At 54.6% G+C, this 139,588-nt stretch overlaps 3 protein-coding genes and 1 non-coding gene across 10 annotated transcripts in view; 2 read left to right on the top strand and 2 right to left on the bottom strand.

Annotated features, from left to right (window-relative positions):
• Window positions 1-5,153: 5,153 nt before the first annotated feature.
• WDR4 (WD repeat domain 4) lies at window positions 5,154-26,101 on the bottom strand (the record flags this gene model as incomplete). The annotated part of the gene is made up of 11 exons (XM_032346285.1): window positions 5,154-6,178; window positions 8,509-8,578; window positions 9,491-9,674; window positions 10,848-10,912; window positions 12,580-12,678; window positions 16,311-16,371; window positions 17,978-18,090; window positions 18,782-18,938; window positions 22,887-23,030; window positions 23,749-23,814; window positions 25,941-26,101. Coding segments are annotated over 11 exons (1,173 nt in total), but the record flags the coding sequence as incomplete, so codon positions are not given.
• A 16,676-nt stretch (window positions 26,102-42,777) lies between these two features.
• Window positions 42,778-54,639, top strand: NDUFV3 (NADH:ubiquinone oxidoreductase subunit V3). 3 transcript variants are annotated; one of them, XM_032356188.1, is made up of 4 exons: window positions 42,778-42,920; window positions 43,996-44,116; window positions 50,887-51,978; window positions 54,085-54,639. In XM_032356188.1, exons 1-4 carry the CDS (start codon window positions 42,873-42,875, stop codon window positions 54,246-54,248), a joined length of 1,425 nt encoding a protein of 474 aa, XP_032212079.1. In that variant the 5' UTR covers window positions 42,778-42,872; the 3' UTR covers window positions 54,249-54,639. The 3 variants fall into 3 exon arrangements, with proteins under 3 accessions (XP_032212079.1, XP_032212086.1, XP_032212091.1); XM_032356195.1 differs by having other exon boundaries at window positions 50,887-51,878; XM_032356200.1 differs by lacking the exon at window positions 50,887-51,978 and having other exon boundaries at window positions 42,784-42,920.
• Window positions 54,640-70,005: 15,366 nt separating this feature from the next.
• TRNAK-CUU lies at window positions 70,006-70,078 on the bottom strand. Its single transcript has one exon. It is a non-coding gene; the product is annotated as a tRNA-Lys (tRNA).
• An 11,123-nt stretch (window positions 70,079-81,201) lies between these two features.
• The window catches only part of PKNOX1 (PBX/knotted 1 homeobox 1), a 59,316-nt gene continuing 929 nt past the window's right edge, over window positions 81,202-139,588 (top strand). Inside the window, exons 1-12 of one of the 5 annotated variants that reach the window (XM_032356219.1) lie at window positions 108,508-109,077; window positions 109,302-110,020; window positions 111,343-111,410; window positions 111,540-111,647; window positions 114,526-114,653; window positions 117,065-117,236; window positions 118,906-119,076; window positions 122,822-122,921; window positions 124,280-124,377; window positions 130,015-130,143; window positions 133,736-133,812; window positions 137,389-137,561. In XM_032356219.1, the coding sequence (XP_032212110.1) occupies window positions 111,597-111,647; window positions 114,526-114,653; window positions 117,065-117,236; window positions 118,906-119,076; window positions 122,822-122,921; window positions 124,280-124,377; window positions 130,015-130,143; window positions 133,736-133,812; window positions 137,389-137,561 (1,099 nt within the window). In that variant the 5' untranslated portion in view covers window positions 108,508-109,077; window positions 109,302-110,020; window positions 111,343-111,410; window positions 111,540-111,596. Of the gene's footprint in view, window positions 81,345-81,956; window positions 82,608-108,507; window positions 109,078-109,301; window positions 110,021-111,342; window positions 111,411-111,539; window positions 111,648-114,525; window positions 114,654-117,064; window positions 117,237-118,905; window positions 119,077-122,821; window positions 122,922-124,279; window positions 124,378-130,014; window positions 130,144-133,735; window positions 133,813-137,388; window positions 137,562-139,588 lie in introns of those variants that run through there. The other 4 variants (XM_032356234.1, XM_032356213.1, XM_032356226.1 and 1 more) reach the window with 4 other exon arrangements.

Raw genomic sequence — 139,588 nt, forward strand, 5'->3', positions numbered from 1 at the left:
AAACGGACCCACATTCGCACGCACACACGACCCCACGGGGGAACAGCCGCTCTGCGGGAAACGGGCGCGGGGAGCACCTGCTGCCCACAGGCCCCCGCCAGGCACGGGCACGCAGGAGCCCCCAGAGGGAGAACCGACAGCCCACGGACCCCGTGCCCCGCACGAGCCTCAGGGAACCGCACGGACAGACGCCGATCGCAGAAGCTCGCGGGCTCTATGGTCCCACCCAGATCCAGGCCCTAAAAAGAGTGGATGACGGACACGGAGGACTGCCCAGTGGGGCAGGGCAGGCGGGGGGGGGCGCCACGGCGAAGGGAGCAGCGCGGGGGACCTGGGGGACGGGAACATCGCTGCCGTACCCCGACCGTGGTGAGCACACGAACCCCCACGTGCGGGAACACCGTAGAGCGCGTGCGCTGTGCACAGAGGGGCACGTGCAGGACCCAGGAAACCCGAGCAGGGATGTGAGGCCGTGTCCACAGCCGCCACCCGGCCGGGCCCGACTGGGAGAATCGGGGACAGAAGATGGGCCCTCCTGGATTTTTTAATCTAACAGTGGCATGTTAAGGCACAATTCTCTCAAAATAAAAAGATTCTAGAGCTGAGGTGAGGTGAGGGGCGCCTGGGTGGCTCTGTTGGTCGGGCCGCTGCCTCCGGCTCAGGTCATGAGCTCAGGGTCCTGGGATCGAGTCCCGCATCGCGCTCTCTGCTCCGCGGGGAGCCTGCTTCCCTCTCTGCGTCTCCCCCTGCTCGTGCTCCCGCGTGCTCTCTCAAGTAAAGAAAATAAAAATAAAGTGGTGAGATAGAGGTGGGTTTTCGGTATTTTTAGGACTCCTTAGCCACGTGGTGACACGGACCTGCACAAAGCAACGAAGGGCACCGGAAACCGCAGTGGGGCCCGACACGACACTGCCGTCCAGCGGCACGTCCTGCAGCGGGACCAACGCCCTGCCCGGGCCGCGCAGCGTGGTGGGCGCCGCCGCCCCGGGCTGCCAGCACAGGAACAGCTGGTGCGGCTGACGAAGGGAATCTCAGCTCTCACTTAATTTCTATCACGTCAGTTAGACAGCTGCCCGGGAGACCGGCCACCTGCTGCAGGAGACGGGGTCGGGGACAGAGCAAAAACATGTAGAACGTACTGCTGACTTTACACTTGGAGCGAGTGTGCGACGACACTCCTGGGGCCCGAGACACCTCCCGGTCTGGGGATTCCCCGGGAGGACCCCAGGGCCCCGCCGGTCGTCACACTCGGGGCTGGGACTGAGCACAGAGAAAGGACACAGAGCGCCGTCAGCACAGGGTTTGGTGCACAAGATGAAGTCCAGGGACACGCAGCACCACTGACAAGGGTCCTTTTCCGGGGACACAGGATGCGCTTCGTGCCAAGAGAAAGGTGGGAAGCCTGAAGGGTCATGGCCAGAGACACGCGTGAGACCCGGTGCCCGGCGTCTTCACTGGGCCTCCGGCCGCCATGTGCAAAAACTCCGGACCCCCAATGGGAAGCACAAACCCACCTGAAATATAAACCCGCACATCTGAGGGGGGAAGAGGCACCGCCAAGACTCGATGAAGAAACGGGCAGCGTCCGTGTGAGCATCGGTCTCTGCACCTGAGAACGAGACACCCCAGGGACGGAAAGCGACGTCTCATACACGGGACGGGGTCACCCAGTAAGACGACACCACAGTCCTCGGTGACGAAGCACGAATTCAGAATTTTTAAACATATGAGGCAAAGCCCAGTTGGACACAGAAAACCCGACAAACCTACACTGAATGACGGATTTCAGTACGCGACAGAACCCAGAAGTGAGGCCAGGGCTCTTCCAGCGGAGGACAGCCAAGGCCATCCGCAGCCGGGTACAGCCACGCCACCGGAGCGCCGGGTCCTCCGGCGACACCACGGACACGCGCTCTCGTCACGCAGCGAGCTGAGAACCAGCGGCCCCGTACGGCACCCGGGGCCTCAACGGCTGTAAAGGAACGAAACCCAAATACACCGAGACCACAGCGGAATTACACCAAGAAATCCGCAACAACAAAAGATCCGGAAAAATCCAACGTCTGACAATGAAAGGACACTTTCAAATGACCCACAGACCCAAGAAATCACGAGGGAAGTTAGGAAAGTACGAGTCAGCACATGGAGGGCTCGGGCGACGGCGTCACTGGAAACATGGCAGCATCAGGGCGCGGCGCCTCCGGGACGGCCACTCAGGCCACCGGGCAAGCCCACTGCTGGCGACAGGCCTCGGCTCCTTGGCCCTGCCGGCCTCTTCACAGGCGGCTCCAGTGTCATTGACTGTGGCGGGCAGCCCCGGAGCGCGGGAGCCCACCGTTTCTTGGAGGTGCCCTCGCCGAGACCAAGATCAAGTTCAAGTCTGGACACGAGGCAGCAGCTTCACCAGCTCCCACACCCCGGGCCGGAACGCCCGAGCTGGTGCCTCTGCAAAACCAAACACCGTGACAACCCAAATGCTGAGGGCTGAGAATACACGGAATTTTTACAGTCCGGGGGGGGGGGGGGGGCGGTAAGCACCAGGCCAGGCAGGGACCATCAAGGCCAAACACCTGCCGAACTACGAGCCAGCGGGTCCTGCATACACACCCACCCCAAGTGTTCACATAGGTTCCCAGCGACGAGGACCAGGACGTTCATGGCAGCCAGAATCGGGACACTGGACACTATTCAAAACCCCACGGAACAGGGAGCGAGCGAACCATCTATAACCCGACGCCATGGGGCAGGGCACGGTCACCAGAAGGGCCGGGCCAGGACACCTGAAGCAAGACAAGGCAAGCTGTCTGCTGGCCCAGCCTGGGTCGGGCCGGGGGGGGGGGCTCAGCTGCATCTGGTGGGCCGGGCACATGCGTGCATTCAGCTGGGCACCATCTGGGGCGCGTTCTATGGGAACCTCCAGCTGGAGCCAAATCAGAAGGCACACGGACCAGAAAGTGCTGAGAATAGGAAACAGGACAACTCAATTTTCTTTAAAGATTTTATTCATTTATTTTAGAGGAAGAGAACAGGCGTGCATGCGCCTGCCGGTTCCAGGGGCCGGGGACGGGGGGAGAGAGAATCCTACACAAGACTCACCGCTGAGCACAGAGCCAGACACGGGGCTCGATCTCATGGCGCCGAGATCACGACAGGAGCCAAATCAAGAGTCGGAGGCTTACAACGGAGGGAGCCACCCAAACGCCCCATGACGACCAGACTTTTTAAATCCGTAAACGAGCCGGGGGGCGCCTGGCTGGCTCAGTCCGTGGAGGCATTTGACTCTTGATCTCAGAGTTTCAAGTTCAAGCCCCACGCTGAGCACAGAGATCGCTTAAAAATAAAATCTTTTAAACTAATGAACTGGAACATACCCAAGGAATCTCCCCAAATGTAAAACACACAAAAACGAAGAACGAACGGAAAATGGGAAGCAAGCACACAACTGAAGAGGTGTGTGGGGAAGCTCGGGCCTCGCTCCCCGCCCCCAGCAGGCCCGCAGGCGGAACCAGACAGCCCCAACAGCGCACGTGGCCATCACGGTGGGAGCTCAGACGGACCGACCGAGAAACGTCTGCAGCAGCCGGGGGCCGCTGGGTACGGACTAGTTAGCTACCAGCAGGGTTCCCGGGAACACGGCTCCCTCACCTTTCGGAGGGCCTCGTTCCAGAGGTGTCGGCAGGGTTTCGGGACCAGGAGACCACTCCTGCCCCAAACGGGTGCAGCCCCCGGGGACGCTGCTGCGGCAGAAGCGGCCCGTGCTCCCTCCTTCTGCCCCCACCTGCCACCAGAGCCCGAGTCCACGTGTGCTGGGACAGGGGACACACCCGTGTGTGCCAACGGAGCGCAACCTATCGGCTGGCGCGATCACTGCTGTCGGCAGCGCTGGACTCGCAGAGGACACGGGCTGCGGCAAGTTGAACATGAGAAATGCGCTGAAAGCAGCAGCCAGGAGAAGGAATGGAGTTGGGGGGAAAGGGCGCAGAGTGGGTCTCCGCCCCAATCGCTGGCCAGGACAGTTCGGTCTCGGTCACGTACACATGTGACCGTGACAAGAATCAAAGCAACTGAAAGCAACCACGGGAAAGACAGTGACGGCCGTGGTCCCCCAACTCCATCCTGATCCTGACCAGCTGCCCAGCAGGCCTCAGACGGGCAGGCATATCGGAGTCTCCCCGTCAGGTGCCAGTGACCTGCGTCACACACCGTCCAGCTCTGGCCCGGCGACCCGGGGAGCCCTCCCAACCTGGCCCCGTTTCCAAGGCACCTGCCCGTGGGGAGCACGATGAACGTTTAGTGAGAAACAATGCCAACACGAACACAGAGGACTAGGATTTGTTCCATTTCTTAAAAATAAACCAGTTCGCTTAAAACTACACAGATTTAAAGGGATTTTAAAGAAGCATCGACAAAGTCGTCCGTGAGAGCGAGATCATAAATACCTCGGACTCTGCCAGCCATTTGGCATTCCGTGCAACTGGGCCGCTCTGCTGCTGGAAGCCGACACAGACGGAGACCGCACACGAACGAGCAGGCCGGCTGTGTCCCAGTAAAATGTTATTTAAGGAAGCTGGAATCCGAATTGCATATGATTTTCACACACAGTGATAATACTATTTTTCTTGTTTTTCAACCACATGAACATGTAAAAGCCATCCCGAGCTCACGGGTCCTACAAAAACAGGCAGCAGCAAATTTCTTCTAAAACCCAAAATCCCAAAGCAGATTGTCTGTAAGAATCTGCCTGCACCCCACTGCAGTGCTAACGAGGTTCCTCCAGGAGGACCCCAGCCCCAGGCCCCCCAGTCCTGTCCCAGGCATGAGCCCTCTGCCCCTTAACAAAATACTCCTGCCCCAGTGGGAAGGGACCCGAGCAGTTCCATGCAGCACTGTCCCGGCATCAGCGGACTGAGCAAAGCAAGGCACTTGGGGAAAAGCTGAAGCGTTGCAGCTTCTGACACACAGAACCACCTGTTTCTAGTATCCCAAAAGCCCCCTCTCGGACACACTGATTCTCCCGTAGCTGAGAGCAAGCCCTGGGAAGTGGCTCTAAAAGCTCGGTACACAAAGCAGCAGCCGCATCCACAGAGCCCGACCACCCAAAAACGCTTCGTGTCAGGGAGGCCAGTGTTTCAGCTGCAAACTGTACACACATCAAAAGTGGTTTTTGCTCAGTGTATTTGGAAATCAGTTCCACATGTGGCTGCTACACGTTTCCAAAAGCCGCAAAAGCTCATTTTTATTGATCGGTGATTAGAATCAGCAGATACCCTCGTTCTGTGTGTCGCGTGCGCAGAGCTTCATGGGGAAATCACACACACGTGTGACAGCCTCCACCGTTTCCCTGGAGAACGGTTTCCTGCCAGGGCTCCTGGGTCCTCACACAGCCCGAGAGCAGCCGAGTCCATGCCCTGTGTTCCCAGGGAGCCCGCGACACGGCGGCAGCTGTGCTTCCTGAGCAGGCACCACGCGGGCACACGACACAGGTGCTGACGGAGGGCCGGGGTCCTCCACCTCCGCGAAGCCAGCGGCCCCTATGCCGGGCAGCGGGGGGCACCGTCGAGAGGGAGACACGGGGGCAGACCGTCCATCGCACTACTGCAAACACGTCTGATGCGTGGGCCCCCTGGAGGCAAACGCATCTGGCGTCCCGGAAGAACGCCACATCGCCACCGCCGCGCTGCGGGTCCGAGTCGCCCTCCGACAGGAAGCAACAGCGCTGCAGGCACCGGCGCTGCTCGTAGTCTCTCCAGAAGGGAGAGACACACTGCGGCACAGCTTCCCTTCAGCCAGGGGTGCCCGAGACTCCAGGCAGGGGAGCCTCGGCACAGCGGCAGCAGAACATTTCTAGAGCCAGGAAATCCTCCAGGTCGGGACGGCCCACGTGTGCCGAGCTGGTGCAGAGCGGACTGTCACCTAGTGTGGGTCGGGAACGACGCCGCCCCTTTGCTTCCTAGAGGAGCCGCCGGCAGGGAGGGGGCGCGCCGAGCCGGGGCAGCTAGGACGAGCACCTCAGGGACGCCTCCTCGGCTTCATCTTCTTGGCCTGCCGTTGGGCCCCCGGGGGCGGGGTTCTGGCGCCGCTTCTGCAGCCTCTCCTCCTTCTTCCTCAGGTAGGCGGTCACATTGTCAAAGGTGGCCTTGTAGAGACCACTGAAGCCCGCGTCCACGCCAGACCACGCCTGCGGGGGAGGAATGAGAACAGACGGCGGGTGGGACCGGGGAGACCTGTGCCGGCGAGGCCCCGCCGCAGTGGGACTGACCCGGGGCTCGGCCTGGGCTGGCAGCCCCTGCTCCAAGGCACCCCCATGGGGCCCGTCTCCTGGTGGCCGCACCAGCTGGACTCAAAAGCCGGGTCACTGCTGGGAGACGAGGCACGAGGGCTGCCATCAAGCCGTCAGCCGCCCCACGGGGCCCCTGTGCCGGGGACTGAGGGCAGCCCTCCTGCCAGCAGCCAGCGAGGGACCAGGACGCCGCCAACCTCCACTCGGGTGCCTGGCATCGGATCCCACCCCCGGGGACGCAGTCCTCATGGGCGTGGCACCGGGACCACCAAGCCTAGGCCCCGCACACTGCCGCCGAGACAGGAAGGAGTGTTTCACCCGCCGAGGTGGGTTACTCCCCGCACAGCAACCACAGCAGGTGCAGATGACCTAAGTATCCGCTTTGGGGGCATAAAGACCACAGACCAGCCCCACGGGGTGGACCTCACCCTAGGCCACAAACTCCACAGGGACCATCAGCAATGTCACGCTTGTGCCCTGCACAGCGACCTCCCCGCTCACATCCGCCTCCCGACCCTTCCTGTGACTTCAGGCCCAGCCGCCCTGTCTTCCCCAGACACCCCTCCCCCTCGCACCGTCCCCACCCCTGCGCAGTGAGCAGAAGGGTGGCTCTACCTGCAGAAGCTCCGGCCCCGCCGGGTGAGCCACAGCAGGACGCACTGGCCCCAGGCCCCAGCAGGGGGGCGGCACGTGACCGCGGGAAGCAGGCTCGGCTCGTGTCCCCCACGCAGTCCTTAACACAGGTCCACTCGACAGTGTTGCCGAAGCAAACGCGCACCAGGCTGGGGAGGACGCAGCCCTGTCACTGCCCTGGGACTTTCACCCTAAAAGCAGGGATGGAAGCTACCCTGGGACCCCAGCACCAACAAATCCCACGGCAATGCCTTCCACGAGACGTTTAGATCACTGCTACTGGTCAACAGAAACAGACTTTACGTCTGCATCTCTCGAGTTCGGAGAACTCTGCCTTCTCCCTGGGGGACTAATGTGAAGACGTTCTTCTAGGCAGTAAGTCCTTTACTCAAATTGAAAGCGTCTGGCTCCCAACGCCGGGCGGCCAGTCACCCTTCTGACAGTCGCTCCATGTCTCTGCCCAAGAAAAGCATCACGGGGACATCAGGGGCTCAGTAACTGAGCACCAGCCTTCAGATCAGGTCGTGATCCCAGGATTCTGGGACCGAGCCAGCGATGGGCTCCCTGCTCGGCGGGAGGCCTGCTCTCCCTCTCCCACTTCCTCTGCTAGTGGTCCCTCTCTTTGCTGTGTCTCTGTCAAATAAATATATAAACTCTTAAAAATAAAAAAAACACATCGCTGGGTCTCTGGAGACTTGTTACTACAAGTTCCCCTTCCTCTATGAAAACAAACGGAGGGAAATCAAGGCGCCTGGTGGCTCAGCTGGCTGGGCCTCTGCCCTCCGCCCGGGGCCATGGTCCTGGGGTCCTGGGCTTGAGCCCCGAGCCAGGCTCCCTGCTCAGAGGGGAGCCTGCTTCTCCCTCTCCCCCTGCCTCCCTGCTCATGCTCTATGTGCCTACTCACCCACACGCTCCAATAAATACAATCTCTTAAGAAAATAAAAGAAACGGAGCGAGGTCTCACCTTCTGATACTCTCAGACAAGACTACGGGAGGGCAGCATGCGGGGCTCACCACGGGCTTCTGCTGACCAGGACACGTGGCTCCGATCACCCGGCCACTCTCCCCACAGACTATGGTCCCACAAGGAAGGGGGGTCGCCTTCTCCCCACAATCTCTCCTCTTCCCTCGGCCTGGCGTTCCTACTGGGACCTGCCCTGGGCCCTAGACACCCACAGGTCAGTCCATTGATGGTCCCCACACCTGACTTTGTGGCTAGGAACCACATACTGTGGCCGCTCAGAGCCAACAGTCAGGGCCCGTGAGCTGCCCTGCCACTCCGTCCAGAGGCCCACCAAGTACCGGCCCCTCCCAGGGCCCTCTCCCTGAAGGCAGAGAGGTGGGTGGCCCTCGAACCCTGACCCCAGTCCCCATGCAGCTCAATCATCCTGATGCGGACTGCCCAGGCACGGGCCAGCTCCTCGGTGCCCCAACCAGCCGCCGGCCTTTTGGACGAGGACACGGGCGCATGCCACACATCCTAGACTGGCAGCCACGGAGGGGGTTCCTGCTGCGTATGCTATTCTGTAAGCTGGCCCCATCCACGGCCAATTCTGGACATCAGCCCAGAAAGGAGGCCATGCCCACGCGCTCACCTTCCAACATGGCCCAGTTCCCCTGAAGATGGGCAGAGACCTTCTTTAAGGCGGTGTTTTCAGGAACAGCCTGAGAAGACAAACGGAAGACATTTACTGGAAAGACGCAGGACTGCCACCCCAGTGCGGCGCGCAGAGGCACAGACCTGCCGGCCGTGGTGCAGGCGGCTGGGCCCTCGGGAGCACCAGGCAAAGCCGGCCAGCCGTGCCGGCACAACAGACAGCAGTCACCACACAGCGTCACGACACAGACCCACAATAACGTGGGCTGCCAGCGTCCCACAACCCCTCGCTCGTCACTTGTGACCTTGTCTGAGGAGCCTGGCAGGTGACACACGGCGGCTAGTGGCATTCTGTTCGCCACTACTCTGTAGATGAAAATACCCAAAGGGTTCAGGGGCATCTCCAAGGCCGCAGTCAAGCACGCTCTGGTAAAGAAGGGCCCGTCTGCACAGCGCTCTGGCGGGCGTTACCGGATCCGCCCCCAGTGGCCTAGGAGACCCCGCACAGGCAGCAGACGGCCCAGCGTTACAGACGGGCGAGCCAGCTCAGAGAAGCGGTAAAGCTCACATGTGTCCCGGGGAGGAGAGGCTCACTCGGCCCACGGCCCACGGCCCACACACCCTTCTCCGCTCCTGATTCCATGCCCCAGATACAAGGCCACCCTAAGCCTGCCCACGTCAAGGGCCTCCAGCCAAGTCCGACCAACTGCTCTCTTCTCCGCTGAAAGACACGTGACCGGGACAAGCACAAGAAAAAACTAAGCCCACGAGGGCGACTACCCCACAAAGAAACACCGCAGGCACCATGACACCAGATGAGCTGGCCAGGCACCCCTGCTCCCCGAACCCCCGTCACGAGTCCTCCGGCCACCACCACAAGGATGCACCCCCAGCACCAAGACATGATCAAGCTGGAGGCAGGCACAGCTGGCGCACCCCCACCTCAGCCACACGGGCGTCAGGGGCCCAACGCGTCTCACCTGCCACCGGCCGTCCACGGGCCTGCAGAGCACAAGGGGGGCCTCCCGGCAGTCTTGCAGGACCCACAGTCCCTGGCCCTCCTCGAAAGCAACATCCCACACTCTGTGCTGGAAAGCCAGCTGCTGTCTGTAAGCCAGCTGCTGTCTGCGGGCGTCGAGCTGGAAGATGTAGACCACGGGAATGCTTTCCGCAAAGAGAGAGAGAAAAATGATCACAACTAGGACGGGGCCCGTGTGGGTATGACGGGGCAACGGACAGCAGCTCAGCACGGTGCCCTGATCACAAGACCCAGCCGCCACCCGCCGCCGGCATCCTGACTCAAAGCTCATGAGAGACTCGGCCAGAAACACTCAGCCGAGCCACTTCCCAGCCCACGAGCCCCAAGAAGTGAGGGGTAACAGAAGTCTAAGTCAGGGAGCTCGGGGTGAGCTGGTCCTGCTGTGACGGGGAACCAGTGCAGAATAAAGAACAGGTCATGGGGAAGGGGCCGCTCCACCTGCAGCAGCCCACGGCACGGGGCGCTGGGCCCAGGCCCCACCTGGCTCTAACCTGCAGCCCTGTTTCATTTATTCTATTTATTTATGTATTTGACAGACAGAGATCACAAGTAGGCAGAGAGGTAGGCAGAGAAAGAAGGAAGCAAGTTCACTGCCAAGCAGAGAGTGCGATACGGGGCTCGATCCTAGGACCCTGGGATCATGACCTGAGCCGAAGGTGGAGGCTTAACCCACTGAGCCAGCCAGGCGCCCCTGCAGCCTTGTTTTAAAACAAAGCCCACTGCAGGCTTGCTGTGAGGACAAACGAGCTGAGTAGAAACACAGGGTCCCTACCCAGTGCAGGAGCAATGCTCCAGAACCCACCATGGGGGGGACTTTATCATACACCAAGCCCAACTGGAAGCCACTGCATTTATTTATTTTTTTTTTAAAAAGATTTCATTCACTTACTTGACAGAAATCACAAGTAGGCAGAGAGGCAGGCAGAGAGAGAGGAGGAAGCAGACTCCCCACAGAGCAGAGAGCCCGATGCAGGGCTCAATCCCAGGACCCTGAGATCATGACCTGAGTCAAAGGCAGAGGCTTAACCCACTGAGCCACCCAGGCGCCCCAAGGCCAGTGAATTCAAACAGCAAGTCACAGCGCGCCACTCCACCCAAAGGAAAGGAACCCACGTCCGTCTGGCAGTGGCCATCCTCCCGGAGTAGAACTCACCGCGGAGACAGGCTTTATGAACAAAAGCGTGTGAAGCCTCCCCATGAAGGAGACGGCCCACAGGGCCACAGGAGCGACCCGCGTGCTCCCTCCTACGGCAGGCGTGCGGGCCCCAGAGCAAGGCCGTCCGCGCGAGTGCACCCACCAGTCACACAGCAGCGCCACGCAGCTCTCCTGGCCCCAGTACGCGATCCTGGACGCCGCAGACCTCTGCAAGGAAAGGAGCAACGTGAGCACATGGTCACCTGTCAGGGACCCGAATCGGGACTCTTCTGTTCACGCTGAGATCAGACACAGCAAGAGCTTGACAGGTGCCACTACGGTCAAGGAAGGAAAACAATGGAACAGTCCAGGAACTTTCTGGAAATCAGCAGAAGAAAGGCTCAGCAGCCACCCCGTTTCACAACTGCAACGTGCCACGGCGGATGGCAGAGGCCTCTCTTTCTGTAGCTCCGGCCTTCCCTCGACGTCTCCGAAGCCAGCTGGTCAAGGACAGGGAGGACGGGGAGCACAGGAGGACGCTGAACCCAGGGGACCATTAACAGGACACAATCGCGTGTACAAGGTCCACGCACCCTGGAGAAGTGGGAGTAGAGGCCTGGTGTCCACCAAGCCCAGTCGGAGGGGCAGGGGCCATGGCCCAGGGGCTCCCAGGAAGGAAGTGAGAAGCCAAGAGACGGGGCCATCCACAGCTCATGCAGGCCACGTGTCCCGGGCCCGAGGTCAGAAACCTGCAGGTTCGTGGTCCTCTCTGCCGCACACTCCCCCCCTCGCCTCTTAAAGAGACTAAAGTCAGCCTCACCATCCGAGCCCACCAAGAGCTTAACTGAGACGGGGGAGTGAAAAAGTTACCAGAACAAATCAGGCGTCCTTGCGCCATGGGCGGGGAGTGGGGGGAGCACCAGGGCCGCAGACGCCCAAGCAGGAGGCACCATGAGCGGGCAGCCAGAGCAGCAGGGTCCGCTGACCTGGGGACCCAGGCACCACTTGGCTGGGTGGCCACAGGGCCAGGGTCCTCGAGGTTCTGGCCCGCAGTCAGGCCTGGCCTGCCCACTTCTGAGGCCAAGTGAGGGCGGCGGCTGCAGAGCAGACTGAGGGAGCAGAAAGAAAGCAGCCAACCCGAGAATGAGGCAGACGAACCCCTCAACTCCAGCCAGGCCTCCTGCGGGCTGGCAGGGGGCCACAGGGGGTTTCCAGAGAAAAGGGCAAAAGTCCCTGATGACAGTAGGACCCTGGTCATCAAGAAACCACGACGGCCGGCTCTGCGGGCCTAGAGAGCCACAGATGCGGAATGCTCCCTCCCCGCAGGCCCAGAGGGGCCTCTAGGAAAAGGGATGGGGTCACCCCCAACCCGTGACCAGCCTGGACCTCAGCCGTGCAGGGCACCAGAGAGCAGGGTGTCCATGACGACAGAATGCACAGCACCCCAAAAGGCAGCCCATTCTCCCCCAAAGATCTCTCACAAAGCCCTAGGAGACCTGACCCAGGGATACACTGGCCAGTGGGGTCCCAGGGATGAGGGGGTGGTCATGAGGTTAGTCCACGGCAGACAAGGAGGGACGGACGCAGGAAGGGTGCCCAGCTCCCTGACAGGCTCTGCTCAGGCACCACAGTCTTTCCCGTTTCCGAGCAGCACCGGCGGAGACGCTTCTGTCCCGGGCTCGTGCACGCACAGTAAGGGCAGAGCAGAGCTACTTTCCGCTTACGGGATGTGCGCCTTCGGAATCTGAAGTCCACGATCTCTCCCAATCTGAAGGTGTCTGTGTTGACAGCAAGGAAGCGTCTCCAACACAAACGTGGGCTTGTTCCCAGGACCCCAGGGACTGGAGAGGCGCCCTACAAGCCGCGATCACCCCGAGCCAGAAGCAGGACGTTACCTTGTCACCCCACGGCTCCGCCGGTTCCCGCAGGCTGGTCAGGTGACAGCAGTGCAGCTCTCGGCCACTTCGGTACTCCCAGAGCCTCAGGGTGCAGTCCTGCACACAACACGGACAGATCAGCCCGCACACGGAGGGGCAGGACTGCCTCCAAGGACGGGGGCTCCCGACAGGGGCCGGGTCACCGCCCTGCGGCACCCAGGTCACACAGTTTGCCGCGAAGGATGACTGCGGCTGCACCAATCCTCAGCAGAACGCCCGTGCCCGCCCGCGAGAGCAGGGCCAAGAGACACGAGACAAGCTGCTGGTCACACGCAGAATGTCACACGCAGAATGTCAAAGACCACAGCCGTTGTACTCACGCCAGGGGGACACACACGTGCGCGCGTGCACACACACGGATGCTTCAAGGGTCAGGCATTCGCACAAGAGACACGTGGGCAGGGCTGCTGAGCAGGACAGCTGTCCCACATCCCCGTTCGGGAGAGGGTGGAAACCCGAGAGCCTGTCCACTGGGGAAGACGAGGAAACAGGCACGTGTACGGAAAGCCTCACCGCTCCAAAAACAGGCACGAACGCTGGAGGGCACGAACGCTGGAGAGCGCGCGTATTAACAACGGCTCGTCACAGATCTCATCAGGACAGGCCGCGGGGCCAATCAGGACACACCGGGAAGGAGGCGGAGCCGAGCGGCTCAGCCACTTGGCCGGACCCCGGGGCCCCCACCCCGTGCACCAGAGCCCATCGCGGACCACGGGTGCGCACAAGCCCACACACACCTGAAGCCCAGATTCTGAGCAAACCAAGGAGACGGCGCCACGCACGCAGAGTCCCAAACCCGGAAGAAAAGGAAGAACAGCGAGTCCCCCGGAGCATCCGCGCTGGGGACGTGGGGTCGGGCGGGAGCACGAGTACCCACTGGGAAGGGAAGCGGCAGACAAGCACGCCTGCCCCGACACCCCTCTGCAGGGACAGGAAAGCGTGTTCCCAAAGCAAGAAGACTCGAGGACAGAAGAGTGATGACACAGGCAATCGTGAGGCCGCTAGGAGCAGACGAAGGCAGGCCCTGGCAGCAGGAGGCCGCGACACAGCACATGGGCCCGGCAGGTCCTCAGCAGCACGGCCACCCAGTGGGGGAGCAGTCAGAGCGCCCAGACCCCCCACCCCTGCGGCTGGCAGAGCTACAGGCTCACTACCAGGAACCAGGGAGCGAGAGACCACCATCTCAGAACGCCAGATCCATGCCGAGGGACACCACTGGCCCTCCCCAGTCACGTCCCGGAGCACAGGGACAGGCCTGATGCCCAGAAAGGTGAAGACTGGGCCAAGTAACCACCAGAAAAGGGCTGACCTAGATGGCCCATGGGTGCCTGACTCCAACACCGTAGGCCCCTGGATGCAGTCTCCAGCATGCCAGCCAGTGCCCTGTCCCCATCAAACGTGGACAGACGCGACCCCCGGACATCCGCAGAAAACCTCCACCACGAAAGGCGGACAGCACACAGGGGAAGGAAACACACATGTGAGCACAGGGAGAGCAAAGGTCCTGCAGTCGGGACCGACGACCAGGGCACTTTAAGAGGAGGACACTCTGAGGACAAGAAAAGGCTCCTGACGGTTACCGCGAACAGCACGATGGAATCCCCACAGGACACAGCGAAACAGAACTGAGGAGAAGTCCCAGAAGCAGAGCACGAGAGAAAGGGAAAGAAAACAAACCAGACAACCAACGTAGCCCAACATCCCACAACACAGACTGGGGGAGAAGTGCTCAGTGACGACACTCCTGGGAACAAGGACCTTGAACCGCAGGGTCGCTGACTGAGCGAGCCGGTGTGCAGAGCCCAGCCCCCATCATCCCCAACTTCAGAGCCCGGGGCAAGAGGGCCCTGAAAACATCCAGAGAAGGAGAAACAGATCCCGCAGCAAGAACCCACTCGGAACGGCCGCAGACTGCTCAAGCCCAAGAGCGGAGGAGGCCAAGCACAGACAGCGACCAGAGAGGCCACCAAACCCCGGGGAGGAGCTCTCACCTTGGGCTGGAGGGTTAGGGCACTTAAAGGCACCTCCAGGACCCAGGACAGCAGCTGCACGACACCCCGTCCCTCCCCCTTCAGAGGCACTGCTCCAGACACAGCAGGACAGACAGACACAGAGAGGATCAGCTGGAACAGGGGAGGTGCAGCCCACCAGGAAAGAAAGGGACGATGGGCAAGAGGGCGTCCCCACCACGGAGACGGCGGGAGAGCTGCAGGAAACACGTGCTCGTTTCTCCACGGCTCTCTGGATTCGCAGGGCCGTTACAAGGCTGCGGGGCCCATGGCACACCTTGCAGGGGCGCCAGGCCATCTTCCGCTGCCGGCCGAATGACAGAATTCCACTTGCCAGGTACAGGTGCTTCCACCGGAAACGAACAGTGCGCTCTGCGGGTGCGGGCCCACGGCGGGCAGTGCGCCCCCCGCCCCGCCGCTGCCTGAGCGCCAGCCCTGCTGCGTCTTCAAACAGGATCACGAGCAGAACACCCGAGCTGGCCAAAGTGGTGCCAAGATCAAAGGTGTCTGTTCTACTTTTCTGGGCGCTTAAATATTTTTTTAATCGTAAAAAAGACTTCAAGGAGTAGGTACAGCAAAATCCACAAAACCTGCCACCTCTGGGGGCTCCAGCCACACGCACTCTCCGGCCTGCTGTCGCCGGACGGCACATGGGACGGCAGACACTGCAGGAACACAGGCAGGGGAGGGAGCAAAGCACAGACACGCAGTGGCCGGCCGCCTGCAGCAGGCCAGGGAGGCCACGGTGCCCACCCAGAAACCCCAACTCTCAGGAGGTCTGGGGGCCTTCTGTGAACTCCCCTGCCCCCGCTGCCAGGCAGGCACCTGAGTCCCATAAAATGGGAAAGGGCAGGAAAAACAAGAGGAGGGACAGGACAGAGCTGGATGAAAGAATGAGACACCATCAGTAACTCAAAACCTTCACTTCGGCGAAAGCTACTGCTTAACAATCCTTTTATTCTTTTTTTTTTTTAAGATTATTTATTTATTTATTTGACAGAGAGAGATCACAAATAGGCAGAGAGGCAGACAGAGAGAAAGAGAGGAGGAAGCAGGCTCCCAGCTGAGCAGAGAGCCCGATGTGGGACTCAATCCCAGGACCCTGAGATCATGACCTGAGCCGAAGGCAGAGGCTTAACCCACTGAGCCACCCAGGCGCCCTTAACAATCCTTTTAAAGATTAGTCTTTAGGTAGGCCCGAGTCTCTGATCACTGAACCATCGATGCTTCAGGGCCAACTGCCAGGACACATAAGATTTCACTACCAATCAGAGCCCCCACCAAGGCCAAGGGCCCTGCCCGAGGGCCAGGCTGAAGAGCAGCACAGAAGCCAGGTCCCCGGGACGCAGAAGGGGTCTTCCCAGCAACTGCCAGAACAGAGCTCATGATGCTGGTACGGATGGGACAGCTCCGAGAACACATTCCTCACACCCCACCGCAGTGTGTGTCTGTGACACACACACACACACACACACACACGCCCCTCAACGGGAGGCCCTGAGAAGGAGCCAGCCGCAGTCCACTCCAAAACTCGGAAAACAAGCCCCATCTAGTGGCCAGCCACCGAGGGAAAGCACAGACCGGGAAACAGACGAGCTCGTGGCGGGCAGGCCGGTGCCCCCGCAGAGCTCCCGTGCTGAAAGGCGCCCACAGGCGCACACGGCCGAATGAAGCACTTACCCCGGAGGAGGACAGCAGCAGCTCGGGGCGGTCGGGCACCACGAGGATGCGGCTCACGAACCTACAGTGGAGAGAGAGGCGAAGAGGGAGCCCGGCTCCAGGCCGCTGCTCTGGTACTGATCGGCCCACTGGCCACCTCAGAGAAGCCGCCCCCCTCCTAAACCCGACCCCCACCAAAAACGGCCGCGGCTCCCACATGAAGCTAGACAGCACTGAGCGAGCACGAGGACCACGCCGTGTCATTCTCCAGGCCCCAACAGCCGCGACAGCCCCCAAGCAGAAGCGGGCCCCTGCCACACTGGTGGAAAGATCCCGGAGCATCTGTGTTGCTCACTCCAGCGGCCCTGCTCACACCCGAAACCTTCTTCCCTAAAGGTCCGTGACAGCAGGGAGCCTCAGGACGGAGCAGGGAGGACGAGCGGCGACACTGGCTCGCGGACAGACTCAGGCCTCCTGTCCTTCACCCCGGGGCAGCCCCGCACCCAGCGGACCCCAGAAGCCCCCGAGTCTGCCGGTTGTGAGCCAGCCTCTAGCCCTGCACGGGGGCCAGCCTTCCCTGCTTCTCCCCGGGGTAATGGGACCACTAGCGCACGGCTCCAGGCAAGGCCCGCGACCGGCTGGCCCAAGGACTCCCCTGACGCAGGGACGGCCGTTCCAGAGCCCGTGAGTCACCTCGTGGACGGCCCGTGAGGCTCACAGGGCCTAAGTCTGGGTGCTGGGTTACTGGAAAGCTGAATCAACGCCCACATCCGCCGTCAGGAGCTACAAACCAGGCCACCAGCGACCTTCGCAGAGGTCACCTTACATTCCATTCAAATCCAAAGAATCATCCCTGGTGGTCTAGTGGTTAGGATTCGGCGCTCTCAAATCCAAAGAATCAGAAGCAATCTCAGAATTAAATTAAGTCTCTCCAACGAGTTCCCCTGCCTCCCGTAATTAAACGTTAAACACTTCAGCAAACAAAACAAGGGCCCCCCATCCACCCGCTGTAATTAGCCTCGTGCCCGAGAAGAGCAGTGCTCCTCAGAAATGCCTCCCTCGCAAGATGTCAAAATCCAATTACTGGAACAGCGCCCGCTTGCCAGGTCACAAAGGACGGACCAGACGCAGAGGCGATGGTAAGTCCCGCACCACTCAAATCATCGAAGTATGTTTCCCCCTGAGCACGCACCCCTCTCCTGGCTGCCCACCACCGCGGGCGCGGACAGATGTCTACACCAAGGAAGGAGCATTCTGGAAACAAGCCCTTGGCTAGAGGCCAATGCGTGACCACCGGTGAGTGCTTAGGGCGGGAGGCAGCGGGCTCGGGAGTGAAGGCCTCTCACACCGCGGGCTATGTTGGCTCCCGTGGGCAGCGCCACTACCACCGTGTGTGGCGACCACATCCTGGGCTCTGAGACCTCGGTGCCGACAAGGAAGCCTCTCCCCGAAACCCACGGGAAGGGAAGGGAAGGGAAGGAGGCAGCAGGGGTCCTGACGGCCCCTGGGTGGAACCCCGCGCCCAACGGGGCCTCGCCGGGCAGTGGTGCGCTTGCCAGGCTGTCCGTCTCCTGCGAGGCCCTGGCCAAAGAGCAGGTGGTCCCAGCTCCACCACCGGTGCCCAAGCCGAGCGGCCCTCCCACGCTCAGAGCCCGAGCTTCATCCTGGGGGACAGGAAGGGGACTCACTCTGCATGCCCGAGGCAGAAGGACTCGATGCTGTGCGGCGCCGCGGCCCAACTGACCCGGATCTTCTCGTCCCGGTCGGCGGTGAGGACATAGCGGTCGTCGGGACTCACGGCCTGCACACGGGGTCAGAAAGGACAGACCTGCCGGTGAGGGAAGCCACAGCTGGCCCGCCCACCCCGACCCCCGGAACCTGTCCCCAGCTGTACACCGAGCCACGGCAGCGTCCAGATGCCCGACTCAGTGCGGCCCCTCCCTGCCCCTGCCGCCCCCCCCGGCCTCCAGCACCCCCCTTCTCCTCCCTCCTTCAAGTGTCCCCATGGCCAGCCAGTCACCGAGTCCTGGGGGCTTTTCTTCAAGAACCCCTCTGTCACTGTCCCTGCTTCTCATGGGGTCCCACCCCAGCTCCACCTTCCACCGGCTGCCCACGGCCTCACTGGGCCTCTCGGGGAAACCGCTCCTGGCTCAGGGTTGGAAGGACACTCGGGTGAGGCCCGTAAAGCTTGGGGACAAGCTTAGTCCTTGAGACGGTGACTGCCCTTCCCACACCTCCTCTCCCTGGTCACCCAACCCGGCTGTCCCTTACATGCAGAAGTACCCAGCCACCTCCCAAGTGGCCCAGACAGCCTCAGCTTCCCGAACATCGCTCCCACAAAGCCCCGCCCACAGATCTGCGGAGCTGTCCCTGCTCCAGAGCCCGAACCCCGACAGCTGGGCTCACAGACCCGGCCTCACCGCCCCATCGGACGCCCTGCCCCTGCCCCCAGCGGGCTGCAGCAGGTTTAACTAGGCCCACCACCCACGTACCACATCCAGCAACATCGACAGGTGCCCAAGCTCAAGCTTGCCACATCCCTGTGGGTCGGACACCGAAAAGGAATACACGTCCCCAGACTTGTCGGCCACCAAAAGCTTCTCCTCCGAGGCCATGAAGGTCAAGGCCGTGCATCTCCTCACCACGGTCCTGGAAGGCAACAGATGCCCGCCGTTGGCCTGCACAGGTCGGCACGAGTGTCGACCAACAGACCTGCAGGCTGGTCCTGCTGCTGGCGGGTCAGCTCCACGCCACGTCGCCCCTTCCAGTCACCACAGGTGATGCCAAAAAGGTAAATTAATTAAGAGAACAGCAACAAAGCCAATGATTTGGGCCAATTTAACTTTGGAACATCTTTGCTTTTGTGACAGCAGAATCCGGGTGGGGACGCCTCGGGTGTCCGGCATGACATCATCTCACCTCACATTTGCGCTGTTTGAAGATTGTCATAATAAAATGTGCGGAGAATTCCCCTTTATTTGCCCTTTGACCCCAGCACCACTGCTGTGCGTTCCGGGGAAGACAGCTTCACAAACACCCAACGTGCTCTGATCACAACCAGAAGCGCGCACCATGCAGGGCCTCCTACCCTTACAGCTTCCCCTCCAGGACCACCGAGTCCATGCCCCAGCCCAGGGGAAGGGGAGGGCAGCCGGGCGGGAATCCCACGTGCTGCTCGTGCACACGCCCCCGAAGATGGGGTGACGCACCTGTCGGCAGGCGTGGCATTCGCGGTCCCTCTCTGCGGGGACGACTCCGGAGGAGGGCAAGCGACCCCAAAAGGTATGCACCGCTGGCGGGGGGCCGTGTCCAGTTAACACACTCCTAAATTCAAACACTTGGGCCAGAGTCACCAGATCAGTCACATGTGCCAGCTGCTTCCATACTGCACCAGCCTAAGAAACAAAGTCACGGCCCCTGCCACACACACGGCCACCGCTCCGCCCTCCAGGTCTCACTACTGGCGGCGCAGGGGCCGCGCGGCTTCAGGCGCTCACACAGTCCACCTCTTCTCCCCTGGCATCTCCACAGGGCAATAGGCCTGAACTTCTCACCCGACAGCAGATGCCACGCGTGACCCCGCTTCACACACCAACACCCACCTGTCTACACCGCCTACGTCTGCAGCTCTGCTTCAGAAAGCGGGGTCCCTGCCCTCCTCTGTCCCCAGAGGGTGTGGAAGGGGACTCACCTTCCAACAGAGCCCAGTGTCCGTGCACACGGGGCCCCCCGGCTCCCCACTGCTGGAGCCCCACACGTCCCTTGAATAGAAACCAAAGCTAGAAGAACCCACGTGTCCAGCATGAGGACCGAAGACCGCCCACGTTCTCGGGAGCAGAGCGACGGAGGACGGGAAACCCAGGGCAGAGGGCTCGCAGCCGTGTCCCCAGGCGCCGCCACCCCCCGCCCCCCCGCCGCAGCGGAACCTGCTCCCGCATCTCCCCGAGCGGGGGACAGCGGACCGAAGGACGAGGAGCAACGGAACGCGGAGAAACAACACAAGAGCGAGCACGGGCTCCGGCAAGACTCCCCACCTCCCCGCGCACGCGCCGCTGAACGCCACGGGGCACTCAGAGGCACTCACGCGGCCACACAGCCACCAGTGCGGAAGGACGTCCTGGGCCAGGCCCACAGCAGGATGCGGCACGCACTCGCCCCAGCAACCCGCCCCAGCTCCCTCCAGTATCTTAGCCCTTTGTCCTCTGCCAGGAAGGGGGGTGGGGGCGTTCATCTTCTCAGGCCAAGTCAGTCCTCGGGGAATTCCAGGACACGGCACGGAGCAGGTGGGGGTGAGGACCTGAGGGGTCGGGTCGCAGGTGTGGCCAGGTACATGAGACCAGACAGCAGAGGGGCTGGCCACTTTGCACCATCAGAAGATGGGCCTCACCATTCGTCGGGATCTCTGCACTCCCCCTTCCCTCCAGAGTCAGTTCACAGCCCAGTGTTCCCATCCTCACGCCCCCTGGGGCCAGCCTGACCCTCTCCCCTCTGCCACGGCCGAGCGGATCACCGCTGGTCAGGCAGCTAGCTGAGCCCTGAAATCCCCCACACTTAGCGACCACTCAAGCCCCCCTCCGGAGAGCCACACTTGTTCCACGGACTGAGTGTGTGGCCTGCCAGGCCCCGCCGGGCACTGAGGACACCCAGCTCCCCGACGCCACACACCTCCAGCAGCCAAGCAGCTTCAGGAGAACCACCTCACTTCCTGGGGCTCTGCCCTTCTGCACGCTGCAGCATTTCAGTACAGACAACTTCTGAAATGCTGTGATTTCCTACGTGACATTTTTCACTAACAAACGCACACATCACAGTGGAAAAATATCATGCCAGCCCAAGTATCCTATCTTTAACTCAGAAGACCTGGCCTCAGTTCTGGACCTTGGCATTGTAAACAGAAACGTTAAACCAAACGCTGCTACCCACTATTTCCATCTGGGCTTTTCCTTAAAACCCTGCGTGATTAATATTAAAGCCGCCAGACATCGAGCTGTGAGCAATTTCCGGTCCCATGTGGATCTCGGGGGCCGGGACACCTGCACCGCTGAATAGAGCATCAGCTGCGTGGAGGGCAGCTGTTTATCTGAGCAAGGGTCCGTCTGTGTGTGCCCCTGACCAAGCGTTAACGGCCACCAGACCAGGCAGCGCGCACCTTACACTGAGGTCAGCATACACCCACAGGACAAGGCGACCTGAGAAATGCAGCCCCTTGACCCGCGAATCTGGCCCGACCCCTCTGTCCAGCGGCTGACGCAGACAGGATGGGAGCTGCCGGGGTCCCGCGAGCGGTGTCTGCACGCACCAGAACCCCACAGGCAACACGAGAGGCCCTGCACACCCAGCACAGAGGTCTCCGATACAGAGCTGGTCTGCTGATGTCAACGTAAAAACCAATCATGGGAAAAGAAACCAGGTGCCGACCGCTGCTTGCCTTCCCTGAGCGTTCCTAGATCTCCAAGCGAAGTCACCGACACACCACCTTCCAAAGACAAAACAAAAACACAGCATCTTCCCCTCAAACACCCATGGGCCACAGCGCGGAAGGAACTGGACGGATACACACAGGACTCTGTGCCTGGACACCCATCCTGGCCCTTACCCACCACAGACCCTGCCCTGCGTTCCCCAACAGCCTGACAGGCACAGGGACCCGCTGCCGGCCAAGAGAAGGCTTCCTCCCCTGCAGACCCTGCACCGTGCCAGGAGCCCTCGGGGAAGGGCCAGAGCCCCGCCAGGAGCCCCGGGCCACCTGCCCTTTAGTCAAGGTGCAAGCCCCACGACAGGAGGCAGGGGCGAGTTGGCGGGCTGTGCGGGCGGCCGCTGGCCCCAAGTGCAGGATGAAACGCTACCCCTCAGCGGCGCGCACACACCACGCAGACCGCACCTGCACCTGCGCTTTTACTCTCCTCCTACAGAGGAAGACGGGGAAGCTCTCCGCAGTACAGCTGTGAGCCAGCTACAAAACGGAATCCTTTAACCTCCGCAGTTAGGGAGTTCAAACACTACGACCTGCGCGTGTTCATCTCTTACTCTCCAGGGACAGCTAAGCCGTGTGGCCTGCGGGAGGCCAAGGATGCCGGCTGACTCTGCTCCACGTGGGTATTTCTGTCCCATAACGCTAGCCCTCACCCATGAGAGGAAATAAAGAACTTACTATTGGGACACTGTCGGAGCACGAGAAGTGCACGCCTGCCCCGAACCTGCCCCAGCACCCCCCACCTGCTCTAAGGCTGCCGACTTTCTTCATCTCTGCCAGCGCAAGGCTGGAGGACCCTGGAAAGCAGGATGCCACGGTGGCCAGGGACACCGACTGGACCCGGAGGGACCAGGGGCAGGGCCCGGTCTGCTCTCTGAGCTGACGGACTGGGATCAGCGTCCCGACGCCCGCCAGGCGTGTGGGTGAGAACGCCCCGCCCCTGCAGAGGGCTGTTTCAAGGACTCAGGTAGTCAGCACACGTAAGGCAACGATAACAGGGCCTGGCACACGGCCAAGACTGCATGTGAGCCGCTCGTTCGCTACGTCACGGTCACTACTACTGTGGACATGCAAGTGTAAGCTGTGCGTTCAACATGGTAATGATTCACGTGAGCATTTCATACCTGACACTCAGACATTGCCATGGTTTTGTACGGAAAAGAATCAGACGCTTACTGTCATCAGTTAAAGCAAAATAGCCGCCAGACTTGGAGAAGGCGGCCGCCAGGATCGTGTCACTCCCCTTCTCCACGGGCTGCCCGTCCTCCCTGAGGAAAAGAGGAGAAGGTCCATTAGGGCTTCCCTGAGTGAACAGGGCCGCACTCCTTCAGGCTGCTCTTGTGCGTTTGTGACACGAGCAGAGCCAGAGAACGGCATGAGGTCCAGGGAGCCAGAACACAAACGCGTATTAAGCAGACAAGGGGAGGCTCAGAACAGCCGTAATTTTTAAGGAATAAATCTAGTTAAACAGAAGACTCTCTCAGCACACACACACCGGAATCCAAAGAGCTGAGCCAGAAAGACCGTCAGAGATCACACAACCCACGCCCTCACGGCCAAAAACAAATCAAAGACCAGAGTCAAGAATTAAGTCACGTTAAAAAAAACTGAGCCTTTAAGGCCATTCTACGAAAAAGGCACCATACAACATTATCGCACTCTCCTTGCCTTATCTTTCAATTAACTACAGCTAACTTCAACACACAGCAAGTTCCACTGCACGATTTCAAAACGTCCACAGGAATTAATTATGGACAGAAACTGGAGGTCTTGAGAAAAAACCTACTATTCTTCAGGCCAAATTTAAACTTAGCTCCGCATTTCCACCCTGTGGTCCTACTTGGTTCATCCACAGGGCAGTGTACACAGAAACGAAGAATTCGGTGCCAAGGCAACTTACTCAGTGCGACAATTTACCTCTCGGGCTACCCCGTCCCACTTAGTCCGAGCACGATCAGGCCTTACGAGTCTGCTCCATCATCTCACCCTTTATCCTCCTGTGACTTCTTTTCCGCAGGACTGCAATCGTACATGAAGGGGACGTCATCGTCACTAAGAGAAAACAGAAAGATTTTAAACAGAGCACTTTATGAGTAAAATTGTGAGGTTTTTTTCCTCTGGAGCACCAATATTCTCATACCCGATAAAGTAAGGGTCTTATCCACGGCAAGAAATTGTCCGGGTACAGTGCTGCAGAGAAACGCTACGGAGCTTTACCTGCTTCATCTTTTCAGGTGGGCCATACACAACTGGCACCGTTCCGTACCCAAAAAATCGGTTTCGCAAAACAAACGGGGACAAAACCTCAACAGGAAGTAATAGATTATTCTTTTACACCCTGGAAAATCAACGCAAGACGGTTCGTGTTTTTTGCGAAGATTCTTGCATCCAAATTTAACGCAGCCACCGCTTAAAAATGTCTCACCTACCCAAGAAAGCCCGTGGCTGTCAAGCACCTGCCAGCACAGGAGACCCTAAGCCGGGGCAAGTTTATGCCCATCTCCTCCCTACCGCATGGCCTCTGCGGTAAGGCGCTGGGACTCTGCCCATGGAACACTGCGGTGCTGGAAAAAGTAGTTCCCTGAGTCGCAAAGTTTGGCACGAGAGGCAGAGACGAGAAATTGTATTTTAAAAAAAGAACAACGGGGGCGCCTGGGTGGCTCAGTGGGGTTGAAGCCTCTGCCTTCCGCTCGGGTCATGGTCTCAGGGTCCTGGGATCGAGCCCCGCATCTGCTCAGCAGGGAGCCTGCTTCCCTCTCTCTGCCTGCCTCTCTGCCTGCTTGCGATCTCTCTCTCTGTATCAAATAAGTAAACAAAATCTTTTTTTTTAAGATTTTATTTATTTATTTACAGACAGAGATCACAAGTAGGCAGAGAGGCAGGCAGAGAGAGGAGGAAGCAGGCTCCCCGCTGAGCAGAGAGCCCGATGCGGGGCTCGATCCCAGGACCCTGAGACCATGACCCGAGCTGAAGGCAGAGGCTTCAACCCACTGAGCCACCCAGGCGCCCGGTAAACAAAATCTTTAAAAAAAAAACAACAACAACAACCAAAAAAAAAAAAAAAAAAAAAAAAAACGCTTCCTCCGTGAAGCGTCTGCCTTGGGCTCAGGTCGCGCTCCCGGGGCCTGGGACCGAGCCGCCCGCGGTTCTCCGCTAAGCGCGGAGCCTCCTCCCTCCCGCCCCGCCCCCCGCTCGTGCGCGCGCTCTCTAATAAAAACAAATCTTTAGGGACGCCTGGGTGGCTCAGTGGGTTAAGCAGTTGCCTTCGGCTCAGGTCATGATCCCAGCGTCCTGGGATCGAGTCCCACATCGGGCTCCCTGCTCAGCGGGGAGCCTGCTTCTCCCTCTGCCTCTGCCTGCCTCTCTGTCTGCCTGTGCTCGCTCTCTCCCCCTCTCTCTCTCTGGTAAATAAATAAAATCTTAAAAAAAAAAATAAATAAAAATAAAAATAAAAAAAATAAAAAAAAAATCTTAAAAAAAAAAAAACCGAGGGATTCAGTGCCCTTGTTAAGTATCAAGCGTCCTGTCGAGTGTGAACCCCGCGTCCCGGGGGCACGAGGCACCGCGAGCCTCTGCACATCCCCGGAACACACCGCACGTCCATGAGTGAGTTTTCGGGGAAAACTAAGAGAGCGGGGGCTTCCGGCTCGAGCCCAGAGGCCGCGTCCGGGCGGGGGCGGAGGCGGAGGCGGAGGCGGAGGCGGAGGAGGAGGCAGAGGCGACGCTGCCCGGGACAGGACCCCGGGATCCGCACCGACGGAACCCCGGGCCGGGCGGGAGAGGAGCCTGAGCCGGGAGCGGCCGCACCGGGAGGGGAAGCCCCGGGGCCCGAGGAGAAGGCGCGGCCGGCGGGCGAGGGGGGCGAGTCCCACGCCCCCGAGGGCGGGAGAGGCGGCCGGCGCCCGCACTCAGGCCGCCTCCCCCCCGCGCCCGCCCGCAAGGCCCGCCGCCCGCCCCGAGACCCCGCGCTGGCCCGCCCCCGGCCCGCGCCGCCCCGTGACCCGCCCCCGGCGCCCGCGCCGCCCCCGTGACCCGCCCCCCAGCGCCCGCGCCGCCCCGGCCGAGACCGCGGGACGTGACGGACGGCGCCGGCGAGGGGCGCCCCGGCGGCGCGAGGGACCGGAGGCCGCGCACGCGCGCCCGCAGCCCGGGCTCCCCGCGGCCGCCCGCCCCCTCACCTGCCCGCGGTGGACGTGGCCAGGAACCGGCTGCCGCCCCGCACCACCAGCGCCTGCCCGCACAGCGCCAGCCCCGCGCAGGCTCGCCATGCGCCCGCCCGCCGCGCCGCCCCCCCCACGTGCGCCGCCGAGCCCCGCTTCCTGCCGGCGCCGCGCAGTGACCGTCACGCGCAGGCGCCGCACAGTGACGCCCCTCGGCCCGCCCCCACGGTGGCGGAGCCGGAGCGTGCGCAGAAGGCGCTCTCCGCCCTCTCCCTCCCGGAGGCGTTCTGCTCGGTGCGTCGTCGCGGGTGCGGGGAGCTGGTCGCCCGCCAGGGGAGGCCGGCGGGGCGGCGGGACGCCGGCTTCTGGATCTTTCTCCGCCGCAGCCGGGCGACGTGCTCCCGCGGGTCCCGGCTGGGCTCCTCGTGGACGTTCCCGCAGGAGGCGCGCGGGGTGAGCCCGCGGCAGCCCCGGGGCGCTCGGGCGCGGGGAGCGACCTCCGCGGCCTCCCCTCCCCCACCCTCGGGGACGGTCTCGCAGCCCACCCTGTGCACCAGTCACTCGCATCCCCTTCCCGCCGTCGCCTCCGACCCACGGCGGCCGACGCCGCCCTTGTCCCCGCGGGTCGCCCAACGCAAGCCTGACCGCGCGCCCCTGCGTAAAACCCACGGGCTTCTCGTTGCTGCACGGGAAGACCCGAGTCCTAATCATGCTCGAGCAACTGCCCGTGTCTGGCTGCCGTCCGCCCCGCAGCCGCCTCGGCGGGCCCGCCCTTCGCGCCGTGAGCCCCTCCCGCGCACTGCCACGGCGCGCTCACACCCAGGGCCTTAGCACATGCCGTTCTTTCGGCCCGAAATGTTCTCCCCGGGACCCCATCTGTGCACTGTAACTAGTTAATGACGGTCACTCGGTTTCGTTTCAGGGGCCTCATCAGTCAGGGAGGCCTTCCCTTCCTTTCCGCTATTTGTATTCATATCGACTGGTCTAATGTCTCTCCAGACTACAAATGCCTAATCTGGAAGGCCGTGGTCATCCCAGCTTGCAGCACAATACCTGGGGAGAAGTCCGTGCCCGATCGCGATCTGCTAAGTACACGAGTGGGACAATAACTCTCTTAAACGCGCAGCTGCTGTCACGGAAAAGGGAAGGAATGTTGATGGGCAGGAGGCGTAGAAACCAGGAGAATGCTGACCCTGACCCCACCCCGCATGAATCAAGGATAAATTTTTTACCTGAAATCGAGAGCGCCTGCTGCTGGCCGAGCCGAATGCGTGGGAGAAAACCAGACTTCTTAAAGGCAGTGCCGCCAAAGGGATTTTCATGGAGATGGAAGCTGGGAGGGCAGAGGGCACGGAGTTTGGGGAGAAGAGGCAGAGGAGGCAAAAGCAAGGGAGTACCCACAGAGGGGTTGCTGCTGGGCAGGAACTTCAGGGGAGGCAGGAGACTCCCCAGAGTTTCTGAGAAGGAATCTGCAAACATTTCTGTTAGACGGATCTAGCTGGGACAGTGGAAGTCCATACGCATGGTCTGGGATGTTTTTCAGTCATGCAAGTGAGTTCACAGTGTCTGTGCTGGGCAGGATAGTGATACTAAGACCACAGAGATCCCAGACGGGGGCCAGTCATCATGAGGCTCATGAACAAATTCAGCTTCCTTTCCAGTCGTCCTTTACATTTCTAAAATGTTCCATGACACACACTCGAACAGACAAAGTTAACTATAATATACCTATTTGAAATGACCTTGAAGTTTGCCTTCATGTTATAAGTTACAACCTTGGGAAGTAAGGACAATTTCTTCTAAAAAACTGTGGAGACTGAATAGCAAAGATTTAAAACTCATCCTTTGGGCGTCTGGGTGGCTCAGTGGGTTAAGCCGCTGCCTTCGGCTCAGGTCATGATCTCAGGGACCTGGGATCGAGTCCCGCATCGGGCTCTCTGCTCAGCAGGGAGCCTGCTTCCCCCTCTCTCTCTGCCTGTCTCTCTGCCTACTTGTGATCTCTCTCTGTCAAGTAAATAAATAAAATCTTAAAAAAAATAAAATAAAATAAAACTCGTCCTTTATATCACAAGGGGCAGAACATTTGTAAATGAAAACTTACAGAATCATGCTCGAGCATCAGACTAAGCACAGCCTGGTCATTCTCATTTTTTTGCGGTGATGAATCACGTGCCTCACGCTCTGAATTCTTACAGTACTCGTGCCAACAAGATTTATTTGCCTGAAGATCTTTTTCTCAGTAAATTGAGGGATAACCCAAACTTTTTCATTTTAATCCAGTCTGAATTGAAATGGTTTTAAGCTTATTTTTATTTTCACATGTCTCCTCTGGTGCTACTTTTTCCTTTGTGCATGCTATCAGATATTAACACAGGCCTATGAACGTGTGGTCTGCGGACTCATTCAACATCGTTATCCTTCTGTATTTCAGCATTAATATGATGTGTTGATCTTTTACTGTCTAATATTCTTAGCTTATTACCTCAAGCCCACAACTCAAATTTCATTTTATAATTTAGCTGGGTTTTGTGTTTTATTTTTTTTTCAATTTGTTAACGTAGCTGCTAAAGTTATAACTGAGCTTTTACTGCTCTGAAATTTACAAAATGATGAGAGCATAGTCGTTGTTTACAGCTTGGATAAAAATGGAAAGCCATTTGGATTTTGTACCATTTCTTCTGGCAATTTTCTCAAAGGAGTCAGCTGTGTCAATAGTGGCTATAATTGGGGCGCCTGGGTGGCTCAGTGGGTTAAGCCTCTGCCTTCGGCTCAGGTCATGATTCCAGGGTCCTGGGATCGAGTCCCACATCGGGCTCTCTGCTCAGCAGGGAGCCTGCTTCCCTCTCTCTCTCTGCCTGCCTCTCTGCCTACTTGTGATCACTGTCTGTCAAATAAATAAATAAAATCTTTTTTAAAAAATCTTAAAAGAAATATTTTTTAAAAATAGTAGCTGTAATTAGTAACTGTTTCAGCAACTGTTATTAGTAACTGTATCTGTTTTCTGTTGTCATAATAATACTAATAAATACATAACAAGTATTGTATGACAACCAGTTGTGTAACCTGAAACAGTAATCATTTACTTAGCTCACAATTCTGTGATTTGGCCATTTGGGCTGGTCTTAGTTGGCTGGTCTTTGCTCATGTTGTCTGTGGCCTGCCACCTGCTTGGAAGAGAACTAGCTGGTCCAGGATGGCCTGGGACAACTTGTCCCTACACCCTGTGATCCTGCAGGAGGATACTGGGGCTTAGCTATATGGTAGGCACAGTCAAGAACCAGTGTGCTGGGCGCCTGGGTGGCTCAGTGGGTTAAGCCTCTGCCTTCAGCTCAGGTCATGATCCCAGGGTCCTGGGATTGAGCCCCACAGGAGCTCTGCTTCTCTTCAGGGAGCCTGCCTCTCTTTCTCTCTCTGCCTATTTGTGATCTCTGTCAAATAAATAAATAAAATATTAAAAAAAAAAAAGAAGGGGCACCTGGGTGGCTCAGTGGGTTAAAGCCTCTGCCTTCGCCTCGGGTCATGATCCCAGGGTCCTGGGATCGAGCCCCACATCAGGCTCTCTGCTCAGCAGAGAGCCTGCTTCCCTTCCTCTCTCTGCCTGCCTCTCTGCCTACCTGTGATCTCTGTCTGTCAAATAAATAAATAAAATCTTGGGCGCCTGGGTGGCTCAGTGGGTTAAGCCGCTGCCTTCGGCTCAGGTCATGATCTCGGGGTCCTGGGATCGAGTCCCGCATCGGGCTCTCTGCTCAGCAGGGAGCCTGCTTCCCTCTCTCACTCTCTGCCTGCCTCTCTGCCTACTTGTGATCTCTGTCTGTCAAATAAATAAATAAAATCTTTAAAAATAAATAATAATAAATAAATAAAATAAATAAAATCTTTAAAAAAAAAAAAAAGAAGAAGAAGAAGAACCAGTGTGCTGTCCGACACAACCTGTTGGCCAAAGCACGCCACAAGGGCAACCAGATCCAAAGTGGGGGGAGGAGATAGCCCCCCCCCGGGTGATCGGAGCATCAAAGTCACAGTACAAAGGGCGTGAGTAAAGGGAGGGGCAGAGAATTGAGGCCATTTTTGTGGTCAAATCCATTATAGTCCACCCTTTGGCCCCAATATTCACATCTCTCCATTAAAAAAAGAAGAAAGAAAGAAAACTCACCTCCTCCCAAGATCCCCAGAAGTCTCACCCAATCCCAGCACCAGGCTCAAGGCGCAGAGTCTTATGATCTATACTGGGTTGAGTGTGGCTCCTCGGAGGCGGCCCTCTTGAGCCACAGATATCAGTGAGCTGTCCCCCGCCAACAAACAAACTGGTCAAAAGGGAAAGGACCACCACAGTGAATATTTCCAGTGGAAAAGGGAAACAACGGAGGCACCTGGGGGGCACAGTCAGTCAGGAGTCCAGCTCTTGGTTTCGGCTCAGGTTGTGGTCTCGGGGTGGTAGGATTGAGCCCCACGTTGGACTCCACACTCAGCTCGGAGTCTGCGGGGGATTTTCCCTCCCTTTCCTTCCGCCCCTCCCAACTTTGCTCACGTGCTCACTCGCTCTCAAAAAAAAAAAAAGAAAGTTTCTTTTTAAGATTTTATTTATTTATTTGACAGACAGAGACCACAAGCAGGCAGAGAGGCAGGCAGAGAGAGAGAGAGGGAAGCAGGCTCCCTGCTGAGCAGAGAGCCCGATGTGGGGCTCGATCCCAGAACCCTGAGATCATGACCTGAGCTGAAGGCAGAGGCTTTAACCCACCAGGCACCCCTAAATAGATCTTTAGAAGAAAAGAACAGGAAAGAGTGAGTGCCCAGAGCACTCACTGGTGCACTTCCTAAATGCACAGGGAGAATGCTCACGGGACCAGGGGAAAGGGGATGCTCCCGCTGAGGCTGAGGTCTGCCTGCCAGGAGCATTCCCCTGGCTGTACCCCAGCATGACTCTTTTTTTTTTTTTAAAGATTTTATTTATTTATTTGACAGAGAGAGGCAGAGAGGCAGGCAGAGAGAGAGAGGAGGAAGCAGGCTCCCCGCGGAGCAGAGAACCTGATGCGGGACTCGATCCCAGGACCCTGAGATCATGACCTGAGCCGAAGGCAGTGGCTTAACCCACTGAGCCACCCAGGCGCCCCCCCCAGCATGACTCTTACCTCTGCCCTCCCGGAGAGCCCTCCTTTTCCAGCACCTCTTGCTCCCTTTGAAAAACATGCCCTTTGAGCAATTCTTAAATTCCTACTGTCCCTTGCAAATTGGGGGCCCAGAGACCTTTTTTCACTCTAAACTGCCCAGGCCCCTGAAGGTGGTGCTTTGCCCAATACAAAGCCCTTATACACTGTGGGGATGTCAGCATCGTGGCTGAATGAGATAGCCCTTGCCGTGTCCCCCCACTCAACAACAATTTAGCATTCATCCATGGACAGAGTGCCTTTGTGGGAACTGTGGAACTGTGGGGCCAATCCTACCCACCAAGGGACCCAGGCAGACTCCTGCCTCCCCAAGTGTCCAGTAATAGGCGCACAGACTTTGGTCCCAGCTGTGAAGTTTGCTGTGGCGTGTTAAGTGGCTTCACCCCTGCTTGGCCATGGTCTGGGAGCCCCTGGAAAACCCATCTTAGATAATCCCCCCAAAGGAAAGAGCTGTTGTGGGAGTCCAGGTTTCCAGCAGACAGATTCCAGCACATCATTAGAACAAAACAAAAGTAATGAATTTGGACACCGTGGAGAGGGTTAAGAGGAACAGCGTGACTTTACCTGTGTCATCCCTCCCCCAAAGCCCTACAGCTTAGCCTCAGGAGAGAGCTTCCCAGCCCACGGTTTCTCCCGCAGGGGAAAATGAGAATGTGTGAGTGAGCCCGGGCTGTGTGAGATGCTGCCAAAGTGACCTGCATCCCTCTAGCCCCTTCCAGAGTATGGGTCATGAGTTCCGGGGGCAGGAAGAGCTAGGAGAACCCAAGATGGAACTCTCGGGCAAGAAAGGGACCCCAACACTCCCATCAGAAAGCCTGCCCGTGAGCTACTAGGGACTCGCCCACAGATCCCCCAACTGGCCCACTGTCACCGCCCCCCCACTGTGCCCCACACACCTCACCCTCACACACCGCCACACTGTGACCAGCTCCCTGTGCGCACTCCCGATGGCAGTGAGAGTGAGTCTCGGCAACCAGGTAGTGAGCACGCACAGATAATGGGCCTAAATCCACGGTCAGGGAGAGACCGTGAACTTGAGCTCTCTTTTTGGCACCACCTTTGGGAAACAAAAGGCAGGAGGTCAGCACTCCACCCGGTTCATTGTGGGGTGGAGAGGGCGCAGGAGCTTAGAAACCAGCCGCAAGAGGGAGCGAGAAATGAGGACGAGGCCCATTGACCGAAGGTCTGCAATTGCCCCGGAACCCCTGGCAGGGCTGAGGGAAGGTATCTCTCTCCCAAAGGCGGTGAGGTCCAGCCAACTTCAGTGGGAACACAGCAGCGCCGGGACTTCAAGGAACACCCAAAATCAAAGAAACATGATGCCGCCAAAGGATCAGAAGAACTTTCGAGCAACCAGCCCCAGAGAAATGGAGATCCGTGACTTACCTGAAAATTCAAAACAGCCATTTTAAGGAATGAGCTACAAAAAGCGAGCGAATGAAAAAAGACAAATCGACAAAATCTGGAAAACAATATATGAACAAAATGAAAAACGTCGTAAAGACGGGAATCATGAGAAAGAACCAAAATAAGAATTCACTGAAGAACAGTGAATGACATGAAAAGTACAACGGAGAGGACCCGCGGCAGAAGGGATACGGCGGAAGAAAGTCCATGACGTGGGTGGGACCTTGGATGTCATCCAGTCAGGGGAGCACTCGGGGGAGAGGACGGAGAGTGAGGAAAGCCCAGGTGATCCGTGAGACACCAGCGAAAGCGACGGTCTCTGATCAGCTGGAGGTCCAGAGGGGGAGAGGGGGAGGAAGCGGCAGAAAGTTATTTAAAAGAAAGAATGCCTGAGAACTTCCTAAATCAAGAGACAGACTTGGACATCCTAGTTGCTGAAGCTCATGGTCACTAGACAAACGCAGCTTGAAGAGATCCTTTCCAAGACACATGACAATAAAACTGCCAGAAACTAAGGACAAAGAGGGAATCCTAAAAGCTGCAAGAGAAAAGAGGCTTGGAAGGTACAGGCTGTCCCCAGTAAGCAATCAGCCCATTTCCCGATGGGGGCCTTACAGGCCAGAGCAGAGCAGCACGGGATAGTCCAAGGAGGAGGCTGCCAGCCTGGAATCCTCTGCCTGGCCAAGCCATCCTGCAGAAATGGAGCAGAGAGAAAGACTTTCCCAGACAGACGAGCGCTACGGGAGTTCATCGCCACCGAACCTGCTCTGCAAGGAACACAGAAAGTTCTTTGAGCTGAAATGGAAGGACGGTAAGCCGCAGTGTGGACACACGGAAAACATGCAACACACCGGAGGGGTGTGGGTCGAGCCAGACTGGGGCCGTCTAAGAGTGTAACGCGGTGCGTTAACTGCTCTGTATAAGCTTAAAGTCTGATAGAATCTGAAATCACCGCGGCTACGATCGTCTGTGTATGAATATAGAAAACACAAAGACGTAAACTGTGGCAGCGGAGACATCAAGGGGAGGATGCGGAAAGGTGGAGTTTTGATACGCGGTCAAGTTCAGTCGTCATCAGTGTAGAATGGACCGTTGTGTCTATAAGGTGGTTTGTGTAAGCCTCGTGGTCACCACGAAGCAAAAGCCTACAGCAGGGACGCCTGGGTGGCTCAGTCGGTTAAGCGTCTGCCTTCGGCTCAGGTCATGATCCCAGTGTCCTGGGATCGAGTCCCACATCAGGCTCCTTGCTCCGTGGGGAGCTTGCTTCTCCCTCTGCCTCCCGTGCCACTCTGCCTGCCTGTACTCTCTCTGTCTCTCTGACAAATAAATAAATAAAATCTTAAAAAAAAAAAAAATTCCTTTAAAAAAAAAAAACCTACAGTAGATTCACAAATGAGAAAGAAAGGGGAACCAGAGCCTACCCCTGTGGGAATTCATCACTGCACAAAGGCAGGGAACAAGAGAAGAGACCGTCCAGACATTCTTAGATAGATACAGATATCAACACAGAGATGTTGACATTGATAAATATAAATATATACTTAGTATTATACATATAAATGTATACAAATATAGTCTATATGTAAATATATGTGAACACAAATATGTAAATTTATTTTATGTGAAATATACTTTATATATTTTAATATAGTTGTATAGCTTATATATTTTTAAATATTGTATATTCTAAAATATGGATATAATAATATATGATTATGTATTATATAAATTATGTATTAAGCTGTAAAATTTATATACTAAAATACATATTTATATATTAAATTTGTATAATTTATATATTACATAATATATAAATATATATTCATACTTGAAATATACCACGCCATTACACTGTATATCTTTTTTTTTAATATTTTATTTATTTATTTGACAGAGAGAGAGATCACGAGTAGGCAGAGAGGCAGGCAGAGAGAGAGGGGGAAGCAGGCTCCCCGCTGAGCAGAGAGCCCGATGTGGGGCTCGATCCCAGGACCCTGAGATCATGACCTGAGCCGAAGGCAGTGGCTTAATCCACTGAGCTGCCCAGCCTCCCTTACACTGTATATCTTAAACTTATACAACATTATATATCTGTTATATTCAATAGAGCTGGAGAAAAAAGAATTTCCTTGAAAAAATAAAGTCACTTGTATTTCCCCGTTGATGTGGTTTTGGCATGTTCCATTTTCCCTCAAAAAAGGTAAGTTGAAATCCTAACCCCTGGTACTTGAAATGTGACCTTAACTGCAGACAGTCTTTACAGAGGATTTCAAGTTCAAATGATGTCATCAGAGCGGGCCCTAATGCAGTATGACTTGTGTCTTTACAAAAAGCGGAAATTGAGGTACAGAGCCATATACGCACGGAAGAAAGACACACAAAGAGAAGCCATAGGAAGACAAGCAGAAAGCAGGGGATGCCAGGGAGCGGGGCTCAGCCCCAGAAGCTCAGAAGAGGCAGGGAGGGATTCTATCCAGGGTCTCAGAGGATGCTGTTCCCGCTGCCACCATCACAGAGGACTGTATCCTCTAGAACCGTGAGACACTACCTTTCTGTTGTCTGAAGCCAGCCAGGTCCTGGTCCTTTGTTACTGTAGCTCTAAGTAGCTCTAAGAAGCTAGAACAACATACATTTGTATCTTGAGGACAGTGCTATACTATCAACTCAGTTCTTTTTCTTTTTTTTTAAGATTTTATTTATTTATTTGACAGAGAGAGATCACAGGTAGGCAGAGAGGCAGGCAGAGAGGCAGGCAGAGGTGGGGGGAAGCAGGCTCCCCGTGAAGCAGAGAGCCGATGTGGGGCTCAATCCCAGGACCCCAGGATCATGACCCGAGCCAAAGGCAGAGGCTTTAACCCACTGAGCCACCCCAGCGCCCCTAACGACTCAGCTCACTCACGCCAGCACTCAGCTCTTCACCCTTACTAGACTAGGTAGTGACGTGTGGCCCTTCCAGGGCAGTCTAGGCTCCAGTAATGGCCCACTTGGTGCGGCAGAGGAAACATGAAGGCATACAGCCGGGTTAAATACGCGAGATGCATATGCACAGGATCTTGCCGCACAAACCTAGTCATTCTTTCGGCATATGGGGAGATCGAGTTTCTAGTAGTATTGGAACCTGTATCTTTTCCATCAAAAAATGAGCATCTGGAGCACCTGGGTGGCTCAGTGGGTTAAGCCTCTGCCTTTGGCTCGGGTCACGGTCTCAGGGTCCTGGGATCGAGCCCCACACTGGGCTCTCTGCTCAGCAGGGAGCCTGCTTCCCCCCTCTCTCTGCCTGCCTGCCTCTCTGCCTACTTGTGATCTCTGTCAAGTAAGTAAATAAAATCTTAAAAAAAAAAAAAAGAGTGGGCATCTAAAACCACCATATAACTTTGGGGCACAAAATAAAACCAACCACTTACGGCTTTTTTTTTTACTGATTAAAATGCATTATGTAATATTTCACCCATATCGAAAGTATACGAGACCAGATACTCAAGTGTCCACAGCACACAGTAAGAAACAACAAACAAACACTACGAAAGGACACAAGTCTCAAGGCTCCCTTGCTCGTGGACCTCACCCATCCCTCCATGCCCTTCGGGGGTACTCCGTGACCTGCTCTTCTAGGTGGCTTGTCTTTGTTAGTGAGTAGGAAACTTTATGTGTTCTGGACACCAGTTCATTATGAGTTAAATGACTTCCCAGTTTGTGGCTTGTCTTTTTACTTCCCATAGCGCCTTCCGCTAAACACAAATTTCAAATTTAATACAAATACCTTGGGACATCCTGCGCCATGCTAAGTGTGTGTGTGTGGGTGCTGCAAATTCAAGAGAGGGTAGGCCTTGAGACATAGTTTTCCCCGCCCAGTGCCCAGGCTGAGACAGACCCATTTCGTGTGACCGTTCTTTGCAAGCAGGTGGCTTTGCCCACGTCCCCCTGTCACCAAGAAGCAGCTCGGCCATGCCTCCCTCCCGTGCTTCCCAGCCCCCTCCCTGTGCTCCCGGCTCCAAAGTCCTCTCCACGTCCAGTCAAACCAAGACTTTAACTCAACTGAGATCAGCAAATGCTCCCAGGACAATGTGACTTCTTGTGGTTTCTTGCTTTTGTTTTAGTCCCTGGGGACACACACTTCCTGTGGTCCAGGACATTCCAAACGATGAAGAAAAATGACCACACTAGGCCAAGATAGGCATCACTGAAAACACCAGATCAATTCAGCAGGAATGCACACTCACCCCAGGGCTTGGGAATTTCCACAGATAAGAGCCCAGAACTACATGAGTTTCCGGTCCATCTTGGCCCGGCGATCGTGGACAAGAGCCAGCAGAGACAGCAGAGCACAGATCTGGACGTGGGAACAGAACTGATCATTTGAAAGTGTTCTTTGATCTTTTACCCAGCCTTGTCAAATATTCTGTAGCCCAGCAGTTCTTCATAATATCTGATGGCCAGATACTCCTGGGGACAGATGTCACTACCTGTCTTTTAAAAGAGTTTAGAGGCACCCAGGGGAGGGGGTTCAAAGGGTTGAGCCTGAGCTCTTATCTCTGCTCAGGTCACGGTGTCACAGTCAGGGACAGAGCCCGGGCTCAGGCTCCCGCGCAGCAGGGAGCTGGCTTTCTCCTACTCCTCCTTCTACCACTCCCCCTGCGCACACTCTCTCTCTCAAATAAATTAAAAAAAAAAAAAAAGAAAACTTAATTTAGGGGTGCCTAGGTGACTCAGTCAGTAAGGTGTCTGACTCTTTTTTTTTTTTTTTAAGATTTTATTTCTTTATTTGACAGAAATCACAGGCAGGCAGAGAGGCAGGCAGAGAGAGGGGAGCAGAGAGCCAGATGCAGGACTCGATCCCAGGACTCTAGGATCATGACCTGAGCTGAAGGCAGAGGCCCAACCCACTGAGCCACCCAGGTGCCCCAGGTGTCTGACTCTTGATCTCAACTCACATCTTGATATCAGGGTCATGAGTTCAAGCCCAGTGTTGGGCTCCATGCTGGGTATGGAGCCTACTTAAAAAATAAATAAAATAACAATAACAATAACAATAATAATAAATAGCTTAGATATATCCAATTTCACTTTAACTTTCCTTATTTTGTCTTGACCAAAAGAAGCTTTTAAATTCATTTTCCCTGTTTGCTTTGCGGGCATTTTTTTTTTTTTAAGATTTTATTTATTCTGAAAAATAAAAAAAAAAGATTTTATTTATTCTGTAAGGGCCTATTCAGCCAGAGCAGCCCCACCCCGGTTGAACTGCCATTTTGTTGTAAAACTTAAATTGACCTTGCCCCCCCCCCCCAGGCGAACTTACTTAAAAGCAAGTCCGGGAAACCAGTCCCACGTAACAAAATCTAAGTACAAGTGTGGGCCAGGCCAGGTGGAGGTATCCAATCAGTGGGGGCGCATACCGTCCCCGAGCTACCGAGGAGTAGGGCCCCCTGCCCTTTGGAAGCCTTTTGGCGCCAATCCCAACCAAGGTGTGATAGGCTGGTTCAAATGTCTACTGGGGTAAATTGTAATTCGATTTGTTGCCTAGCATCACTGTGGAGTTTCCTGTGTGTGTGTTACAGTCTCACTGACCACCTGTGTGTGGCCAGGGCCAACCACAGGGCCTTTGCTCTATAAAAGTTAGTCTGGAAAGCCGGGAGGGGTCATCCTCTCTGGAGGGGCGGCCCTGACCGATGTGTTTGACGGTTGGTCTGATTCCTGATGCTTGGCGCAAAATAAATCTTTGCTTGACCTTCTCTTTGTATCAGTCTCTCTCCTTTAATCACGGACCCATTATTGGGGTACCCAATTTTGGGGGGACCCAACAATTCATTTGACAGAGAGGAATACAGCAACACAGGGAACACAAGCAGCGGGAGTGGGAGAGGGAGAAGCAGGCTCCCTGTTGAGCAGGGAGCCCAATGAGGGGCTTGATCCCAGGACCCCGAGGTCATGACTTGAGCTGAAGGCAGATGCCCAATGACTGAGCCACCCAGGTGCCCCTGAGATGTTTTTTCTTAAAGATTTTATTTATTTGTTTGAGAGCAGCTGGGGAGAGCATGAGGAGGGGGAGAAGCAGAGGAGGAGGAAGAAGGAACCCAAAGCAGACTCCGTATTCAGCATGGAGCCCGACTTGGGGCTGGAGCCCGTGACGACAAGATCATGATCCAAGCAGAAACCAGGAGAAGGACGCGTCACCCCCTGAGCTAACTACCTGTTTTTACTCTTTATTAAAAAGAAAATTATCTTACTAAGAGTAAGGCAAACTATACTATGGTCATCCTAAATGCTATTTTAGGGGCACCTGGGTGGCGGGGTCAGTTTAAGCATCCGACTCCTGGTTTCGGCTCGGGTCATGATCCCAGTGACTGAGCCCCGAGTTGAGCTCTGTGCTCAGCTCGGAATCTTCTTGAGATGTTCTCTCTCTCCCTCTCCCTCTGCTCTTCCCACTCACGAATGTTCTCTCTCTCAAGTAAATAAACTTCAAGACAATGACAATATTTTAAAACCAGTGTTACTGAAAGCGTTGTAAAACAAACAAAAACACGCTTCACGTAAAACATGTAATTCAGTTGTATTAACTTACATAGAAAATGCCATAACACATTTTCCTTGGGGCTTTAAAAAGCGTGTGCGTCTTGGGCGACGAGAGAATTAGGTACAAACAACTCCGCAGCAAGAGACTGGGAACAGCCGACAACAATCGAAACCGACTGCTGCCCGAGCAACTCCACGGGCTCACTTTTATTGGCTAGAAAACAACAGCCAACAGAAGGACTGATGAAGGTCAAACGTTAGTCCCGTCCTGCAGACAGGCAAGAGGGAGGATCAAGTTTCTAGTCAACCACGCACAGTCAAAGGACTCATCTAACTAACAACGGGCGCTTGTGGGAAGAGAAAGGAGCGATGATGGATCAGAGAAGCAGGCGGTATTTCGTTCCACCCTGAGCCGACCGGGGCGTTCTCGGGTGCCCGGCTTCCCTGAAGCTGGCGGTGGTTCCGCCCTGGGCGGGCCGGGCATCCCCAGGTGCCCGGCTTCACGGTCGTACATTGTCCTTCTCCCCAAAGACCTGTTGCCAGTATGGTGTATTTCTTAAGGCCGTATTTCAATGTGCTTGGTAACTAGTAAAAATCCTCCAGGGGTTACAGTTCAAGTAACAAATTGTTCCGAGGGGCAGCATCAGGCAAGAACACATGTATGTGTGAGGACGGCAGGAACACGAGGACTTTTATTTTCCTTTTCGGCCCAAACACATTTGAGCCCAGCGTTGGGTCCAAGGGATGCTCCATTTTGTAGTATCTTAAAAAGAAGCTTAATTGGGGGCGCCTGGGGGGCTCAGTGGGTTAAAGCCTCTGCCTTCGGCTCAGGTCATGATCTCAGGGTCCTGGGATCGAGCCCCGCGTCCGGCTCTCTGCTCAGCAGGAGCCTGCTTCCCCCCCCTCTCTCTGTCTGCCTCTCTGCCTACTTATGATCTCTGTCTGTAAAATAAATAAATAATCTTTAAAAAAAAAAAAAAGATGTTAATTGGCCTTCAGGAGACTGAAGGGAGATTTGGAGTAACTTAGATAGGTCTTTGTGTGATTAATAAGGAATATAGGCAAACATAAGTTTTTGAGGTTTTTGCCTAAAAACTGCCGGAGTTATTTCTTGCTGGGCAAGGTGATGGGTGCAGGAGAAACGGAATCTAGTCTATGGGTTTCCAGCTGATTGGAAAACACGGTATAATCCCCGCTCCGCAAATACTCCTGAAGGCACAGACCCCCTCTCTCTGGCATCTGCTTCCTCGATTTTCCTGCAACACCTTGTACTTGCTTCTTGCACTTGGCCCTGTCCTTTCTATTCCCTCGTCCTGATGTCCACCCCCGCTGTCCTCCCTGACTGCGGAGTTAGCTTCCCAGTAGGTCCTGCTCCCTCCAAGCTCAGACCTTGGTCTTGCCTTGTTGCCATAGTTACCTTCACCCGCAATCTCACTGCTTCTTTGGAAAACCACCAGCACGGCTCCCCCCAGTCCCGACGTCTCTTCTTTGCCAGGGCTCCCCTCAACCACACTAATGGGGTTTGGAAATCTAGGTAAGGTTCGGTGGGGTGAGGTCCAGAGCCTACAGCCAAGGAAGAATTCTTGAAACATCTTTGGTGCACAGTGGTGGCTTATTAAAGCATGGGGACAGGACCTGTGGGCAGAAAGAGTGGCTGTCCCCCCCGGGGTTGTGAGCATGGCTGATTATCTACTGTGGTGTTGGTGAGGAAAAAGAGAGGTTTCTAGAAGGAACTTTCATATGTTAAAGACTCACAGGATACCAGAGGCCTTGCTGTTGCCCACTTAAGATTGTTGAACCTTCTAGTAAGGCGTTAACAGTAAGATAGTTGGGAGCTTCCTGGAAGAGTGTTACATTCCTCCCATCACACACGCCCTCACCAATGGCCTGCAGGTTTATTTTATTTTTTTTTAAAGATTTTATTTATTTGACAGGCAGAGATCACAAGTAGGCAGAGAGGCAGGCAGAGAGAGAGGAGGAAGCAGGCTTCCTGCCTAGCAGAGCCCGATGCGGGACCTGATCCCAGGACCCTGAGATCATGACCTGAGCCGAAGGCAGCGGCTTAAACCACTGAGCCACCCAGGTGCCCCTGGCCTGCAGGTTTAAAAGAAATTTGGTTTTATTTACATTTCCTTCTGCCTCACTCTTCCTCAGTTTTATGGAGGGGAGGGTGATGTTAAGGTTTCAGGAAAGTTATGGGTATCTGGAAGTTTGGGCTACCGCTAAGAAGCCTCCTCCTTGTACATCACTAGGACGTGTGTAAATGGAGAGAGACGCAGGCCTTGCAGGACTGTGATCCCTACGAATTAACGGCTTGTTTTCCCTTAAGGGCAGCCAGGAGTGCCTGAGGGATCCCACGTATATTCCATGGGGGGTTGTGGGGTGTCAGCTTCTGCTCTGTCCCCAGCTTGCCTTCTGTTCCCTCATCAGTGGGTGAGCTTTCCTCAGGCCACTGTGGCCGGTGACCACACTGGTCCCAGTGGGGCTGGACTTTTCATGTTATTTTTGAGGCTGACACTTGATTCTTGAGGCTTTACAAGGCAAGCTTGAACTTTCTGCTGGAGACAAGAGAACATCTGATTTGAGTAAAGGAGAATTCTGTTGGGGCACCTGGGCGGCTCAGTGGGTTAAGCCTCTGCCTCCAATTCATCTCAAGCCAAGCATGATTCCAGGGTCCTGGGATGGAGTCCGGCAATGGAGTCCTGAGCGCTGCTCCCGGCTCAGCAGGGAGCCTGCCTTCCTCCTCTCCCTCTGCCCCTTCCCCTGCTTGTTCTCTCTCAACTAAAAATAATAAATATTTTTAAAAAGGATAAATCTGGGTCTCCTGGGTGGCTCAGTGGGTTAAGCCTCTGCCTTCCGCTGAGGTCATGATCTCAGGGGCATGGGATCGAGCCCCACATCGCCCCACATCGGGCTCTCTGCTCAGCGGGGAGCCTGCTAACCCCCTCTGCCTGCCTCTCTGCCTGCTTGTGATCTCTTTGTCAAATAAATAAATAAAATCTTTAAAAAAAAAAAAAAAAGGATAAATCTGTTGTCAAGATTTTCCCTTCTGCAGAGACCAAGGACCTCGGGCGGTCGCTCTGCCCCTGGGAGACTGACTGGTGGCAGGTCGCGTTCCATTCTCCCGTCGCCTTAGCTACGGGGCTGGAGGACCGGGTTCTGCCCATCGATCCTGCCCGGGGTCTCCCCGCGGTCCCCGCAGTCGGAGGAGTGGTTTCGTCCGTCCGGCAGTCCCCGGACGCGGCAGGATGGGGGCAGGGAGGCGCGACCGACGGCGGAGCCGAGCAGGCCGGCCCCGCTTCTCCGCGCACTCGGGCCTCCGCTCCGCGAGCCGCCGACGCCCGGGTCGGTGCGGCCTGCACCCCCGAGCCGCCTGCTCCGCCGCCGGGCTCCGCGCGCCCAGGGCCCCGCCCGAGGTGGCGGCAGCAGCGGCGACGAGCAGCGGCGACGAGCAGCGGCGTCCACTGTCCGCCGCGTCCGCAGGCCGCGTCCGAACCCCCGCCGAGGCCGGGTCCCACAGGCGACTGCGGGTCAGAGGCAGGGCCCGGGCACCGCCGGAAGTCCGCGCCCCGGGGAGGGGACGCCCTCCCGCACGAGGACGCAGCACAGCGCCCCGACGGCCGCGCGCGCGGACCGCCCCGCTGGTGACTGGCTGCGCCGCCCGGGGGCGGGGCCTGAGCCACGGAGCGGAGGCGGCTGGGAGGCGCCGCACGTCCCGGCCTCAGCCCCGCCCCCGTGCCTCCCTGTGACTGGTACCTTCGGCCCTGGGGGCGGGACCTCGCCGGTGGTGCGCGCGCAGCGGTGACGTCAGTCCCGGCGCGACCTCCCGCTCCGCCGGCCCTCCCCGCTGCTCCCCGGTGTCCCCGTCATGGCGGCCTCCCTTCTGCTGCGGCGAGGACCGTCCGCGGCGCTGAAGGTACAGGGGAGCCGGGTCGGCGGCGGGAGCCCGGTCGGCGGCGGGAGCCGGGTCGGCGGCGGGAGCCCGGTCGGCGGCGGGAGCCCGGTCGGCGGCGGGAGCCCGTGTGGGGCCAGGGCCATCCCCAGCCGCCCTGCTGGCCGCTCACCCGCCACCCGGGTGCAGGGCAGGGCGCGGGCCCGGGGGCGGCCGCTGGGGCGGGCACTAGCCGGGCCCCAGCCCCTCGGCGGACCGCGATCCCCCGGGGAGCCCCCGGCGTCGGGACGGTTGAGGACAGCGTCTTGACCTCGTGTTCAGGCCGCAGAGGGGAGGAGGGAGGTCGGAGGGGCCTGGCTGCGCGGGTGACGCACGGGCCGCGGCGGGGCGCCCGCCTGCCTGACCCCGCCTGGGCGGACAGGGACGAGGGCGTTCTTGCCGGGTACAAGTAGGGCCGCCCCCGGGACTGAGAGTCGTGGCGGCTCGTAGGAAAGCGCGCACGGTGCAGCGCAGGTGGCGGGGTTCGGCTCCAGGGTCCGCCGTCGAGCCCCGGAGGCCCCGGTTCGAGCGATTGTTTGCGCCGCCGCGTACACGGCCCTGCTGGCGGGCGCGGACGCGGGACACGCGTTCCCCGTCGCGCGCCGCAGAGGCAGCCCGGCCGCGCCGCCTGTGCGCCCGCTGCTTGCCGGCTCGTTAGACGGTCGCCGCCCGCCGTGTAGGCGCTTCGGGAGTGCTGGCCACTCGCCCGCGTGAGCGACGGCCGGACGGTGTCTCCCCTGCTCAGCGCTCTGGGCCTGGGACAGCGTTTTACTGTGGGTGGGTAGGTGACCGGGGCTGCAGCACAGTGTGCGCGGGAGCAGCTCTGTCTTGGCTTTTCTCGCGGCTACGAAGTTAATAACGACTGTCCTGTGGGATTCTTTTTCTTACAGTTGTTTTGGTATTTTCCAAAATTTCCGTAATACACATGTTTTGGAAATTGTAGTAACCGAGAGAAATAGACCACGTGAATGACCAGTAGTGACGCGGAGTAGTTCTGTGTCGCGACAGCTTCCCAATGGCTTTACAATAAAATGTCTGTGTCTGTTCCTTCTTCCCTCAGACTGTGCTCCGAGAAGCACGAGTGTGCCGGGGACTGGCTTCCACGGTTTCCCTCTCTGCAGAATCAGGGAAGACCGAAAAGGGACTGCCGCCGAATTCCAAGAGGCAAAGTCCACCAAAAAGTAAGATTTTAATGATAGTCCTAAGGGAAAGAGAATGCAGAGTACATAAAGCTGTCTGGTTTCCAAGCCTGAGAAGTTCTACTGACCACGTGATTTGATTCATTTCTTTTTTTTAAAAGATTTTATTTTGACAGACAGAAATCACAGGCAGGCAGAGAGGCAGGCAGAGACAGAGGAAAGGAAGCAGGCTCCCTCATGAGGAGAGAGCCCGACGTGGGGCTCGATCCCAGGACCCCGGGATCACGACCCGAGCCGAAGGCAGAGGCTTTAACCCACTGAGCCACCCAGGCGCCCCGATTCTTCATTTCTAGCAGTGTCCAGATTATAATCAGACGTAAGATCTGTGACGGATTTTAGACCAAACACATCAGACATGGAACAGTATTTGACTCAGTATTTAGCCCCGAACCAGTTCTGCCTGTGTGTTTTTTTTTTTTTTAAACATTTATTTATTTATTTGACAGAGAGAAATCACAAGTAGATGGAGAGGCAGGCAGAGAGAGAGAGAAAGGGAAGCAGGCTCCCCGCCGAGCAGAGAGCCCGATGCGGGACTCGATCCCAGGACCCTGAGATCATGACCTGAGCCGAAGGCAGCGGCTTAACCCACTGAGCCACCCAGGTGCCCCTGCCTGTGTTTTCTAAGAGCCATACTCTAACACGTAGCAGGGGGTGCAGAGTGAGAAGGCTGGGTCATTGAGATGGCTCAAGTACAGTCCCACGGTCCCGTGGCAGCTCAGAAACCCACCTGGCTTTTCTTCCCCCCAGTTAGGGCTTTTCTCAGTGTCTCCGAAACTCGGACTTTGGTTGGCCATGGTCCAGGGTTGGAAGCATCCTTTTATGACCGTGGAGAGGGAGGGAAGGACAAGCGCCGTTTTCCATTACAGCTTGATGAAGCTCGATGTCTGATCTGTGTCCAGCTGTTTCCGTAGTCATTTTGACTGGATTGCTGGTTTTTACTTCTTTTTTCTCCTCCCAAATATGATGTAGCATATCCTCATGGAAGGAAAATAGAAAAGGCAACAGTGTATTTTAAATACTTCTTTTGTACTGCCCGTTCATTACTAATAACTGGTTATAGGGACACCTGACTGGCTCAGGCAGTGGAGGGTAAAACTCTGATCTCCAGGTTGTGAGTTTGAGCCCCACACTGGAGAGATGACTTAAAATCTTAAAAAAATTGAAGATGTATATTGTAGTCTCTGCAAACCTTTATATGTGGAATGATCATCTGAGTTGGTCTTATTTTCATTGTTTTCCATTTCCTCAGTTTGAGTATTTGAAAGTGCTTAGATAGTTTTCGTTTTGTTCCTCCTTAGTATGCACAAAAAACCATTGGTAGCATTTAAAATATTGGCCCATTGTTGGGTGTGCTGGCCCTCAGCTGCCTTTCCTGCCCTTTCGATGTTGGCTGAGGAAATACCCCTTCTGGATGGCAGCTCAGGCAAATTCTGTTTAATTCAGAATGTTCTGTTCCATTTAACTCAGTCCAGTTTTAAACCCAGTATCCTTTTTTTTTTCCTTTTTAGCAAAACCACAGCACCATGATGTCTCCTAAAAAACATTTACAGCTAGAATGTCAGTTCGATTCTGCGTTATGCCTGGCACTTGTTTGGTATTCTGTCAGTGCGTACTGATGATAAGTTTCATCTCAGCTTAGGTTATCCCTGCCTTTGGTGACTTTTAGTCCTGTATCTGCGCTCCTCCGTCCTAGGTTTATAGCACTGGGCTAATGGATATGTGAGCGGGATGGGGTGCTGGGTCTTGGGGCAGTTCTGGTACAGTTATGAGAAGGGAGCGCCGAGCTGGAGTTGGGCTCCGGCCTGTGTCATTCCCGCCCCTGGAGGCAGAGCCTCCCTGCCTGAGCAGGGCCAGCGGGAGGTGATAACGCACAGCACGTTTGTGTCCCATAATTTTAAAAATCTCTCATCCCTGTGTGAGGAAAAATGGACGTGTGCAGGTCTCTGTGTCTGCCAGAGCATCAGTACTTGGAAGACCGGTTGAGGGTCTTTTTGCCTGGCACGTTGCCAGCTTGAAGCCCTGTCTACTCCATGGCCCCGGACGTTCTAACGGAAGTTGCCTGCATGCAGACTGGGCCCCAAGCGCCCACCCTTGGGGTCGCATCTCTAGTCAAAGGGTCTGCCTCAGAGGCAGGACCCCGGGGTTACAGAGCACCTCCTGGCTCACTGCATCTGGAGCTCCAGCTTCTTGTGGCCCACACGTCCTTCCCGAGGGGGGGCCGCCAGCGCAGCTGCCCAAGTCCAGGGTCTCCTTGTAGGTCCCCCATCCCGCAGAACTGCCGGGCTCCCCGGCTCTGATGTTCCTTCGAATGCAGGCACAAGCTAGCTGGGTTTTGCCTCAGTCAGTATTGACTTAATAACTTAATCATTGACTTAATAACTCCTGCGTCACTTTGTAAAAGAATCAGTCAGGAAGCCAGAGTTAATCACCCATTTCCAGTCCTCACTTCAGTTTGAAAAGTGAGGATTCTCCAGAAATAGGGCTTTGCTGTATTTATTCCTTTTTTTTTTTTCTAAAGATTTTATTTATTTATTTGAGAGAGAGACAGGGAGAGCGAGCATGAGTGAGGAGAAGGGCAGAGAGAGACGCAGACTCCCCGTGGAGCCGGGAGCCCAATGCGGGACTCGATCCCGGAACTCCGAGATCATGACCTGAGCCGAAGGCAGTTGTCCAACCAACTGAGCCACCCAGGCGTCCCTGCTGTATTTATTCCTAACCAGGTGCCAGGCACTGTCCCCAGCACTCCGTACAGTCTCTCGTCTGGTCCCCAGCACCCTGTGAGTGGACACTGTTACTGTCCCTGCGGTATTAGACAACAGAGTCGAGGTGGGAAGAGGTCCGTGAGCTGCCCAAGCTCCCACATAGGGCAATGGTGGAGCCAGCCGTGAACCCGGCCAGTAAGGCCCCACTGTCTGTACTGTCCATCGCTGTGCTGTTCTGCCTCTGAAAAAAAAAAAAAAAACTCAATTCTCAGGTATTCATTTAAAAAAAACCCAGCTTTATAGTCCTGTACATGTACAAAAGGAAGAGTTTTAATTAGCATATAAAATTTGAGTAGCCGTTGTGGAAACGTGTTTGTGTGAGTGTGCTTTGTGGCCCAGATGAGTTCTGTGCCCCAGGGAGAAGATAGGGCTGACAGGGCTAATCCACTGCCAACAGCAATAGGCATTTTTTCCTCGAACAAGGAGACCACTGGGGGTGCCCAACTGGCTCGGTCGGTGGCACACGCAGGTCTTGATCTCAGGGTTGTAAGTTCGAGCCCCACGTTGGACGTAGAGATTATTTAAAAATAAAAAGTTAAAAAAAAAAAAGGCTTTGATAAGGAGACTACTAAAAACTTGAAGGTCATGCCCTCATTTTTCATCTGAGTAGAAAAGAGATTGGGGAAGGACAAGGTCCGTTTTGAGAGGAGAGAGAGAAGCAGTAGGGCTTCTCGGTGCTGTTGCGGGAGCTCGTGGACCTTGATTGTGTGGAGGCTGCTGTGGTCGTGTGTCTGGTCTCTGACAGTGGAAGCAGTCAGCGGACATCCCTGGCCTGTGCTCGGCCTCGCTGGCTAGAGTTAGGGACGATGCGCTTTCATACGTTTGTCAGAGAAGGTCAGCATCAAACTAGAACTCTTGGCGTATGGGCTTCCTGCCTCCAGATAGAGGCTTCATGAGAAAAAGCCATTAGGGTCGTAAGGTGAGAGCCGTCGGTCCTCTACACGAGGCGGCTTTTTTCCGGTGACATTCTGCACTGCGCGGAGGAGTGCGGTCTCTGGAATCGTGGCTCTTAGTGGAAACTCCAGACCACTGTGGCAACTTCCTTCTGAGTCCCAAGTGGACCCTGGCCCTGTGCTGCACTGGGTCAGAAATCAGCTCGTTGAAAAGCAAAATGTAGGGGCTTCTGGGTGGCTCATTCGGTGAAGCATCTGACTTTGGCGCAGGTCATGATCTCGGGGTCCTGGGATCCAGTCCCCACATCGGGCTTCTTTCTCAGCAGGGAGCCCGCTTCTCCCTTGCCCTCTGCCTGCCCCTCCAGCCTGCATTCTCTTGTGTGCGCGCGCGCTCTCTCTCTCAAATACATAAATATTTTTTTAAAAATGCAAAACGCAATACTTTATTTTAGTCTCTTAGCCTTTCTGTGGAATTCTTCCAATAATTTTAGCGTGAATAAAAGACACCTTAATGGGGTGTCTGTGTGGCTCGGTGGGTTAAAGCCTCTGCCTTCAGCCCGGGTCATGATCCCAGGGTCCTGGGATCGAGTCCCGCATCGGGTGCTCTGCTCAGCAGGGAGCCAGCTTCCCCCTGTCTCTGCTTGTGATCTCTGTCTGTCAAATAAATAAATAAAATTTAAAAAAAAAAAAAGACCTTAAAACGTTTTTATTTCATACTATAGAAATTTTCTTTTCAGTTCCTAAGTGATACCACTGTTGGTCCCATTTGAAATTTTCTTTCCGTTTTCAGTAGATGATAAACCAACCTACAATGTAATTTTGATAACTAACTTGAAATTTTTTAAATCCCCACAACAACATTTTGGAAGATTCAGGTGTTGTAACTTTTCTACTCAAAGCAGTTTATCTAAGATACTCCTATTTTAACGTAACTTTTCATACTTAGAAAATTTAGGGGCGCCTGGGTGGCTCAGTGGGTTAAAGCCTCTGCCTTCGGCTCAGGTCATGATCCCAGCTGGGTCCTGGGATCGAGCCCCGCATCGGGCTCTCTGCTCATTGGGGAGCCTGCTTCCTCCTCTCTCTCTGCCTCCCTCTCTGCCTACTTGTGATTTCTGTCAAATAAATAAATAAAATCTTAAAAAAAAAAAATTTAGGCTAGTGGGTGTGGGGGCCACTAGAAGTTTCTGAGCTGATTCAGGTACAGTCTAGAGAGTTCAAGTGTGCATACACTGCTTTTCCTAATTTTTTTTTTTAAGACTTTTTATTTATTTATTTGACAGCGAGAGAGGGAACACAGCAGGGGGAGTGGGAGAGGGAGAAGTAGGTTTCCTGCCCAGCAGGGTACATGACACGGGGCTCGATCCCAGGACCCCCAGGACCATGACCTGAGCCGAAGGCAGATACTTGAAAACCGAGCGCCCCAGGCACCCCTCCTTTGCCTCGTTCTTGTGGTGAATGTGGTCCCAGAGCTCCGTGTGTGTTCTGAGAGTCGGGGCATTCGGGATGCAGACTCTGGGCTGGCCGCGGCGTGGACACGGCAGTGCTGGTGCTGGTGGAGGGGCCAGTGGTGACTGCGGTGGGGACGCCGGGGCTGGAGGGGGTGGTGCAGGGCGTGGCGTGAGCCCCCACGGTCAGCTCTGGCTGGGCCATCAAGCCCTTCATGTGCCTGTTTTCCTCTCGGTGGCCCGTTTCCGATTTGTGGTTATTCCTCCGTTTTCTGCGTTTCCTGTGCTCCTGTCGCGTGTAGGTCCCAGAGCCCAGAGAACAGTGAGAAGCCGCTGTGGATACTGGCAGGATAGTAAAGTCAGGACTACACTTCTTTCCGCTGGGGAGAAGAAGGGTCGAGGTCTCTTGAGGATGAGATGGGCTCCGGCACTTGAGAACAGAGTCGCGGCGTCTGGCGCCTGCTCAGCCGCAGTGTATTTTTAAGTTTTGCTTTAGATTTGGAAAGTAACTGTAGCTTACAACACTTGTCTTATATTTTTCTTCAAATCTTTATGGTTAGAAAAGATTTACCACCCGAGAAAATTGAATGAAATTGGTTCTGATCGGTGTACTATGCAATCTTATTTTTTTAATGATTGACTCTACAAAACGCAAGCGTTTTGCATTAGCACTTACTCTGTCTTTCTCTCCCCCACCCCCTCCCCCCCCGCCCCCGGGCTTAAAACTTGTTGTTTCCAATGATCTATGCACCAAGTTATTTTAGACCTTTTTGGTTGTGTAATACTTTTCTCTGGCTGAGGAAGTCCCCAGATGACTTGTGATTTTGAAGGACTTCTCTTCCCCGTGGGGCAGGTTTATTTGAATGACATTCTCCCTACCCCGTCACCCCCCCCAGCATTCACTCACTCTCACTCACACACACACACGCGCGCGCGCGCACACACACCCAAATGCAAACCAGGCGCTTATCCCTGTCCTGGTTTTTGTTTTTGTTTTAAATATTTTATTTATTTATTTGACAGACAGATCACAAGGAGGCAGAGAGGCAGGCAGAGAGAGGAGGAAGCAGGCTCCCCACTGAGCAGAGAGCCTGATGTGGGGCTCGATCCCAGGACCCTGGGATCATGACCTGAGCCGTAGGCAGAGGCTTACACTGAGCCACCCAAGTGTCCCATGTTGGGGGCAGGGGGGGAGGTTTCCCAGAAGGTTCGGGCACATCCACTGTGGATGACTTTCTTAACATTTGAGAACCATCCGTTTTTTAAAGATTTAAGAAATTACCCATTTCTAAAACCCTCAGTAGTCATTTGGAAATATCTTTATAGTTGAACTATTTGAAATTTGGGTGAAATTATCATCAAAGAAGTTCTTATTGTGAAAAGTGGAGACAAGTTTGTTACTTCTGTTGGTAAAAATCCCTGTTTTTAAATATTTCAGCTGCAAAGAAAAATCTTTACGTGTCTTACTGTTCCAGGTCACGTGGCTTGGCTTTGACCTAAGAATGCGTTCCCCTGGAACATTTCTTGGGCTGATTATGTTGAAAATATTAGGATAACAAGTTGTTAGTAATGAAATGTTTTTGACTTACTGATAAATTTAGACTGTTTTACAAATTATTGAAAATAATATTCCTCTTTATGCCATTTCCTAGATGTAGTGGAACCAAAGGAGAGGGGCAAGCCACTAGCCACCCCAGCAGCAGCTGAATTGTCTAAAAACTTGTCTTCACCCAGTTCTTACCCAGTTGTGAATCCGGGCGGGAGGGTAGCTGGCCCTCGCCCCAGTCCCGAGGATAGCGTGCTGTTCACAGACAAAGGGGTTCCAGAGTTTTTGTCAAGAAAGACTTTGGTAGAGTTTCCTCAAAAAGTTCTGCCTCCATTCAGAAAACAGGGTTCGGCTTCCAGAGCTGCTCAGGAGAACAGGGGAGGGGCAGATGGGTCCTCGTCCTCGTCGTCCGGCTCCTCTGACTCGGAGTCTGATGAGGACGGCGGCGGCGCCACGCTTGGCCCTCGGGTGACAAGCAGGGGCAGAGGAGGCCTTCCCAAACCGCAGGCCTCCCGTTCACTTGAAAACGGAGCCCCCAGAATCGCAGCTTCCACCAAAGAGAAGCCCCGGTCCCAGCAGGGACAGCCAGACCCGAGCCCTCCAGAGAGGCCCCGGCAGGCAAAGAAGAAAGGGGCCCCTGTGAAGCCATTAGAGGACAGAAAAGACACCAAACCGAGAACCACAGCACCCGGGTTGCACGCAGATAAGGAGTTGATGAAGCAAAACGTAAAGGAGAAACAAATGGGAAAAATACTTAGATCAAGTGAGAAAGAGAAAGAAAGTCCCAAACCACTGGAAGTTAAAAAAGCCTCACCTGACCATGTGACGTCAGGCTTGTCTACACAGCCGGCTGCCAGCTCCACGCCGGTGACGTCAGGCTTGTCTACACAGCTGGCTGCCAGCCCTGTGCCATCGTCAGAAGCAAGCAGAGCAGGGGGGCAGCTGCAGGCACCTCCTGAGACCAGAGATGGGCGTTTGGAGAAACAAGTCCTGGAACGCGATGGGGAGGGGGCGTTTCCCCCGGTCGGCAGGGAAGGTTCTGGAGAGCGGATAATGGGAGGAGTCCTGCAGGCTCGAGAGGAGGCGCTGGGAGACCGGGTACCACCAGTCCAGCACGGGAAGCCGGCAGGCCTGGAGCTCGAGGGAGAGGACGAGACGGCGTCGGCGCCTGGCCCGGCAGAGCAGAGCAACACACAGGGTATACCTTGACCTCTGCTCTCTCGAGAACCTCCTTTCCTGTGCGGGTGGCCGGCCGCTGGAGGCCCAGGCGGTGTGAAGAAGTGTCTGCGGTAGCAGTGGGCCCCGGGCCGGGTCTCAGATAAGCAGAGGACTGTCGGAATCGGCACAGCCCTGGGGCACTTTCCATTTAGGCGGAAGCGGAGGCGGGAGGCCTGGGTCATTTCTGCCCCCCCACCCACGCTCCTCCCCAGCCATTTAATGTCCTTGCCCTTAACCTTGTTCCGTGAACTTGGAGAGCCTCTTCTCTGTGGAACGGGTCTGGGGGACTCCCGTGGGCCGTGCTCGCCCTATGGGGAGGTCTTCCAGGGAGCAGTGCCTTTCCATTCCTTAGGCCTGAGGGGCAAGCCGGGTTTGGGGAGTTAGAGCAGTGAGCGGCCCAGGTGCGCCCGGAGCAGCTTCCGGCTTCTTTCCCCGGGATGATGATGCTTCTCTGATTTACCCAAAAAACACAGTGGGCTGTTTGGTTTTCCCATACTGAATTTTTATGAAGGGCTCTTCTGCTGTCATAAATGTTTAGTATTTTGTTCCTTTTACGCTACCGTGTGGCGGTGCACTGGCGTGTAGATGGCTTGTGCTGTCACGGGGTCAAGGCAGGCGGGCAGGGAGGGCTCTGGGCGCAGAGCCAGGCTCCGCAGAATGTCTGTAAAATGCATTACTAACAGCCGCGGCCCCTTCTGTTTGCTCTGTGGTCTTCCTAAAGCCGTCCCCTCTTGCCTGATGTCCACTAGTGGTTGTCGTTGTTACTGGTTGTGTCGTGTGGACAGAATTTATGTGTTTTCTGCCCTCTGTTTTCTCCCTCTTTCGTTAATACACAGAAGTACCCGCGCTTGCCAGACTGGTCAGGACATCAAGAACCGCAGTGCTCCGTCATTCTGCTGTAAACTGCAGGGCAGTGCCCAGACCTTTAGGATGACGACAGGGTTTGCACATTGCAAACGATTTTGAAAACAGTTTCCTTCTGATTTTTACGGATGTTTTCTTTTTCCTGCATTCCTTATGCCCTTCGGAGGCTGGGGCCGCCCCTGCCCCAGAGCACGGCCCACTGGCAGGTGTCCCTGGGCAGGCTTCCTGCCCCCGCCGCCTGGCCCCTTGCCCTCTGGCGGGCTAGATTTTCACACGAGTTTTCTGAACCCACATTTCCCTTCAGTTAGCACCATCCCTGTATCTGCTCTGAAGATGTCCCTAAACGCATCGGGAGGTTCTTCTCAAGATTGAAAAGATGTCAGGTCTGAATAAGACATTGTTTTTGTTTAATACAACTGAACACATGAAAAACAAAACATTTGCTATGAATCCAAGTAGGGAATCTATTTCTAAGTCCTTTTCCGTGCCCCCAGGTAGAAGTTGGGAGAGCCCCAATGGCAGAAGTCAGGACCAGTAGGCACGCCACCCGCAGCCCCCGAGAGACTCACCTCTGCTCTCTGACACCGCCTGGCCCCGCGGCAGGAAAGGCTGCATTTCCTTCGCTTCAGCCACACACTTTGAGTTATAGGATGACCAGACATTCTCCACAGAAAGAAAGAAAGTTTCCGGTTTATATATTTTAGTCTGAATCTACAGTAGACCAACAACTTTTTCAGAAAAAGTTGGTAACTCGACACGTCATGTCCATCCGCCTCGAGCTGGTGGTTGGGTCGTTAAAACAGGGTCTGACTTTCTTGTGTTTAGATTCTTAGCAGGCTCGCTTTGCGACCTTTTTTCTGCTCCTGATTTGTGATAAGACGGCTCTCTGACAGATCTGGTTTTTTTTCCTGCATCTTTAAGTGGCCCGAAGGCCACTTAAAGTGGCCCCCCGTAATCATAGGCATTTTCAGAGTTCTGCGAAGTCGGGAGTTAATGACCTGCAGCCGTCCCATTGGGAAGCGGGTGTGTTTTAGAAAACGTTTTCAGCTCATTGCGTTATTTTGCTTCTGAAGATCCTATTGCTTTCACAGGCTTTTCTGTTTGGACCGTTTATTTGAGGCAGGGGTGTGTGAGGAGTGCTGGGTGCGCCGGTGTCTGTGAATTGAGCCTGCGGAGGCCCTTCTCTCCCATGTCCTCACAAGTCTTGCTTTTCCCCCCGCAGAGCCCGCTCAAGCCGCCAGCCCCGCCGAGCCGTTCGATAATACCACGTACAGGAATCTCCAGCACCATGACTACACCCCGTACACCTTCTTAGACCTCAACCTAGACCTGTCCAAGTTCCGGATGCCCCAGCCCTCTTCCGGACGGGAGTCCCCTCGCCACTGAGCGCTCCCGTGACAGAAGAAAGCTTCCGGTGTCTGGGCGGCAGAATAAAACCCGCTCCGGTCATGCCGTGCGTAATCTGTGTCCGTTTGACAGCGAACAGCGAATTCGCAGCACTTTGTGTAGTTGTGCATTTAGAAGCATCTGTACACGGGGTTTTTCCCCCATGAGCCGTAGCCTCAAGAGAGTTGTAGGCACCTTGCATTGCTGCGATCCGCTGTGTCTGGTCCCTGGTCTGTCGTTAGTCTGTCTCACCAGCTTGGCGTTGGTAAATGTAGTGATACCTTCGGGTTTGGCAGACCTAGTTCTTATGAAAGCCAGACTAGGAGTTCTACTGATTCTAGCCACTGTACTGCAAAGAAAATAAACATTGAGTTATAGCACTTCAGTATCAGAGAAGGAACAGAAGCCTTTTGTTCACCTACGTCAAGCATAGGGTGTCAGCTCGGGGATGTGTTCAGCGGGGGGTTGGGAACGGAGGTTGGTTTCGTGGGGTCCAGTGGAGCAGCTCTGCCCCCCGATGGCCACGGCGGACTCTGGGCTCTTCAGGCTACAGAGGGTTTCTGGCTCCGCCGCGGGGCCTTCCAGCAGTCATGGTACCATCACTCACACGCCTGGGGTGTGAGTAGTGTGGAGGGACTTGGGTGGTGGTGGGCGGTGTCTCTGCACCGGCACCCGGTGGGGACGAGATAAACCATCTCCCGGGAGAGAGTCATGTCCCGGTGAGGTTACTCTGATGCCGTCATGGAAGGTGGGCCCATTCATTAGGGCGGCCCAGCTCCGCCTGAAGGGGAGCACACACACACCCCCCGCCCCGCCTCGAATCCCTATTCAGTGGTTGGCTTTGTTCTCACATGGCGGTTGTCGATGGGCCCGGACTCCCGGACAATACGTCACTTCGTCTGAATTTTGGTCCTTGGCCTCTTCCGTGCACAGCAAACGACACAGTGTCTTTGTAATTACAGTTGAGTTTTCAGTAATCCCACATTTCTCGAGCTAGTCCAGGTGAGAACACCGGAATTGAAAACTACTGTTGTGATCACTGCCTGGCCTTCTGTTAGTTCTGACGCTTTAGCCCCTCGGTGAGAGGCTCCTCGTTGCATTTTTCTACTATAAAAGTAGTAGAGCCGCGTTACCCGAAAGAAAGGAAGCGGGCAGTAACCGAGAATCCACCGTGCCACGCCCGCACCCCGTTACTAACACTTCCCACGCCTTCCCTCAGGGTAGGAGCAGCAGTAGGATGGCGCTCTGCGACAGTTTGCTGTCCTGCGGGGCGTTCCCGTGTCCCAGCCGGCTTCTCAAACTGGCCACGGGACTCGGGGTGTGCGGGGCCAGGGGGAGTGCACATCCCCGGTACGTTTCCCAGACTGCTCCTGCCGCTGGGGCCTGCGGCTCTCAACCCAGCAGTGGGTAGGAGTGTATTTTCATTTGCATGAAACAGGCAGAGAGAGAGGAGGAAGCAGGCTCCCCGCTGAGCAGAGAGCCCGATGCGGGACTCGATCCCAGGACCCTGAGATCATGACCCAAGCCAAAGGCAGATGCTTAACCCACTGAGCCACCCAGGCGCCCCTGCATGAAGTTTTTCGCTGGTTATTTTCCAGTCTCTCCGGGAATTGGCTCCCTCTCGCCTGACCTCCAGAAAGGCTTGAGAGCCGACACAAGGGGTGCTGGCCACGGCTGTGTGTGCAGGACCCGCCATGGTGTGTCCTCTGTGTGGCTGCCGGCGCGACAAATCGACCAGGAAACGTGAGGGAAGAGGACGGTGGAAAGAAATTCAGAGACAGAGACGGGGGCAGGAGGAGCACTGCGGAGGGCGTCCAACAAGGCCGGTGTCCTTCCCCGTCTCACAAGCATTTATAAGGCAGACCACAGGGGCGCCTGGGGGGCTCAGTGGATTAAGCCGCTGCCTTCGGCTCAGGTCATGATCTCAGCAGGGAGCCTGCTTCCCCCTCTGTCTCTGTAAAAAAAAAAGGCAGACCACCCCACGAGGAGGAATACAGCAGTACCTAGTCACATGACCGCTAGTTTCGTAACACGTTTACATCCACTGCGAGCCGACCTCGTGATGCCAGGTAGTCTGGGCTAAAGCCATTAGCAAGACAATCAACCAGGGAGTGGGGCGTGGGAGGCACCGGAACAACAACGAAGAATTCCCGACCCGACCGCATTGTTCCCTGCTGCAGGGAGCGCGCGTGGGAGGTCACGTAGGCACGCGCCCGGCTCACAGCGCAGACCCTTTCCCCGGGTTACCCAGCTTTCCCGTCCTTGACCCCTTGTCAAGGGGTCCGGACTTTATATGTTTAAAGATTTTATTTATTTATTTTGAGAGAGAGACAGTGAGAGAGAGCATGAGAGGCGAGCAGGTCAGAGGGAGAAGTGGAGCTGGGAGCCCGACGCGGGACTCGATCCCCGGACTCCAGGACCACGACCTGAGCCAAAGGCAGTTGCTTAACCAACTGAGCCACCCCGGCGCCCAAGGTATCTGGACTTTAAAGGAGACACAAGTCAGGGCCTGGTTTGGTTCTCGACTCCAACCGTGCCGTGGCCTCCAACACCTCTGGGAGCGCCACACCTGCCCGCGCGGCAGTTTTTGGATTCTTGCTTGTCCCCTGCTCTCAGCGCAGCCAGAATCCTCTGGGTGACTGTCACTCGTGCTGTGTTTTGTATTGTTTCCTTCAGATGGATTTCCAGAAACTGGTCTGATGACTCACGTGGGATTCACAAACGGTGTTGCTTCAGTTTCCACAAGGGTTTTAATTGTTTTTTATATACTTTTCATTTTTTATTATATGTTAAGATTTTATTGAGAGCGACCATGAGTGAGCAGGGCGAGGGGCAGAGGGAGAGAATCTCAGTCTCCCACTGAGTGTGGAGCCCGATGGGGCAGGGGCAGGGGCAGTGAGGGCGCAATCCCATGACCCTGAGATCATGACCTGAGCTGAAGCCAAGAAGCCTTTGCTCAACCGACGGAGCCACCTGGGCGCCCCTCACAAGGCTTTTAAACCCGTTTAATAGGTTCGAGTGGAGTAAGAGAATGATTCCACTCCCTTTTGTATTTTCCCTGTCACCGGAACGGTGGCACCTTCCCGGATGCCTGCTCTCTTCCACCTGTCACAGTAAGTCCCCTTGGACTGCAAGGAAGTCCAGCCCGCGCTCACGTGGAATTCTGGTCCTGACGCTGCCCGGCAGCTGCTTCATAACCGAAAACCAGCAGATGCTTGTGCGGCTCGTCTGGTTCTCCAGGCACGGGCTTCTGTCTGAGTGGTCGGCTCTCAGCCAGCACCCGGAACCCAGCGGCGCGCTCCTCCGCTCCCAGCCCGCCACGCAGCCCATCTGGCTGCGGCCCCACACCTTGCACGTGGGAGGCACAGATGTTTCTAGAACAGGCCCGACGCACGACGTGCAAACAATGCAAAGCCACGTGAGCCGTCAGGCTTCCTGTGAAGGACCGGAGTGGGGGTTCTTTGAGGTCTGCCCTGTGTAGTCACTGTCTCACGTCTTGTTCTTACAACCTTTAAAAACGGCAAACCTGTTCTTGGCTGTGGGCCTCTCGTGGTGGCAGAGAGCAGGGTTCTCCAAGGGGCCGTGGTATTGAACGGGCGGCCAGAGGTCGCTTCATGCAAGGACAGGCTGGACAGTCAGATCGTGGGTGTGTTTCCGGGGCTCAGCACCAGCCTCCGCCGCCGCCTCCCCCGACCACCGTCCCTCTGCCCTCCAGCCATCTTTATTCTAGAAAGGATTTGAAACACAGACTAGGGTGTAGGAGTTAACGGGCAACGTGGGGTTCCTTATAGAGCAACGTCACTCTCGTGAGCCTGTAAGCAACTGGTCTAAATGCTCGCCTTAGGCTGGGCCTGAGTCTGGGCCACGGGTTCAAAGACCGTGCACGCCTCTCCCCCGTCCCAGCCTCGGGAAGGAGGCCCGGGGAAAGCCATGCGAGGAGGTGTGCTGAGCCTCGTAGCGGAGGGGCTGTCTGGGGAGAGAGAAGTTGATCAGAGAAAGCTCTGTGGGACAGGACAGCTACCGCAGATGTTGACAGTGACTGGGAAGCCCCCAGGTTGGTCTTCGAGGTGTTGGGAGGGGTCTGTGCCGAGCCCCGGACAGGGACCCTGCTGGAGGCCCCGGTTTGAGAAGGGACACGCAGCAAGGATGGGGGCTGAATCGTACACTCGGGCTCTGTGTTGGAGATCTCGGGCGCCACCGTGAAACCAGCACCTGAGCCGGGGGGCGGGGAGGGGAAGGGGGCTTCACCAGCAGACGAGTGTTGTCTTGGTTCTGGGCGTTGGAGATGAAGGCACTGGCTGAGGCAGCGCATAGTCCCTGTCATGGCTTGCGGGTGGTCGCCTTTTGTGTCCTCACACCACGGGCCGCTCCCTGGAGTCTCCTAAGGGGCCCTAACCCTTATCCTGAGGGCCCCTCAGAACCTCGTCTAGCCCTAGCTTCTCCCAGAGGCCCCACTACCAGTCATCAGCACTTCGGAGTTTAGGGCTTCAACATAGGAACCGGGGCCGGGGGGGGGGGGGGGGACACAAATATTCAATTTTAATAAAAACCTAATTTTTCTTCTTAAAGCTTTTGTTTACAAATATTACCACCCTATTTATAAATAAACTACAATTTTTATAGATTTTATTAAAAGTTTTTTTTTTAATTAAAGATTTTATTTATTTGACAGACAGAGATCACAAGTAGGGAGAGAGGCAGGCAGCGGGATTGGGGGGGTGCGGGAGAAGGCTCCCGGTGGAGCAGAGAGCCTGATGTGGGGCTCGATCCCAGGACCCTGGGACCATGACCTGAGCCGAAGGTAGAGGCTTTAACCCACTGAGCCACCCAGGTGCCCCTTAAAAAAGATTTTACTTACTTATTTGACACACAGCACACACAAGCAGGGGGAGCAGGAAAGGGAGAAGCAGACTCCCCGCCGAGCAGGGAGCCCGAAGGGGGCTCAATCTCAGGACCCCGAGATCATGACCTGAGCCGAAGGCAGACGTTTCACGGGCAGAGCCCTCCAGGTGCCCCTAAATGAATTCCAATATTGGTGAACATTCATAAACTTAAGAAATACATTTTATTGGACATTCATTTCTTTTTTTTTTTAAGATTTTATTTATTTATTTGACAGACAGAGATCACAAGTAGGCAGAGAGGCAGACAGAGAGAGAGGGGGAAGCAGGCTCCCTGCTGAGCAGAGAGTCCGATGCGGGACTCGATCCCAGGACTCTGGGACCATGACCTGAGCTGAAGGCAGAGGCTTTAACCCACTGAGCCACCCAGGCGCCCTGGACATTCATTTCTTAATACAATGTATTGGAACTTTTTTCTTTTTTTTTTTATTATTATTTTTTTAACTGTTGGTATTTTTTTTTAAGGTTTTGTTGATTTATTTGACAGAGATCACAAATAGGCAGAGAGGCAGGCAGAGAGAGAGGGAGAAGCAGGGTCCCCGCTGAGCAGAGAGCCTGACGCGTGGCTTGATCCCAGGACCCTGAGATCATGACCTGAACCGAAGGCAGCGGCTTAACCCACTGAGCCACCCAGGTGCCCCTGGAACTTTTTTTTTTTTTCAGTTCCTATATCCATGCGTACATATTACTTAAGGCTAGAAGGGGTTCAATGAAATTTAACAGAAAAGAAAAAAAAGATGTGTAGACCAGTTATCGAGGATGGATTCAGGTTTTGTAGGACCTGATAGAATCTAGAGGGCTCTTTTTTTTTTTTTTAAAGATTTTATTTATTTATTTGACAGAGAGAGAGATCACAAGTAGGCAGAGAGGCAGGCAGAGAGAGAGAGAGGAGGAAGCAGGCTCCCTGCTGAGCAGAGAGCCCGATGCAGGACTCGATCCCAGGACCCTGAGATCCTGACCTCCATGGGACGCTGCCCAGGCACCCTAGAGGGCTCTTTTTAATAAATATAATACAAACATACAAATTCAAAGTTGAATGTGACCAGGAATATTATATAGGATGAGGAAAAATAGCTTACAAATTTTAAAAGCTGGTATATACTATAAACCTCACAAAATCCAGAAAAATAACATTTTAATTAACCACTTAACATACTTCTATATGTGCCAGGCAGCTAATAAAAAAACAAGTTTGGAGGAGCACCTGGCTGACTCAGTCGGTTAAGCTTCTGACTCTTGACTTTGGCTCAGATCATGATCTCAGGGTCATGAGCTCCAGCCCCGTGTTGGGCTCAGCGCTGCTGAGTGTGGATCCTGCTTAAGATTCTCTCTCTCCCTCTGCTCCTCCCCTATGCCCATGCACGTGGGCTCATACTCCCTCTCTCAAACACAAAAAATAACTTGGGGGGCTGTCAGGGTGGGGGGGGGCGTGTGGGTGGCTCAGGTGGCTTAGCCTCTGCCTTCGGTTCAGGTCATGGTCCCGGGGTCCTGGGATCGAGCCCCGCATCGAGCTCTCTGCTCGGCGGGGAGCCTGCTTCTCCCTCTGCCTCTGCTGCTGCTCCACCTACTTGTGACTGCTCTGTGTCAAATAAATAAAATATTTTAAAAAATAACTTTGGGCTGTATACTTTTTCTTGAAGATTTATTTATTTGAGAGAGCACACACAGCTGAGGGAGGGACAGAGGGAGAGAGAGAACCTCAAGCCCACTGCCCGCTGAGCGCAGAGCCTGATCGGGGGCTCGATCTCACCATCGTGATCGATCTCACCATCGCGTGATCACCGATATCACGACCTGAGCTGAAGTCCAGTCGGACGCTTCAGGGACCGAGCAAGCAGGTGTCGCTGGGCTGCGCGCGGCTGATTGCCTCCGCACGTGGCGGTTTCATAGCCTGTTGCGCTGGATGGAAGGATAGTGGCGTGTTTCCCCCAGCACTGTTGATCAGAATTTCGTTCTGGTAGTTTGGATCCATAAACGTGACCGCACACAGACCTCTTTGCTGTTGTGGGGCTCCTTCAAACACGGATTCTGAGAAACTTGATTTCACATGATGCCGTCAAAAAAGGAAAAGCGAGGCCCGTGTTTACGTTCTCACAGAGAGGATTCTGTTGGTCTAGGTACAGGTGGGAGCTGAGTCCTCTGAAATGAGTTTTCGTGATTAAAAGGATTTCCTCCAAGTAGCTTCTGTTCCACGTGTGTCAAAGCCCGCACACACGTCCCACCCCACATCAGGTATTTCTGGTGCCAAGACACCTGGGACCCCATCACATTTGTGGCTACACCACGCATTCATAGCCGGGGTGGTGGGGGGGTGCGCATTCCTGGTCACGTGGCACAGTCATAGCCGCATTCGTGATCACGGACGTGTCCACACCACAATACCTGCTCTGGTAACCACCTTCACATCGGAGTTCCTGGCGGTTTGTTCAGTGGGAACCAGGAATATGCTTGGAAGCCATTCCCACACCAGACAGCTGTCACCAGCTTAGCTACCCAGGGGACTCAGTGTGCACCTCTAAATCCATCCCACTAACATGTCCCAACATGTCCCAGCCACTCCGACACCAGGCAGGGGAGATGGGGGCTGACCATGCCGGAGGGGAGGTGGTCTGCAGTGACGGGGATCCAGAGGTCTCCCTTTTGGACATGTGACACCGGCTGACCTGGGGAAGCCTTGGCTGGACCCCAGCACGCTCCGGGGAGGGGCCTGAAGCTTGTCTCTGTGGCCCACGGGAGCGCCCCCACCGGGCAGGAGTAAGTGTCCCCGTGCGTCCACACTCCAGGCTTAGTGATGGCCAAGGGCACCTTCACTCTAAAAGCCGCAGCCCTCGTGACGTTGATCCGTATCTAACATGGACACGTAGCAAGGAATGAGTGACACTGCCAGCAAGTGACAGCAGTGAGACAGCCCCACACCCGAAGTGAATATCGATTTCCGGCATTCAGTTCTCAGATGGCAAAAATGAGCGCCTGTGTTTCCCCCACAAGTCTGGACAACCCAATGTCTCCCGTCCTGTACTTTTAACTTGAGGATGTGACCTTGATCGGTCGGAAGTCAGTGCAGCCTTGTCCCGGTCTCCCCGAAATCACAGGACACACACAGCCGGGATGCGGTCAGTAGCACACTTGCCACGTGCTTCCTCGTGGGACAATGGCAGAAGATGCCCCTGGGCTGGCGTTCCCGGCAGGCTTCCGGCAAATACTGGATGCCACCCGAGCTCCGTGACCGATGGACAGTGCCACGAGGGTCCTTCCGTGTCTGCTGTGCTGTCTGGGCACCCCCCTCCCTCTCCTTAATGGGGGTGGGGGGGTTATAAGAGCCATATCCCCCTCTGACTGCCGGTCGCACGCCCCTGGCCCCGGAGGCACAGCACCCTGACACAGACTGAGACATCTGGGGGTCCCGCCACGCTTCATCCTCAGCAGAAACACATATGTGAGGCCAGGGAGGACCACTCCCCGTGGGGTCACGGTGCCCCAGGGACAGGGCTTCCTCCGGCACTGTGCGCGGCTGCTTGACGCAGGGCCCTGCAAGCGTGTGGTATGGGGCCGATGCTGGCAGGTGGGCTGCTGGGTGAAAAGTCAGCCTGCCTCCCCGAAGCGAGAGTGGGCTGCTGGGGGGAGAGGGGTGGGCCCTCCGGAGCCCCAGCTGTGCGGGCGGAGCACGGTGGAAGACAAGGGGCGCGAACTCACTCCGCCCCGGACCGCCTGGGCCGCGCGTCCTGTAGCACAGTACAGACACCCCTCATTCATCCCGTGCGGGGCGCTTGCAAATCAGGTATTAACCCAAGTCGCGGTGGGAATGAAACAGGAATGTTGGCCACAAACCGCCTTCCTCGGCCACTGCGGGTGGAGGTGAAGACCGTGGGGTGGCGTCCCAGGAGGCAGGCTGTTTGCTGGGCTCCGTGAAGAAGCAGCTCTTCCTGCCCGAAGAAGGTGAGATGTCTCTCCTGTCGCCCCCACCTGCTGGATCCCCAGCCCGGCAGGGATGCAGCCCGTGGGAGGAATCGGGGTAAAACCTAGCCCGGGGCAGCCATGGCCGTCTCCCATCTCAAACAGACACCCAGCCGCTTGCAAATGCACGAAAGGGGCAAAGGTGGGAAGAGCGGAGGGAGGCCTGTCCGCACAGTCGAGGCCTGACCGCCACCTGGACCTCCTTGGCAGGAGCGCCAATGGCCGAAGACCCGAGCCCGGCCCTGGGGCAGGGCCAGTCCCTCCACATTGGCCCCCACTAGCCCCCCTCCCTTTCTTTCTTTTAAGTGCTGGTTTTGAAATCTCACAAAATTCCAACTAATCAGAGCCCAGGTTCCAATCTCTTGATGTTTTTAGTGCATCCGAAGCCTTGCCAAGGTTTTTATTTTTAAGCGTGGGGCTTAAAATATCCCCTCCTCAGCTCTGAGCCAGCCAGAGGGAAGCCAAAATAAAACGCCGTCCTCTTTGAACATATGGCAAGTCACTGCTGCCGGAAAAAGGGAGAAATCAGAAGAGAAAGGATGTTCTGGTACAAAATAAGAATGTAGGTTTAATGCATGGAAACAGGCAAAGCTTCGTGCCACCAAAAGCTGTTTTCTGAGTGCGAAAATGTGAACCACAGCGTTTATGAGAGGGAAGGGGGGAAAGTCATCCCTGAAAACTGACCCAGACCCCCCAGCCCCCGCCCGTCGGACACCGTCGCATAGGAAGGGCCAGAGAGAGAGGCTCGGCGGCTGCGGGATGCAGCTGAACCTTTCCACGCTGCCCTTGGCGAGATGTTTCTGCAGGAGGAGCGCCTGCTTGGCCTGAGTGGTGCTGAAAGCAGTTCCTTGTCTTTCTCCTGCCTGTTGGGTTCCCGGGTTCCCCCTCTTGTCACCTTCTCACCCTGCCGCTGGGTCCTCCAAAGCCTCCCGCGGTCACCAGACACATGGCTGCAAACTAAGGTCCTCCAGGCCCTGGGGGCGCAGCTCACAGAGCTCCCGGGGCTTGACCTGTTTTTAAGGCTTATTTTTCAGCATCTTTTGATGTTCTCTGTATTTTTTTTTTTCAGTCTTTTGGTTATTTAACCTAAAACCGTAATTCTCTCTCCATGCTCTTAGCTTTCTGGGGGGTTTCCATTCCTCTCTTGTCTTTTCAGCCGACGCCGAATTTATCATTGTTCTTGAAGAGCTGACAGCGCAGAGTAGGACATTTTATGGACTGGCGCTGGAGATCACCGTTTCAGGTATTTGAATTTATTATTGGAGTTAGGGTGTCATTAGAAAACAATGCATACGCCCAAGGAGACTGTTGGTAGTGTAATCGTAGAGGTATCAGGTTGATATATAATGTATAAGTCTGTGTAATGGATAGTTTTTATTATTCATAAAATTTTCCAATGCCTCACAGATGTGCGGCCGCAGCTGTTCCCTCACTAATGGCCTCAGGCTGTGACTCAGAGGCTTCTGGCAGTGACTCTGGTTCTTGTGATATTCCCGGGGAGGAAATCATTCATTGTCAGCAGGGGTGATGATGACAGGCCCATAAAAGGCCGAGCGGGGAGGAGCAGGGCCAACCAAAGGGAAGGCCGGACCGGGCTTGTTCACAAGGCTGCTTTCCGAGCCGCTTTTGAAAGGTAACGTATTGTCTTCAAAGTCCTTTCCAGTGATTTACTTGAGTCTCCTTCCGTCTACAAAGTCTGCTGTTGGCCCGGGGCAAATCAGAGTGGCTCCTGCGCCCAGGCTGGGGGACAGAGGGGCTGAGGACAGAGGGCGGTGGGGAGAGCTGACTCCCGCGCCCCCGCACACCCGCACCCTCTCCTGACTACGCCGAAAACGTCTGTCCGAGCGCCCACTGCTCGGCCCTCACGGCCTTCCCTGGGCCCACGGGTCTCCAGGACCCAGCTGCTCAAACATGATGCCGTAGGACTCACCCAGGGTTGCTAGCGGAAATGCTGGTTCCTGGGCCCCGGGCAGGCCCTGCCTGGACGGAACCATCAGGCAAGGAGACTGATCTTCTGTAGCGCCCTGCTGCAGGCGGGGCCGGGTCCCAAGGTCAGGTGGTCTCACCTTGGACTTCTGCAGGGAAGGTGGGACTCGTGACAGGTGGGGGAACTCACAGGGTCCTTGCTGTGCAGCCGGGGCGGTGGGGGGGGGGGGGGCGGCCCCGTCAGTCGGCCGAACCGGGGATGTCCTCGAGCGGGTCTGGCCGGGACACCTCTCATCTCAGCCAACCACTAGGGAGACAAAGGACGGGAAATTGGAGAGTCTGTGTAGAAACGGGCATCTCGTGGGCCTGTGGGAGCGAGAGAAGGACCAGACAGTGAGCCTCACCTAAGGTGCATGGGCAAGTGGAGGGTTCTCAAGGTCTCTGCTTTCTGGGGGGTCAGGTGAAGCTCCTTCTTGTGAGCCTCAACTATCCGGATTTGGACCGATGCGCAGACTTGGAGGAGGTCTGGAAACTTCGAGAAGCTCTGCCTTGGGGCGTCAGAGTGATGTAGGCGCCGTGTTGCCCCGAAACTTCGCCTGTCATGCGGTGACCCGGGGTGCTGAGATGTGGCCAACTGCCCAAGTCCTCCCCAGCATTCCCTGTCCTTTCTGCTCACGGGTACTGATTTCTCCCGTCTCCAAATTCAGAGACCTGCGGCCGCTACGTTCCCCGAGACCATGAGCACGCCATGGCGTGGAGAGTCTGTATGCAGATGGCTTGGGCTGCCCCGATAAGGGCCCTTGGCCCCTGCCTCCTCCCCTCAGGGTCCTCTGCTGGCTTGTCCTCCCCACCTCCTACCTGGTCTGACCAGACTGTCCCCTGCCCAGGCATCTCTGTGACAACCCTCAGTGCTGGCCGGTGACCCCTGCTCCCGAAGGGGCCCGACCCCCTCTAGCCAGCACGAGGGGCGCTGCTCCCGGCGGCTTCCCCGCATTCCTGGTTACTGGCCAGGGCCAGGACTTACAGAGCACACTCGGCCTGAGGGATCTGAAAACACTTTATCCAGCGCTGCTCTGGGCTCAACACAAGGTTATGGGGAGCCGGGCGCCCCTGCAGAGAGGGCCAAGGGAGGGAGCAGCTCCCGGAAGCCAGGGAGGCAGCCGAATGCTGGAAGCCAGCCGTGGGCCAAGGGACACCGCACCGCTGGGGACCCGGGCCTGAGTGCCACCTTCCTTTCCTCCTACCCTCTGAATTCTGGCCAAGCCTCCCCTTGGCCAACCCACCTGGAAGCCGGAAGGAGGGAGCCCAGGGAGCAGCCCCGGAGGGTGGCCCCAGGCCCAGAGCAGGAGGGAGGAGGGGCCGCACCTCTGTCTTCCCCGGGGACCCAGGGCCAGCCCTCCTCCTTAATCCTGCTGACCCTGAAGTCGGCAGGGGACACCTCTTTCAAGGGATAGTGGGTGCCTCCGGGGACACTGAGAGTACTTTCATTTCTATATTTTTATTTATTCTGTATTTGAGCTTCTAACCATGGGTGTGTTGTTCGATAATGAAACCTAATACACCTGTTTTCATACGTAGAGCAGTGACACAGGGAGACACGCTACGGGCCAGCTCTGTGCTCCAGCTCCGGCCGGGCCCCTCAGGTGCTGTGCTGAGATCTGGGGCTGGATGGAGGCCTGGCCACGGACCAGCCCACGGGGCCCACTGTCCCAGCTGTCCCGGCTGGGGGCGGTCCTGCGGGGACAGGCAGTGTGCTCCCGACACGGGCTCCTGAGCTTAGGGCGGACCCCGCAGCCCCGGCCCACAGACTGCCCGCCCTCACTCCAGACGCCAGCCATGCTTCGTGGGTTCCAGGCCTCTCGTGCTTCCGACAAACTAGCCACAGATTCGAGAATTCCTCCCACCCCCTCGGTTCAGCTATTCGCCAGGACGCCTCACAGAACTCAGGAAACCACTAGCATGGTGATTAGGGTTTGGCCCTAAAGGTTACTCTAAGGTCCGGGTGGGCCTCGAACGCAAAGCGTCGCGCCATCCTCCTGGCACATCCCGGGACTCCCAGCTGGGAAGCTCCTCTGAGCCTGGGGTGTTCGGAGTGCTTGTCGGGGTTTACGAAGCGGGCACAGGGGAGCCCTGTCCCATGACTGGTCCCAGGCTCCAGCCCCCTCTCCTCCCTGGAGGTCAAAAGCTCCGCCTGCCATCACTTGGCTCAAAGTGCCAACCCTCTGGGCCAAGCTGGTCTCTGGCAGGAAGGGCTCACATCCCTAGACAGGGTAGGGACGGTTGATCACCTTCTAGCACCAACTCGGGTGTGGGCTGACAGCTTAGAGGCCCCCTCCCAGGAACCAGTGACAGAGACCTGCCAAATTCTTCCTGTTACGCAACACTGGCTTCCCGGAGGCACATCTGGGGACCACAGGCGCTACGTGAAAGCCACTGTCCGGTGGGGAAGCCTGAGGTTGCAGATACGTCTGAGAGTGCACCCCTGACGGGCACCGGGGGGTACCCAGAGCTCAAAAATGGGGTCAGGAGAAAACCCAGACATCTAAGATGTCTTCTGGGGAGACGGTGTTTGCTGTAAATTCTGGCTTTGTCAACGCTACCGCAAAGCCCAGTAGGGTGTGCTCGGAGTTGCAGGTGACCAGAAGGTCCCACATTTATTCTTTATGACTGCATACATTCAGATCGTTAAATGACTTTCTGCCTCAGTGTAACTTTGGGAAGTTAGCTCGTAATTAATTCCTTCAAGGGACTCCTGATAGCTTCCGGAAGTCAACTTTTTTAACTTCTTTAAATATTTATAGACTGAGATAAATCTGTCTGTGTTCTTCATCTGTTTGACTGTCTTTGCCACAGCCGACGTTGTGTAGTTGGTGACAGGCTGTATGTAACTACGCACATCCCTTTGTGGGACAGTTCGCCTCTGTTCCGAGGAGCAGGGTGTGGGGAGGGAGGGAGACCCACTCCTGGTGCCTGTCTCCCCCGGGGACTCGGGGAAATGGGGCAGGCGAGGGCCTTCACGTGGCTCCACTTCCCCCTAAACGGGAACTGATAACACGTTCTCCCCCTGCAGTGAGAATCCTCCATGGCTGGGATTCATTCTAAGCTACTTAAGGGTGGGGAGAGGGACAGGAAAAAGATGGAATAAGACTTGAGAAGTGTTAACAATTTTACAGCTGAATGATGGGTGCGCAGAGGCTCCTTATACTTTGCTCTCTGCTTTTGTGCATGTGAAAATTTCCAAACTAGGAAGAAAATAATAATAATAATGATAATAATAATAACAATAACAATAATGCCTTACCCTGTCTACTGCACAGGAATGCCAGAACGTTCCGCACTGTCCTCGAGTGCCTTTGCCTCTTGGAGAAGGACACCACGTAAATAGTTCTGAGTTATTACTCTGTGGCCGTCAACTGATCGAGTCTCCCCCTGGAGGTATTGTTGACAAGGAGACAGAAAAGAGATGAGGACCCAGAGGAAGAATGGCTACAAAACACGAAGGTAAAACTTCCGAAGCGTCTGCTGCTCCTCGGAGCATCCATCTTCGTACGAGGAACTGGAGGCCCATCTGGGCAGCTCAGTGACGTAGGAAGTAAATTCGCCATATATCAGAAATATGTTGCCCAGTGGCGGACAATTTATTCCTGGAGCTCCATATGCGTCACATTTCCAGACTCATAAATGATAAATAATAAATTTTTATTTATAAATCACCGGCTCCCAGGGGCGGATGAGCAGACCGAATGCGGCTGAGAAGCTGGTCCCTTCCCACCACAGACGCGGGGCGCCGGGCGGTGGTCTCACCCAGTTTGGGGATTGCGGAGCCCCTGAGAAAAGCCAGTTCACCTTTAGGAAACCGTGCCTATCATACCTCGAAGTTGAGGTTGTGACAAGTGCATGGAGGGGAGGTGCCCACAACAGCGGAGCCCCGAAGTGCAGGCTCGGAAGCTTGCTTCTTGGTGAGGATTGACAAACCTGGCCCTCCTCGGAGGACGTGCATTTGAGAAGCCACCGCACCTGGCTTCCTCACACGCCCGCGCTGTCTGCTGTCGCACACAGAGAATCACCCTTATCCTTAAAGGAAAGACATGCCTCCTCGCCCTGTCGGTGGCCCCCGCAGAGGCCTGGGCGTGTGCTGGTCCGCACAGACCGTGGCGCTGGCCGAGGGCAGGAGTGCACGCAGGGCTCAGCCCGGCTCCGGCGGCCGCCATCCAGGACCGCTTGGACAAATGACGGTCGTGAAGAAAGGCAATGTGGATGTTGCTGAAAGTGCGGAGGAAATGTGCGCAAAATGGTTCCGTAGCCGCAGGCCTCCCGCATTTTAAAAAATTTAATTTAATGTGTGTGTGTGTGTGTTTTAAGATTTTATTTATTTATTTGACAGACAGAGATCACAAGCAGGCAGAGAGGCAGGCGGGGGGGGGGGGGAAGCAGGCTCCCCGCTGAGCAGAGAGCCCGATGCGGGGCTCGATCCCAGGACCCTGAGACCATGACCTGAGCCGAAGGCAGAGGCTTAACCCAGTGAGCCACCCAGGCGCCCCCTGCATTTTTTTTTTTTAAACACAGACCAAGCATGAGCATACAGCAGTCTTCGGTAATTCCGGATTGCTGGTGGTTGTAAGGAGACAGGGAGTGGAAGCTTATTTTTGTTAGTATAGCCTTGGGCCCTGGGAGAACAAGATGGTATCTATAAGACTTCTAGGGGAATCTTTAAGTCAGGAAGAAGTTACCTTTATAACTTTTTCTTTTTTTTTTTTTTTAAATATTTTATTTATTTATTTGACAGAGAGACAGATCACAAGTAGGCAGAGGCAGGCAGAGATGGCGGGGGTGGGGGAGCAGGCTCCCCGCTGAGCAGAGAGCCCGATGCGGGGCTCGATCCCAGGACCCTGGGATCATGACCTGAGCTGAAGGCCGAGGCTTTAACCCGCTGAGCCACCCAGGTGCCCCCCCCCCTTTTTTTAACGTACAGTCTACACCCAACATGGGGCTCGAACCCATAACCCTGAGATCAAGAGTCACACGCTCTTCCAACTGAGCCAGTCAGATGCCCCGGTAAGAAATAACATGTAAAAAGACTTTGCAGAACTTCACATATAACTTGCAAAAGCCAGGTTGCTTGTAAATGATTCCATCCTGGTGTTAAACAAACCTCAAGGTTCTTATTAGGTAAAAGCTTGTGTCCCTCGTTCATACTGCCCAAAAGTAGGCAAGGGGACGACTAGTTAAGCCTGACGAGCACTAGCCAGGAGGAGGACACCCGGACCCTGTCTTCACTGCGCGTTGAACTTGTCTAGACGGGTTTCTCCCCATAAAAGGACCCAGAGAGTTTCCCTCTAGCTCTAGAATTCTGTGAGCACATTCTGTTTTCTGGAAACAGAATCTCTCCAGGGACTGTGACTACTCTTTGCACCTAACAAAAGTACGTGTGTTTGCAGTAGGTAATACTGTGGAGGCAAGGGAAGAAGAGGGCCGTTCAGCCCGACGAGCGGCCAGCCGGACAGACACACAGCCACCACAGAAGTTTGCTGTCCTACCCAGCCCACAGGTCCGGCCCAGGATTTGTTCTTTCCTTTTTTCTCATTGAAAATTTGTTATGGAAACTGCAGCTCTGTCCTCTGATGTCTCAAGAGATGGTAAACGTTCATTTTAGCAAGATTAGGAAAGCAGCCAAGAAGGAGGGGCAGGAAGAAAAGGGGAAAATTTTTGGCACGATGTGCTTTTTTGTGCTACTTTGTCCTGAGTGTGGGAGGGCAGTGCGCCAGCCCCCGCCTCCCTTGGGCATCCACTGCAGCCTCCCCCAGATGATCCGGGTTCCTGCAAGGCCAGCGCGGCCCACTGGTGGGCATGGAGGCAGGACAGGGACCTGCAGCCAGGATGTCACTTCTGTGCCCCCCCCCCCCTCCAGCCAGCAGCGCCTGAGCTCTGGGGACCTACACAGGCAGGAGGGCGACCTTCCACTGCCCATTGTGGGCAGACGCGAAGCAGGAGGCAGGATCCAGAGGCACGTCTTCCGAGCCGAACCGTCAACTGCATAGTCCGTCCAGGGAGAGCCACAGGTGAGGGAGTGGCTAACCTGGACCCAGGCCTTCCAGGACCGCCCCACAGCAGCCTTGGCGGTCCGTGGTGCCTGCCTGCTCTCCCGGTGGCCTCACTGGGCCATCAGAAAGGCCTAGATAGAAATGGAAAGGGTCCTGGATCAGTTAGGACTCTCCGGAGAAACAGAACCAACGGACGGGGATTTTAGATAGACAAGTTCACAGACAGATCGATCGATACATAGATCGATGGTAGGGATGGATGCACGGGTTCTAAGGAGTCAGCTCATCGGCAAGTCTGGCAAATCTGAAACCTGCAGGGCTGGCCCGTGGGCTAGAAACTCTGGTAAGAGATGATGTGCTGGGGGGGGGGGGGGTTGCCCCTGGGTGGTGCTGTCGGCTGAGCACCTGAGTCTAATGCCGGCTCAGGTCCTGATCTCAGCGTTGTGAGATCAAGCCCCACGTGGGGCTCTGTGCTCAGGATGGAGTTGGCTGGAGATTCTTGCCATCTGCTTCTGCCCGTCCCCGCACCCCCCAATAAACAAACAAATATCTTAAAAGAGAGAGAGAGATGGGGCGCCTGGGTGGCTCAGTTGGTTGGACGACTGCCTTCGGCTCAGGTCATGATCCTGGGGTCCCGGGATCGAGTCCCGCATCAGGCTCCCAGCTCCACGGGGAGTCTGCTTCTCCCTCTGACCTTCTCCTCGCTCATGCTCTCTCTCACTGTCTCTCTCTCAAATAAATAAATAAAATCTTTAAAAAAAAAAAAAGAGAGAGAGAGAAAGAGAGAGAGATGATGATGTTGCAGCTGGAGTCCCAAGGCCAAAGGCTGTCTGCCGGTAGAATTCCTTCTCCCGGGCTGGGGAAGGGGGGGGACCTGTCTTTGCTCTCAAGACCTTCTTCTGATGGGATGAGGCCCACCCACGTTATCTCAGGGAATCTGCTCTGCTGATTTAAATGTGAGTCCCATCTTGGGGTGCTTGGGTGGCTCAGTCGGTTGGGCATCTGCCTTCGGCTCAGGTCATCATCCTGGGGTCCTGGGATCGAGCCCCGCATCAGGCTCCCTGCTCAGCGGAGAGCCTGCTTCTCCCTCTCCCACTCACCCTGCTTGTGTTCCCTCTCTCGCTGTGTCTTTCTCTGTCAAATAAATAAGTAAAATCTTTAAAAAAAAATTCAAACAATGTCATTCTTCTGGGTGACACTAAAGTCCCACCACCTGGGACGCCTGGGTGGTTGTCAGTTAAGCGTCTGACTCGGTCTCAGGTCTTGATCCCAGGGTCTGGAATCGAGTCCCGCAGGGGCTCCCTGCTCCGCGGGGAGTCTGCTTCTCCTTCTGCTCCTCTCCCTGCTCATGCCTGTGCTTTCTCTCTCTCTCTCTTTCTCTGAGGATGTCCTGACGAAGCAGAATTTATTCATTAGCTTTATTAAGGGTCAACCATTGAATATGCAAATTTTAAGGTTCTGCGTGAGGCAACCTGACGGACACATCAGGTTCCTCTGCTGCAGACCCTGGGACTGGGACCACTGGCAGGAAAGACCTGGCGCGGAGATGTGCACTGCGTCAGCCGCTGCGTCTTCACAAAACGTCACTTTTGCCTGAAGGAACCAGTGAGGGACAAACTTTTGCTTCTTAGGCTTAGGGCCCTGGCAGACATATTCTTAAAAATGAACGACTTAGGCTTGCCACTTCAAGGCAACCCACGGACAGTATTTGCTCTGAAATGACCAAAATTTGGAAAACCTCTATCTGTCACCATGAACTTGATCACATCCCGGTACTGGGTGAGGTTTCTGATGAGGCAGGTGCCGCTGCCTCATACCGTCTAGGGACACGGCGCAGCGCTCGCGGGGTCCCTGTAACTCGGGGTTAACAGGTCTCCAATGACTGAGTGACCGCGTGACAGCACCGCGCGGGGGTCGCGGGTCCATCTGCAGGGTGGGGGAGCCCAGTGGGGTTTAGGCTGACAGCACGAAGAGTTCATCGATGAGGTGTTGCCGGGCCCACGTCACCACACACCTTCCAGAAACGTCGATGTGTGGGTTTCCGTGGAGTCTCTGTGTAAATGCTACACAGCTCTGCGAGGCCGGAGTTTCTTCACACGCGTTGACTAAGACAATATATCACGACAGACTGGACACGGAAGCGGCTGTGAACAGCCAAGCGTCTTCTCTCAAGCTACACGCTAAAGAGACCGGCAAAAGCGTGAAACAAGTTGACTCTTCTAATTTTTGAGAAGCATTTTCCATAAAATACACTATTTATATTAACAGAGGATCATATGGAAGAGGCTTCTTAGTGAAATCGCAAATAAATGAACCTTTCAATTAAATAAATAATTAAATATGTTACTTTAATAATAACAAATAATATTTAATATAATAATACATTTAATAATTTATTTTAATTTAATTAAAAAATCCGTTAAAAGCGGTTTCTTGGTTTTACTGTCTGATGCCGTAGGTGTCGATGAGCCTAAAGCCAGCAGAGGAGAGAGCGGCGGGGCGGTCTCCGGCTGCGAGAGCCTAGGGCCAGTGAAGGGACTTTTTTTTTTTTTTCCCAAGCTTTTATTTATTTATTTGACAGACAGAGATCACAAGCAGGCAGAGAGGCAGGCAGAGAGAGAGGAGGAAGCAGGCCCCCTGCCGAGCAGAGAGCCCGATGTGGGGCTCGATCCCAGGACCCCGAGATCATGACCCGAGCGGAAGGCAGCGGCTCAACCCACTGAGCCACCCAGGCGCCCCCGGGTGAAGGGACTTGTTCCAACTGCTCTGGCGACTGTAAGTCTAAATTTCCCAATTCTTCATGTTTACCAAGTGCCCCTCTGATACATTTAACCTCTTGAGTATTTCAGAGAGTAGAAGGGAGACAGGGAGAGGGAGATCAAGAAGCTCAGAACCGAGCAGTCTTTTAAAAACCACGAGATCCTCGCACACCCTCTAGAATGGCTACTCCATAAACAAAACCAGAAAATGAGTGTTGGTGAAGATTTGGAGAAATTGGAGCTCTTGGGCACTGCTGATGGGAATATGAAATGGTGTATCCACGGTGAAAACCAGGATGGCAGTTCCTCAAAAAATTAAAAATAGAACCACCATGTGATCCGACAATCCCACTTCTGGATACACACCTGAAAGAACTGAAATCAGGGATTCACGAACTGGAACAGATATTTATGTACCCATGTGCTTAAAAACAATTTTTTTAAGAGATTTTATTTATTTATTTGACAGAAAGGGAGAGAACAAGAAGGGAGAGCAGAGGGAGAGGGCGAAGCAGGCTTCCGGCTAAGCAGGGAGTCTGATGTGGGACTTGATCCCAGGATCCTGGGATCATGATCTGAATTGAAGGCGGATGCTTCAAGGCTGAGCCACCCCAGCATCCCTTAAAAACAATTAAAAAAATTTTTTTTTTTTTGCATATCCATGTTCCTAGCAGCATTATTCACAATAGTCAAGGATTGAAAATAATACAAGTGCCCATTGATAGACGAAGGGATAAGCAAAATATAGTATATCCAGACCACGAAATATTATTCAGCCTTAGAACAGAAGGAAATCTACACAGAAAACTATGTCATTCATCAAAGAAACTGTAGAAGACGGAAAGATATGGAAAGACATTCTGTGCTCTTGTTAAAATATCCATATTACCCACAGCAATATACAGCTCCGTACCCCATTAGATCCAAGCCCCATCCAAATCTCAGGAACAGTGCTCAGAGAAGAGAACCAACAATCTTAAAGTTTGTATGGAACCACAGAAGGTCTGGAATAGCCAAAGCAATCTTGAAAAAGAATAAAGGTATCACCCTCCCTGATTTCAAACTACATTACAATGTTATACTAATCAAAACAGTGTGGTAGCATAAAACCAGACACACACACAGATCATTGGAACAGAACAGAGAGCCCAGGAATAAGGCCACACATAGAAGATTAATTAATTTATGACAAAGGAGGCAAGAATATAGAATTGGGAAAGCTGCAAAGAAAGAAAGAAAAAGAAAGAAAGAAAGAAAAGAAAGGAAGAAAGAAAGAAAGGAAAAAAGGAAGGAGTGAGAAAGAAAGAAAGAAAGAGAGAGGGAGAAACTAGAGCACTATCTTACACCATACATAAAAATTCACTGAACACTTGAATGCAAGCCCTGAAACTATGGAAGTCCTGGAAGAAAACATACATGGTAAGCTAGTTGACATCAGTGTTGGTAATGAATATTTGGGTTGGACACCAAAAGCAAAGATGAAGTATCGGGACTACATCAAACTGAAAAGCTTCTGCACAGGAAATGAGACCATCAACAAAATGAAGACAACCTATGGAATGAGAGAGAATATTTGCAAATCATGTATCTGGCGAGGGGTTAATACTGAAAATATGTAGAGAACTCATAAAAGGCAGTAACAAAAAAACAACAATCTTATTAAAAAATGGACAGATGGGGCGCCTGGGTGGCTCAGTCAGCTGAGCCTCCATCTCTTGATCTCAGCTCAGGTCTTGATCTCAGGGTGGTGAGTTCAAGCCCCACATCGGGCTCCATGCTAGGTGTGGAGCCTGTTAAAAAAAGGGGGGGGGGGAGGCGACAGATGATCTGAATAGACACCTTTCCAAAGAAGTCATCCAGATGGCCAACGGACACACAAAAAGCTGTCCCGCATCACTCATCATCAGGGAAATGCAAATCAGAACCATAATGAGGGATCACCTCCCACCTGCTGGGACAGCTATTATCAAAAAGACAAGAAATAGCAAAAGAGAAAACCACAGCATGGTGGGGGCAAGCATCACCCCGCGCCCCCTTCCTGAGCCGGTTTGGCATGGTTTGCAAGTCCGCTCCCGAATTCCTGACCCGTAAGTGTGTCTGTCCTCACCTTTGAAACTGGTCGTCCCATCTCACCAGTTCCCGCATTCAGTCACCGAGTTTGGTAAGACGTTTGGCACACGTCGGTTGTGTATCCCTGGGACACTCAGGACTCTGTCCTTGGTCACCATGATTTTTTAACATTGGTCTGTCCCACGTGTGGCTGTGGCTGTCATTTTTTTCCTGCTGCATTTCCCTGGGATCCTTGAGAGGGAAGCGTGGGTGGTGAGGACAAGGTCTCCTGATCTTTTAGGACTTTGTCGTTGGTATTACTCTCTTGAGAGAACCAAGGCTTAGGAGTGAAAGTCTGTGGGTCCCCCTCATCGTGGCCTGAGCGCTTCACAAGCTCTTCTCAGCTCGGATGTCCCCTGCACTTTCTAACTGCAGCCCTGTTTTCTCTCCTGTGTAATCGTCTCAGAGAGGTCCTGCTGGCCCCATTGAAGGCAGAAAGAACAGAATCTCAGGGAAGGAAACTCCTCCTTGGAATTTAACAGTAAGTGGCAGAGTCACATTTACACCCAGGACTTTGGACCGCAAGCCCAGTGCTCCTTTGACTATACCACAACTGCCTTTCTCTCTCCCTCTTTTTTTTTTTTTAAATGATTTTATTATGAGAGAGAGAGAAAGAGAAGTGGGAGAGGCAGAGGGAGGGAGGGAGAGAATCCCAAGCAGACTCCCCAGCCGACACCCCAGCTCCCCAGCCGACACCCCAGCTCAATCTCACAACCCTGAGATCATGACCCGAGTGGAAACCAAGAGTTGGACGCTTAACCCAGTGAGCCACCCAGGTGCCTCCACAACTGTGTCCTCAACACAGAAAAAGAAACTGCCACATGTAGGCAGCCTCTAAGCGATTCTTGGGGATCCTTTCCTCCAGGCGCTCACGTCTTTGTGTGATCTCCTTCCCGGAGTGTGAGCAGGTCCTGTGACTTGCTTCTAAGCCACAGAGTCCAGCAAAAGAGATATGACGTCACTTCTGGGATTACTCAATGCAGGAATGTGATTTCTGTGTCCTAGTGGACTCTGGTCCCTGCCGGCTTTAATGAAGCAAGCTTCCAGATCATGAATTCCTCCATAACGAGGTCCAAGTGGAAAGGAACTGAAGGTGACCCCCATGCCAAAAGCCAGCAGGGAGCTGAGACCCTCAGCCCATCTGCCCACAAGGAAATGAACCCTGAAAATGGAGCCATCCCCAGTGGAGCCTTCAAAGGAGCCCCCAGATTTGGCTGGCACCTGTGAGACCCTGAAGCAGGACCGAGGCAAGCCATGCCTGCATTCCAGACAAGCAGAAATTGTGCCCTAATAAATCTGTGCTGTTTGCAGCCACTAAGTTTGTGATAATTGGTTACAAAGCAACAGATTGCCGATACATCAGGTCTTGGAAACATTCATTCATGCATTCAACAAACGAGCTTGAGGGGCACTAGTCAGACACTCAGATGCAACAGTGAACGACACAGAGGAACATTGTTGCACTTTGATTTCTAGTGTTTACAGGTGTGTGGGTGGGGGGGACTGTGTGAGCGAGACCGTTGACAGAATGAGGACCTAGTTATACAGCTACAGAGGAATGTTACAGGGAGCTACACAAGTCTGCTGGAAGAAGGCAGGGTGAGGTGGGAGGGAGGAAGCCGGGAATTTTGCGATTTTAAACTTTTGAGAAAGCATTTTGAGAAATACCTCAGGGAGGAAGCCAAGCGGGTATTTTTGGGAAGAGTGCTGCAGGCAGCCGGATCAGCCCGTGCAAACGCCCCGAGGCTGACGGGCCTGGAATGAGGGAGAGGCAGGAAGGAGGCGGATTGAACAGCCTGGGTGGGGGAGGGGAGGGGAGCTGAAGTCGGAGCGGGAGGGTGGGGGAGGGTCCAGTAGACCCCCCTTTGGCTAGTGTGAGGACTTTGCTTTTCACTCTGACTATGATGCGGAGCTCGACCCCAGGACCCCGGAATTATGATTGGGGCCCGAAGGCAGACTTTTAACCAACTGAGTCACCGGGCGCCCCTCCCCCATCCTTGCATCCCGTCACTTCGGGTGCCTTTCGGCCTCCCCCCGCCCAGTACAAACCTCAGCCACACCGGCCGCCTTAGTAAGCCAAGAGACATGCCCTTATTTTTAAGTGGTTTTCACGATCATTTTTCTTACTGATGCCTTCAGATCCTGGCCAACTGTTAAGGACAGCTCAAGCCCCGCCCCCCCAGCCTTGACCTCAAACCCTCCCCCACGCCAGGCACTAAGCACCTTTGGGTCCTACTGGGGGTGGATGCTTGCTTTGCACTCTAGACTGTAAGCTCTCCCGGGCAGGTGCAAGTCCTACCTGTCCCTGCGGCTTCTCTCCAGCAGCGCGCCCCACCTCCTGCAGCCTCCTCACGGCCTCCCGGCATGACCACGACGGGCACCTGCTGCCACCTCACACTTCTATCCGCATTTATAGGCGGCTTTTTACTTTCCACACCTAAACAGGGTCCTTGGGAAAAGACAAACACACTTGGGGAGGGGGGTGGGGGAGTATAGCTAGAACGGCTGATTACCTGCAAGTTTTTGTCTGGGGACCACCTGGTCCTCAACACTGGGGACAAACCTGGGGGTGGAGGCCAAGGGAAGCAAGGAACCCTCCAAGGCCCCACAACTATTTTGAATGACTTTTACTAAGGAGTCCCCCTCAACCCCCAAATGTGTGAGCCTCAGGGCCACAAAAACTGGGGGTGATTACTGATGGTGCTCCAAGCCCCCGGAAAGGAAGAAAGCTTAGCTGATCAAGGCTGGGGGGGCAGGGGGGAAGACCAGAACACAGAGCCAGGAGGGCAGGTTGGTGGGGCTTGGGTCTCCTGGGCCTTCTGACCTGATGGCTCTCAGGTGACCCCACACAACCAGGTCCTCTCCAGGTTCCAGAAGCCCTGCGGATCGCCCTCTTGAGGGAGGGGGAGGTGGGGAAGCGGGATGATGACATCCAGAGTTGAAGCACCCTGGCCCCCATGGCTGCCCAGCCTTGCTGGACTGTCCTCTTCCACAGCCTCAGGAAGCCCGGCTCCAAGTTCTGCCAGTTAGACGATGTTACCTGGAGGCTCTGACAACAGCCTGATTTATAGACATTATGCAACCTTCTATTTTGTCTTCCGTGTGCAGTATTCAGAAATCGGACTTGACATTTTAGACCTCATTCAAGTATTTGTGGAAACATTGGACAGGTGTTTTGAAAATGTCCAGGAGCTGGATTTAATTTTTGCCACGTCGATGAGGTTCCTAATATTCTTGCTGAAATGGTGATGGGGGGGGGGGAATGCTACCGGAGACCAACGTGAAGATCGTTACATCAACTGATGCAATCTGAGGCTAAATAATCTGATAATCTGAGGCTGGCTTGCAGGAGCCCTGGCCCCAGCTGTATCTGCTGTGAAGGACAGGAATCTTCTCCCGATCCCAAGGAATACTAACATTGGTGACATCAGTATAAATCCGCCCACTTGTAAGGAATCCAGGGGAGAAAGTCATCTCAGTTTACTGCACAGTTGTTCACCAAAAATAGAGGTGGAGAGTCTTACTTTTTGCTCTGGGATTTAAGCCAAGATACTGTACAGAAGTTGTATAAAATTGGTATGGAAGTTTAATGTTCCTTTTCTTGCTCAGTGATTTTGAAGAAATTGGGTAATTCCAGCATGATATTTCTTTCTTTTCTGAACTGCGTCCCTATGCCCACCTCAGGCATCCCTCCATGTCTTGGCTCCTGCTGTATTTCAAAAAGCATGTGAGACGTGTCTTTAAATCATGTACAATCCAAAATGTTGTTTTGTGTGGATCACAAGTGCCGCGTTCCATAACTCCTTCTGTTGTTTGTCAGAATTGTTAAAGAACTGAGTGCTAGTCCATGAAAACATTATGCTTTTTCTCTTAGTTTACAGAAACTTCAAGGTAACTAGAAACTAAAACAAAACAACAAAAACGCAAAAACACAGGACAGGACCCGGGACTCGGGGGGAGGAGAGGCCAGGGACAGTCGGGCGGCCTGGGGACAAGCACAGTCACAAAGGTCCGTGCCCAGGCCAGCTGTCGCTCCGTTTAGAGTTGTCCTGTCCCTGCCTTCACATTCCCAGTAACTGCTGAACAAGGGAACTTGCCTTTCCGCTTTGCCCTAGGCACTCCACATTCTGCAGCTGGTGTGCATCCCTGAACTTTTGGGGTCCCCTCCAACTTTTCACCCCGTTAGAGCCCCAGCGGCCTTTGGCGCGCGGGCCTTGCTCGCTACAAGCTTGTCTGTACAACGCGGTCCACAGAGCAGTTGTGCTGTGGCTCGCGGCGTCGGGGAGCTCAGCCGATGTCCTCCGAGCAGCTCCAGGCCGGACCGGACCCGCGGCTGCGGGGCCCCATCCCGGCGAGGCATCTCCCAGGGGCGGCACCGGAGCCGGCCGCGCGGCCCTGCTCCGGGCGGTGCGGAGCCCGCACAGCGATCGCACGCGGCGGGCCCGCACAGCCGCCGACCGCCCGGCCCCCGCCCCGGGAAGGCCCGCCCGCCCCTCGGCGCAGTGGACGAGGCCCCCGCGGGAGCTGTGGGCGCACTGGCACGGTCTTGGGAAGCCCGGCCCGCAACGCTGACAACTCTCCGTGTCGCTCTAAGGGAGGCCACGTCCCCCGCATGGAGGGCCCGCGTGGGTCTCCCGGGGGGCAGCCGTGCGGGAGGCAGAGCGCGGGAGCAGAGGCGAGCCGGCCGCGGTCCCTGGAGCCCTGGCCCGGGGCCGCGGGTGCCGCTGCGCACCCGCCCGGAGGAGGCACACAAAGGGGCGCGCGCGTGGTGCGGGCCACCGGCGCCGGCGCCCGAGCGGACGGGATCCCAGGGCAGCCGGGGGTGGGGGTAGGGGTCCGGGGCCCACCTGCCGCAGGTCGCGCCCGGGGAAGCCCGCGCTCCCCGCGGCGATGGTTCGGCCCGCCCTCCCCGCCGGCCCGCGGCGGATGGTTCCGCCCACCCGAGCCCGCGCCACAAACCCCGCCCCTCCCGAGAGCGAGCGAGGGGGCGTGGCGCGCCCCGGCCACGCCTCCAGTTGCATAGTCATGAGGCGGCCCTCTCGGCCGGCGGGGCGGGGAGGGGCGGGCCGCTCCTCGCTCCCCGGCGCGCCCTACGGGGGGGCGGGGCTCGGCGCGGGCGCGAGGCGGGGGCGGGGCCGGCCGCCGCCCGCCCCCGCCTCGCTCCCCGCCCCCGGCGCGCAGGCCCCGCCCCGCGCCGCCGCGGCGCAGGGACGGGGCGGGGCCCGGGCCCAGCAGGCCCCGCCCCCCGCCTGAATATTGATGCGGCGCGCGTCGGCGTCGCCCTCCTCCCATTGAGCGAGGCTGTGTCGCGTGGCCCAGCGTCGGCGTGACGGTTGGACGCGGGCGCGGCACTGCGGGTCCCGATTGCTGCAGCCGCTTGTCAGTGTGATGAAGATTGGCACCCAGGTAAGCTGTCACTCAACCGCTCCGCCGCCGCCGCCGCTCCGCCGCCCCGTCCCTATCAATCACGCCGGCCCGCAGGCGCCGCGGCCGCCGCCCCGCCGCCGCCGCCCGCGTCTCCGCGGGCCGCCGCCGCCCGGGAGGGCCGCGCCGGACCCGCCGCCCGGGGCAGGGGGCGGGGAGGGGGCGCGGGTGGGGGAGGGGAGCCGAGGCCGCGGGGAGGGGCGCCGTCCGCCGGGCCGCCGCGGGGGCGCGCCCCGCTTGTTTTTCCGTGTGGGCTCAGGGACGCGGAAATTTCTGGAAGGCGCCGCCGCTGCCGCGCGGGGCCCGCTGTGAGGCGCGCGCTCCTAACCGTCCCTCTCGGAGCGCGGCGCGCGCCCCTGCGCGGGCGGGGGCGCGGGGGCGCGCGGGGGGCGGGGCCGGGCGGGGGGCGCGCGGGGGCGGGGCAGGGCGGGGGGGGGAGGCGGCGGGGGCGCGCGGGCGGCGGGGGCCGGGGGGGCGGGGACGGGCGGCGGGGGCGCGCTCGGAGCCGCGGCCGCCGGGGTGCGGGGCGGAGCCGGCGGGGCGGGGGCGGTCGCGGGCCGGGAGCCGGGCCCGGAGCCGCGCCGGGGTGCGGGGGGCGGGGGCGCGGGGTCGCCTGGCGCCCTGCTGGAGGCGGGCCTCGGGTAGGGGTGGGGATCGGGGCGGCCGCCGTCCTGCCCGAGGGCGGGGTGCCCCGGTTCCCGGAATTAGTCGGCGCTGGTGTGCGGCCTGTGGCGAGTGAGCGGCCGCGGTGTGGGGTGCGGGAGTGGGTGCCGGGAGGTGCGGGCCAGGGGCTGGCCGCTCGCCGGCGTCTCACGTCGCTGCGGGAGAGCTCCTGGGTCCCTGGACGGGAATCAGGAAAAGTTGCGTCCGCTCTGCGGGGTCCCGGCGGCCGCGGAAGGGCCTCGTGGTGCCCGTGTGTCAAGGCTTGGCCCGCTGGGCCGGCCCGTGTGCTTGTGGGCCCAAGGGGCCGCGTCCCGAGCGGGGCTCGGGGCGGGTGGCCCGGGCCCTCGCACTCCCGCAGCCCGGGGCGGAGGCGGCGCGTGCAAGGGCTGCCCGCACGCTGGGGTTGTAAGAAGGAGGTTCCCTAAGAGCCGCTGGGGTGTCTCCCTGGGGAAGTGCGTCCTCCCCACCCGGGTGCGTGGCACCCTCGGTTGGGTTGGGCGTGAGTTTATACTCCTTTCTGACACGTTCCGAGAGAGGAAGTACCTGATCCGCTTCTGCAGTGCAGCGCGGTGGATCCATTATGTAAGGCTCCGCATGGGGGGCTGGAGACGCCGAGGGGGAGCCGGAGGCGACGTGCAAGCGTTTGCCGGTGTCGGTGCCGCGCGCTCCTGCGCTTGTGCGCACGTGGACTCGGGGGTGGCGGGCCGACTCCCAGCCTCAGTGTCCTGAGCGTGGAGAGTGACACGTGGGTCACGAAGGTGGCAGGTGTGCGTGCAGAGCAGGAGCTGACCCAGCGCTTCCTTACGCAGAGGTGGGGGGACGCTTCGTGTGTCGATTTACAGGCGGGAGTTAGAGTGGGTGAGATCCGCGGCCGAACCAGAGCTTGGAAGACTGACCTTCAGGCGCGAGGGTTTCTGAGTCTGCAGGTGGCGTGGCTGAGGATGGGGGGCAGACACACGCCTTGACCGCTCCGTGTCCAGTGCTACAACTTGAGCAACATTCTAGCTGTAACTTTCACTTTTGCAAATTGTTGCGAATTGTTAAAGTACTTGAAACTGTTCAGGAGAAAGCCTGAAACCACGGGAGGGGGTGGAAATCCTCTGCCTCCGGGGGCCTTTTTGTGCTTCACCTAGCCTGGGGGCTCCTCACCCACATTTTTAGACAAAATGAGATGGAGGAGGGAGCCCGTCTATTGAAATACAGTTAACCAAAGTACTGAGCCAGACTGATGCTCAAGCGGCTTGGGTGCCCTTTGTTAGCTTACTTAGTAACAGGTCAGTTTCCGGCTGCGGTGGTTCCTTCTGGAGCTGAGACCAGCCTAAGTGTTGGGCTGTTTCTGTAGCAACTGCGGTGCTTTGTGAAAATATCTGTGGCTTCTCTTGGTGGGAAAGTCACAGGTCCTGTGAAAACTCTGGGATTTCATGTGTTCCTTGATGATTGAACCAGTACTGAGTTTCAGCCGGAGGTTATTGGGAATCAAGATGTGATGTTGTTTCTCACTCACATTCATGGAGAGCAGCGTCAGAACCTATCAGGAGGCCTGTGTATGCGCCTTGTGGTGCCTGCAGGGGCGGGCAAGCGCAGAGCTTAGCACTCTGCGGTCATTGTCGGGGCGAGGGAGTGGCAGCAGCCACGTGGGGAGGGCTGCCTTCTGCTGAGACCAGATCAGTTCCCGGTGTGTCCTGGACGGTGGGGAGTATAGAAGAGCTTCAGTCTGGAAGTTGCTAGAATCAACGTCTGAGAGCAGGAGGCCTGGTCATTTGGCAAAGCCCTGGCTGCACAGCCTGTCAAAGGAAGCCACACCTGCCATCCCGCCAGCCGCACCACCACGTTAGCTGTTGTTTCTGGAAAGTTCATTCGCAGAAGGCTGTGTGATATGGCAATGAACGTGCTGTGTGACAGGGTAGTTTGAAACCAGTGGCTTGGAAGTGCGGTGGTTCGGGGTGGGGGACGGTGGCCTTAGTGAGGGGAGGGGGCGAGGGGACAGCAGCTCCATTCTAGCTGGGATTCCTTAGGGAAAAGGTTCTAGGGTGTTCTCAGAATCTTCAGAACAACCGACCTGCCCGATTGCAAGTGTCAGAGTTTGTGAGTAAAACTGAGCCTTCGCTTCCCGGTCTTGAGGCTTCCTCACAGTGACCGGGTGCATCACCTGACAGGTCCGCCCCCAGGCCTGCCTCTTCTCCGAGTGGCTCAGCCGCGCAGCGTGGATTGCTGGTGCTCCTGTCTGGGGGAGACCATTTCAGCTTGGGGTGACCCCCCCCACCACCTAAAAAGTGTGCGTGATTTTGTGCAGTCTCTAGCCGAACGCAGCCCTCCGTGCGCTGGTAAGGCTGCCGGGCCCGCTCCCTGCAATGGCTTTTCTCATTTTCCGTCCGTGCCTGGCGCCTCGGGATGGTGAGCTGCCTTTGGCAGGTGGCAGCGTGGCAGGGAACAGGCCGACTTCAAGTCTAGGGGTCGGGGGTTACAGAGCAAGAAGGAAACTAGGAATCTGGTGGGTCCCGGAACCACTAGTGCTGGACTTCGGGGCCCACAGAACTAGCCTGAGCTCTGGCAGGAGGCTGGGCCGCCCTGGTTCGGCTGGGCCATCGCTCTCCACGGTCTGTGTGCTCTGCACACTGGTGACCACAGGGTCTCCCCTCCCAACAGTTTGGGGCCCAGCTCTACCGGCCTGGCCTCTTCCTGTTTCCCAGCAGGCACCTCAGAGAGAGTGACGAGCTCCTTCCCTCCGCCTACCTCCCCGGCCCTGACCCCTGCGCCAGGTGCTGCCCTCAGGGAGGGGCACAGGCCTTCCGCACTGCCACCCTTCTTCCCTGGGGTCTCCCGTAGGTTTGGGTCACTTGGAAGGGACCGTGGATTGGGAGGTGGTGTGGTGCAGGTTCCAGCCAGAACCTGCACCTGATCAGACTTGTGATAATAATGCTGGTCTCAGTACCCGTTGTTTTATTGATCAAGGTGTGTATTTTTTTGCATTAAAAAATTTAGGAATTTAGCTTTGCATTCTTTTAAATTGTGTTTGTCTGTACCCACCCCCACCCCAGAATGGACGTCAGCAGAACTTATGTCGCATAAATGCGGACACTTCTATGATGCTGCAGGGCCAGGGGTGTGCACCTGCGGGAGTGTTGACATTGGGGCCAGATGCTTCAGTGTTGTGGGGGCCGTTCTGAGCGTTGCGGGATGGCAGCAGCATTCCTGGTCGCTACCCCGCAGAGGCCAGAAGTGTCTTCAGATATTGCCAAATGTCCACTGGGGGACAAAAGTCGGCCCCGGTTGAGAACATTTCCCAAAATGTATTGTATGGAACCCAAGTTTAATGGGATACATATCCATTTTTACATGTTAGTTATTTTAGTTATTTTGTGCCTTTAAAAAAAAAAATACTTATTTATTTATTTATTTGACACAGAGAGAGAGAGAGATCACAAGCAGGCAGAGAGAGACGGAGAAGCAGCCTCCCCGCTAAGCAGAGAGCCCGATGCAGGGCTCGATCCCAGGACACTGGGATCAGGACCCGAGCTGAAGGCAGAGGCTTAACCCACTGAGCCACCCAGGCGCCCCAGTTTGGGCTATATTTTTAGTTGGCATTATCATGTATGTTTCCGTGTACTTACATATTACCACGTGCTTCTCACTAAAAAAAAATGTATCAACGGTCTCCACACAATTTTGTGATTCTTTTTTTTTTTTTTTTTTCCTGTATTGCTTTATGGCATGTCTGATGTCACAGAACCTTATGAGCATTTAGGTTTGGGTATTTTTTTGTTTTTTTCCGCCATTCTCTGGCCTACCAAGCCTAGTGCTGGGCAGATCACAGGGGATGTGGGGAGGAGGGCTAGTGCCCCTGGGTCCCTTTCTTTCTTTCTTTTTTTTTTTTAAGATTTTATTTATTTATTTGACGGGAGAAATCACAAGTAGGTAGAGGCAGGCAGAGAGAGAGAGGAGGAAGCAGGCTCCCCACTGAGCAGAGAGCCCAACGTGGGCCTTGATCCCAGGACCCAAGCCGAAGGCAGAGGCTTTAACCCACGGAGCCCCCCAGGCCCGCCCCCCCCCCCCCCCCCCCCCCCCCCCCCGTTCCTTTCTGCTGCCGCTCTGTCCCTGAGCACACAGTGCCTGGGAGGAAGGATTGTCCTTGTGGAAGGGCCCTTGCTTCGAGAAGTTGGGGGTCTTATTTTTTCCTAAAACCATTCCTTTACTCTTAATAACAAGTCCATCATGAAAGTTTTGAGTGTCAGGTTTTTGTTTTTGTTTTTTTAAAGATTTTGTTTATTTATTTGACAGACAGAGATCACAAGTAGCCAGACAGGCAGGCAGAGAGAGAAGGGGGAAGCAGGCTCCCTGCTGAGCGGAGAGCTCGATGCGGGGCTCGATCCCAGGACCCTGAGATCATGACCTGAGCCAAAGACAGAGACTTTAACCCACTGAGCCACCCAGGCACCCCATGAGTGTCAGTTTTTAATGATGCCGATGATAGTCACCGTTTGCAAAGCAAGGGTGTGCTGTAATTTTAAATTCTACCAGCAATGTCCTAAGGCCTTCCAGGTGAGATTTTCTGAAACAGATTCTGATGCCATGAAATCAACTTCATTGTTAGAATTTTGCTGTGACTTGAATGGACATGTGGGCATTTAACTTGGGAATGCACCCCCCCCATACAGTTTGTTTTAACAGGATTTAGTATCTGATTTTGAGTGTTAACTCAGTAAGAGGCACCTCCCCAAATCTTGTTTGAAAAATAAAGTGATTTCTTGACAAATGTTTTCCTTAATACGAGTTGTTGACTGAACACCTCCCGGGGCTGGGGGACGTGAAGCCGGGTTGGAGGGTGGCCGGCAGGTGACTTGTGCTCGAGGCCCGGGCACTGATGACTTCCCACACTCTGAATGAAATCTCCTTCAACTGCAGTGACAGTTTCCTGAAAGGTGTCTGGGAAAAGATCTTTTTTTTTTTTTTTTTTTAAAATACAGAATTTTGACAATTTTCTTGGATTCCTTGATGCTTTCTTAAGCTTTCTTAATAAACAGGTTTAGTCTGAAAAAGGATCCTCAGTTAAATGTTTTTTGGGAAATGCTAATAACCAAAACAAAAAGAAAAAGGGAGAGATGTAGTTTGTCAAGGTCTCAGGCCGCAGCTGTAGTTGGTGTGACCGAGAGCACGTAAACTTGAAATTCCCCTCGACTGTCTGGCATTTCTCGGTCAGTGGAACTGATCGTGCTCGTTAGTAAAATAAAGCCGCCGCTTTGGAGAGCAGCTGTGAAGCTGCGGGGCTGGGGACGTTGAACCCTTTGCTCATAGTTTGGCACAGAGGGAGGGATCAGGCCAGGCCGCTCCTCCCGCCTTGGGCGTGTTTGGAGACTCACTGAAAAATGCAAACGACTTGATGTCACCAAAGTGAGCAACTTTTAGATGGGTTAAAAATAGAAGAGTTCAGTTTTTAAAGTGTCACATGTCTCTCTGGACAGCTCTGCTTTCAGACCAGGGCCTGGAAGCCATCCCGCCACGGGCTCCTCTCGCCCGGCCCCGGGGCCGCGTGTTCTCCATTTGAAAAGGTCACAAAAGCAGGAAAGCACAATCTAGGGAGGACAGTACGCAGCTTGCAAAGCCTAAACGGTTTGTGTCCGGCCCTTTACAGAAAAGCTCGCTGACCTCCACTGGCGCTCAGCGGAAGCGCCGGAGGTCAGCCCGATCGGAATGGATCAAGTTGCAGAAGTGTGCTGGGGAAACCCGGGTGAGAAGAGGGAGGAAGTAGGAGGGTTTCCCTTCGTCATCCTAACTGGACGGCCTGTGGCGAGAGCCCTGCGCCAGAATTCGAGCCGGCCAAGGCCTCCCTGTGCCTCGGGCCGGAAGCCGACTCCGTGCCCAGTCGCTCTTCTCTTTTGGTGGCATCTGACCCTGGGGAACCTTGCTTTGCTCATGAAGTCAGTATATAGGGTCGAATTCTCTCATGGGTGCCACCTCCTGGCCCAGAAGTCGTTCCGGGACCCCGGATGCTGCTGGGAAGGCGAGGAGGAGTCCTTGGTCACGGGCCTGTCCTGTGGGCGCCAGTCCCGGTGTCGGCCGGGCTCTCGGGCTTGGGAGTGCTGGGTGCGAGGGCCCGTGGGCCCTGGGCAGGGCTCCGAAGTATGGGCCAGGGGACTGGGGGGGCGGCTGGCCGGGCTCCTGGGGGGCTGGGCTGGGGGTGCCCTCACTGGTCTTTTGTTTTTCAGGGCTTATTTTTTCTTTCTAGAATCCTCCCCTCCCCAGCTTTTTTGTTTGCTTGTCTTCGGATCTCTTTCAGCATTTCTTTTGTAAAAGGAGTAAAAAAGGGGACTGATAATCTTCAGCTCTTTTCCGACAGCTGTTTTCTCCTGGATGTTTTGATGTGTCTGGATGTGTTCGTTTCTCTGTTCAATTTTCATGTCAGTCCAGTATATCCGAAGAAGGTGACCTGTAGCTTTTAAATTTTAAAAATTTCTCTATCACCATGTCTCTTATTTTCCCCATTTTTTTCAAAGACAATTTTATGTGACTCGATCTCCAAGTGGATAATTTAATTAAGTGAATTTGTGTGCAGTGGAAAGCCGTACGGAGCGCTTCCAGTATCTCTGCCTTCAAAGCTCAAAGGAATGTTTCTCTGATGTATTTGTTTCACATAATAAATAATGTTGAAAGCAATGATGATAGTGCAAATAAAGCATTTAAATGTTTTCTCATTTTGGTTATATTCTTGATAGGGTGTCATTACAATTACCTGAACTCTGTCTAGACTCGTCAGAATAATCGCGCGTTGCACATAGTTATTGTAACGTGCTTTGCTGTGTTTGATGTGGTTCCTCATTGAAAGGAGACATCCTGGTACTGTACTGTGAGTACACAGACAACTAAATGTGTGTGTGTGTGTGTGTGTGTGTGTGTGTACGCACACGGTTTATACAGGTTACATGGCATTAATTGGGAAGGAAGCATTACAGTGAAGAGAAATCCACGGATAATAAAGTTTACCCTGTAAATGCCCCGAAACTCATTTTAAGGGGTTAGAAAATGTCCTAAAGTGATCCTAGATGTGTTTGCCGTTCCAGCCTTGTGTTTGCACAACCAGCAGTGAGCCTCTAAGGACAAAATGTCACAGTCCCGACGGCTAAGGAGGACAAATAAAAGTGTGGAAGTACAGTGAATCTTAGTGTAGGTTTCGCGGATGCAGTGAGGCCTGGCAGAGCCCGGGGGCTGGGCTGTTGGTGTGCGGGTTGGTCGGAGCTGGTGTGAGAGCCGGCCGTGGAGGGCCGGAGGGGGCTGTGCGGCTCCCAGACTCCCAGAGGGAAATGCAGCCTCGGAGAACTTCATTTCAGCAAAAGGGTGTTAAGAAGAAAGAAGAGGGGTGCCTGGCTGGCCCAGTGGGTGGGACATGTGACTCTTGATCTGGGAGTCGTAAGTTCGAGCCCCACGTGGGGTGTAGAGCTTACGTGAAAACTTCGAGAAGGAGAAGAGAACAAGGAGGTTTACTTGGCGTCTTGAAAGCAAACAGCGAGTACGAGGTGGCATGAGTAAGCGCAGTGTGGATAACTGCAATTCACGTAGAAGGTTGAAGTCTCCGGGTGATGATGACTCCAGATTTAGAAGAGTGACATCTAGTAAATGCTGTTTACGTGTGATAGCATCTGGAGCACAAGGAGGTAGGCAGCTAATCACGATCAGTCCTAACAAGAAGAAAGCAGGTTTAGTAACATTACGTTGGACACAACCAGACTCAGGTTACGGAGCGCTGGGGGACTGTGTTGCTCAAAGGTAGGATTAATAATCATAAATTAGTGCCACAGTAAAACTTGCCAAACGTAGAAGTTGCCAGTTGTATATGTAAAAGGGAGGACTCTTAATGTGGCTCTTTGCAGGCTGCGAAGTAGACCAAAGGAAAGGAAGGATGTGGGGGTAGTTCCTAGCCGGACCCTGTTGGCATTTGGGGCCAGATCATTCTCTGTGAGGGAGCCATCCCGTGCTCTGCCTGTGACTGAACAGCACCCCAGTCCCTCCTCACTAGACACCAGTAGCTACGTGTCTCCCTAATTGTGGTAGCCAGCAGTGTTTCTGGACGTTTCCAGATGTCCTCAGGGAGTCAAATCGTCCCCAGTTGAGAGCCACTGATCTCAAGGATTTAAATCATGTGGCCATAGATACATACACGAATTTGTAGCCAACAAACCTAAAATACAGATTTTCTTCATTTACATGAATCATTTAACAAAACTGGCCACCTACAGGCCACAAAGGAAAACCCCAGTTTCACCCAAAAAGTAAGTCCTGTGGGCCAGATTCTCAGGCCATAATGCACCCTAGTTAGAACCTAAGAGTGAAGGGATAGCTAAAAATAACTCACTGGAAAAGGGGGCTTAAGACCCCCCCCCCCCGTTGTGTCTTTTGAATTGAAAGCAGAGATCAAAAACTGTTTTCAGCCTGTGTAAGTGACTGGCAGAGGGCTGTGTACCGCAGTCCTAGAATCAGGCAGAAACCGTTCTCAGGAGAAAGAAAATGTATAACCTAAGCACAGGAGAAGTAAATTCGTTCAGCTTTCAACTCAAGAAACCAGGAGAACAAGTAAAAGAAAATAGAGGAAAATGTTTCTGCTTTTTGCAAATCAGATTAAGAAGACCCGAGAGCACAACAGTTACAAAAAGGATGTGACTGTACGTACGAGGATCTGTATGTTTACTTTTTACTTTATTTTTTAAAGATTTTATTTATTTATTTGACAGACAGATCACAAGTAGGCAGGGAGGCAGGCAGAGAGAGAGGGGGAAGCAGAGAGCCCGATGCGGGGCTCGATCCCAGGACCCTGAGATCATGACCTGAGCGGAAGACAGAGGCTTAACCCACGGAGCCACCCAGGCTCCCCCATGAGGATTTTAAAATAGGAATAAAACATGCACAGTTTGATGGCAACAAATCAGAAGCCTTCTGGATGGTTTATGAGGAAGTCGTAAATGACCAGCATTTACCTTGGAGGTAGAAAACTTGTATAGACCAGCACCTTTAGATGAAATTGAGAAGGTCGTCAGGATTTATCTGTTTAAATAGACGCTAGAAACCATTGTGTGAGTTAGATCCAACTTTGTATAAAGTGTAGCAACCATTAACTAAATAAAAATCTGTATGTCATTATGTTACATGGTCAAGGTTTTCAGGGTAAAGAAAAGATACAAAAATATGAAATCAAACTGGTAGTAGGTAAATACCCTGTAATCCCAAATTTGCATTGTAGATAATAGTGTTAATTCGTTTTGAAAAAAAGTTAATGAGAAAACACTTACTGTGTCCCCCGAAAAGCCTGGAAACAGTGACCAACCAGTAGCAGTGAGCAACGGTGGTGCCTAGATTGTGGTCTGTGCATATCATTTCCCACTGAAAGGAGTCTGAGCCTCTTGGATGAATGGTAAAGTCAGAGTTTGGTGCAGAGTATGAACAGGATGATCACGGAGGAGCTCGTTTTGCCTGAAAGCAAGAAAGTTACTGGGAATTAGTAGGGTATATTAAAGGCTCTCATCGGTAACTAAAGGGGCTTGCATTGGCCAAGCATGGGATAATTTGGAACATCAAAAAATATATGCATTTATATGAAAATCTGCTTTTTTTTTAAGGTTTTTTTGATTTATTTGCTTGACAGAGATCACAAGCAGGCAGAGAGAGAGGCAGAGAGAGAGGGAAGCAGGCCAGGCTCCCTGCTGGGCACAGAGCCTGATGTGGGGCTCAATCCCAGGACCCTGAGATCACGACCTGAGCTGAAGGCAGAGGCTTAACCCACTGAGCCACCCAGGCGCCCTACTCTGCTTATTTTTGAAACCTTCAAACCCATGAGGTGATAATGTACTAAAAAATTGGTCACTGTTGGAGAATGCTGGGGAATCAGCGCAGTATTCTGAAAATTGACAGCCAGCCAAAAGGCAGCAAGCTTTAAGGAGCCGTCACTGGGGCTGCAGCGTGGAGGTTGGCCTTGGGGGTGGGGTGGGGGTTGGGAAGGGTGGCCACGGGAGAGAGGTCCGGAGGCATTGCTTGGCGGTCAGGAAATGGAGATGTGAGGGGGTGCTTCACCCCTGTCCAGTGGGGTGAGTGTTTCTGTAAATCTGTGGAATGAGAACAGATTCTGGAAAATAATCTTCACAGTAGCAATCAGAGCCTCTGTCACCCAGCATTTGAACCCAGATGCTTACAGCAGTATCAGGAATCTGTCCCCCGTTGTCCGTCTATGTTGGCTACAATGTATGTTTCTTGTATGTGTCGATGCGGCATGAACAAGGAGTTCTTTCCTTTTCAGTAATTTGTGTTACGGTATTTTGGAGATGCCTGACTTCTAAACCTTGACTGTGGGAAGTGCCGCGTCTGCTCATAAACGTGAGGCTGTCATTTTCTTTCGAGTCTCGTGAATGTGTGCGGAGCACTTGCGCGGGTGGGCAGAGTCCAGCGCTGCATCCTCGCTGTGGTTGGAAGTCGTTCCCGTTTGCCCAGGGATCGCCGCCTGCCTCCACGCTGAGGGCTTCTCATTTTGAAAGACACCATCAGTCATACATGGGATTCATGAGATTAACACGGAGGCATCAAAGTCCTGCAGGTTACCAGATACTGTGCCGATTTCCCTGTGAGTTCTACAGTCATGTTAGAAACAAGGTTCCTGTATTCTCAGAGATATGTGTCAAAGACACAGCAGGGCTGCGAGCCAGACAGAGCGACCTCACAGAGGTATTTGACCTCTGAGGTCCCTGTCACCAATGATCGACCAGAGTGTTCTGGTTAACCACTGGTGTGAATCCCGTCACCCCATAAAACAACTGTTTCCTTATGCTCAGGGCTGCCTGGGTCAGGAATTTGGGGAGGGGAACAGTGGCAACGGCCCCTCTGCTCCAGGTGGTTGATGGGGTACTGAGCTGGGAAGACTCAGGCTGGCCGTGGCTTGATGGCTGAGGGTTGGAGTCTTGGGAGGACTTTCCTCACGTCATTTCCACTGCTTTCTGGTTCCACGTGAGTCACTGAGATCAGCCCAGATTCAAGAGCTCAGCTCAGTGGGAGGAATTAGGGGGTACCTTTTAAAAGGGCCTCACATGGGTCGTGACATACGGAGTATACATTTAGGTGATAGTTCTTCTCTCTTCCCCCTCTGTACCCTTCATGCAAAATGAAGAGTGAGCCTCTTAGAACGAATTTTCCACGCATCCGTGCATCAGCATGGACTGTGTGAGTCGGCCTCTAACACAGCTTTGAGACGATGTTCTTCCAAATTGGTAGAGATTTCATCTTTTTTTTTTTTTTTTAAAGATTTAATTTATTTGTTTGACAGAGATCACAAGTAGGCAGAGAGGCAGGCAGAGAGAGAGGAGGAAGCAGGCTCCCTGCGGAGCAGAGAGCCCGATGTAGGGCTCGATCCCAGGACCCTGGGTTCATGACCTGAGCCGAAGGCAGAGGCTTTAACCCACTGAGCCATCCAGGCGCCCCAGGATTTCATCTTTTGAGTGCTTCTGCCTTAACCAGCTCGGTCACCAAGAGTCAACGTGCGCATGTGGCTGACCCGGAGAGCGTGTGCTGGACGGGCGCGGCGTGCTTGGAGAGTAGCACCAAAGCCCAGTTTCACCAGCACTTGCAGGAATTGATAGTGTTCAGAGATTTTTATAACAGTGTCAATATTACTAAGGTTTGTGCATTTTTGGTACTTCTTCAAGCCCTGGCAGGTCTAATGTCTTATTTCTTCTGTTCCATTGGCCTGTTAATTGGTTCTTTGCCATTACCCAGTGTGGCCTCGTAGGGCATTTTGGAAGTTGGCATGTCCTCAAGCTTTCGAGAGTAACTCAGCGATGCGTGGAGGTGTGTTCCCCATATGCATATCACAGTAGGCCTCATTTCTCAAAAATGCCAGGAATCTTGATTGGGACCGCAGCCCTGTGACTTACAGGTAATGACACGCGCCAAGAACAACGGGTACACCCTCCGTGAACCGTCAGGAGAGGCAGCCCCGCAGAGCGGGCGGGTCCGAGGTTAGTGTGTGCGAACCGGGGGCATTTCTTATCCAGAAGCCCACCGGAAAGTGCAGTAACAATGAGATACTTTGGACAGTGGCGAGAAAAACCAGAAGATATTTAGGAATAAATCTGACCAGGAATACAGTAGACCTCCACGGAGACCATCGAACTTCCTGGGGTTGCAGGAGGGGGCCTTAGATGGGGTGACCTGGTACTAGAGAGATGCCTCTTTTTCCCAGATTGGTCCATAAACACCTTTTGGACATTGTTGTAAGGTTGTGTCTTGACAGCAGGGACCCTGTCCTGTCCACTACTCCATCCCAGCCGTTAGAATACAGAGAGGACGGTCAGTGAATATTTGTGGACTGAATGAAGTCGTGGCAAATGTGTGCCCTCCCTTTCCCCTGGACGGTTGCTGGGAGCCCTTTCCAGGCAGCTCTTGGATGAAACCGTCCTGTTAATGATTGATGACGGGGAACTGTAATTGATTTCACCGGTCCCCTGTGGATGACATACAGGTTCTCTTTCCATTTATTATTAAGGTGCCTAAAAAACATTGTGAGCGTGTAGCTTTTCTTGCTGTTAGTTTTTAACGCCCTTTGACGTGAGGCTTTTGAGCACAGGGAAGATTTTTTGAGATTATTTTAAATCGACATGTTTTTAGGCTGCAAAGTTACAGCCCTATTCTTTTCTTATGCTTTATGTGGACTTCATAAATTTTATTTTTCTCTGTGTAACTTGGTAAATTTTGGAGCACCTGGGTGGCTCAGTGGGTTAAGTCTCTGCATTTGGCTCAGGTCATGATCCCGGCATCCTGGGATCGAGTCCCACATCGGGCTCCTTGCTCAGCAGGGAGCCTACTTCTCCTCTGCCTCTGCCTGCCTCTCTGTCTGCCTGTGCTCACTCTCTCCCGCCTCTCTCTCTGATAAATAAATAAAATCTTTAAAAAAAAAAAAAAAAGCTTGCGTAGATGAAGAATGTTGACAGTCTCTGTACATTTCTCTTTTACACCTTTTCACTAAAATTAAAAATCATGTCTCAAATAAGAAGCTTAATTATGTATTTTATTTATTTATTTATTTATTTATTTAAAAGATTTTTATTTGTTCGGCAGAGAGAAGGAGATTACAAGTAGACAGAGAGGCTGGAGGAGAGAGAGGAGGAAGCAGGCTCCCTGCTGAGCAGAGAGCCTGACGCGGGGCTTGATCCCAGGACCCTGAGATCATGACCTGAGCCGAAGGCAGAGGCTTAACCCACTGAGCCACCCAGGCGCCCCTATAATTTATTTATTTTTTTTAGAGATTTATGTGTTTATTTGAGAGAGAGAGAGGGTGGTGGGAGTAATAGAGGGAGAGAATCTTCCAGCAGACTCTCCGCTGAGCAGGGAGAGCCCAAGGCAGGGCTCCATTCCAGGACCCTGAGTTCATGATCTGAGCCGAAACCAAGAGTCAGATTCTGAACCAGCTGAACTACCCTGGTGCCCCAATTTTACATTTTAAACTAGGTTCAAGGCTAAAATGTAAGATTAATTGGCCAGATTTTCTTTCTTTCTTTTTTTTTTTTTTTTTAAGATTTTATTTATTTATTTGAGAGAGAGACAGTGAGAGAGAGCATGAGCGAGGAGAAGGTCAGAGGGAGACGCAGACTCCCCGTGGAGCCGGGAGCCCGAGGCGGGACTCGATCCTGGAACTCCGGGATCATGACCTGCGCCGAAGGCGGTCGTCCAACTGAGCCACCCAGGCATCCCAATTGGCCAGATTTTCTTAAATACTACAAATACCTTAAAGGTCAAATACATAGTTCATTCTAAAGCTTAAATTAAAAATATTAAAATCTAAATCTTCCATACGGCTTAATGCCACCCCCAAGGCAATAATTAAATCCTCTCAGACAGGGGCTCCTGGGGGGGCTCAGTCGGGGAAAAGTCTACAATCGGCTCAGGTCATGATCCCCTGCTCAGCGGGAAGCCGGTCTCTCCCGTGTCCCTGCCTGTGGCTCTGCCTACTTGTGTTCTCCTCTGTCAACAATAAAATACTGAAAAAAAAATGCTCTCAGGCAAGTAGGAGTTCCCATGTGGGGGACCCACGCTGGCCGAAGGGTTGTGGCCGGGATGAGGAGAGAGGCCCTGCGCGGTTAGGGCCTCTGCCTGCCCTCCGCCCCGCCGTGCTGGGCTCCCCTGCCCGCAGGAAGCCTTCCCTGATTCGTCCACCTGCTCTGAGCACAAAAGACTTCGCCGCCACTCGGATTCAGTCTGTTTATATCTGTTCTTTTCTGGAAACAAAGCAAAACAAAACTAAATTTTGTCCCATCCGCCTGGACAGGAATGCCTAGAAACATTAAAATGCTTGCCTGTTGGATTCAGGCCACATTCCATACTTTGATCTGCCTTTAAGGTCACGACACTAACACTGTATTCTTAGGCTGATTCTGAAAAGAGTGTAACACTTTTTATGGCAGTTTGTTCGTGTGGCCGAAGTTACTTGGTCCCTGAGTCTCAGGACCCCTTCAGGTTCCAGGTTTCACTTCACCTCTGCCAGCAAAGTGTGGGACCCTTGCTGGAGTTTAATCATTGCAGGATGAAAACCGGTTATTACTTAAAAATTGGTGATTCTTCGTTACTGGTGCGAGTTTTAGTGTTTCTGTACATGAAGATCAGAAGATTGTGTTTTCTTCGTCCATATTAGTCTGGCCAGAACTCTTGAAAGGGTAGCAAAGGGACAACATCAGTACATGCTGCGGCCTTTTTTCTTACTGGATGAAAGCTGCAGAGGTAGAGCAGACGAAACTGCGGGCAGCCGTTCACCAGCGCGGACCGTCAGGACACTGGTTGACTTCTTTCCAGCTGGAGGATGGAGCCCCGTGTGATGGTAGGAAGTTAAGGCAGTGTCGGGGCGCCTGGGGGGCTCAGTGGGTGAAGCCTCTGCCTTCAGCTCAGGTCATGATCTCAGGGTCCTGGGATCAAGCCCCGAGTCGGGCGCTCTGCTCAGCAGGGAGCCTGCTTCCTCCTCTCTCTCTGCCTGCCTCTCTGCCTACTTGTGATCTCTGTCTGTCAAATAAATAAATAGTCTTTTTTTAAAAAAAGAAGTTAAGGCAGTGTTGCTGGAGTTTGAACATAATAGGAACTTACTTTCCTGTGTAATGCAGGGAAGAAATGGGGATTAATTGATGGTTTCAAAACTCCAGTTAGCCCGGGATTTTGCATCCTGCCTCACAGAGCAGTTACGGACGCGAGAGCCGACCGCCCATTCTTGTTGGCCGCTGTGAGTTGATTTCCCAGTTAATGCTGGGTTTCCCTCGGGCGCTCAGACGGTGGCTCAGGCCTGCCGGGCCTGGCAGCCTGGAGGCCTGCACCTGAGCCCAGAAGTGGTGCAGGGTGAGCCCCGTGGAGGCTGCTGGGAGCTGGTTGCCCTGTCGGGGAGTGGGGTTTGGAGGGGGCTCCGCAGGTGAGGAGCAACACACTTGTGGGTGCCCTCTGTGGGGTTTGGGCGGGTGGTGGGATCCCCTCAGCCTCTTGAGCCAATGGCGCCACCTGCTGGCGCCGCCCTCCCGTTCTTCGGTGTCTGTCCTGTAGGAATGCGGGTCCCCCTCCTGCTGTGTGTTAGTCACAGAATTCCCGCCACCCCCCAGCCCCTTAAGAAAAATTCCTCGCGTGGTATTCTGTTGTAGAGGGAGCACGGGTTTTCAAAGCATTTGGCACAAATATCAACTAAATTCCATTTAGAATGGTTGTACCAGTTAGACTTTGTGGTTTTACCCAGTTTTGATAGAAGAACTGCAAATCCATCCGTCTTTGAGGGGTGCCTGGGGGGCTCCATTGGTGAAGCCTCTGCCTTCAGCTCAGGTCATGGTCCCAGGGTCCAGGGATCGATCCCTGCATCGGGCTCTCTGCTCAGTGGGGAGCCTGCTTCCTCCTCTCTCTCTGCCTGCCTCTCTGCCTACTTGTGATCTGTGTCTGTCCAATAAATAAATAAAATCTTTAAAAAATATCCATGTGTTTTTGAACAAAATTCTGACTTTTCCCCAATATGTATTATGAACATTTGGAGACGGAAAGTTTGAAAGAGTAGGACGGAGACCCCTACCAGCTAGATTTAGCAGTCGTTGACTCTGGCCGCATGTTGTTCCGCTGTGTGTGTGCCTGGGACCATCTGAAGTACGTTCTGGGGGTTGTGACCACAGCCCGAAGCATCGCAGCCCTTGCTTCTCAAAACCGAGTGTTTCGTACGAGTGAGAAGCGCTGTCGGTGGGTAACAGCCCTCGGGCTCCCCCGTCGGCCCACCCACTCCATGCGTCTCCCCCGGGGCCCCTGCACTGCGTCCGGCAGCTTTTGCACTGTGCTCATTTGGTGGTTCTGTCTTTACCCCCTTGAACCCAGAGCAGACCCTCACCTTCTTTCTAATCCTGCAAGTGTGAAACGTTAAGCAACTTCTTGCTTTGAATTTCACTCTTACAGAGAAGTTGCAAAAATTGGTCAAAGACTTCCCGTCTGCCTTCCCCGGTGTTAACATTTTGCCAAGTCTGTGCCCGCCCCCCCCGCCCCGTGCCTCACTGTGTGTGTGCGCATGCGTGCACATGCATACACACGCACGTGTGCCCGCAGCGTCGAGAGCGAGCCCGTCACAGACACGAGGCCCCTGGAACGTCAGTGTGTGTTTCAAAGCAAGGATAGCGTCTTTAACCATAGCACAGTGATCAACACCAGGAGGGTAGCTGGCAAGGTAGCCTTCTCCGCGGGATGTAGCTGTTGCCTGTTGTCTCACTAGGGAGCTTTAAAGCAGGAAGGAAGTAACAGTTTGGGGGCCCAGGACCCAGGTGAGGATCACACCTACTCACCTGTCACTTCCCTTTCTGGAGACGTCCGCCTACCTCTCACGCTGGCGCTTGGGAAGCTTGCTGGCGGGTTCCTGTGCAGGCTGTGGTTTGCGGGGACAGCCTCAGGATTGGGCAGGGCTACGTGGTGGTGTCAGGTGTCCTCTGTCCTTTCTGCGGGGGCTGTGATGTTCTGTCTCATTACCGATGAGGGGACTTGTCACCATCTGGTCAGGATGTTTTCTCTTTGTGGTGAGGCTCCTGTTTCCCCTGTAAGTAACAGTAACTGTGGCTTGTCTCCGGGGACCCCGTGCGTCTCCGCCTCCTCACGCCCTGCGCTGCCCCGTGGTGGTTCTTGCCTGAAGGAGCCATTCCTGTGCGCGGAGCCGTGATGATCAGATGTACCCTCCTGTACGCGCTGGCCGGGACGCCGCGATCACTCAGAGCTTTCCGTCCCCCACCGTTTATCCATGTACGTGTGTCTGTCAGAACGGACTCAGCGGTGCTTTGCTTTTTCTCGTTTTTACTTCAACCACCCCGTGCTCATCGCGGCGGGTGCGCCCCCAGTCCCCATCCCGTCTCCCCCGTCCCGTTACCCACCTCCCCTCTGACGGCCATCAGTTTGTTCTCCATAGTTACGAGTCTCTTTCCGGGTCTGTCTCTCCCTCTCTCTCCCTCTCTCTTTGCTTGTTGTTTCTTAAATCCCACGTGTGCCTGTAACCGTGAACTCGTCTGCCTCTGACGGACGTAGTTCACTCAGCCCAATACCCTCCAGCTCCACCCGTGTTGTGGCCGGTGGCAAGAGCTCATTCTTTGTTGTGGCTGAGTGGTGGTCCGCTACACACGCGTGCACACGCGCGCACATACACACACCGCCCCCAAACAGTTCTTTCCCCATTCGTCAGTCAGTGGACGCTTGGGCTGTGCCATATCTTGATTATGCAGATACCGCTGCTCTAAACATAGGGGTGCGTGCATCCCTTTGATTTGGTGGTTTTTTAAAACATTTTTTGTTTTAATTTTTTAAAAATTTAACTTCAGTTAATTAACACATAGTGTATCATTAGTTTCAGAGGTAGAGCTGAGTGATTCATCAGTTGCATAGAACACCCAGCGCTCGTTACATCACGTGCCCTCCTCAGTGCTCACCCCCAGGCACCCGCCCCTCCAGCAACCCTCAGTTCGTTTCCTGTGATTAAGAGTTTCTTATGGTTTGTCTCCTTCTCTGACTTCCATCTTGTTTTACTTTTTCCTCTCTTCCCCTATGATCCTCTGTTTTGTTTCTTTAATTCCACTTATGAGGAAGATCATGTGATACTTGTCTTTCTCTGATTGACTTATTTTGCTCAGCATGATACCCTCCAGTTCCATCCACGTCATTGTAGATGGCAGGACCTTAATTTTTGACGGCTGCGTAGTATTCCATTGTGTGTGTGTGTGTGCGTGTGTGTGTATGTTATATACATATATGTATATGTGTATATAGACCACATCTTCTGTATCCATTCATTTGCTGATGGACATCTATGTTCTTTCCATAACCTTTCCATAATCTTTCTTCCATAATCTTCCATAATCTATCTTCCATAATCTTTCTAATAACCTAGGTTTGGTTATTGTGGACATTGCTGCTATGAACATTCGGGTGCACGTACCCCTTTGGGTCACTCCATCTGTATCTTTGGGGTAAATACCCATTAGTGCGATGGCTGGGTCATAGAGCAGCTCTATTCTCAACTTTCTGAGGACCCACCGTGCTGTTTTCTAGAGCGGCGGCACCAGCTTGCGTTCCCGCCAGCCGTGCAGGAGGCTCCCCTTTCTCCGCATCCTCGCCAGCATCTGTCGTTTCCTAAACGTGTTGATTTTAGCCATTCTGACCCGTGTGAGGTGGGATCTCACTGTGGTTCTGATGTGTATTTCCCTGATGCCAAGTGATGTGGAGCCCTTTCTCATGTGTCTGTTGGCCATCTGGATGTCTTCTTTGCAGAAATGTCTGCTCATGTCTTCTGCCCATTTCTTGACTGGGTTAATTGTTTCTGGGTGTCAAGTTTGATAAATTCTTTATAGATTTTGGATATTAGCCTTTTATCTGATAAGACATTTGCAAATATCTTCTCCCCTTCTGTAGTTTGTCTTTTGGTTTTGTTGACGTTTCCTTTGCTGTGCAAAAGCTTTTTATCTTGATGAAGTCCCAGTAGTTCATTTTAGCTTTTGTTTCCCTTGCCTCTGAAGGTGTGTCTAGCAAGAATTTGTGGGATGGGCTGGAAGGGTTGGGGGGGATTGGGATGGGGATGGGGTAACTGGGTGGTGGACATTGGGGAAGGTATGTGTTGTAACGAGCACTGGGTATTATACAAGACTGATGATTCACAGACCTGTACCCCGGAAACAAATAAGACATTATATGATAATTAATTGAGTTTAAATTGAAGAAGAAGAAGTTGCTGTGGTCAAGGTCAAAAAGGTTGCTGTCTGTGTTCTTTAGGATTTTGAAGGTTTCCTATCTCACATTTAGGTCTCTCTCTCTCTTTTTTTTTTTTTTTTTAAAGATTTTTAATTTATTTATTTGACAGATGGAGATCACAAGTAGGCAGAGAGGCAGGCGGGGGGTGGGGAGCAGGTTCTCCGCTGAGCAGAGAGCCTGATGCGGGACTCGATCCCAGGACCCTGGGATCATGACCTGAGCCAAAGGCAGAGACTTAACCCACTGAGCCACCCAGGCGCCCCTACATTTAAGTCTTTTATCCATTTTGAGTTTGTTTTTGTGTGTGGTGTAAGGAGGTGGTCCAGTTTCATTCTTCTGCATTGGGGTATCCAATTTTCCCAACACCGTTTGTTGAAGAGACTGTCTTTTTGCCTTTGGATATTCTTTCCTGCTTCATCAAAAATTAGTTGACCATAGAGTTAAGGGTCCATTTCTGGGCTCTCTACTCTCTTCCATTGATCTATGTGTCTGTTTTTGTGCCAGCACCGTACTGTCTTGATGATGACAGCTTTGTAATAGAGCTTGAAGTCCGGAATTATGATGCCACCAGCTTTGCTTTTCTTTTTCAACATTCCTGAGGCTATTCAGGGTCTTTTTGGTTCCATATAAATTTTAAGATTATTTGGTCCCAGCTCTGTGAAGAAATGCTGATGGTACTTTGATAGGGATTACACTGAATGTGTAGATTGCTCTAGGGTAACAGAGCCATTTTAACAATATTTACCCTTTCAGTCCATGAGCATGGAATGCTTTTCCATTCCTTGTGTCTTCCTCAACTTCTTTCAGAAGTGTTTTTCAATTTTCAGAGTACAGATCCTTTTTTGGTTAGGTTTATTCCTAGGTATCATATGGGTTTGGGTGCATTTATAGATGCGATTGACTCCTTAATTTCAATTTCTTCTCATCATTAGCTTATACAAATGCAGCTGGATGCAACAGGATGATTTTGTATCCTGCCACTTTGCTGAATTCCTCTGAATTCTGGCAGTTTTGTGGTGGAGTCTTTCGGGTTTTCCACATAGCGTATCATGTCGTCTGCAAAGAGTGAGAGTCTGACTTTTTTGCTGATTCGGATGTTGAACCACTCTTGCAGCCCAGGAATAAATCCCACTTGGTCTTGGTGAATCATCTTTTTGATGTACTGTTGGATCCTACTGGCTAGTATCTTGGTGAGAATTTTTGCATCTGTGTTCATCAGGGATATTGGTCTGTAATTCTTTTTGGTGGGGTCTTTGTCTGGTCTTGGGATCAAGGTAATGCTGGCCTCATAGTCTGAGTTTGGAAGATTTCTTTCCATTTCTCTTTTTTTTGAAACACCTTCAGAAGAACAGGTATTAATACTTTTTTAAATGTTTTGTAGAATTCCCCTGGGAAGCTGCCCAGCCCTGGAGTCGTGTTTATTGGGAGATTTCTGATGAGTTCTTCAATTTCTTGAGGAATATGGGTCTGTTTGGGTTTTCTCTTTCTTCCTCTCCTATTCTGAATGACAATTGTGGTAGTTTATATGTTTCTAGGAATGCATCCATTTCTTCCAGATTGTCAAATTTGCTGGTGTATAGTTGCTCATCATATGTTCTTACCATTGTTTGTATTTCTTTGGTGTTGGCTCTGATCTCTCCTCTTTCATGCATGATTTTATTTATTTGGGTCCTTTCTCTCTTCTTTTTGATAAGTCTGGCCAGGGGTTTATCATCTTATTAATTCTTTCAAAGAACCAGCTCCTAGTTGATCTGTTCTGTTCTTTTGGTTTCTATTTCATTGATTTCTGCTCTAATCGTTATTATTTCTCTTCTACCGTTGGATTTAGGCTTTATTTGCTGTTTGTTCTCCAGCTCCTTCAGGTGTAAGGTTAGGTCGTGTACTTAAGACTTTCCTTGTTCATCGAGAAAGGCTTGTCTTGCTATTTATCTCCCTCTGAGGACGGCCTTTGCTGCATCCCAAAGATTTTGAACAGTTCTGTTTTCATTTTCACTTGTTTCCATGAATTTTTTTTTTTTTTAAAGATTTTATTTATTTCAGAGAGAGAGAGAGAGACAGAGTGAGAGAGCATGAGAGGGGAGGTCAGCGGGAGAAGCAGACTCTCCATGGAGCTGGGAGCCTGATGCGGGACTCGATCCCAGGACGCTGGGATCATGACCTGAGCCGAAGGCAGACGCTCAACCAACTGAGCCACCCAGGCGCCCCGTTTCCGTGAATTTTTAAAAAATTCTTCTTTAATTTCCTGGTTGATCGTTCATTCTTTAGTCGGACGCTCTTTAACTTGCATGTATTTGTATTCCTTCCAAATTCCTTCCGAATTACTGCTTGTGATTGAGTTCAAGTTTTAAACTGTTCTGGTCTGAAAATATGCAAGGAATAATCCCAGTCTTTTGGTACCAGTTGAGACCTGATTTGTGACCCAGTAGGTGATCTATTCTAGAGAATGTTTCATGTGCATTCGAGAAGAATGTATTCTGTTGCTTTAGGATGAAGTGCTCTAAGTATATCTGTGAAGTCCATCTGGTCCAGTGTGTCATTCAAAGTCCTTGTTTCCTTGTTGACCTGCTTAGATGATCTGTCCATTGCCATGATGGGATTGCTGAAATCCGCTTATTATTGTGTTATTACCAATGTGTTTCTTTAATTTTGTTATTAATTGGTTTATATAATTGGCTGCTCCCATATTCGGGGCATAAATATTTACAATTGTTAGATCTTCTTGTTGGATAGACCCTTTTATTATGACATAGTGTCCTTCCTCATCTCTTATTACAGTCTTGATTTAAAATCTGGTTTGTCTGATATGAGGATCAGTACCCCGGCTTTCTTTTGATGTCCATTAGCATGATAAATGGTTTTCCACCCCCTCACTTTCAATCTGGAGGCATCTTTGCAGATAGTGTATTGATGGGTCTTGTTTTTTTTAATCCAAACTGATACACTGTGTCCTTTGATTGGAGCATTTAGCCCATTTGCATTCAGGGTAATTATTGAAAGATATGAATTTAATGTCACTGTGTTACCTGCAAAGTCACTGTTTCTGTATATTGTCTCTGTTCCTTTCTGGTCTTTGTTACTTTTGGGCTCTCTCTTTGCTCAAAGGATCCCCTTTAATATTTCCCCTGGATCTGGTTTAATGATCACAAATTCTTTTAGTTTCTGTTTGTCTTAGAAGCTCTCTATCTCTCCTATTCTGAATGTCATCCTAGCTGGACAAAGAATTTTTGGCTGCATATTTTTCTTATTTAGCACCCTGAGTACATCATGCCAGTCCTTTCTATCCTGCCAGGTCTCATGGACCGGTCTGCTGCCAACCTTATGTTTCTAGCGATGTAGGTTAAGAACCTCTTGTCCTGAGCTGCTTTCAGGATTTTCTCTTTATCTCTAAAATTTGCGAGCTTCACTATTATATGTGGAGGTGTTGCCCTATTTTTATTGATTTTTTTGAGGGGGGTTCTCTGTGCCTCCTGGACTTGAATGCTTGTTTCCTTCCCCAGATTAGGGACATTTTCAGCTATAATTTGTTCAAATAATCCTTCTGTCCCACTCTCTCCCTCTTCCTCTGGGACCCCAATTATTCTAATCTTTTTTCACTTGGAATTGCTAATCTTTCAGATCCTTCCCTCGTGATCCAGTAGTTGTTTCTCTCTCTTTTTTTCAGCTTCCTTATTCTCCATCATTTTGTCTTTTAAATCACTGACTCTCTTTTGCCTCATTTGTCCCAGCAGACCTGGGACATTTTTTTTTTATTTTTTATCACACCTCATTAACAGCCTTTTTTATTTTGACCTGATTAGATTTTAGTTCTTTTACTTCTCCAATAAGGAATTCTCTAGTGTCTTCTATGGTTTTTTCAAGCCTAGCTAGTATCTTTATAATCGTTATTCTGAATTCTAGCTCTGATAGTCTACTAATATCCATATTGACTAAATCTTTGGCAGTGAGTACTGCCTCTTTTTCTCTCTTTTGGAGTGAGTTCTTCTGTCTTATCATTGTATCCAGAAAAGAGTAAATGAAAGAAAGAGAAAATACAGAAATAGCAACTACAACACTAGAAAAATGCACACTAAACAAATCAGAAGAGAACAGAAACCAAAAAAAAAAAAAAGAATCAAACAAGAAGTTGAACAGAACAATAAACTAGATCCCAAAATAGGAAAGAAACACACACAATGTAAAATTGAATACAATGAAAGGAAGCCAGAAATGAAAAATACATATGAAGTGTAAATGTAAAAATGAAAATGAAAAAGACTTAAAAAATTGACAATATAAGAAAATAGCTAAAACGGAAATGAAGTGTAAAACTGAAAGACTAAAGAATCACAAGAAAAAAGCCATAAATGCCATATACTGTTTTCTCCAAGAGCCGGAGTCTTGCAGTTCTGTACAATCAGTAAACCTGCTGTCAGCCTGAAGTTCTGCTGATTTTCCGGGAGAGGTGCCTGTTACGCTGATTCTCAGGTGACTTTGGCCTGGCAGAGATGCCCCCCACTTGCAGGGGGACTGGCTCGGTGTAAGTGGCTCCAGGACCATGTGGGATGAAAATGTTGGCTCCCCAATCTCCAACCCTGGAGCAGAAATTCGCTCCCCCCACTCTTAGCCCCCATGGGAAAGCAATCAGTCACTCTTTACTCCCTGAGCTTACCGAGCCTGTGGCTGAAAGTTTTTATCTCAGACGCGTGACCCTGTCTGGAGTCTCCAAACTTTGCAGACTCCTGTGGTGTGCACCCATGCTGCTCCTCCGAGGGCAGGGAGGGGGTGTCTCAGCCCAGATCTGCTGCTTGCTAGAAACCTGCTCGGAGAACAGTGACCTGACCCCACAATGGTTCTCCGTTTGTGGCAAGACTGAGCAGAAAGTTCGTGCCTGGGGTCACTGATTGCAGTCAACTTCCTGCTCCAATGCCTGGGAACCCTGCCACCCTGGGCACCCCCATTCTTCTTGTGACCCTGGGGACCCTGAGACCACACTGTCCCACCTGGGGTTCCGGCTCACTTGGCCCCATGTGTGCCTTTCAGGTGTCTAAAAGTTCTGATTTTGTGTTCACTGCGTGTAACACTCTCCAGTAGCTGCTTCCAGAGGTTCCCTCCGCCTGTGTTTATCTTCCGCTGTATCGCCTCAGATTCTTGTCTGTGTGCCTCCTACTGTGCAGAAAGTGGCCACTTTTCTTTTTTTTTTTTTAATTTTATTTTTATTTTATTTTTTTAAAGATTTTATTTATTTATTTGACAGAGAGAGATCACAAGTAGGCAGAGAGGCAGGCAGAGAGAGAGGAGGAAGCAGGCTCCCTGCTGAGCAGAGAGCCCGATGCGGGACTCGATCCCAGGACCCTGAGATCATGACCTGAGCTGAAGGCAGCGGCTTAACCCACTGAGCCACCCAGGTGCCCCGTGTGGCCACTTTTCTATTGGTAGAGTTGCAGCAGTTCTCAGATCTCTCGTTGATTCTGCAGTGTTCAGAATGATCTCGTAACTGTCTCGCTGAATTCCAGGGACCAGACAAAATTAGGGTCCCCTACTCCTCCTCCGTCTTAACTCCTCTTGAATTAGTGGTTTTGTATTTTCAGGGTAAATACCCAGTAGTGCGATTGCTGGGTCATAGGGTAGCTCTATTTTTAACTCTCTGAGGACGCTCTGTGCTGTTTTCCAGCGCGGCTGCCCCAGTTTACATTCCCACGAATGGTGCACGAGGCTCCCCTTTCTCCGCATCCTCTCCAGCACCTGTTGTTTCTTGTGTAATCTCAGCTGTTCTGACAGGTGTGAGATGGTGTCTCATTGAGGTTTTGATGTGCATTTCCCCGATGATGAGTGTGTCTGTTGACCCTCTGGATGTCTTCTTTGGAGAAAAGTCTGTTCATGTCTTTCCATTTTTTAATTGGATTGTTTGGTTTTGGGTGTTGAGTTTTATATATTCTTTAACTATTTTAGATAATAACCCTTTTTCAGATACGGCATTTGCAAATATCTTCTCCCATTCCATAGGTTGCCTTTTGGTTTTATTGATTGTTTCTTTTGCTGTGAAGAAGATTTTTTTCCTTCTTTTTATATTTATTTTATTTATTTATTTTTTAAAAAGATTTTATTTATTTATTTGACAGACGGAGATCACAAGTAGGCAGAGAGGCAGGCAGAGAGACAGGAGGAAGCAGGCTCCCCGCTGAGCAGAGAGCCCAATACGGGGCTCGATCCCAGGACCCTGGGATCACGACCTGAGCTGAAGGCAGAGGCTTTAACCCACTAAGTCACCCAGGCACCCCATCTTCTTCTTTTTTTTTTTTTAAATGAGATCCCAATAGTTTATTTTTGCTTTTGTTTCCCTTGCCTCAAGAGATAGATCTAAAAATCTAAAAACATGTTGTTATGCTTGATGTCACAGAAATTACTGCCTGTGCCTTCTTCTATGGTTTTTATGGTTTCAGGTCTCACATTTAGGTCTTTAACTCGTTTGAATTTATTTTTGTGTGTGGTGTAGGAAAGTGGTCCAGTTTCATTCTTTTGCATGTAGCTGACCAGTTTTCCCAATGCCATTTGTTGAAGAGACGGTCTTATTTCCATGGGGTGTTTTCTCCTGGTTGGTTGAAGATTAATTGACCATAGAGTTTTGAGTCCATTTCTGGGCTTTCTGTTCTGTTCTGTTGAGCTGTGTGTCTATTTCGTGCCAGTACCATACTGTCCTGATGACTACAGCTTTGTAATAGAGCTCGAAGTCTGGAATTGTGATGCTGCCAGCTTTGCTTTTCTTTTTCAAGATTGCTTTGGCCATTTGGGGTGTTTTGTGCTTCCATACAAATTTTATGCTTGTTTGTTCTAGTTCTCTGAAAAATGCTGGTGGTATTTGATAGGGATTTCCCTCAGGGTGTAGATTGCTTTGGAGTGTATGGACATTTTTTTAAAATATTTTTTCTTTTTGGTAAAGATTTTATTTATTTATTTGACAGATGGAGATCACAAGTAGGCAGAGAGGCAGGCAGAGAGGAGGAAGCAGGCTCCCTGCTGAGCAGAGAGCCTGATGCAGGGCTCGATCCCAGGACCCTGGGATCATGACCTGAGCCGAAGGCAGCCGCTTAACCCACTGAGCCACCCAGGTGCCCCTTTTTTTAAAAGATTTTATTCATTTGACACAGAGTGAGGACAAGCCAGGGGAGCAACAGGAAGAGGGAGAGGGCGAAGCAGACTCCCTGTTGAGCAGCAAGCCTGACGCAGGGCTCGATCCCAGGACCCTGGGATCATGACCCGAGCCGAAGGCAGACGCCTAACTGACTGAGCCCAGGCCTCCCCCCCTTTTCTGCAGTATGCTTTTTAACTCTGAGTCACTGTATTGTTGCAGGAAGCTCTTGGTATGTGTCCTTGTCAAGGGGTCTCGTCCATCAGGTGCTCTTGTGACTTCGTGCCTAAATCATGGGGAGCCTCTTCCTTTTACGGTGATGAAAAAGGCTTTCAGAGTCGAATGCAGGGCACTGCTGACACGTGTGGGGACTGACTCCGTGGGTGCGGTGCCGCCTCGTCTCCCACGGGCTTTGCTTTGTGGTTGAGCGTCGCATCTATTCTAGAAGAGTGGGTTGGAGCAGGAGACTCGGGGCCTCTGGATCAGCGCCACTTCCCTGCCCATGTCCCCGTGGGCAACGCAGCGAGGGCTGCATGGCCGGCTGCACGCAGGCGGGCTGTGCCCGGGGGAGGACCCCGCACCTGGAGCCCACACAGTGCCCTGCTCGTTCTCTGCAGTTGCCGCTGTTTGGACTTGGCATAACTGAAAGCCAGTGTAAGCTCTGGACACCGACAGCCGAGTAGACGCAGACTTCTTCTGACACAGGTGTTTCTGGGCCGGCATGACTTTGATCTAGAACTGTCTGCTGTAGAGTGAGGTTCGGCATTGGGCCGGGTCCTGGGAGATGGACGTCAGCGCGGGGGAGAGAGGCAGCTCCGGGCTTGGCTCGCCCGCCCGCGCGGGCCCAGAAGGCATGCGTCTTCCTTCCTTGGTTTGTCTATTCTTTAAATGCGAATTTTCTAAAATACTTTCTTTTCCACTTTGAGCAGCGTTGGACTTTCAGATGGCTGATGGCAGGAAACCTCCGTTTCCATTGTGCAGCGCTGACATAGTGAGGCCCTGGCCGCCCGGGGCCTTCCTGGCCGTGTCCGGGCCTGGCCCGTCTGCCCTGGATGGGCAGCACTCGCAGCCCCCTGTGTTCATGTCGGGTGAACTAGAATGTGCGGAAGCAGCCCCAGCAGAGGTGCACCAGCCCGAGGTCTCCGCGGCCGAGAAAGTGAAGCCGTGAGCGCGGGCAGCTGTCCCCGCCGGCCGCTGCAGGCTTCGCCGAGAGAGGCGGCCTCGCCCGTGACCGACGGCTGGTGCGCGCGGGGGCTTGTGTGCTTGCAGGGCAGCCGTCACTGGCGCTGGGAGCTGGGGAGGGCTGCCCTGCTCTCTGCAGGCCGGGGTTGACTGAGACCCAGCCCGGCCTCGGGAGTTTGTGTGCCCGCGGCCGCCAAAGGGACCGTGGCCGAGTCTGGAGAAGGCTGAGCGCGGCCCGTTGGTGCGGGCGCCAGGCTGGACAGAGCTGGGTGAGGCAGGTGTCCAGACCACGCTGTCGTCTGTCCGCGGTGGGCTCTGTACGTCGTGATCGGACACGGTACCGGTCATCGAGGCCACGGCAGGACAGGGGCCTTGGCCCTGAAGGAACGTGCAGTGTGCAGAGAAACCATGAGGCCCGTGGCACCGAGCACGGTCTGTGAGGCCCCGGGAGACAGGTGTGCGCCAGGTGTGGGCGAGCGCTGGGCAGACTCTGGGGTGGCCGCGTGGTGATGAGGGTATTTGCCCGCTGGCCAGGCCCAGAGAAGGCCGGAGTGTTCCAGCCGAAGTCCCAGGCTGGGGGCGTGCCAGACCAGGGGAGGAATAGCTTGGCGCTCTCTGACTGCTGGCACAGCTCCTGGGGGGGACAGGGCTGGCCGGGGTGCTGCCGCCCGTGGACTTGACCTGCCGTGGGGTTTTCACCAGATTTGCGTTTCTAAACGGTGGACAGTGGAGAGGAGGAGGGGAGACCAGATGTTCCCGGGAGCCCCTGCTGCGATCGGGGCTGTGGGAGCGGGAGTGCTGGTTGGAGTCACCGCCCTGGGGTGGAGGGGAAGGCCAGCTTTGGGTCAAGACAAAGACCACGGGGAGGTGCCCAGTGACGGGTTTGCCTCTGTCTCAGGACAGAGGCTGCCAGGGGCAGAGAGGGCAGCTCGGGTCTTGACTCCACGCGAGTTCCTTCCCTGGGGCTGGCCACGTCTTGCTGTTGTGTCCCCCCCGCTCCCCGCTCCGGTCAGGCCCTCCTCCCCGCAGCACGTGGACACACCCCTGCAGGTCCCCGTGGCCATAGTCAGCTGTGGTGACGTGGCTAACACCCCCTCCTCCGTCTGTCTTCTCTGGCGTCAGCCGTGCCTCCTGGCTCTGTGTCTGTCCTGCCGGCGGCGGCTCCCCATTCTGTACCGGGTGTCCCAGATTTCCCGACCTCCGGACTTACGTGGCCCACCCCCTCTCCCCGGGCTGGCCTCACCCGAGCTGGGGGCCCTACGTGCTGACGCAGTGTCCTGGGGCTGCCGGAACGAAGTCCCACACACCGGATGGATGAAAACAACAGAAACGTGCTTCCTGGCCCTTGAAGTCAGCCTGGCGTCGGAGGCGCCAGGTCCTCCTCTCGCCACTCCGGTGCTCCGGGCGTTCCTGGCTTGTGGCAGCATCACCCGGTCTCGGCGTCTGTCTGCACACGGCGTCCCTCTGTATGTCTCAGGTCTTTGTCTCCTCATCCTTAGAGGACACCAGTCACTGGACTTAGGGCCTCCCCGAAATCCAGGATAGTCTCGTCTTAAGATCCTCCGCATAATGTCCTGTGCAAAGGCCCTTGTTCTAGAGAAGGTCCCACTGGCAAGGACCAGGGGCTGGGACCGGCGATCTCCCGAGGGACGCTGTTCGGTCCTCTCCTTGCGCCAGCCGCGCCCCGATGGGCGCTTAGTTTGCATTTCGGACACAGTCGCGTTTGTTCGGAATTTGTCTGAGAAGCTTCAGACCTGAACAGCCCTGCCTCTTGCTCTCTCCTCGCAGGCCACAGAAGCTGCCCCCTCCGTCAGCTCCGTTCCGGGACGTGCGGCTCGGCGCTGCCCGTGGTTCAGGTGGGAACACGCCCAGCGCGCTGCCTGTCCGCGGCTGCGCACCTGTCTGCCTCTGGGTCCTGTGGAGTAAGGGGGACTGAAAGTGCTCTGTAATTATTAACTGATGCTATTCCGCTTCTGTTTCCCTAGACACCATTTGCCTCTGACTGGAGATGATGTGATGTTTTATTGTAAAACTCACTCACCATGATGGCCACACAGACCTTGAGCATAGACACCTATCAGGATGGGCAGCAGGTAAGCGGCCGAGCTTTTCCTGCACGCTGCATTCGGGCGTGGAGCGGCTGCGGAGACGCGACTTCGCTGCTGAGTCCGTCTCCCGGAGGCTGCGGGTTCAATTTCAAGTGCGTGATGCATGGGTTATGTGCCGGTGCTAGAGGGGCTAGCCGGCCGTTTCTCCCCGTGACGCCCCATTTCCAGTGCTCGTGACCCGCTCTGTCGGAGCCGACTGGGAAGTTACCATTTTCATGTCCGCACTAGTGAGCGTTGTTGCTTTTAAAGGGAAGCTGGGTGGGTGAGAGCCGCGTGGCCGGTTGCCGACCTGCATGGGAGCCACGGCCTTTCCCTCCGCAGGCGTGAGCGGCGGCGGGGCGTCCCAGTGGGCTGGGTGGCAGCATTTCCCGGCCGTCCCGGACAGCCTCGTGCCCGCCCTCCCGCTGTCTGGGCGCTTGGTTTTTGCAGCTGCGGTGAAGGTCTGGACGGTTCGGGTTCTGCGCCCTGAAGGAACTGGGCAGGTGGGGAGTGGGAGCAGCTCAGCTGAGGCCCGGGCGGCCTCTCTTGGGACCCCGAGGTCTTGGGGTGCTCCGTGTGTTCAGAATGGGGGCCAGTCCCCCTCTGACTCGGAGCCCTGGAGCTTTGCTTCCTGCAGTCCGGAGGCGGTGGGAGGCGGCCCGGAGGCCCCTTCTCCCTGCTCAGATGTCGAGTGCGCTCTGTCACTCCCAGTTACTCCCAGGTGGGGGGACTCACATGAATGAGGTTGGGGCGCACCATGGTGAGGTTGGGGGTGGGGGTACGGCGCGGGGGGGGGGTGGCGGCGCGGCTGCTCCCCCTCCTGCTGCGTCTTTCCTTGGCAGCCAGTCCCCTGCCTTGCTGGTTTGGTTCCTGGCGCACAGACTTTGTTGGCTTTTCGCTGCTGTTGTGGTCATTGCTGGCTCTTTACAAACGTTTAAGGGTCTTAGCTTCTTACAGGAATTGAGACGTGGGGGTGCTCTCTGCATCTCAAAGTCCTTTGATATTTCCAAGTGATTCTGTTTCTAAAATGCAAAGCTAGTGCTGTCCCCTCTCCTCCCGCCCACAGAGTGCGTTGCCTTGTCCTCACCTCTGCAGTCAGCTTCTGGACATGTCTGCCCTGTGACCCTGGCCTGGCACTTCCCTGGGCTCTTTCCTCAAGCAGCAGCGTGGCCAAGGCCAAGGCGTCTTCCATCGCATCCTGGGAAGACTCCCTGGCCTGCCCTGGTCACACGGCAGCCTGCTCCCTCCCCACCTGCCCCCTCCCCCTGTCCTTCCCATAATCCTAACCCTAACCCATCCCCTGCTGGCCGAACCTATCCTGGAGCCTATCCCGAGAGTCGCCTCCAGCAGGGGCAGGTCCGTGCCCATGGCGGAGGCCGTGTCCTGCGCGGGGCCGGGCACAGGGAGAGAAGGAGCCTCTCTTTTCTCTTGCCGTGGAAAACTCTCGGTGAACGTTGACTGTTTACTACCCTGCAACTTTGATGTGCCCGGTTTCCTTGACCATTCCTCCGAGGTGGCACATTTAGGTGTTTCTTTTTTACACCATCATTTAAAAAAAAAAAAAAAAAAAAACCTAAAATAAATCTTTTGAGGCTTTAAAATTTAAAACCAAAAGAAGATTTTGTTTTTATTTGACAGAGAGAGACACAGTGAGAGAGGGAACACAAGCAGGGGGAGTGGGAGAGGGAGAAGCAGGCCTCCTGTTGAGCAAAGAGTCCAATGCAGGGCTGGATCCCAGGACCCTGAGATCATGACCCAAGCTGAAGGCAGAGCCCTAATGACTGAACCACCAGGCGCCCCCTTTTGAGGCTTCTCAATAACACTGTCAGATTTCCCTCCAGAAAGGTCGAGTTTGGCTGCGCTGCAGTTAGCTGCTTTAGTGTTTTGTTTTTTTAAGAGAGACCAACGCTCTCCCGGGCCCGCTGCACCATCTGAAGGCAGCAGCTCGGAGGGGTCCCTGCCCTCTGGACCATTGGTGAGCTGCAGCAGGGTCCCTGTGGCCTGTGACCAGCCCTGGCTGTCAGGGGACCCTGGGTGGGGGCAGGGTTCTTGGCAGGACGCAGGCTCTCTCACCATGTGGGGAGAAGCCCCTTCCCCAAGGGTCCCCACCCAGCTGCTGCCTGGAGGGACAGAGTCCTGGCGGCGAGGGGCGGCCCCGAAGGAGCTGGGGGACTGGCCATCTGCTCTGCTCCGGGATCCTTGCGAGCTTCCTGCAGCGATCTGGGATTTCTCTCTGTGAACTGAATTCCTTATGCTGATGGGTTAAATACCTTACACATAAGTTACAAACCAAATAGCTAGCTGAAAGGAATTTAACTGGTAATATCTCTAGCACTTCCTCTCACGTTTAATACAAGTTCTTGAAACAGCCAGTCTTTGCTTTCTGAGCACAGTGACTCTTTTCTCAAACTTTGGATAGCTTATGTGTTCTCAAACTCAAGAGTAGATAGGGGAGAATTTAGAATATGGGGTCTGAGTTGTTTTTGTGACAAGGTAAGAGTGTGAACTCCTCGTGTGTGCTTCTCTTACTGTAGTGTTACTCGGTGTGAGCCTCTAGGGCAGGAAGGGACAGCGGTGACATTATTCCTGTGCCCCGTTCCTTCAGTGCTGGGCAGTAGTACGTTTCTGAAAATCAGAAGCATTTCACGGAGACCGGTCCTCACGGCTTTCACGATGATTTGGAAGTTTTACGTTCTCTTAGCCATTTGCAAAACGTATTAAGTTCAGAGGAGTTTTGTTGGTCACAGTTTCTAGATACTGTGCCAGTCATCCAGCCGTCCGGCAACCTCCGCTCCTGTTGCTTTTCTGTTCCCATTTGAGAGTCGAGGACTTCGTAGCTCTTTATTTTGTGTTTAGTAACCGCCTTTCCCTCCTCCTTTCACAGATGCAAGTAGTAACAGAGCTAAAAACGGAGCAAGACCCCAACTGCTCTGAGCCCGATGTGGAAGGAGTAAGCCCCCCACCTGTGGGGTCCCAGACGCCAATGGACGCGGACAAGCAGGCCATTTATAGGTAGCGGCGAGATGCGACGCGCGGGGGTTGTAGCAGCAATCACAGGGACCGAGAACCTTGTTATGTGGAACGCTAGAGCTGTCAGCTAGGCGGAGTAATAAGGTTTGACGTGATAACCACGGAGGTGAGAAGCTTGTCAAATTAAGATATCATTCCTGATACCTTAAAAAAAGTTTCGGAATATAAATGTACATTTTAGTCAGCCTTGCAAAAAGAAATCTTCAGGCCCAGGTATTTTTTCAGGAGAGTCCACGAAACAAAGAGGGAATGGCTCCCAACGCATCATTCTGATACTAAAGCCAGACAAAGACAGTATTTAAAAAAAAGTACACACCAGTGTGTCTCAGGAACTTAAACATAAAAATCATTAATAAAATATTAAATCCAGTGACATATAAAAAGAATGACATACACTCACCAAGTGGAGTTTATTCCGAGAACTCAAACTGAATCATTTGTCAAAAGATCAGCCAGCGAGACCCCAACATGATCATACCGAGTGACACAGAAAAGCATTTGACAAAAATCAGCAGCTAATCATGACTCAAAACTGTCAGCAAGGTGGTCGTGGAGGGTCTCTCTTCTAACGATTAAGGGCAGCGTCAGGAAATCTGTAGTTCTCATCGTATTCGATGGCCAGAGACTGTTTTCCTCTGAGACGGGGCAAAAGGAGCCCCATTCGGCACTGTAATATAAGTCCTAGCCAGTGTGATAGGGCAAGAAAAAGAAAGAAAAGGCATACCAGGGGCGCCTGGGTGGCTCAGTGGGTTAAAGCCTCTCCCTTCGGCTCGGGTCATGGTCCCAAGGTCCTGGGATCATGCCCTGCATCGGGCTCTCTGCTCCGCAGGTAGCCTGCTTCCTCCTCTCTCTCTCTGCCTGCCTCTCTGCCTACTTGTAATCTCGCTCTCTGTAAAATAAATAAATAAATAAATAAGATTTCATTTAAAAAAAAAAAAAGAAAAGGCATACCAGACTGGAAAGGAAGACATGATGCTGGCTCTGTGCACAAATGACACGATTGTCTGTATAGAAAAGCCCAAAGATTCTACCAAAAAACTTCCAGAACTGGGTAAGTGAGTTTAGTAAGGTCACTCATGACAGGGGCAACGCACAGAAAACAATCCCATTTCTGTATCATTAATACAATGGGAGGCTGAGAATTTAAAAAGACATCGTTTACAAGAGCTCTGAAACATTTAGGTATAAATCTAACAAAACGCAGAAACTTTATGCTGAAAAACTAGAAGATGCTGATGCCAGCAATCAAGGAAAACCTACATGTGACACATACCATGTTCATGGATTAGAAAACTCAACATAGTAAAGATGTTTTTTCTCCTGAAATCGACCTGTAGATTTAGCATAATTCCAATTAAAGCCTTAGCAGGATAGTTTTCTACACGTAGACACATTAATTTTGAATTTTATATGGAAGGCAAAATAACTAGACCAGCCGAAACAGCGTTGAAAAAGAATAAAGTGGGATTTGGAGACATCCTGTGGCGTCACAGTAATGAAGATGCCGTGACGGTGGTGAAGGGTTAGGAGCAGAGCGCTGACAGAGAGTCCCGAAGTAGACATGCCAGAGTGTGGCTTAGTGGATCTGACAGAGGTGTAGACGGTTCCGTGGGGTAGAGGCCGACTTTCCCACAAATGGTGTTGGGAGAATTAGACAGTCACATGCCAAAAGAAGATCCTCAATGTGCTCTCACGTTTTGTATAGAAGTTTACTCAAGGGGCGACCTGGGGGACTTAGCGGGTGAAGCTTCTACCATCGCTGGGGTCCTGATCCCAGGGTTCTGGGATCGAGCCCCGCATCAATCTCCCTGCTCAGCGGGGAGCCTGCTTTTCCCTCCTGTTTGTGCACTCTCTCTCTCAAATAAATAAATAAAATCTTAAAAAAAAAAGTTTACTCAAAACAGAGTATAGATCTAACTGTAAATTTTCAACTGATAAAGCTGGTCTGTCCATACCGTGGCGTATCATTCAGCCACAACAAGGAACGAGGTGGTGACCCATGTGCCAGCGCTGGTGAGCCTGGAAGACACTGTGCTGAGTGCGAGAAGCTAGATGCCGAAGGGTGTGTGTTGTGTAATTCCGTTTAGATGCCTAGAACCCTGGCAAGCCTAGAGAGACAGAAAATCGGTTGTGGTGGCCGGGGGCTGGGGTTTGGGGGAAGACGGACAGTGAATGCTGATGGCTGCAGGGTCTCTTTGTGGGCTGATGAAGGTGCCTTAGGGTTGCCCGGTGATGGCTGCACCCGTCCGTGAACAGAGGAGACCACCTTGGCGCGTCATGGCAGCGGATAAGCTGTAGCACGAGAACGGTGTCTCGACAGCGGATGCGTACCTGCATACTCAAATACTCTCGTGCACGTGTGGGACACCCGTTTTACTGTTTCTTTCCCCCAGGCACCCGCTGTTTCCGTTATTAGCTTTGCTGTTTGAAAAATGCGAACAGTCCACGCAGGGCTCCGAAGGCACGACTTCCGCCAGCTTCGATGTGGATATCGAAAATTTTGTACGGAAGCAGGAGAAGGAAGGGAAACCCTTCTTTTGTGAAGATCCGGAAACTGACAATTTAGTAAGTAAAAGAAATGTTTCATTCTTATTCTTTATTTATTCCAAATTTAAAATCTGTTCAGTGAACTCGAAACTTGTAATCAGGACTTCAGAATGTAGTTGTGCTAAAGGAGGGAATCCGGGATTTGATGAACTACTTCCCGTATATGTGACCTGGGTGTGACCCCCACGTCTCCCAGCCTTTCCCAGTGACCTCTGTCGGGGGCTCAGAGGAGCTCGTCTGCGCCTGTGCCACCAGGGGGCTGGGGACTGAGGTCCCCCCCAGTATCGGTGAAGTCCCTTGGGGTCGGTGTGCTTGTGTGCACACTTCTCAGGCAGCATACCTGTGTCTCTGTCCGGTTCTGGGCTCATCCCCGACCACGGACACGTCCCTGTGCTCTGTCTGGAGGCTGGCCATGAGTGGTGGCAGGTGGCTGTGTGCAGACTCGAGGCCCGTGCACACGGAGCAGCGCGGCCTGCACAGCGGGCTCCCATGCTCCTCACTGCCCGCCCCGGCCGTGCCGCCTTGGCTGGGTGCCCTCCTCCCCGGTCGGGTGCCCCACGGCCCTTGCTGAAGGACGGGCAGATGTGGTCAGTGTCAGCGTTGCTTGTGCGCCCCTCAGGGCAGTGGAGCACCAGTAGTCCGAGTCAGGGGCGCGCTCCTTCCCCGGGCTGCCTTTAGAGCCTGCTAACCCCCAGCCCCAAACCGGGGTCAGGGCCCCCGTCCGCAGAAGAGCGTCTTTAGGAAATCTTTTCCTGAATAAATGTCGCGGGTCTGTGTGGGTTTTTAACTTCTCATCATGCATTCAACCTCCGTGCCTAACGGATTTTCCCGGGGCGCTGTCTGACCTGAGGCGGCCTCCAGGTGCCTGCCCTTTCGGGGTGAGAATCAGAAGCTTGCTCGGCCTCTGAATCTGTCACACTGCACCACTGCGTGGCCGCGGGGACAGCTGGAGGAGGGGACCCAGGCTCTCCTGACTGGTGTCCCCGCAGAGGGCCAAGCGGGGCTTGGCTGGTTCCTTCGGCAAGTGCACATGAGGTGTGCGACCAGGGTCCCAGCAGGAGGGGCTGGGCTTTGGGCTGTGGAGTCACAGGCACGTGGTGGTTATTGGGACAGAGCGGAGTCTGCAGCTGTGGGGCGGGTTACCCCGAAACTTAGTGACTTAATAAAGTCACAGTAGAACTTTTAGATCTTAAAGGGCAGATGTCGTGCTAGGGCCAAAGTTCTCAGGCTTCACACCGGGAGCGCAGTCCATGAAAGGCAGAGTCGGTAAGTCGAGTTTTATCGAAAAAAAGAGCCACCTGTGCTGTGGGTGTGGATCTGTCCCCACTGACGGAGGGACCGAGGGAGACACAGGAGGACAGGGAGGGTGAGGGCCTTGCTCTGTGGAACGGGGCAGTGCTGGGGCCGAGGCTGGGCCGTCTCCCGGCGCTGGGACTCACCGAGGGCGGCAGGGGTCCATCCGTGTCCCCGCACAGCAGATGCAGCTGAGATGCCAGAGGCCCGCGGCGCTGGGGCGGCTTGTCGTTCCGCGTGGTTCGGACGTGATCCCCTCTGTCGCTGGCCCTGCAGACGGCCGTGGCTCTGCGGCGCTCAGGCTGAGCCGAGAGAGGCTGCGTGCTGAGAATTCCAACTTCCCGGGATGCTGCCGTTTTCTTGTCTGAGGGTCTTTCGTTTCCTCTGCTTCTAGATGGTAAAAGCAATCCAGGTTTTGCGTATCCATCTTCTTGAGCTGGAAAAGGTTAATGAACTGTGCAAAGACTTCTGCAGTCGATACATCGCTTGTCTAAAGACGAAAATGAACAGTGAGACTCTGCTCAGCGGAGAGCCGGGGAGCCCGTATTCCCCCGTCCAGTCCCAGGTACCTGTTTGGGTCCTGCTCTGCTTCGCGGTGACGGTAAGGTCCGCGGGGCGACGGTGCCGCCTCCTGAGACCAGCAGCCCCGCCAGAGGGCCTGGGCTGTCACGGCCTTCCCGGGGCCAGGACAGCCCTCTGGGCTTCATGCGGTCGTGGACTGAGCCTCCCTCTGCTCAGCGGAGCCTGGGTCCCGGCTGGGGAGGACGGGGAACCAGTCCTCGCTTTCCTTCTTCTTTAAAATAAGGTTTTTATCATTTCTGGAAATTGTGGTAAAACACGCGTATCACAGAGTGTACCGTCTTGACTGTTTGGTGACATTCAGCGTATTCACACTTGCTCAGTCGCTGTCACCAGCCGTGTCTGGAACTTTCCGTCTTCTCAGACTGAAGCGCTGCCCCTGTGGAGTACTAACTCCCCACTCTTCCCTCCCCAGCTCCCACCTTTCTACTCTCTGTGAACCTGGTCCGTCCAGGTTCCCGACGCGAGCGGATCCCACCGCATTCGTCCTTTTGTGTCTGGCCCGCGTCACGGGCGTGACGTCCTCGAGGTGGGCGCACGTCGGAGCGCCCTTAGCCATGAGCCGTTCTGTGGCGCGTAGTGACATCGCGTCATGCTCACGGTTCGCACCTTCCTGACGCCTGATGGTGTTGGCCGTCTTTCCTGAGCTTGTCTGCTGTCTGTCCGTCCGGCTCACATCTTTGCCCAGCTTCTTTTTTTTTTTTTTTTTTTAAGATTTTATTTATTTATTTGTCAGAGAGAGAGAGGGGGAGAGAGCGAGCACAGACAGACAGAATGGCAGGCAGAGACAGAGGGAGAAGCAGGCTCCCCGCCGAGCAAGGAGCCCGATGCGGGACTCGATCCCAGGACGCCGGGATCATGACCTGAGCCGAAGGCAGCAGCTTAACCCACTGAGCCACCCAGGCGTCCCCTTTGCCCATCTTCTGATGGGATTTTCTGAAACTGTTGACTTCTCAGCACATTCTAGATACTAGTCTTTCATGAGCTAGATGGTTTGTGAAGGTTTTTCTCCCCAGTCTGTAGCTTAGCTTCTCATCCTCTTCTCGGGGTCTCTTGCGTTGTAAACATTTTAAATTTTGATCAAGTCCCATTTGTCAACTTTTCTTTGATGAGCTGTGCTTTTGGTGGTAAGTCCAAGAACTCCGCCCTGCCCCAGGTCCCAGGGACTTTTCTGTAGGATTTTTTGTTTTGTTTTGTTTTGTTTTGTTTAAAGATTTTATTTATTTATTTGACAGACAGAGATCACAAGTAGGCAGAGAGGCAGGCAGTGGTGGGGGGGGAGCAGGCTCCCCGCTGAGCAGAGAGCCCGATGCGGGACTCGATCCCAGGACCCTGAGACCATGACCTGAGCTGAAGGCAGAGGCTTAACCCACTGAGCCACCCAGGCACCCTTTTGTTTCATTTTTTGGTTTCTTTTTTTTCCTGCAAGTTTTATGTTTCACATTTAAATCCATAAGCCTTTTGGGTTAGCTTTGGTATGAAGTGTGAGGGTCTAGGTCGAGGTTCTTTGTTCTCCAGCACCGTCTGCTCCGGTCCCTCCCTCGAAGTGCTTTTCCGACACTGGGGCAGCCGGTCGGGTGTTTGTGTCCATCCGTCTCTGTTCGGGTCCGCTGATCGGTGTGCGGACAGCAGCCGGTCGGGGCGCCGGAGCTACCTAACAAACCTCACGTGTCGGTAGATGGGTTCCTCCCACTGTAGTCTTCGTTTCCTAAGTGATTTTAGTTATTCTAGGTCATTTCCATAGTAGTTTTGGAATGATCTTGTCTGTATCAACAAAAAAGTGCTGCTGAGGTTTAGGTAGGAATCGCATTCAGCCTGCTTATCGTTCCGGGGGGAAACGAGGTCTTCCCCCCGTCCACTCCCCCGGCGCACAGACCGGCGCGTCTCTCTGTTCATTCACTCCTCTGTCGTTTCTCAGTGGTGTTCTGTAGTTTCGTGCTGTAAGGCCCACACGTGTGTTTGTAGAATCACACCTAGGTGTTTCTTTTCTTCTTTTTTTTTAAGCAGTTTCAGGTAGTGTTATGTTTTTAACTTCAGTGTCCCTGCTAATATTGAGAAATAGTTGATTTTGTATGTTTATCCTGCATCCTGCAACCTTGCAGAACTCCTGTCTTAGTTCTAGGAGGCCGTGTTCACAGCTTCCTGACGATGTCTCACCTGTGCAGCGATGCCAGTCACAGACAGGAACTGTTCTAGTCCTTTCTTCCAAGCTGTGTGCCCATTTCCTTGTCTTTCCTTACTGCGTTGGCAGGGACCCCTGGTGCGGTCTTGAATACCACTGGTGAAAGTGAACGTCCAGCCTTTTCCCCAGTCTTAGGGAAAAACACTCTGTCTTTCACTATTAATTACAGTTTTAATGGCAGGTTTTCCTGGATGCTGTCCATCCGGTTGAAGAAGTTCCTCTCTATTCCTTTTTCTTCTAAGAGTTTCTGTTACGTTGCGTTTTGTCAAATGCGTTCCCTGTGTGAATCGATAGGATTATGTGATTTTTCCTCTTTCTACTTGAAAGTACTTGATTTGTTGCATACTGAGCTGGAATAAACTCCTCCTGGGCATGGCACGAAATTCTTTTCATGTAGCCTCCTGGGTTCTGTTGGCAAGTATGCTGTCAGGCGTTTGTGCCTGCTTCAAGGGATGCTGGTCTGTGGTTTTTGTTACGGTCTCTGTCCAGGTTTGGTACCAGGATAGTAGAGCTTTATAAAGTGAACGGAAGAGTATTATTCCCTCCTTTGCTGTTTTCTGGAAGTGACTACGTAGAATTGGTGTTACTACTTTACATGTCGGATAGAATTCTTCAGTGACAGTAGCTGGACCTGGAGATTTCTTTTTTGAGTTTTGAAGTTAGGAATTCGGTGTCCTTCATGGTTGTAGGGCTGCTCAGATGGCCTGTTTCACACAAGCTCCCCTCTCAGATGGCAGAGGCTCGCGTGGCGAGTGGCTGCGGCCCGTCTCGCCTGCTGCCGTGTGTAGGGTGTGCGATGCCCTCTGTGTCCTTCCTGGTCTTGGTGATAGGTCATCTCCCTTTGTTTTCCCCGAGTCTTGCAGACGCTATCCATGTACTGATCGTGCCGAGAACCAGCTCCGTGTTCCTTGCTCTCTGGTTTTCTGTTTTCAGCTTCGTTGATTTCGCTTTGATCTTTTCCACGTCCTCCCTTCCGCGTGCTCTGGTTTCCTGTTGTTCCTCTGCGCTTCGGTTCTCGATGCTGCGGGCTTCGGTTATCGATCGGGATGAAGTCACTTCTGTCCAACCGAGTTGATACGGCAGCCTGCGGAGTAATTGTCTCTGCACGGTCGCCACCGGCGCTGTTCAGCTGCCCAGGCACCCGGGTGCCTGCCGGGTGCCGGGCCCCGTGCCCGGACGCCAGGCGCACAGCTTCCTCCCCCTGCAGCCGCCAACCCAGCCGTCACGGTGAACGGGTAGATGAGCCCGTGAGTACCCGACTGCGGATGGCTGGGATCTGGGTGCGGCGTTCGGGCCGTTTTCGTGGAACCTGCTGCAGGCCAGGCCCAGACCAAGCCCTCCACAAGCAGGAACACCAGGAGGCTCGCCTCTTTGGTGATGAGTCATATGATGACAAGCTGAAACATAACCTTTTGAAAGCCAGATTGAAACCAGTATCTCAGAACCATCGTGTGTGATGCCGGGGCAGCCTTGGATGTCCTGGTTTGCAGATGCGGAAGGAGGCCTTTCTGTTTCCTCCAACCTCTCACTGTGTGTCTCTGACTTACAGCAGATTCAAAGCGCCATCTCAGGCACTCTCAGCCCCCAGGGAATCGTGGTGCCTGCATCTGCACTGCAACAGGGGAACGTCACCATGGCGACGGTGGCAGGTATGCTGGCGAGAAAGGGCCGCTCTTGCCTTGAGCGCTTGTGGAAAAGGCCTTCCTGTTAGAACGGAGAAGCGCGTCGGTATAATTTCTAATCAATGCCAGTTCCTGAAACAGGAGTGGCAACATCTAGAGCCCTTAGAATTGAATGCGTCTTCCTTGTTTGAATTCCCAGTAACAAACAGTAGATAGATGCAAGCTGTGTTTCTCTACCAAAAGATTTTGAGAAGAAAGGTTTTATTTTTTATTTATTTATTTATTTTTAAAAAGATTTTATTTATTTATTAGAGAGAGAGAGGGAGAGAGAGCGAGCACAGGCAGACAGAATGGCAGGCAGAGGCAGAGGGAGAAGCAGGCTCCCCGCTGAGCAAGGAGCCCGATGTGGCACTCGATCCCAGGACGCTGGGATCATGACCCGAGCCGAAGGCAGCTGCTTAACCCACTGAGCCCCCCAGGCGCCCCGAGAAGAAAGGTTTTATATAGGAGCGGACGACATACAGCGCAACCCGCTGTGGTTTGCAGGTGACGTCCTTGTTCCCTGGGCTCTTGACAGCACCTGGACAAGCTTAGGTGCTGTCGTAATACTTGACAAACGAGTTCGTTCTTGGTATTACTTGTGTAGTGGAACCCACCGCGGGAGGGGACGGGCGCTGCGGTTCCCTGGTGCGTGTCGAACATCGCAAAGACAACATCGTCGTGAGAATGGACTGGGGCGTGTAAGGAGGGAAAAATTTACACCGAAAAGCCTCATGTGATAGTGTGCAGGGAAACCCCCGCAGGAAGATGTATGCGTGTTTGATCAAAAAAGACGATAAAAAATATTTCACACCATCACTGGGTCCTTTAATACTGGTGACTGTGGGGAGAGGAGGAAATAGAGGCAGACAGAGAGGGAATCCCAGAATCCAGGGACGCCCTTATGCCCTGTGCGGTGGACACCTTGCCGCCTGCCCCACACTGTGCACCCCACACTGTGCCCGCGCCCCAGAACACTGCCCTGCCCTCCCAACCGTTCTGCCCCTGCCCCCTGCACACTGCCGCGCTCTGCTGCGCAGCACCCCTCTTTCCCTGCATGATACCTCCTGCCCAGGGCCCACACACCCCACAGTACCATGTCCCCCCTCGGTGCCCCTCCCCTGCCCAGAGCAGGCCTCACTATAGATGCGGGGACACTTTGTCCGGGGACGTTGTTTTAATAATTTGCAGTGACGGGTCCGCCAGCAAAGTACTGATCACTTGCAATAGTTTAAAAACCGCATCAGACTGCAGGTTTTATTCCTTACATACGCGCGTTGAGTATATCGAGAATATGGTTTTAAATCCTTGAGACTTAAGAGTCTTTTAATGTCTTCCTTCTTGAGGTGGCACCGTGTACCAGCCCGTCACAGTCGTCACTCCTCAAGGCCAAGTAGTGACACAAGCGCTGTCGCCCGGCACGATCAGGATCCAGAACTCGCAGGTGCGTGTGTCATTCCCGCGGGCGAGGTTGGGGCTGAGGGGCGCCGCGTGGGGCACGGTGGGTCCCGGCGGGAGCTGTCCTCGGCCTGAAGACCACGGTCTCGGCCGGCTTTCCCGTCGCCGTCTGCAGGTCACCTCGATGTCAGCGCGGCGTCTCTCGTCTACCCTTCATCTGTGTCATTGTAAAAAAGTCTCCAAGTTCAGAAAGTCTAAGGAAGCCGGAAAAAAGTCAGCCCTGACCCCTTTTCCTCAGCAGCCACTGTCGTCCAACTGAACGGTGGAGTGCGTAGCTGTCTCTGGCTCGGGAGATTCGAGGCCGCGTGGATGGGCTCTTCCCGCCCCAGGTCGGCCGACCGAGACCCCGCAGACCATGGCCAGGCCCCTTCTCGGGGCACCTGCTGGGCCAGAGCGCTGCTTCAGGCCAGTCCCGGGGGTGGCGGGGCCCTTCCTCAAAGCCCTCCCACAGCCTACGGGATAGCCAAGCCCAGGCTGCCCCTTCACCGCTCCCCATGGCCCAGTGGAGACCCTGCCTGAAGAGGAGGCCGGTGGGCTCGTCCTGCCCTTGGCCACCCACCGAGAGAGAGAGGGGAGCCCTGGCTTCGAGAGCTCGGGAAGGAGCTTCGCGGGCGGAAGCCGCAGGTGGACGAGCTGTTCTCTCTGTGCCTGTGCGGGAAGAGGGGCTCGGGCTTAGCCCTGCGCCCGCCGCCGTCGGTCCTGGGCACGCACGCACCCTCGTTAACCACGTTTAGCTGGGTGCAAGTCAGAGGGTTGTGTTTCTCTTACCCGCTCACATTTAGGAATACAGATTCTGCTAGTTCTTTGTCTTTGGCCCGCACAGGGGTTTCCCACAGCCTCTGGGCGGCCTGGAGGCCCAGCTCCGGAGATGCTGGTCTCCCTCGAGCAGGCAGCAGAGGCCACAGGGCCTGGGGGCGGGGGGGTAGGGGCTGGTGCACGGGCTGGTGCTGCCAGTCCAGGGCTTACTGCCTCTCGCTGCCTGGACAGAGTTGAGATGGGGCCGGGGGCCTTGTTGTCTGGGCACACGGGGTCTCACCAGGCCCAGCCGTGGGTAGAGGAGGAGCCGGACTCCGCCGGCGTCGTCCCTAGATCCCCGGCCAACCCGCTGTCCCTGAGCTTCCCATTCAGCAGGGCGGAGAGCGTGAGCGCCTCCTGGTACCACAGGGAGCTGCTTTTAGAGAGACACACTTCAGAGTGAGGTGCCTTCCTTGTGTGGCTTAAGAAGAAAGTTCTCCGGGGCGCCTGGTGGCTCAGTCAGTTAAGCCTCTGACTCTTGATTTTGGCTCAGGCCTCGGTCTCAGCCCGTGTTGGGCTCCGCACTCAGCGGGGGTCTGTGTAGGACTCTCTCTCCTCCCTCCGCCCCTCCCTGCCGCGCGCTCGCTCAGATTCGTAAATCCGTCTTTAAGGAATAAAAAGGAGAAAGTTTTCTACTTGTCTGAATTTTCTTACAGACGGAGAGGACTAGTTTAGCAGGGGACACACAGAGCTTGTGTTTCAGTAAAACCCCTTTGGATGCACGTGACCCTCCCCAGCACTGCGGGGCAGACAGAGGGACACAGCTCCCCTCCCTGTGGCCCGCGGGCTATCTCTGCCCCGGCGCTCCGTGGCTCCAGCCCACCATGTGTCTGTCCCCTCCCGTAACGCTCCTGCCGAGTCTGGCTTCTAGGGCGGCAGGGCCAGGAAGCGGGAGACATGAGCTACCTCGGGTTTGCAGCAGCAGCGCAAACAGATTGCCAGGGGGGCCCGGGGTGCGGGTTTCTTTGAGTACGAGCTGTGTGTTGTAGCTCTTTGGGCTGCTCTGGCTCTGTTCTTCCCTTTTTCTTTTCTTTGCGGGGGTGCTGGTTCTTACTGGGCTTCAGGTAATTGGGGAGAGTAACTGAACCAGTGACATGGTCTGTTTTAGTGTCAGAAACCATCAGGGTCGGTTTTATCGGGAAGACCACTGTCTGTCCCGGGTCACGCCATCACTCTGGCCAGCACCGTCCACGGCAGCAGTGTGGTGGCAGTCCCTCCCGGGCCGTCCCCAGCCTGCCCTGTCCTGCACTGTGTCTGGGTGCATCGTGGGCGCACACGGGGCAGATAGTAACCCTGCCCCTTCCCCCCAGAAGAGAATTGGCCACGTGGGCCCCATTCTGACCTAGAACCTGTCAGGAGGGGCAGGGTTTGGCGTCTTCCTGGGGCATCTCTGTAGGAAGCTGTTTCTGCTTCTCAGAACAAGTTTTCGGGAGAAGAGAGGCGGCTGGGCATTTCCCCGACGCCCTCTCCCTCCCGCAGCCCACCCTGGACACTCTCACTTGTATGACTGTCGTTTACGTGTTTTAGGTTTTTGCTGTTGTTTGGCCCGTGACAAGGTTTTCTGTCTCCGTTTAACTCTTATTTTGCCCTTTTTTTTTTTTTTTAAGAAGATTTTATCTATTTATTTGACAGAGACGGTGAGAGAGGGGACACGAGCCTGGGGAGTGGGAGGGAGAAGCAGGCTCCCCGCTGAGCAGGGAGCCTGACGCGGGGCTCGATCCCAGGACCCCGGGATCATGACCTGAGCCAAAGGCAGAGGCTTAACAACGGAGCCCCCCAGGCGCCCCTTATTGGGCTTTTTTATATCCAGTTGTGTGTCCGGCTCAGCGGGCAGCATGCTAAGAGGCTTGGAGCAAACGGCCACCTCTCCTGCCCTGTTCCCTCCTCTCCGCTCGGGCAGCTGCTTTCCGATCCCGCGGCTTTCCTCCCGTTTCTAACTGAAAATCCTCCCTCCTGACTCACCCCCGAAGCACCTGGATTGGATTCTCTGTCTGCGGTCGGGCCTGTGCTCCGCATCCCACCCAATGACCCCCACCCCGGGCTTGCCGCCCCCGCCCCGCCGGCGCTTCTCACCGCGCAGCCGCACCTGTCGTCAGCACGAGCTTCACCTGGTCTCTGTGAGCCGAGATCGCAGGGCTTCTCTGGTTCATGTGTTTCTGGCTGAGTCGCCCCTGGCCTGGCTCTCCTGGTGCCGTGGCCCACAGCTGGCTGAGCCTCGGGTGCCCCGCCGGCCAGAAGGCGTTTGGGTGTCGCTTGCCCCCAGGAGCTCGAGTCCTCCTCTTGCCGGGGCTCTTCTCCGTCCAGGCTGGGCACAGGGCGTGTTCTTGGACTTCCCTTTGACGCTGCCTTGAGGAGTCCGTCTCCTAGAGCCTCCGCGCTCTCCTTTCTCGGCTTCACCCCCTCTTGGAGAGCTCCCAGGGGAGATGCGCATGGGAACTACGTTTTGTTGCGACGTGGTGAACCTGAAGATGACTTTATTCTGGTCTCGTACTCAACGCGGTCCACTTACAAGTAGGGTTTCCGGATAAAATCGTAGGTGGGGGCGGGGAGCGCAGTGTCGGGGGCTCCAGCCACCGCGTTGCAGTGGGAGGAGGTCCCGCCGCTGCTTTCCCGTCTGCTGTGTGCTCTGCTCTCAGACGCCTCTTCCCGGAGCTAGTGCCGAGCCCCGGCAGACCTCAGGTCCGTGGGTGCGGGTGGGTGGGGGTCCTCTCCTGGACGTCTCGGGGACATCCCCGCCCCCAGCCCGAGCCCGGTAGACCTTCTGAACCGAATCTCTGCATTTTGGTGTCATTTCGTATTTATCTTCCCGTCGGCCTTCTGAGCAGGCTCCTTCTGCGCACCCCCCTCCGTGCGGGCTGGGTTTCCTAGACGCCTCTGTGCCCACTGCGCTGTCTTCCAAAGTAGCCCCCATTTTGGCTTCGCGGACTGCGCGTTGTCTTTAGCGCCCGCCTTCTCTCTCCTCTGCATCTCCGCGCTTACGCGGGAGCCTGCGGTTTGTGGCGGCGGCCTTCCGGTGCCTGGGGACAGTTGGCTGTCCTCAGGACTGTCCCCACGAGCTGCCAGAAGCCGCTGGGTGCGTGGCCGGGGCGGTGCACGGGCTGGCCTCCGGAGGCTTCCTCTAGAGAAGGGCTCTCGGACTTCTTGCCGGCGTAGGCCTGCTTGCAAGGGCGGGGGTGGGCCGGGGTCTCCCATTCTGCATGTAGACTCCCCTCACCCCCTTTCTGGCCTTGCCCCTCCCTCCCACTGTGCAGCTGTGCCCTGTGTGTCCCTGGTCTCCTGCGGGGGCCGGTCGGTCATCTGCAGAGAAGGATGGGCGGGGGCTCTCGCTGCGGAAACGCGCTTCCAGCCGCTGGCCTGGGCCCTTAAACCCCCGCTTATCCTGTCCCCGGCTTTGCTGGAGCCCAGCAGGGCCAGCGGCCGCTCCACGCAGAGACCCCGTGGCCTGCCTTCCTCACAGCCTCGTTAGCACTCGGGCCCCTGAGTCGCATCTGGGAGGCGAGGCGCGCGGGCGGCTGTCATCTCACACGTTGGCTTTAACCCCGCGCAAAACAAGCAACGCTGAGCGTGTGTGGAATTTCGCGAAGAACATCGTCTGTTAATTGAAACAAATAAGGCAGGTGAGCTGAAGTTTGGCCCCAGGACCCTGAAGCTTGTATTCCAAGTTCATTTCCTGTTCCTTCTCCCGTGTGCACAAACACGAGCGTGGAGGGGTGCTTGATGCCGGCCGCCTTCAGTCCTTTGACAAAGAAGCACATTTCAAAAAACACTTATGCCCTTCATGATAGTCTTGATTTTCGAGATGCTTTAGATACAGCTAGTGTCTCTGTGCTTCCGTAAGTCATAACTGGTGTCCGTTTCCGTGTCACTGTTGAGGCTTTCAAAGAGCGTATCCTTTCCAAGCTCTGCGCAGCCCGAGGATGTACAGACGATACAGTGACCGCCTCAAAACCACGTTCCAAGCGCTCACAGCTGTGTCTGTGGATAGTCACGCTGAAGCTGACCTTCTTCCTTACCAAGTCCGGTTCCTACGCTAAGTTCCGAATTCATGCGTGCACAGCCGCAGAGGTGTCCCCGAGCGTCTGTGCCGAGGGCCTGGGGAGCGCAGGGGCTTTTCTTCCTCGCCGGGGTCATGAGCGCTGCCGTCTGCACATGCAGGCCGGGCGTGAGCTGTGGCACCTGTGGCCCGCGAGTCTGACCCATTGACGCCTTCTTCCGTTGGGGCGAAAGACACGCAAAAGACATGAGAAGTGCTATGCGTGCTCGAATGGGCAGAATGTGCTCACACTGTCCTTGGGGCCGAGGGAGGCCGTGCCCAGGGCAGGCACCATGGCCCCTTTGCCCTGTGCCCTGTGTCCACACTGTGTGCGCGTCTGTGTCTCCCCTCTGCTCAGCCCACGCGGCCGCCTTTCGCTGGCTGCCCTTTTGCCTTCCTGCCCGTTTCTACTGATCGCCTGGGATCCTCGGCTAGGGGAGTGGGTGTTGTTACGTGTTGTCACGTCTGTGACTAGAGGGCACGAGGTGAAAACATGTGGTGGGACAAGGGCCGTGGGACGCACGTGTCTGCCGGTCAGTGGCTCCGAGGCCCTCTGGGCTCCGCTCTCACCTGCTGGGTGGGGGCCGCTGCCTGGGAGACAGCGGGGTCCGTAGTGAGACTGCGGAGGGCGCCGCCCCCACAGGTGAGCTCGTGGGGCCCAGCCCACCCCCTCTGAGGTCGGCACGTTGTTTATCCGTAAGACCTTTGGGTATTTTGTCCATCTGAAGTCGCGAGCCACTTGCGTATGTCGTGATTTTCTGTGCTTTCTAACGTTATTTTTCCATTGTTTAAAAGCTTCAGTTGCAGTTAAACCAAGATCTGAGCATCTTGCATCAAGATGACGGCTCCTCTAAGAATAAACGGGGTGTTCTGCCGAAGCACGCCACCAACGTGATGCGATCGTGGCTCTTCCAGCACATAGGGGTGAGAGCGCGGGGACCCCGGCAGCAGCGCCCCGGGTGCTTCCCCTCCACTTGGTCTCTGCGGAGAGCGCACTGTGCCTCGGGCCTGGCTGTCCTGGCTGACTGTGTCAGTGTTGGGGGGGACGTGGGACAGAGGAGGGTGACCACGCTCTGGGGGCTCTGCCTCAGGGGCTTAGTCGGGAGGGCCCCGCTGCCAACCAGGGAGTCCTCTCCACTCCTGCTAATCACCTCCGTGCCGCGAAGGGTGACCCAGTGAGCTGAGGTTCGAGAAGTGGGCAGAGAGAAGAGTTTGGGCAAAACCTGGAAAAACAGTGACATCTTAGATATTGGATTTGAGCGGAGGGTGTGGTAAGGTCAAAGACTGAGCTGTGGACAGAGGGGCCTGCACATGAGCTTGTTGAACTTGAGATTGCGTCTGGCCCCGTGGACAGACCCGGCGCACACACGTTGTGTCCGCGCACCTGTTCGCTCCCCTGGGTCGTGACCACACCTTCTCTGCGGGGGTGTCCTGTCTTAGCAAGCACACGCTCGCTCGCCCATTTACTGGGCAAGACTTGCTTCTCACGAGTTGAGACCCTCAGGCCGCATGCTGCTGCTGAACTTCGGGGACGCATGTGACCCTGAGCAGCCTCGGGGACCGCCTTGTCTGGTGACCAGGGTCAGGAAGGGCCAGATTGGCTTTTAGGGGAGTGTGCGGTGAGACTGAGGCAGGAAAGTGGCCGCTGCCTGTCCTGTCCAGGCAGACAGAGGAGCCTGCAGGGGCGTGTGGGCACAGATGCAGTGGCCTTTCTGTACCCGGAGGGTCGGAAGGTTGTTGGGTCCATGGTCAAAGGAGCGAGACTGATACAAAGTGAAGGTCCAGCAAAGCTTTATTTCGTGCCAAGCATCGAGAATCAAACTGACTGGCCAGGGCCGTCTCTTACAAAGAGGCGACCCCTCCCAGCCTCACAGACTAACTTTTATAGAGCAGAGGCCCTGTGGTCGAGCCTGGCCACACATAGGTGGCCGATTGAATTACAGTCCACCCATAGTAGCTATTTGAACTAGCCTACCACTCTGGTCAGAATTGGCGCCCAAAAGGCAGGGCCCACATTCTCGGGTGGTAAGGGAGGTGCTTTCCTGATGGGATGTCTCCACCTGGCTTGACTCAGCCTTGTCTTCTGGGCTCTGTCACCTCCCCCTGACCTGACACGTCCTGCTATCTGGGCTCTGTTATCAGGGGCTGGTCAGTCGTATTTTACTGGTTTCCCAGACTTGTTTCTATGGACGTTCCTCTTGCGGGGGGCAGGGTCGATCTAAGTTTACTGCATAAACAACAGAATGGCTCGCTCTGGCTAAGTGGGCCCTTACAAAGGTCAGGAGGTCCAGCGGGGGCCGCCCGGCAGCCACGGGAGCCAGCTCTGTGGCCGGTGCTCACCTTCCTCCGCAGCCCCGGCCGCCTGCTGCTCCCGACTGCCGCGCTGTGTCGGCAGCTCTGCCCCTTGGCCTCCCTGGCCCCCGCTCGTGTCTCTGGTTGCCACCTGCTCCCTCCGCAGCCCGCCCCGCTCGTCTGCAGCCCGTTGCCCCGTGGCTGTCAGCGGGGAGTCCTGGTGCCCCTCCTCCGCACCCACCCCAGGGCCGGCCGGTTGCCTGAGCCCCGGGCCTCCATGTGTTCCCAGTGCCGGTCTCCGTCCTCGCCCTGACTCATGCCGGGCCGGCACCAGTCTCTGTCACCCTCTGCCTTCCGGGCTTCGGCCTGTGTCACTGCCGACCAGCACCCCCTTCTCTCTCACTGATGCCAGGCTCCTTCCCTGAGAGATAGCAGTCGGAGGAGCCGCCGACTCCAGACGTGGAACGGGCACGGGATGTCACTGAGCAGTTTTGGGGTGGGGACAGGACCTCTCTCCCTTTCCCTGGGGGGAAGGCCCTCAGGGAGCCAGGCCAGCCCGCCTGGGGCACTAGGACCCCCCGCTCCTCTTCTCTCCCGCCCTGCCGAGCCGTCCCTGTGTGCGGGCCACGGCAGCACGGGGCTGGGGACGACAGTGCCGTCTCTGAGTGGTGCGGCCGCACCTGGACAGTTGTCCTAAATGGAAAAGGTGTTATGGGTACAGTGGTTCAGCGATGCTCGTCCTACTGGTGGGAAGACTCGGTTTGTGGTTTCGGGCCCATCTGTTTGCTGGGAAGTTACACAGCTAGTTCCCATGGGACACGAGGGCTGGGGCGCCCGGCAGACCCAGGCAGAGGGGGGCGAATGAGACAGCAGGGTCCCCCAGCCCTGTCCCCCCGGGAGAGTGCCACCGTGTAGCGTGTCTGCGCTCTAGGAGCCCAGACGGTGTCCTTGAATGTTTTCATGATTCCTAAAACAATAAACTCTCCTCACAGGTTGAAGCAAAATGTTCCCCTTTTTTCCCCCCTATGAGGCGTTTTCTGCCTCTTCTGGCCCTTGTTTCTTTGGAACACAGCCCTCTCGGCAGCCTCCCTGGCCTGGGACGACGGTGGTTCTGCCACACAGCAGGGTTTGTCCTGCTTAGTGCACTTGGCTTTCCTGCCCCCTTTGCTCTCACGGGCTCCTCACCGGCCGGCGCGGCGTTCCCATCCCCGCAGGCTCCGCCCCAGGGCCCCGTGCGGTCGCCGCCTGTCCAAGGGAACAGACGCCACTGGGGAGGCCGCTGTGGCCCGAACCGTGGTCCCTGTGGTCCTGGTCATGTGAAGCGACGGCTGCCCACGCCGAGTGTTACTCGCAGTAGCTCCTGCTCCCCGTGTCCTCCAGGGTCCCGGGCCGTCTGGAATCAGGGACTCTGGGGAGGCAGGCTTTAGACCCCGTGTCCTCCGGCTTCTGCGTGTGGACACACACATAGAGAAGGCGCTTGTTATCATAGATAGAAGAGATTCCTTTGGTCCTTCTGTCGGTTTTGATATGTACCTTCCGGTTTAATTCTGCTTTTTCAAGTGGAGTGTTTTCATCATACGAGGAAGAGGAGTGTAACAGGTGCTCCCGCCCCATCCCTGGCCGCGGCTCTTCACGGACCCGCACGCTGACCTGGCCCCGGGCAGGTCCTGAACCGCCAGCCGTGCACCCCCGTGTCCCTTTCCTCTCCCAGTGCCTGCGACGGAAGCATGTCGCCCTGTGGGTCAGGCTGGGAGCCGCCGGCCCCGCCCCTTCCCTGCGTCCCTGCTCACCCAGCTGGAGGATGGGGACTGTGTGTGCTTTCCGGCCTCGGCTTCCTCGTCTGTACGACCAAAGTGACTGTGCGTGACGCCCGTGCTGTGGCTTGCTGGGTCCGAACGCCACCGTGTGCCTCGGGGAAGCGGCCCCTCCAGGACAGCAGGGCGCGGCTCTCGGTGGGCCCGGCGCCCTCGCCTTGTCTCTGAGCCGCTCACTCCGTCTCGCCTCGGCCTGCGCTGTGTCTGCCGCGTGCTCGGGCGGTGCGGGGGGGTGTCCTGCGACACGGTTCTAAAGTGAAATCGTAAGACTAATGAGGTTTTGGCAGAAAGTGCTATTGCTACTTACCATTTTTTCGCTAATGATTCTTTGTATCTTTCTGTACTACCCAGATAAGCTCGAGTCCCTTTTAATCCCCGCCGGTGATGCTAACCCTTCTTTTTATTTCTAGCACCCCTACCCGACAGAAGATGAGAAGAAACAGATTGCTGCTCAGACGAACTTGACACTACTCCAAGTGAACAACTGGTAAGAGCCGCCCGCCCTCCGGCACGGTGCCGCTCCCCGTGATGGAAGCCTCGAGAATCCGCTAATAAGTAGTGGGATTGGTTGAAGATGGCCGAGTCCTTTTAACGGGTGGCACTGTGTCCCCAGAGTGCCAGAACTGGTGGTAGGATATTTGAGAATAGGTCAGCACACACTTTCGACTTAAACCTTTCATCCTCGCTACGGACTTTTCTCTGCAGCCTACTCATCCGGTTAGAGACATGCTTCTCCGAGGGCGCCTGGTGGCTCCGTTGGCGTAGCGTCCGAGTCTTGATTTCGGCTCAGGTTGTGATCCTCGGGGTCATGGGATCGAGCCCCGCGTTGGGCTCCGCACTGGGCATGGAGCCCGCTTGAGACTCTTCCTCTCCCTTTGCCTGCCCCCAACCGCTTGCACCTGGCCACAGTCTCCAAAAAAAAGTTTCTCCATTGTGGGTCACCACTACGCCTGAGCCTCGCATTCATTCAGAAACGTGATGTTTCTGGCGATGGGCTTCCCTGGGCGATGAGGCGTCTTGACCTCTGCTGCCCCTCCCGCCCCTGCAGCTGCCCCACCGTTGTCCCTTTGTTCAACTCTGAGTCGGGGAGGCGGCCCCTCTGCTGTCTGCTGTCCATATGGTGGTCCCACCCCCACAGCAGGACGCAGGGTCCTAGGAGGAAATGCCCGGGATTGGTTGACTTTGCGAATAAAGTAGCCTGTTGTAATTTTGGTGTCACATGCTACGGTGGACGCTTGGACCCCGACCACATGCACTCCCCTGAGATCACAGCTGCTGAGGTGACGGAGGGCGTTAAGGTCTAGGGTGCACCTGAGGCTGTGCGCGTCTGTCGTCGGTCTCTTGTTCCCACTCAGGAGCGGGAAACAGGATCGGCTAATAAAACGGGCGTCCGTAAAAGGAAGCACAGACTCTACCACTTGTAAACACTGTTCTCTTTTTTTTTTTTTTTAAGATTTTATTTATTTATTTGATAGAGAGAGATCACAAGTAGGCAGAGAGGCAGGCAGAGAGAGAGGAGGAAGCAGGCTCCCCGCTGAGCAGAGAGCCTGATGCGGGGCTCGATCCCAGGACCCTGAGATCATGACCCGAGCCGAAGGCAGAGGCTTAAACCACTGAGCCACCTAGGCGCCCCGACACTGTTCTCTTTTTTTTTTTATTAGAAGATTTTATTTATTTATTTGAGAGAGAATGAGTGAGAGAGAGCATGAGCGAGGAGAAGGTCAGAGGGAGAAGCAGACTCCCCAAGGATCTGGGAGCCAGATGCGGGACTCAGTCCTGGAAGTCTGGGATCATGACCTGAGTCGCAGGCAGTCGCTCAACCCACTGAGCCACCCAGGCGCCCCACTGTTCTCTTTTTAACTGTTAAAATTTAAATTTTAGGGGCACCTGGGGGGCTCAGCGGGTTAAGCCTCTGCCTTCTGCTCAGGTCATGATCTTGGGGTCCTGGGATCAAGCCCCTCATCGGGCTCTCTGCTGAGCAGGGAGCCTGCTTCCCGCCCCCCCCCCCCCCCCCCCGCCGCCTGCCTCTCTGTCTGCTTGTGATCTCTGTCAAATAAACAAATAAAATCTTTAAAACAAAATTTACATTTGAGCAAGCTCAGACGCCTTCCAGTAGAAGTGACAGAATCTCCCAACGTACGCAGCCGTCTGGGCAGGACGGACGGGTGCGCTTCAGTCGCACTGAGTATCTTTAGCCTTGCGTTTGGGCCATTGTTGGAGCCTTGGGGACCAAGAATACAGTCGTTGGATTATTTCCTATTAAATCTTTTAAACAGCATTCACAAAAAAAAAAAAAAAATTTTCACCTGTGTTGTCGCTGTGACGTTTGCAATGGCCCAGTACCTTCCATTCCCTGGTGCGTCCTGGACGCTGCCCATCTTGGTTTAGTCCTAAGGACGGTCGGCTGATTGGAGCTGGACGTTAGAGTCCCTTCTCCGGACAGCCCGATGCCTTTTGTTGCTGGTCAGCCTTCTTCTTTTCCTCATCTGTTAACTTCCTCGAGCTCCCTAACTTGCTGCTCTGTCACATTGCCAGAATTGTCTGATCTGGAAGGTTTGACACTCGCTTTTAAGGGTTTTTTTTTGTTTTTTAAAGATTCTATTTATTTATTTGACAGACAGAAATCACAAATAGGCAGAGAGGCAGGCAGAGAGGCAGGCAGAGAGAGAGGGAAACGGGCTCCCCGCGGAGCAGAGAGCCCGATGTGGGGCTTGATCCCAGGACCCCGGGATCATGACCTGAGCCAAAGGCAGAGGCCTTAACCCACTGAGCCACCCAGGCGACCCTGCTTTTAAGTTTTACATTAATAACAGTTTACTAGCACAATTAGCATAAAGTTTCTAAAACCTTTTCATCTTCGTAGCTACTTTTACTTTGTGTGACTTTGTTTCCTTTGACGTTTAAAAAAATCCCACGCTGGGCTGACCTTGAGCACCCCCTCAGCTTGTGCCCCTGCCACCTGGCGGTTCTGAGTGAGGCGGCTGGAGACGCAGATGCTGAGAGGCAGCAGCGGGCTTCCGTCCGCAGGCAGTGGCGGGGTCGGCGCCGGGCTGGGGGCTGCCAGGGCTCCCCTGTGACGACCGCTGCCCCCGTGCTTGTGCTCCAGGGACCAGATCACCGCCTGTGGCTGCGGCTTCTGTCCCCGCATTTCCACTGGAGAATGTTGCAAATGCTAGGATTTTAGGCTTAAGTCATCTGTGCACCCGGCGTCAGGCTCGCTCTCGGTGGAGACAGTGAATGGCGCGCTCTAACTGGGCCATCCAGGCGCCCCGTGAGTGTCCCTATGTTCATGTGGCCTGGGAGCAGGTGCGCCCTAGTTCTGCTTTGCACCTGGGCGCCTGGAGAGCGGGGTGTGGCGGCAGACCAGCGCAGAGCCCCAGTCTCCGTGGAGCTTGTATTTCTCTGACACCCAAACACGAATCCTCGCCCTCATGAGGACCCCCTGCTGGGGGTGAGCAGGCTCGGCCCCAGGGAGAGGTGACCCCCCTCCTCACCATACTCTTAGAGGAGGAACTGCTCCTAGGCTTGGCAGGTGCAGCTGTGTCCTCCTCCGAGTGTTCGGTCAGAACAGCCGCTGGCTTCTGGAGGGCAGGGGTGGTGGTCCAGAGCTCTGCTGCCCTCCCAGACCCGGGGGCACCGGCTGGGTGTGGGGAAGGTGCCGGCCGAAGAAGGCAGACTTTCCAGGCACATACTTAAAGTCATATTCCCGCGTGGGACCGTGCGCTCCTGCCACTCTGCTCGTGTGGGATCTGGTCCCCGCTGGGGCTGCTGGGTCCTGTCTGGGTCCCCGGGGGCGCTGTCGTAGCACCCGCACAGCTGAGGGATTTCAGACAGGGGCCCCTCCATAACTAGCCTGTTCCTTGGGGTGTCGAGGGCCCGCTCCGACCCTACAGCCGCCCACATGGAGGTGACCACGAATGGACGGAGCACCGTCTGCCCCAGGAGGGTCGGGACTGTGGGGTCGTGCTCCGGGCGGTCCAGGATGTGCTCAGCGGGAGGGCTGTGGGAGGCCGTAGGAGGTCCCGCCTAGTGACCGCTTCCCTGTGTTGCCCTCCATGCCCAGGTTCATCAACGCCAGAAGACGGATTCTTCAGCCCATGCTGGATTCTAGCTGTTCAGAAACTCCAAAAACTAAGAAGAAAACTGCTCAGAACAGACCGGTCCAGAGGTTTTGGCCCGACTCCATTGCCTCCGGAGCCACGCAGCCGCCCCCCAGCGAGCTGGCCATGTCTGAAGGTGGGCCACGGGGTGCTGGGGGCGGGGCGAGGGGGCGGGGTGGGGCAGGGTGGGGCGGAGCCCTGAGCTCCAGCTGTGCACAGCTGCGGTGTTGACCTTACCCGCAGAGCCCCGTGACAGAGGCCTGGAGTCCCAACTGTGTTCTGTTCCTCATTCCCTCCGTGTGTTTCTCTTCCCTCGGGCTTCAGTGGCAGCAGGGAGCTGTCCCCCCTCACCACCTGCCGTTCTGCCTTTTCTTTTTTCTTAAACGTCCGGGAGCCCCCGCGGCCCTGGTCCTGCTGTCGCTGGTCGCCTTCTGAGCCGTCCCTCTCCCTGCGTGATCTGTGTTTACCAGGCAGCTTTATGCTGGCGACAGCTCTCCAACGTTTGGCTCGTTTGGGTCTGCGTGTCCTTCCGTGTGTATAAAGGGTGTTATGAGCTCATTCCTGCTTTCTCGCGCATATGTTCCTCAGCCGCATACTGGTGCTACGTCGGGAAACTTGGGGGCCCAAATACCTGCTCTGTCGCCCCTCCCCCACCCCTTCTGGGACCGCCGTTGTCCATCTGTCCTTACTGGTGCGCTTTCCTGCGTTTGGGATTCTGTTTCTTGTTTCCACCGTCTTGATGGCTCCCATGTCTGTCTTTGGGCATCACTGAGCTCGTCTTCTGTGGCTGACCTGCCACCGGGCCCACCGCGGGTGCATTTTGGGGAGACATTGTCCTGCTCATCTCCAGAAGTTCCGGAGAAGTCTTTTCTGCCTCTCGTGGCTCCGCTTCCTAGAACACAGTCCGAGGAACTGTTCTGACGCCCTCCGCTGCCTCTAACATCTCTGTCCTGCGCTTTCCGTTGGCTGACTTTTGTCCTCACTGAGGGTCGTCTCCCTGCCGGGGCATGCCTAAGAACCTTGGACTGACGCCAGGCCCTGTAAGCGTCGCCTGGCTGGGGGCGGGGCTTCCGCACGGCCGCGAGTCCTCCTGAGCCGCGTCCTACCACGGACGCTACTTGGGACGGTCTTTGTGACTGGTCCTCGTTTGGTGACCCAGGGGCGCTCAGTCCTGGGCTGACTGCGCAAACCAAGGCAAGACTTTCAATTGCCCCCCTTCTCCGGGTCCCCGCCCCCCGTGCATTCAGCTCTCAGAGGCCTGGACAGCGCGTCCTTGAGTCTTCTCACAGGCTTCTCTCCCAGGGCTGGACTGTGTCCCCCATGCGTGTGCGGACCCATCCTCCGCCCAGTGTACGCGGGGCTCCCACAGCCGAGCTGGCCAGAGGGCTGGGCTGGGCTCTCCATGCTGTGCTGTAAACCAGGCTTGACTTTGTTTCCCGGTTGTGGTGCGTGCGTTTACAGCTGGGCCTTCACGGTTTGGGTTTTGATACACAGTGGTCTTCAATTTTTATTTAAGTGATTTGTGTTTTCAGGTCCTGTTTTCTCTTTTAATCCAAGAATTAGTTAGGGAGGTATTAGTTCCCCTCCACTCCTTGGAAAAGACAATGCCTGCATATCGGGGTAGAAGTTCACACAGAACTCTCCAGTGGAAAATGATTTGCCCTCCATCCTGGCCCCCGATCCTCTCCAGAAACCGTCCTCATTACCAGTTTCTGTCTGAGTTCCCAGGGCGCCCCTGACACGACCCGCTGTGCGGAGACCACAGGGCCTGAGTGAAGCTCTTTAAAAGGGTTTCCCCGATTTGACCTGTGACGCAGTCTCCTCCTGCTTTCCCCTGTCACTATGTCTGGAGGCTTTTCCAGGCGAGCGCACGAGGCCCCCATGTGTGCAGTGACGCAGGGCACCTCGTGGTCCTGCAGCTTCTGTCCCTTGGCTGCTAGGCCGGAAGGCGCACAGGGACGGGTGTGTGAGAGGGCTCGTGGCCTCTTCTGTTCTGCTCGTGAAGCTGCTTTCCGCCCCGTGCCCCTGTGTTCTTGTCGTCCTGACCCGAGGCCTTGCGTAGACCAGGAGCGTTCAGAGCGTGTTAGCGAAGGAAGGGCTGAGGCGGATCCTAGAGGCCGTTTCCCAGCCCCTGTGGAGCGCCCCAGAACCAGAGGTCACATA

This window comes from Mustela erminea, chromosome 1 (assembly GCF_009829155.1).
Source record: "Mustela erminea isolate mMusErm1 chromosome 1, mMusErm1.Pri, whole genome shotgun sequence".
NCBI lineage: Eukaryota > Metazoa > Chordata > Mammalia > Carnivora > Mustelidae > Mustela > Mustela erminea.

Bases quoted from the DNA above. Each gene is read 5' to 3' on its own strand.
- NDUFV3 (XM_032356188.1), top strand. From the start codon at position 42,873: ATGGCGGCCTCCCTTCTGCTGCGGCGAGGACCGTCCGCGGCGCTGAAG. The intron at 42,921-43,995 runs GTACAGGGGAGC...TTCTTCCCTCAG, and splicing joins GACCGTCCGCGGCGCTGAAG to ACTGTGCTCCGAGAAGCACG. The intron at 51,979-54,084 runs GTATACCTTGAC...TTCCCCCCGCAG, and splicing joins AGAGCAGAGCAACACACAGG to AGCCCGCTCAAGCCGCCAGC.